Source organism: Mustela erminea, chromosome 17, assembly GCF_009829155.1.
Source record: "Mustela erminea isolate mMusErm1 chromosome 17, mMusErm1.Pri, whole genome shotgun sequence".
NCBI classification, from domain to species: domain Eukaryota; kingdom Metazoa; phylum Chordata; class Mammalia; order Carnivora; family Mustelidae; genus Mustela; species Mustela erminea.
The window spans coordinates 39,536,857-39,681,035 of record NC_045630.1 but is presented as its reverse complement, the minus strand read 5'-3'; the positions used below and the strand labels follow the sequence as shown (position 1 = coordinate 39,681,035).

Here is a 144,179-nt window from a genome sequence, read left to right as displayed (position 1 = left end):
GTTGGGCACCTTTATTCTTCCTGTTTACAAAGACAAATTCATTTTTCTGCACTCTATGCAGAAGGAAATAGAATAAGCATGTAAAGCCAAACTCAGCTTCCAAAGATGTAGCTCCATCTTAATGCAAGTCTTCTGAGTCCTGGGCTTGTTAGGGTTAATGCTATCTCCTGGAACTAATAGCAACTCACAGTGATAAAAGCTCAAACACAGACGGAGCTTATTTTTCACAAAACAGACCAAGCTACCGTTCCGAGGTCGGCTGTTGGTCTTCTCCATGTAGTGATTCAGGGAATGGGTCCTTTCTACCTTGAGCCTTCACAGTTTCTGGGCCTTGCTATTATCTTCGTTAAGTGGCAGAAGGGGAGAGAAAGCATGAATAAGGCACACACCAAGTTTTAAAAACCTCGCCTGCAATTGACACATACCACTTTGCCTACCGCTCTTTTGACAATAACTTGCCACATTGTCAGACCCCCATACAGGGGGAAAGGAGAAATGGGAAAATCCAGTCTCGGGCTGAACATCTACCAGCCAGCTTACCATGGAATGTAACTTTTGGAGGACAGCTAGACATTTCTACCAATAATACTCTGACTTTGGATAAGAAAAAAATTTCCATGAAAACTTCGAGGAGTAGAAACAAGAGTGCCAAAACATTGTACAATGTGTGGAATACAGTGCTTATAAGAAATCAGTAAAATATTATCCACACCCTGTAGGAATTCAGGTCAGGGAGAAAAATGAACAATGCACAACTAACTATAGTGTAATATAATATGATGTATGTAGGTGATATATGTATGAACAAATGTGTGTGTCTGTGTGTGTGTTCAATTTTTTGATGAATATAAGACAGTTCAAATCTTCAGGGCATACTTCGGTCTTAAGAATTGCTTAGTTTTCTTCCAGATGATTGTCAAGCATTGGGCTTTTTTTGGTACTGAAGGAATATTATCTTTAAAAAGTTACTTGTTTTACAGGGGAAGCATAGTATTTGTGAATACTTATTACTTGTCAGGTAATCTTGGCACTTCCATTTTTAAGGATTGCTGACCTATTTAATATGTAAAGTAACAAATTTTCATGGCTAAAAAAAATTGTAGGTTGCTGGAGGGAAGGGTGTGGGGTGATGGGATAACTGGGTGATGGACATTAGGGAGAACACGTGATGTAATGAGCACTGGGTCTCATGTAAGACTGATGGATCACTAACCCCTACCTCTGAAACTAATAATATATGTTAATTAGCTGAATTAAAATTTTTTAAAAAGAAACAAATATTTTAAGCAAAACAAATGTAAACTAAGCACCATAACAAGGACACCATAGTAGTGAGCGAACTAAAGCAAAAATGGAAACGTATCATGTATCTGTGCAAGTTGATAGAACAAGAATATAAATTAAAGTACCAAGGGGGAAGTTTCAGCTCTAATTAGTTATGTTTTCTCAAATACTGCTACTACTAACCACAGCATCCTGCTTGGACAGAGTCATGGTGGTGGGTGGTGATAGATTCAGTACCTACTATCTACAGAGCATTGTGCTAAGCACTAATGTGAATTCACCCTTTTGATCTTTGCACCTGTATGAGGGAGTATTGTGTCATTTCTTTAGATGAGTGAACAGGCCCGGATTAAGAAAAGAAACTTTCCTTCGTTCGTTTATAAGAGACAGATTCTAAATTCGAACCCAAGTTCTGAGTTTATAAATCTGAGCTGCACCCAACTCCCACAAATTCTACATTAAGGAGTTTTCACTTACGAATAAATATACTTCTATGTAACTCAGATGGAAACAGAAATGACCCCGACTCAAGTAACATTTTTAATCAAACCTACCTACCTGTCTCTTAGAAGTAATCAACAGGGTTAATGCATGGAATACCAAAAAAGCAATTTTCCAAGGGTCTCCTCCTTAAACTCTTCTATCCAGCTTTTAAATATTGTAGTTCAGTGCCCTGAACTGAAAAACCGGGGATTTCCATGGATTCAGAGATCCATTCCTACTTTCTATGCTCAGTCCAAACCTTACCTCTGTGTCCCTGTTTCCTATTACCTGAAATGTCAAGGCATGTGCGTGTTCCATTGACAACCATGTTGAATCTGAACTCTTGACTTCACCATGCCACCCTGCTGCTCTCCTGGCCCAGCAGATGTAGGGTACAGCCATCTACCTGTCACTCTCGAGTCAGATACCTGCAGATCACCTTTTGCATCCTCATCTTTTTCCTCCTTCTTCATCTTCACGTTGAGCTAGCAAGCCCAATCCAGAAACACATTTTCTCAGTTGAGTGTCTATGATGCGTATCTGTGTCATCTCCTTCTTCCCACTTCTGCGACTTCTATGTCTATAGGACACCATTCCTTTCCTAGAGCACTAATACCGCATCTCAACCAGTCCTTCCACTTCCCCTCTTCCTTCTCCACAAGGCAACAAGAGTTTCTTAAAATGTATATATGCCTCTGTTGTGTCCTAAGAACTGTCAATGGATTCTATTTGCAATTCAAATAAAATCCAAACTCCTTATCAGAACCCACAAGGCCTGCAATTGACACATACCACTTTGCCACCCACTCTTTTGACAATAACTTGCCACATTGTCAGGCCTCCATACAGGAAAAGGAGAAATGGGAAAATCCAGTCTCCAGCTGAACATCTACCAGCCAGCTACTATGGAATGTAACTTTTGGAGGACAGCTAGATTGTAAATTTTAGCTCCAGCATGGTTCTCACACTTGACCCTCCAGACTCCCACTTTGTTCTCCAGGATTTATTTTGGTCCCACTTTGGTGGTTACATATGCTGCTTCCTTGAACAATGCTCTTTTCTTCTGACCTCTCATCATCAAATCCTTCTCAATTTTACATCATGGCTTAACTATCAGAAAGGACATAGGTCACTGAAGAAGAAGGTTCTGAAGAGGATGACCAATTCTCATTCTCTCCTTCATCTCAACCTCTCAATCTTTTCCTTTGTAACATTTTTCAGTAATTGTGATATTTTATGTATATGTTTATTTTATTTACTAGCCTTTCATCTGGCTAGTGTTCCAATCAAATGTAAACTCCATAAGGGCAAAGGGCCTACTTGTCTTGACCACCATTAAGTCATGGTGCCAGGAACAGGGCCTGTCTTCTAGAAGATGCCCAGTACATATCTGTCAGTAAAGCAGAGAATAATGGTCTAAATGAACAAGTAGATTAACACATGAATACATGAAAAATGTGCATTTCTTCTTCCCACATGAGAAAACTTTAACATACAAGTAACCATTAGATATTTAGTGTAATACATTGGTAGCTTGTGCTTTCGAGTCAGCTTTCTTTCCTAAAAATTTAAATGCTGCTGCCAAGTTTTGAGACCTTATGGAAAGTTATTTTGTTATCTGCATTTACTGGCACCTTTTCCTTAGCACAGTTTTCTCAATATAAAATGGTAGTTACTACTTTCTAGCATTAGAATGTGAACTAAATGAAATGATATGCCAAGCATCTAGCATAATGTCTTATACATGGAAAGGGCTCAACTACTGTTAGTTCTTTAGAGAACACAGCTTGTGATCTAAGCATTGATCCACGAACAAGACCTTCTTTCTGTTCTTGCGTTTCCCACTTATTTGCTCTCTGACCACGTAGCCATTCTTTTTTTAAATTTCCCTGCTTAGGAAAATTATTCATCTCTTCCTATTTATAAAATTATCTGTCAAACCTTAGCTTCCTCAACTAATGATTGGATAATCCATGGGGAAAGGGGGACAAAAGGAGAGGGAGAGAGAAAATCTTAAGTAGGCTCTATGCCTGATGAGGGGTGGAGCTTGATCTCAGGACCCTGAGATGACATGAACCAAAAATCATGAGTTGGCCACTCGACAGCCACACAGGAGCCCCAGCTACTCATTCTGTGACATTACTTGAACAACAGAAAAGACTTGAAGAAAATGGCCCCTTCCATTTCCTGTCCTGTGACTACTTGCTCTTGATGCCTTACTCCTTACTTCCACATGTAGAAGTCATTTAAAGTAGAAGTCAGCAAATTTTTCCTCTTAAGGGTCAAATAGATATCTTCGGTTGCTAAACAATAGGATATATGGTTGCAGAGAATAGACAATATTTAAACAGATATGTGTAGCTGTGTTCTAATAAAGCTTTATTTAGAGATACAAAAATGCTTTAGACTTGAAAGGTACATTGTTCTTCAGATTTTTTTAATATTAAAACATTTTAAAATCTTAGCTCATGGGCTATACAATAGGCTGCAGACTGGGTTTGGCAGAGTGAGATCTTGAGAGAAAAAGAGACACTCAGCAGTCTTCAATATTTCTAGCCCTCAGACATTTGTGTGACCTCAGCTGAGGCCCCAGATAGCAGGGCACGATGAGTCATCTGTACCATGTCCTATCTAAATTCTTGGTCCCCAGAATCATGAGATATGATAATAATAAATTATTTTAAGCTGTAATTTTTGGCATAGTTTGTTAGACAATAATGGGCAACCAGGGCAGCTCTTAAACATGATGGTGAAAAGTCACATTTAATTAAAAAAAAAGAAACAACTGTGACTATTTCACTAGCCTTATCCCTTACAAATGTCTTTCCCCACTGGGCCATGTGAATCAACAATTTTGACTGTGTTGATCAAAAATAATTAGTTTTCTTGTGCCATAAATTCAACTCCAATATCAAAATGAACAAAGTTTCCATTTAAAAGATCTACACTGAGTGGTAAGAGTTATACTAAAATCAAGTAGGAGATGACTTTTTGGATTTTCTCATTAGAAATGAAGCAAGAAATGAAGCTCCCAACTTCCCAAATCTTGGTTTAAAGGAACCAAATATTTCCTTCATAACCCTATAATTGGCCCATTGTTTTTGTCACCCAGTTTCATTCTTCCTCCTTCTGGTGACTCTGACTATGTTTCCCTCTCCACTGTCAGTCCCCTGTGACCCTGAAGAAACACCAAAACCAAATGGTTGAGCACACCATTTGGCCTTAAGTCCATCAGGGTAGAGCTGTCTTCTTGCCAGAGAAATTGGCTCCATAATGGGCACATAACCCAATTAGAGTACATTCGGCTTGGGTGAATTTAACTGGTATTTCTGGGAAAGAACTCCACTCACCCCCCCTTTTTTCCCCTGCTGCACTGAAAAGTGAAAAAATTAAAAAGGCTGGAGTTTGGAACTTCTCTTGCTACCATGCCATTTCTAAAGCTAAAGCCAAAACAGCCTAAATACAACCATGGGTAGGAGAAACAAGATGTGTGAAAAACACGGTATTTTCATGTGTCAAGTCTAGTTATTTCTAATCTAATAATTACCCTAAGTGTTTTATCTTACATTAACTAATAATTTACCTCTTTGCTTAAATGAGATTAAGTCCAATTTTGTGACACTTGCAACAGAAAGTGCCCGGAGTAACCACAGGGAACAAGACTTTCTTATAGTGGAATGTTCAATGATTTACTCTTCAACAAATACTTTTAGAATTATATCTAGTATGTTCCAGGCAATATCTTATTACCAATAGGATATAAGAACACAAAAATAAGTAGGAACAAAGCTTATACCCACCAGCAGCTTACTATCTAGTAGGCAAACAGACTTATAAGCAAATAATTAAAACACGGAGTGATAAAGTATGACACTGTGGCATGAAGGAGGAAGTGATCAATTATGCTTGAGTGGTGAGTAGAAGGTGCACAGACAAGGTTATTGAGCTGGGGGGGGTGGTGGTTAGAGGAACAACAGGTACAAATGTACTGCACAGAGGTTTCCAACAAAACTCTTCAATTCACAGAATCATGGGTATGCAAAGGTGGGGATATGGGGAGGTAGGCCACTCCTGGATCAGGATAAGCCTTGGCTGTTTTACTAGTAGTTTGGATTTCAGTCTGTGGGTAATGAAGAATCATCAAAGCCATCTAAGGAGGGGAGGGATATAATAAAATTTATTTTTACTAAATCTTCTTGTCAATAGCATAGAGTAGATCTGACTGAGTGAAGGGACCATAATCACAACACCATGGTGAGGGCCAGAACCAAAGGAAAAGCTATGGAACTGATGGCAGAAACCAGAAGTAGAAGGTCTTAAAGATGTCTCATCAATGCATTTGAGAGTGTCGATTTCAATGGAATGAAAAACTCTGAGTATTCACCAGTAAATGCTTCCTTTTTGCTTTTTCACTACCAACTCATTTTTATTTTTGTTCAAAAAAGAATGTATGACTTTGTAACATATCGTTTTAAAAATTCTATCTTCTTTTTTTAAGATTTAATTATTTATTTGAGAGTGAGAGAGAGAGAGAGAGAGTAAAGGGAACAGCAGAGGGAGAGAATCTGCAAGCAAACTCCCTGCTGAGCTCAGAGCCCCAGAAAGGACTTGATCTCAGGACCCAGGAGATCATGACCTGAGTTGAAACCAAGAGTAAGATGCTCAACCTACTAAACCACCCAGGCACCCCTAAACCTTTGGTTGGCACATTCTCTCCTATCTCTCCCCCTGTCTTTCCCTCCTCTTCTGGCTTCCCCTCTTCTCCTCTCCTCTTCTTTTCTCCATGCTCTCAAAATGTGTCTAGTGTCATAAAATCCCAGGAGGGAGAAGGGAGTGGAGTTTATTTGTGAAGAATGTCACTGGAAAGCAAGTGTGAATAAGGAAAGCCTTCTCAATGCCTTAGCACATTTAGGGCTAGGTCCTCCTACGACTTTGTGTCCACATGGTTCCCCGCTTACACAGGGTGTAGGAAGTGGCATCTTGGTCTAGAAGATGTAAAACAGCTAATGGAGGGCTCAAGTGTAGCTCTCCACAAACTCCTCTGTTGTTTCTGATGTGGGCGGAAATGAGCTCAGCCTACAAGGCTCCACTGGTTTCACTCCTCCTAGCTGGGTGGTGCAGCTGCAGAGTGTGTGCTGTGAACCTTGTAAGCAAGACTCTGAGGGCCACACATCCATGACTTGCGGCCGTAAGTCAGGGACAAACCCAACCAGAGGCATGGTGACCTTAACAATGGGAAGGTGGCCTTTCATCTCAGCATGCCTTCCTCCACCCACAACTCAAAGCCCCTGGGAACAGCACCTCCGGGGTGCTGAGAGCACTTCCTTTGTGATGAACTAAACAGCCTCAACTTTGCAGACTGGAACGCGTGCTCACAGGAAGTCAGTGGTTCCCTTTTTAACCATACCTGTTCGCAGTTTCGTCTGCAGCAACTGCCTCATACAACTCCTCTGCATTGGACGTGCTCAGGAGCTGTTGTCTTTGCCCTGCCCTCCCGTGGAACTTCTTTCCAATGGCTGAGTGGAGGACGGGTTGTGGGGCAGGAAGCAGTCATCGGAGTTTCACAGCATAGGTTTGCTCAAGGGTGAGGCAGAGCTCCAATCTCACGGCTAGCAGAGCTGAGTTCAATGCCCTGGTTAAGTGTCCCCATGTCGCCGTAGAGGAGAGCTGCACAAGCCATCGTCCTTTCTCAGGACGGCAGATGAGCATTCATACAGCTGTTCCAAGCAGCCCCTCTTCAACAGGAGAGACCCGCTTCCCTCCCATCACACCCCTATAAAGCTCCTGTAGTCCCTGCCCCCAGCTAATAAATCCATCCTAACTCGAGATAGCTGCCTTCACTTAAATAATGCATGATTGGAGAACACCTAGGATGAGTGGCAAATGGCTTCGATGCCTAGAAATCTATCAATAAGGAAAGACCTCTTTCCTTGTTACCACGTTGTGGATCGTCACTGCAATGGTAAACGAAAGATGGAAAAGAGAAAAAGTGTGGGGGAGAAGAAGATCGTATCAATGACGAAAAGTGACTCTATCTCCTCAAGTGTATTATGAAGAAAAATACATACTTTGATCCTCGTGAGTTGATTCAGGACTGCTGAAGGAACTCCCTTCTATCACATTTATCCTTATGATCCCAAAGGATTCAGGTGAATAAAATCCCTGGAAGCCAGCTCGTATTTGCTGTCTATTGCTTTAATCTTTGTTTCTTAGCTTTATAAGAACCAGGTGCATGTTGTACTGTGTTTGAAGAGGGCGACCCGCTGCCTGATGTCCTGTGGTAATAGTTTTAAAGGGATGTAAGTGAATCTAGGTTTTCTGAATACAAGAGGGGGCTAATTACGCAAACGTAATGCTTCCATGTCAAAGGATATAAACAGCTCTTTTATAGTTAATCAATGTTGATACCCTGTGGATTCTCTATGTGTATAAAAAATAAAGTGCAAAGTAAACTTTGTGCAAAATTCACATCCCCCAATTTTCGCTTGACGAAAGTTCATCATGACATTATAAAAAAATCTGACTGTTCTACACATAATAGTATGATAATATGAATGTAAATGTAAGAGAATGTTGATAATTTTTTGTTTTCTCGGGCTGAAGTCTTTAAGAGCAAAGTGTCATGTTGTTTTATAATGCTTCAGAAAAAAAATCAAAGAGATTAAACTGAGAGTTTCATTGGTACGCAAAGAAAACACAGCAACCTGTGAGCAACTGGTGAATCGAAGTACAGGTGTGTGGATGGTTACTGTAGAATTCTTTTCTTTTTGCTTAAATTTTCATAATACAAATCCTAAAAAAGAGTATGTGTAAGAAACATGCAAATTTAGCTCACAGGTGGGGCTTTCAGCTAATGGTATCTTATCAAAACTATTTGAGATTCACCCTCTGAAATATTATCAGTGTTGCATAATGCAGTAGTACTCACTGGGCTCCTGTGTGCTGAAGCTCCGTTATGAAAGAGGACACTTTCTGGGACGCCTGGGTGGCTCAGTGGGTTAAAGCCTCTGCCTTCAGATCTGAGGGTCCTGGGATTGAGCCCCGCATGGGGCTCTCTGCTCAGCAGGGAGCCTGCTTCCTCCTCTCTCTCTCTGCCTGCCTCTCTGCCTTCTTGTGATCTGTGTCAAAATCTTTAAAAACAAAGAAAGAGGACACTTGCAAACACACATTCATGGAGACTTTATCCATCTTCCTGTGAAATGGGCAAGTTTATTCATGGTTGGGGAAAGTAGGTTCTGCAGAGCGTATTTTGTAAGATTGTATTCATATGAGAGAGAGAGAGTGTGTGTGTGTGTGAACACAAACGTGTGCATGGAGAGATGTCCAGAGGTCCATATCCCAAGAGGGAAACACTGATGATCTCTGAACGTCAGATTGTTGAGGGCCTGTATTCTCATTTTTGTACATTTTAGTCTCATTCATTTTTTTGATAATGAGAGTTATATCATTTTAAAACACACAACTTTTAAAAGAGTTTATGGCACATCGAGAACACATTGACTTTAATGCGGTCCTATTTGAAACATGCATGAACTTATTGGCCAGCAACCTATTCTATGCACCACGCACATGCATGATGTTGACTTTCTCAAGAAAAACATAATGACATTAAGCTCTTTTTAAGGTTGTGCGTATGCTCACATTTCTTTCCCTTTTTCACTCAGGATGGCATTTAACAGTGTGGTTTTTATTTCAAAGAATTTGACATTCTAAATAAATAACTTCCTTAACACTGTATTTTCCTCCCTATCTAAGGAAAGAATTATTCAGATACTGGAGGCAGGCTTAATCATAAGAGAAGTTAAGTCAAGCTGACTCTTACATTTTCAAGGGAAAATCTCTTTCTGCTCATTTAGAGTATCATTAGCGAAGCTAGCCTAAGCTTAACCAGAGAGCTGACATTTGCCTTCCACTCCCACCTCAAGGCATATCTTACAAATGAATGACACATGGATTGCTTTCATAGAGGTATACCTAAATATGAAATTGAATAAATTCAAAATCACACAATTGCCTAGTTGATACTTTCTTTTTTTAAAGATTTTCTTTATTTATTTGACAGACAGAGATCACAAGCAGGCAGAAAGACTGGCAGAGAGAGAGGGGGAAGACTTGGGGCTCGATCCCAGGACCCTGAGATCATGACCTGAGCCAAAGGCAGAGGCTTTAACCTACTGAGCCACCCAGGTGCCCCAATACTTTCTTTCATCATGTTAATTGAGGTGAAGAAATTTATTCTTAAATTTTAACATCTGCTGTCATATTTATTAGATACTCACCGTGGCTACCCTTGGACCCCACTTAGAAAGTAATACACTTATATATCTAAAAAGTTAGCAACGTGCAACAAACAAATACTGGTTTTTGCTTGAAAAGGAGAGAGATCACTTTCTCTACTTTCTTCCTCAGTGGATTAGAATGTGGGCAGTGTTGTTCATGGAAATATATGCAGTGTAGTTCAAGCAAGATACAGTGAAATGACACCATTCCTAGTGCCTTTCTTTCTAGTTTGTTCCATTCATTCTTCTGAGTAAACCCATTCTCAAGAAAGGATCAGAAAAATTCTGTCATAGTGACAGAGTGGTGGAGTACTCCATTGAAAATCAAAGATCTAGAATCTAGTTCTATTTCTGCTATAATTAGCTGAATGATTTCTACAAATTAGTTAACTTCTCTGAGTGACTGTCAACTTTGTAATTGACAAGATGGATGCTTTGGACTTGTGGGTTTCTGAAGTTCTTCTGTGCCAATATTCAAATCTGGAAAACACTGTTAAAGTGGAAGGGGCAATTTCCCCTGAGTAGAGGAACATGGTGTACAAGGACAATTCAGCACAACCAGGTTCTGGAGCTGCGTCCAGCCCCAGTGGGTAAATCAGATGCTGGCAGGTCTCTTCTATATCAGTTCAAGGCAACTGAGTTCCAAGCCCCTAACTCAAGGATCCCCTCTCTTGGTTGTTTGTGTCAGGGACAGTAGGTAAACTGGTTGAAATCCTAACATTAGAGTATGACTTCGATTCTCTTTTGAAACCATTTTTTTTCCTCCCTGTGGCTAAAGGCTTTTTCCATCCCTCTTTGTCTCTTTGTTTTGTTTTTGTTTTTGTTTTTTTAAATTGACATCTCCCTCCAGCCATTCCCTCTTCCCTGCATAATATTGGATGTTGCTTGCTAAGATCTAGCACCGGTTCAACTCCCTTGGATTCCTTTATTGGAAAGAGGATTACAGCAAACGTGCAACTGAAATCTAAACGTGCTATGGTACTAGGTGTCAGAGAATGCTTCTGGCTGCTTCTACAGCAATAGGATATGTGCTGATAGCTTCTACTGTGATAAGACTCATTGGCCCTTGACATAGATATGGACACCCTCAGTGGTGTACGTTGGCTGCCCTGATGTGTATGTCTGTGGATTTAAGCAGCAGCGACAGGTACTGGCAGCATCAGAACTTTTAGCAGGGACTGGAGTGAAGACCTGAAAATAACCAAGACCAACGATGGTGGGAGGGGTGGTGTAAATGAATGAGTCAGTGGTGGTGGCAGTACATGCCTTTCCTGCCCCATGCTCAGAACCATTTGAAAAGATATGAAGAATGCAAGACAGAGCTCACAAATGGCAAAAGGGGATATTGTGAACCAATTCTTACCACCTGCCTAGGATAGAGTAGGAAACACTTTTACATGTGTTTTAATGATACACTTATTTAACTCCAGCTACCTGAAAATTGTCTATAACTAGTCTAAACCGTCTATAATTAGCCTTTAAATTTCCCATGATCTCCAGAATCCTAACATTACTACAGCATTCCATGATATGACATAAGCTATAGAAATAATGCCAACTATGCTGAAACTCTCAATTATATAAATATACATCATTATTAATCAATCAATTCACATATATTTAAGCCACAAATTTGTATTGAATATCTACTCTGTGGTTGATGCAATGCTACTACAGTAAAGGTGTGGGATTTCAGTAAAAGGTCCACCAAAATAAAGGATCATTAAGATAAATTTTAAGAGACACGTTATGGTTTCAAACAGCAACATGTCTATAGCCACCATGTATCAATCACTTGTTATACACCAGACATTTTGATAAACCCCTCTACACAATTTTTCGTTTAAATGTTGAAATCACTATTGTGTAGTGTGGTATTATCCCTATTACAAAACTGAGAGATGGATCTCAAAGCAAACACTATAAACTTGTGGCTGTTATTATTATCTTTTGACCCACATTGCTGGTTTTGTGGTTGTTTTGATCTGAATTGGTTGCTTACATTTAAAAATATTTAATTACATTAACTATATTGGAATTAAAAGAAAAGGAGGATTTACTTAAAATTCACATTTTAATTTTTTCTTGGAAACCTAGAAAACTGTACTTCACTGGAGTCTAATTTTTGCATAAGAATCATATGTTAAAGCTGAGTGACTGATACCTGCTGTAACTAAAGCATCCAGCTGCCCACCAATATATTTTTTAGAAAAACACACACAAAAATCACAGCTTGATGAATTTTTGGAAAGTTGGTGCAAAATTAATTTTTAGAAAACCAAGAAAAAATAAATAGATCATTAGCAACATTTCCAATCCCCCCTTGCTTTTCTTCCTAGTAATCCCCCCCTCCAAACTTGGGTCTCCACCCCAAAGGTCACTGTCTTAACTCTAGCACAATAGATTACTTTTCTTGCTTTTAAATTTTACATAAATAATATGCCATTTGGTGTGTGTGTGGGTGTGTGTATGTGTGTGTGTGTGTGTGGCTTCTATCACTCACCATGTATTTTTTTTAAGATTTTATTTATTTATTTGACAGACAGAGATCACAAGTAGGCAGAGAGGCAGGCAGAGAGAGAGGAAGGGAAGCAGGCTCCCCGCTGAGCAGAGAGCCCACTGAGGGGCTCGATCCCAGGACCCTGGGATCGTGACCAAAGCCAAAGGCAGAGGCTTTAACCCACTGAGCCACCCAGGTGCCCCTCATCATTGTATTTTTGAGATTCGTTCCTGTTGCACTAATCTTTGTACCTTGTTCATTCTAGCTGTGTTCTACAATTTCATTCAAGAGTTTGTCAGTTGTGTCTCTCCATTCAATTATTGATAGACATCTGGCTCTTTTCCGGTTACTGGCTATTGCAAATAATGCTGCTGTAATATCCTAGTGCCTATCTTTTGGTGAACATACACGCAATTTCTTGTGAGAATTAATCTCAAACTAGAATTTCTGGGTCATATGTTATGCATGTATTCAGCTTTGTTAGATGGTGTCAAAACTATTTCCAAAATGATTGTACCAATTTACACTCCCATCAGAAGTGTGTGAGGATTGCAACTGCTCTTAGTTCTCACCAATACTTGGAGCTGTCTTCCTTTTCTTTTTTTTTTTTCTTTCCCTACCTTTCCCTTTTAGTTATTCCAACAGGAGTATAATAATATCATTCATTCTTTTAATCTGCATACTGTTGATAAAGAATAAAATTGAGTATTTTTCATAAGTCTATTGACTATTTGTATATTCTCTATACTACAGTGTCTTCAATACTGTAACTTTATTGAAAAAATTGATATATGAAAATATAAGCCTTTCACAGTTGATCTATAAGATTGCCTTGATTAATTCTTTTAAGATTTTGTTTATTTATTCAACAGAGAAAGTACAGCAAAGGCAGTGACAGGGAGAGGGAGAAGCAGGCTTCCAGCTGGGTGGGGAGTCCCAATGCAGGACTCAGTCCCAGGACCCTGGGATCATCACCTGAGCAGAAGGCAATTACCAGCTGAGCCACCCAGGCACCCCTGCCTTGACTAATTTTGGTCATTTGTATTTCCACATAAATTTTAGAAATAGTTTGGCAATTTTCTCAAAATATATTGTGGGATTTTGACTTACATTATATTGCATAAATCAATTTTGTGATAATTTATATCTTTACATTATTTGTCTTCCAAATCATGAATAATATGGTATATACCTCCATTTATTTAGATATTGCTTAATTTTTCTCAGGAATGTTCTGTGTTTTAATTGTAGATGTCTTGCACATTTTTATTATTGCATTCTTAGAGATTTAATGTTATTTGATACTATTGTAAATTACATTGTGGGGCGCCTGGGTGGCTCAGTGGTTTAAGCCTCTGCCTTCGGCTCAGGTCATGATCTCAGGGTCCTGGGATCGAGCCCCACATCGGGCTCTCCGCTCAGCGGGGAGCCTGCTTCTCCCTCTCTCTCTGCCTGCCTCTCTGCCTATTTGTGATCTCTCTCTATCAAATAAATAAATAAAAATATTAAAAAAAAAAAAAAGTAAATTACATTGTGTTTTTACTTTCATTTTCTATTTGTTTGCTTCTGATATGTAGAAATGTAATTGGTTTTTCTATAATGACCTCATATTAAGCAATTATAGTTCCATGTTGTTAAATTCACTTGTGAATTTTAGCAATTCGTGAGTTCATTTAACTTGTATTCCTTTTCTTGTCTTTTGTACTAGGTTGGATCTCCAGTACCTTGTTGATAATACTGGGCAAAAGTTTCTTAGCTCCAAACTCAGGAGAAAGTCTTTCATTAATGTACAATTAACTATGGTATCTGTTGTAGTTTTTTTATAGAAGTTCTATATTTAAATTAAGGAAGTGCTTCTCTCTTCATAGTTCACTGAGTTTTTTGTGTCACAATGTGTTTATTTTTCCTGCATCTAAGGAGATGATTATGGGATCCCTCTCTCTTTGTCTCTCTTAATTATGTGGTAGAATATATTGATTGTTTTTTGAATGCTAAACTTCCCTTGCATTCTTGGACTAAAGTGTATATGATTATAATATACATTTCCCTCTTTATATTACTTTATGCTTGTGTGCTCATATTTTATTTAATATTTTTACATTCTTTTTCATTTTTCCTTTCTTGCAATGCCAGAGTAAGCCTTTGATAGCAAGATTTTGCATTTCTCTTAAAATAAAATGGGAATTGTTTTCTTTCTTCTGTTTCCTTGAAGAGTTTCTGTGTAAGATTGGTGCCACTTACGAGAACTTCTTTGGCTAGAGGAATTTGAGGGAGTGGAGAGCAAAGATTTTAATAGTGGCATAAACTTGTTATTTAAAAAAAAACTTTCAGGGCGCCTGAGTGACTCAGTGGATTAAGCCTCTGCCTTTGGCTCAGGTCGTGATCCCAGGGTCCTAGGATCAAGCCCCTCATCGGGTTCTCTGCTCAGCAGAGAGCCTGCATCCCCCCCTCTCTCTCTGCCTGCCTCTCTGCCTGCTTGTGATCTCTCTGTCAATTAGAAAAATAAAATTAAAAAAAAAAACTTTCAGATCTTCTAATTATTGCAGAGGAAGTTTTGATAAATTATGTTTTCAAGAAATTTGTTTAATATAAATTGACAACTTTATGACATTATGACAACCTTCATACAAAATTGCACTTAATATTCTTTTACTATCTTTTTTTTTTTAAACCTATTTGCCAGACAGAGATCACAAGTAGGCAGAGAGTCAGGCAGAAAGAGAGATGGAGAAGTAAGCTCCCCGCTGAGCAGAGAGCCCAACACGGGGCTCAATCCCAGGACCCTGAGATCATGACCTGAGCTGAAGGGAGACGCTTAACCCACTGAGCTACCCAGCTGCCCCTCTTTTACTATCTTTTTAAAGTTCATAAGATCTATTTGGTGCAACCACTATGAAAAACAGTATGAGACAGGAGTCAAGATGGCAGAGAAGTAGCAGGCTGAGACTACTTCAGCTAGCCGGAGATCAGCTAGATAGCTTATCTAAAGATTGCAAATACCTGAAAATCCATCGGCAGATCTAAGAGAAGAAGAACAGCAATTCTGGAAACAGAAAAACAACCACTTTCTGAAAGGTAGGACCGGCAGAGAAGTGAATCCAAAGCGACGGGAAGATAGACCCCGGGGGGAGGGGCCGGCTGCCGGCAAGCGGCCCAACGGCGCACAAAATCAGGACTTTTAAAAGTCTGTTCCGCTGAGGGACATCGCTCCAGAGGCTAAACCGGGGCGAAGCCCACGTGGGGTCAGCGTGGCCTCAGGTCCCACAGGGTCACAGAAGGATCGGGGGTGTCTGAGTGTCGCAGAGCTTGCGGGTATTGGAACGGGAAAGCCAGCTACAGAAACAGAGCTGACAGTAAGCTCACAGCTCGGTGTTACCTTGAACCGGTCGCAGGCTTGGTGAGCTCGGAGCGCGGCCGGAGGTCAGGCAGACGGGAGTAACTGGGCGCTGTTCTCCGAGGGTGCACTGAGGAGTGGGGCCCTGGGCTCTCGGCTCCTCCGGGCCGGAGACCAGGAGGCCGCCATTTGTATTCCCGTCCTCCGGAACTCTACGGAAAGCGCTCAGGGAACAAAAGCTCCTGAAAGCAAACCCGAGCGGATTACTCACGCCGGGCCCTGATAAGGGCGGTGCAATTCCGCCTGAGGCAAAGACACTTGAGAATCACTACAACAGGCCCCTCCCCCAGAAGATCAACAAGAAATCCAGCCGAGACCAAGTTCACCTACCAAGGAGTGTGGTTTCAATACCAAGGAGGGCAGCAGAATTCCAGAGGAGGAGAAAGCAAAGCACGGAACTCATGGCTTTTTCCCTGTGATTTTTTTTAGTCTTGCAGTTAATTTAATTTTTTTCTTTTTCATTTTTTGTTTTTTTTTCTCGCCTTCTGGTTAAATTTTTTTTTTTAACGTTTACCTTTTTCTTTTTTAACGTTTTCTAACTAGTTTATCTAATATATATATTTTTTCTTTTTTATATTTTTCTTATTTGTTTTTTTTTTAATTCTTTTCTTTTCTTTTTTTTTTTCTTTTTTCTTTTTTTTTTTCTTTCTTCCTTTTTGAACCTCTTTTTATCCCCTTTCTCCCCCCTCACTATTTGGGATCTCTTCTAATTTGGTTAAAGCATATTTTCCTGGGGTTGTTGCCACCCTTTTAGTATTTTACTTGCTCCTTCATATACTCTTATCTGGACAAAATGACAAGACGGAAAAATTCAACACAAAAAAAAAGAACAAGAGGCAGTACCGAAGGCTAGGGACCTAATCAATACAGACATTGGTAATATGTCAGATCTAGAGTTCAGAATGACAATTCTCAAGGTTCTAGCCGGGCTCGAAAAAGGCATGGAAGATATTAGAGAAACCCTCTCGAGAGATATAAAAGCCCTTTCTGGAGAAATAAAAGAACTAAAATCTAACCAAGTTGAAATCAAAAAAGCTATTAATGAGGTGCAATCAAAAATGGAGGCTCTCACTGCTAGGATAAATGAGGCAGAAGAAAGAATTAGTGATATAGAAGACCAAATGACAGAGAATAAAGAAGCTGAGCAAAACAGGGACAAACAGCTACTGGACCATGAGGGGAGTATTCGAGAGATAAGTGACACCATCAGACAAAACAACATTAGAATAATTGGGATTCCAGAAGAAGAAGAAAGAGAGAGGGGAGCAGAAGGTATACTGGAGAGAATTATTGGGCAGAATTTCCCCAATATGGCAAAGGGAACGAGCATCAAAATCCAGGAGGTTCAGAGAACGCCCCTCAAAATCAATAAGAATAGGCCCACACCCCGTCACCTAATAGTAAAATTTACAAGTCTCAGTGACAAAGAGAAAATCCTGAAAGCAGCCCGGGAAAAGAAGTCTGTAACATACAATGGTAAAAATATTAGATTGGCAGCTGACTTATCCACAGAGACCTGGCAGGCCAGAAAGAGCTGGCATGATATTTTCAGAGCACTAAACGAGAAAAACATGCAGCCAAGAATACTATATCCAGCTAGGCTATCATTGAAAATAGAAGAAGAGATTAAAAGCTTCCAGGACAAACAAAAACTGAAGGAATTTGCAAACACCAAACCAACTCTACAGGAAATATTGAAAGGGGTCCTCTAAGCAAAGAGAGAGCCTACAAGTGGTAGATCAGAAAGGAACAGAGACCATATACAGTAACAGTCACCTTACAGGCAATACAATGGCACTAAATTCATATCTCTCAATAGTTACCCTGAATGTTAATGGGCTAAATGCCCCTGTCAAAAGACACAGGGTATCAGAATGGATAAAAAAACAAAACCCATCTATATGTTGCCTCCAAGAAACTCATTTTAAGCCCGAAGACACCTCCAGATTTAAAGTGAGGGGGTGGAAAAGAATTTACCATGCTAATGGACATCAGAAGAAAGCAGGAGTGGCAATCCTTATATCAGATCAATTAGATTTTAAGCCAAAGACTATAATAAGAGATGAGGAAGGACACTATATCATACTCAAAGGGTCTGTCCAACAAGAAGATTTAACAATTTTAAATATCTATGCCCCCAACGTGGGAGCAGCCAACTATATAAACCAATTAATAATAAAATCAAAAGAACACATAAACAATAATACAATAATAGTAGGGGACTTTAACACTCCCCTCACTGAAATGGACAGATCATCCAAGCAAAAGATCAGCAAGAAAATAAAGGCCTTAAACGACACACTGGACCAGATGGACATCACAGATATATTCAGAACATTTCATCCCAAAGCAACAGAATACACATTCTTCTCTAGTGCACATGGAACATTCTCCAGAATAGATCACATCCTCGGTCCTAAATCAGGACTCAACCGGTATCAAAAGATTGGGATCATTCCCTGCATATTTTCAGACCACAATGCTCTAAAACTAGAACTCAACCACAAAAGGAAGTTTGGAAAGAACCCAAATACATGGAGACTAAACAGCATCCTTCTAAAGAATGAATGGGTCAACCGGGAAATTAAAGAAGAATCGAAAAAAATCATGGAAACAAATGATAATGAAAATACAATGGTTCAAAATCTCTGGGACACAACAAAGGCAGTCCTGAGAGGAAAATATATAGCGGTACAAGCCTTTCTCAAGAAACAAGAAAGGTCTCAGGTACACAACCTAACCCTACACCTAAAGGAGCTGGAGAAAGAACAAGAAAGAAACCCTAAGCCCAGCAGGAGAAGAGAAATCATAAAGATAAGAGCAGAAATCAATGAAATAGAAACCAAAAAAACAATAGAACAAATCAACGAAACTAGGAGCTGGTTCTTTGAAATAATTAATAAGATTGATAAACCCCTGGCCCGACTTATCAAAAAGAAAAGAGAAAGGACCCAAATAAATAAAATCATGAATGAAAGAGGAGAGATCACAACTAACACCAAAGAAATACAAACTATTTTAAGAACATACTATGAGCAACTCTACGCCAACAAATTTGACAATCTGGAAGAAATGGATGCATTCCTAGAAACATATAAACTACCACAACTGAACCAGGAATAAATAGAAAGCCTGAACAGACCCATAACCAGTAAGGAGATTGAAACAGTCATTAAAAATCTCCAAACAAACAAAAGCCCAGGGCCAGACGGCTTCCTGGGGGAATTCTACCAAACATTTAAAGAAGAACTAATTCCTATTCTCCTGAAACTGTTCCAAAAGATAGAAATGGAAGGAAAACTTCCAAACTCATTTTATGAGGCCAGCATCACCTTGATCCCAAAACCAGACAAGGATCCCATCAAAAAAGAGAGCTATAGACCAATATCCTTGATGAACACAGATGCGAAAATACTCAACAAAATACTAGCCAATAGGATTCAACAGTACATTAAAAGGATTATTCACCACGACCAAGTGGGATTTATTCCAGGGCTGCAAGGTTGGTTCAACATCCGCAAATCAGTCAATGTGATACAACACATCAATAAAAGAAAGAACAAGAACCATATGATACTCTCAATAGATGCTGAAAAAGCATTTGACAAAGTACAGCATCCCTTCCTGATCAAAACTCTTCAAAGTGTAGGGATAGAGGGCACATACCTCAATATCATCAAAGCCATCTATGAAAAACCCACCGCAAATATCATTCTCAATGGAGAAAAACTGAAAGCTTTTCCGCTAAGGTCAGGAACACGGCAGGGATGTCCATTATCACCACTGCTATTCAACATAGTACTAGAGGTCCTAGCCTTAGCAATCAGACAACAAAAGGAAATTAAAGGCATCCAAATCGGCAAAGAAGAAGTCAAATTATCACTCTTCGCAGATGATATGACACTATATGTGGAAAACCCAAAAGACTCCACTCTAAAACTGCTAGAACTTATAGAGGAATTCAGAAAAGTGTCAGGATATAAAATCAATGCACAGAAATCAGTTGCATTTCTCTACACCAACAGCAAGACAGAAGAAAGAGAAATTAAGGAGTCCATCCCATTTACAATTGCACCCAAAACCATTAGATACCTAGGAATAAACCTAACCAAAGAGGCACAGAATCTATACTCAGAAAACTATAAAGTACTCATGAAAGAAATTGAGGAAGACACAAAGAAATGGAAAAATGTTCCATGCTCCTGGATTGGAAGAATAAATATTGTGAAAATGTCTATGCTACCTAAAGCAATCTACACATTTAATGCAATTCTTATCAAAGTACCATCCATCTTTTTCAAAGAAATGGAACAAATAATTCTAAAATTTATATGGAGCCAGAAAAGACCTCGAATAGCCAAAGGGATATTGAAAAAGAAAGCCAACGTTGGTGGCATCACAATTCCGGACTTCAAGCTCTATTACAAAGCTGTCATCATCAAGACAGCATGGTACTGGCACAAAAACAGACACATAGATCAATGGAACAGAATAGAGAGCCCAGAAATAGACCCTCAACTCTACAGTCAACTAATCTTCGACAAAACAGGAAAGAATGTCCAATGGAAAAAAGACAGCCTCTTCAATAAATGGTGCTGGGAAAATTGTACAGCCACATGCAGAAAAATGAAATTGGACCATTTCCTTACATCACACACAAAAATAGACTCAAAATGGATGAAGGACCTCAATGTGCGAAAGGAATCCATCAAAATCATTGAGGAGAACACAGGCAGCAACCTCTTCGACCTTAGCCGCAGCAACATCTTCCTAGGAACAACGCCAAAGGCAAGGGAAGCAAGGGCAAAAATGAACTATTGGGATTTCATCAAGATCAAAAGCTTTTGCACAGCATAGGAAACAGTTAACAAAATCAAAAGACAACTGACAGACTGGGAGAAGATATTTGCAAACGACATATCAGAAAAAGGACTAGTGTCCAGAATCTATAAAGAACTTAGCAAACTCAACACCCAAAGAACAAAAAATCCAATCAAGAAATAGTCAGAGGACATGAACAGACATTTCTGCAAAGAAGACATCCAGATGGCCAACAGACACATGAAAAAGTGCTCCATATCACTCGGCATCAGGGAAATACAAATCAAAACCACAATGAGATATCACCTCACACCAGTCAGAATGGCTAAAATCAACAAGTCAGGAAATGACAGATGCTGGCGAGGATGCGGAGAAAGGGGAACCCTCCTACACTGTTGGTGGGAATGCAAGCTGGTGCAGCCACTCTGGAAACCAGCATGGAGGTTCCTCAAAATGTTGAAAATAGAACTGCCCTATGACCCAGCAATTGCACTATTGGGTATTTACCCTAAAGATACAAACGTAGTGATCCAAAGGGGCACGTGCACCCGAATGTTTATAGCAGCAATGTCCACAATAGCCAAACTATGGAAAGAACCTAGATGTCCATCAACAGATGAATGGATCAAGAAGATGTGGTATATATACACAATGGAATACTATGCAGCCATCAAAAGAAATGAAATCTTGCCATTTGCGACAACATGGATGGAACTAGAGCGTATCATGCTTAGCGAAATAAGTCAAGCAGAGAAAGACAACTATCATATGATCTCCCTGATATGAGGAAGTGGTGATGCAACATGGGGGCTTAAGTGGGTAGGAGAAGAATAAATGAAACAAGATGGGATTGGGAGGGAGACAAACCATAAGTGACTCTTAATCTCACAAAACAAACTGAGGGTTGCTGGGGGGAGGGGGCTTGGGAGAAGGGGGTGGGATTATGGACATTGGGGAGGGTATGTGCTTTGGTGAGTGCTGTGAAGTGTGTAAACCTGGTGATTCACAGACCTGTACCCCTGGGGATAAAAACATATGTTTATAAAAAATAAAAAATTAAAAAAAAAATGTGGTATGTTTGTGTGTGTGTGTGTGTGTGTGTGTGTGTGTGTGTGTGAGTGTGTCTGTATACACACACATACATACAAAATGTACGTACATACTCAGCTATGAAAAAGAAAGAAATCTAGCCATTTGCAACAACATGGATGAACTTTGAGGTCATTATGCTAAGTGAAACAAGCCAGAAAGAAGAGAACAATACCAAATGATCTCATTTGTATGTAAACTCTAAACACATGTGCATGGACACACACACACACACACACAGAAACACACACAAACCTTTGAATTCACAGATACAGAAAAGATATTGTTGGTTATGACATAGGATGTTGAAGAATGGGTGTGATGGTGGGTGAAATGGGTAATGTGATCAAAAGGTACAAACTTCCCGTTATAAGGTAGTAAGTTCTGGAGATATAATGTCCAGAATGGTGACTATAGGTAACAGCACAGTATTGTATATTTTAAAGTTGTTACCAAAATAGATCTTAACAGTTGTCATCACAAAAAAACAAAATTATAACTATGTGAAGTGATGTATGTTAACTAAACTTACTGCGGTAATTATTTCACAACATATACATACATCAAATCATTAGGTTGTACACTTCAAACTAATGTGTTATATGTTAAACTGTATTTCAGTGGAACTGGAAAAAAATTTAAAATTTGTAAGATCTGTAGTGATACTCTTATAAATTATCAGTGTTAATATTTTATCTTCTTTGCCTTTTTTCTTGATTAGTTTTTCTAAATATATACTAATCTTTTTAAAGAACCAGTTTTGGGTGTTCTGTTTATTTTCTCACATACAATTATTTTGTATTTAGTTGCCCTGGTTTTTGCTTTTATGTATATATTATTTTTCCTTTCTTGTACTTTACTTCAATTTAACTTGCCAATCCATTTCTGTTTTCTTGAAATGGAAACTTAGATATTGATTTTCAGTATCTAATATTGTCTTATACACCAACTTAATTCATTTATATTGTCTCCTTCATCACTGACAGAATTTGCATTTACAAATCCTTTAAGTGGCCCTAAACTTGTTCAAGTCAGTGTGACACATTTACAAGTTAATAGAAATAACAGAACAAAGATTTAAATCCAAGCTGTCTTATTCTTATATCTATGGTCTTTTGTAGTCACATAGGGTTGATCATAGAAGCCTTTTGGTAGAATGAGGTAATAGATAAGCAAAGGTAAAAGAAAGAAACTTTACTGACACTTATTTCTTGCCAAGTAAAAAGCATCTTCTGGAGGAGATTAAGAAGAGACTAGAATTGGGAAAGTTGTGTCTAGATACTTTCTAAGTATGTGAACTTGGACAAGACTCTTCATCTTCTGTGGCCACTTTTTCCTCATCTCTAACACAAGAAACATGGTCTGATTATTTCCAGTGTTCCTTTTTATTCTAACAACAAAGTTTCAAAGAGCAAATGATGATCAATATTATGAAATGTTATAAAAAGCTTAAAAATATATAGCTTAAGAAAAGGGTGACACATGTTTTAATCAAGTAGCACTATATTACTGAAGGTGAGAGCCAAATTACAATAGTTTTTTGAATAGTTTTAAATGGATTCTATGCTTTTCTCAAGTAGATAGGGAACTCTGTGCAGCAAGACATCTCCAACAGCATTGTATAGTTGGAGAATGTCATAGCAGGGGTAGGAACTACAAACCTTTGTCACCAAATACTGACACTTAGTGTACTAAGTCCTCTTTTTTATAATTATAGAATTATAGAACTACAGAGATACAGACATGGTACAGGGTCAAAAAAGATAATTGCGTATAGCAAAAATTATATACATTACTTTGGTTTTTAATATCAAAAAATCCTTGGAAATAATTGGTATAAAAAAATCTAAGAAGGGGCTCAGTTGGTTTGATGTCCAACTCTTGAATTCAGTTCAGGTGATGACATCAAGCCCTGTGTTTGGCTCTACACTGGGCATGGGTCCTACTTAAGATTCTCTCTCTCTCTCTCTCTTTCTGCTCCCCACCCCACTCATAATCTCTGTTTCTCAAAACAAAACAAAACAAAACAACCTCTAAAAAAAACATCATCTAGACAAGGGAAGCTTCAATAGGACAAGTCTTTGCAACAGATGATTTATGAGACACTTGTAACAAAATCCTCTATCACTGACCTATATTTTTTGTCAGACATTGTAAGAGCAAATATGCATTAAATATATAAGGCTTAATCTTTCCTACTGAAAATAAGAAAAATAATTTTCTCCCATCATTTTTCCTAGAGTATTTACCCTAGAAATCTTGTCATTTTTAGTACTTTCTCCTTAAAATGCACATACATATCCTTTTGAAAAGTAGATGGGCCTTTTGTTAACTTTATGACCCAGGACCCTCCTACAGACCTGGGAGCCATCATTTGGAAATGTAAACATTAAGGGAGATTGTATCTCTATCTTCAGTTTTTGTGGAGGGTAGTAACCTAACTGTGATTGGTATCCTGCTCCAAGTTGCAAAACTACCTCCTGTCATAAAGGTAGTAGGAGTTTGTTTCTCCTCTGAATAAAGTGAAACAGTTGCCATAGATAGTGACTTCAATTGTGGTGAAGTTAGGATGAACTATGTGTGACTATCAAAGTTCTCTCTCTTTTTTTAAAATATTTTATTTATTTATTTGACAGACAGAGATCACAAGTAGGCAGAAAGGCTGGTGGGGGGCTGGGGGAGCAGGCTTCCTGCTGAGCAGAGAGCTCCATGCAGGGCTCCATCCCAAGACCAAGATCATGACCTGAGCTGAAGGCAGAGGCTTTAACCCACTGAGCCACCCAGGCGCCCCGACTTCAAATTTCTCTTACATGAGGACTAGTTATTTTTTATCTTGAATCTTGAAAATGTATATGTAATGGATTATATCTGTATGCCTCTATTAGGGAATGAGATTTCTTTCTGTCATCACAATCTCTTAGTGGATTGTTTGTAACACACGTCACAGTCTGGTTTAATGCTTATTCATTAATAAAAGTGTGAGGGGGGTTTCTACTACATTGTGTAGAGGATTTCTGGGTTCAAAGATGATTTTGTTTTTACTTATACTTCCCAAACACATATCAGGGTTGAATCCAGAACTGAATCAGCTGAGACTTGAGAGCATACTCCAAGATAAAGAAACTTCCCACCCAACCAGACTCCTTTGATATCTGCCTGCAACAAAATAAGTAGATCACTTGGCTAGATGTGGATTGTGCTGGGAGGAAAAAGGGAGATAGGAAGAGTCATATACAGTCTAGCATCAGGAAGTCAGTATCTTTCTTTTTTTTTTTAAGATTTTTTTTATTTATTCATTTGACAGAGAGAGAAAGAGAGTGCACAAGTAGGCAGAGCAGCCGGTAGAGGGAGAGAGAGAAGCAGGCTCCCTGTTGAACAGAGAGCCCAACCCTATGCAGGGATCATGACCTGAGCCCAAGCCAGAGGCTTAACTAACTGAGCCACCCAGGCACCCCAGGAAGAGAGTTTCTTATATCAGAATCCTTGTGTTTATCTCACAGTAATTTTGTGGAGTCAGGTAAGTATCCTGTTCATGAGCATTCTGTCACCTGGAAGAAAAAAAGGCAACTATTAAATCCCACTGTGCATAAGTCCAGGAATAAAGCAGCAATGAAATTATGTTGAAACTACTAAAGTGGGTTTCAGGGCTCCTGGCCTATACAGGTCCCCTTCAGGGTCCTAGCAAGGTGTTTACATGGTTGTATACTTTAGTAACATTTGCAAAGTTAAGATCTTTCTGTATTTCTTTTGATAAAGAGGAGCCACCAGATCTTAAAAGCTTTAGGCTCCTACCATGAAAGGAAAAAGAAAAATAAGAAGAAAAAGAAAAAAAAAAAAGAAAAAGAAAAATAAGAAAAATAAGAAAAAAATAAGAAAAAAGAAAAGTAAGAAAAAGAAAAAATAAGAAGAAAAAGAAAAATCAAGAAAAGTGGGAGGGTCACACTGAATTTACGTATGTTCCAAAGATAGGCTTTCTGTAAGAACGTGGGCACTTTCCAAAAATAGTACTACAATTTCTTAGGAAAAAAAATATTTTTTTAAATTGCTGCCAAGTAACAGAATTGTCAGCTCCCCAAATGACCTGAATTCTTGACATCCAAATGAAAAGCTTGTCAGAAAACAGTTCACCAATACATCTGCTTTTCTTCCACATAATTTACTTCACACATTTAAATAGTGCCAGCTAAACATAAAATAGCATGAACATTAGAATAGTACAATCTTTGGAAAATAGACTATTTTTTAAAATGGCTAATTTTAGGAGTTTAAATTATGAGAGTACAAGTGAATATTCTTTTTGTTTTTTATACTAAAAGTATTTTGGCAAAAATGCACAAGTCCCTATTTGCATGCAGTTTGTTCATATTATTATAAATATATTAGCCATGTGCAGAAGGTAATGACAAGTCTTCCCCAAACATCCTTATTTTTAAAAGACTCTGAATTAAAAAAGGAAAACATTCACTAAGCACAGGCCCATGTGGGTCTAAGTATGGGGAAGATAGAGAAAGAACAGCCAGCAAAAGAGAATTTACTTGTTTTGTAATGGGCACGAATATTCAATATGAAAAGGAACATAAAGAAAATCCTCTACTGCCAGAATCATAAAGGACCCTGAGACTGAGATCTCTTCCTTTGTGAAGACAAAGAGTTTTTCTGATAATAGAAGAGTGAGTAGACTTCGGATCCAAAGACTGGAAAGGAATAGATCAGGGTGTGCACAGATGTGAATGGGGGACCATGTGACCTGGGCTAGTTTACCACCACCCCCCACCTCAATGCCCCTCTGCGGGCCTTAAGCTTTTCAGACTTACTCTGTGAGAGCTTTGGGGTTGTTGATATTGGCTAGAGCTTTAACCTCTGTCTTTTCTTCATTCCAAATTCCCTCTGAGATTTCTTTTGCCCTTTACAAAATAAATGTGCTGTAGAAGCTGAAAAAATCTCCTCCAATCCTGTTATTTTTCAGGTTCCGATTGAGAAGAAACTTTGGCCAACCCTCAGCCTGCCACCTAGAATTCCAATGAGCGGTGATAACAGAGAGCAGCGCACACTGAAGGTAGAGGCTGGGTCCCCTGAAGTACAGAACCATTTGGCCATGGTGTGCACTTGACAGTAAGGTGATTTCGGTTAGCTAACAATTCTTCTTGGGTACATGTATGGTGGAGAGAGGTACAAAGACTTATAAGATGGAGGGAAGGGACTTCAACAAACCATGTGTTCACTTTTTTATGTCCTTCTGCAAATACAACGAAACTTAGTGATTAAACACATTTCAATATTTGCTGCAATAAGAGCTTTTCCCATCTAGACCAAAAGCTCCTAAGAGTCTCTGCCTTTTTTTGTTTGTTTGTTTGGTTGGTTGGTTGGTTTTGTTTTGCTTTTTATTTTCGGCTCTCTCTCTCTTTATGACAATACCATACATACAATGATTCTCAAATAGCAGTGTTGTGTTTGATAATAACAAGCAGTTCATTGTAAATCAATAATATCATAATAATCATAAGAATTCTTGTTCAAGGGATGCCTAGGTGGCTTAGTCGGTTAAGCTTCCTCCTTCTGCTCAGGTCATGATCCCAGGATCTTGGGATCGGAGTCCAAATCTGGCTCCTTGCTCTGCGGGAAGCCTGAAATAAGTTGCTCACGTTTTATGAGTAAAGAAATCAATGCAGTTTTCCTTTTAGAAATGAACACAAATAATGTCTATAATAGTACATATAAAATATTTTCTCGATCTCTTAAAAATATAACAGAGGCCTTAAAATTTCAAATAGTAACTTAAAAAACACTAACCATTTTAAGAGCTTTAAGTGTTGAGATTATCTGTTAGATATTCAGCTGTGCATATAATGACATCAAGAATGGCAATAGTTCATCAAATTTAAAATAGCTCTTCCAAAAACTCAACTATTTTAAAAGGATAAGATTTTCTAAGGGATATGATTAATGAGATGAGTTGACAGTTTCATGCAGCACTTTCATTTTACATGGGAGGCAACTGAGGCCCAGTGATCGTATCCCCATAGGCCAATGGCTAATGACTAATTATTGTCCAATGTGGATGTTGAATCACATTTTGAGAGTGCCATTTCCAGGTACTATGTAAAAGAAAGGTTTTTTAATTGTCTTTTTCATTTAATCAGACTTAATTGGAGTGGCCCTTGTCTCTTTGTGGATGGTAAGAGCAGTCGGTGTGGAGATGGTTATGATGTTAACCCATCTCCAAATAGAGATGGCCCATGATCATAGCTCAAAGGCTGCTCCTAAATTCATCTAATAAAACAATGCATCTTGAAAGGGGTTTTAGTGAGAACAATATTAAAAATAGTTCTTCAAATTTCACAGCAAGTGCTGTCATGTGTTTTACCCAACATGGCACAGGTTGATTTGACAGACATGAGGACTTCAAGCATTAAGTCATGTGCTTCTACCTGTAGAAATCTGAAAGTTGCAAAGTACATCTCCCATTGGCACAAAGACTTTATTTATACAGTGTATAAGAAGCTGTTAGTTGGGAGCTTGCTAAATTTGGCAGAAAATGTGCCTCGTTTATTTTAGCACTTCCAAATATAAAAGAAAATATAAACACTTAAAGGCAAGAAAATGCCAAGTGCATGATGAATTACATAAAGTACATATTTTGAACACTGTGTCATGTAACCAATGCTGACCACCTAAGTGATTGCAACAATAGAGCATTTACATAATTCATAATGAATCCAGCTGTGGAGGCTGAGTTTTATATTTTATAGGATCAAGACCAACAATTTGGTGCAAGAAAACAGTGCACAGGCCTGAAGTCAAAATGATTTAGAATGAGTATTTTCGAAAATGATTTTCATCGCAGGCCTCTGGCTTTTCTATACTCAGTCTTGCAATGTGAAAATGCAGGCAGATATTAAAAAGAAAACAACAAATATGTGATATTCCCTTATATTTGTAAGTTAGTATTTATTGTTTTGAGTTTTGACCTAGGTGTGCTGAAATTATAATAGTCTAGGTCTGTTTGGAGCCTTTGTGACTTTCAATTTTAATGCAATAATTATGACATAAAGGGATATATTTATTTTTTTAAGATTTTATTTATTTATCTGACACAGAGAGAGAGATCACAAGCAAGGGGAACAGCAGAGGAGAGGGAGAAGCAGGGTCTCTGCTGAGCAAGGAGCCCAGTGCAAGACTCAATCCGAGGACCCTGGGATCATGACCTGAGCCAAAGGCAGCCACTTAAGTGACAGAGCCACCCAGGCACCTGACTAAAGGGATTTAAATGTGGCATTGCTGGCAGTATGGGTAAACCTGCCATATCCAGTTACATGAAAAGAGGTAACTCATTCATTTATGAACTCCTGATATTTCTTTATATTGAGGTTGATATTCTAGGACTTTATTGCTCATAACTTAATTATAATTGAACTAATTTTCTTTTTTTGGACAGAGAGGTGTTCTTGAAGTGGTGTGCCTGAATAGGTGTGAGTTGAAAATATTTTTCAACTTACTCCAGGCTCAAAATCTACATGATTATCTTTAAAAGGTCCAGAGATTTTGATGCAAAATCTTTTCACTCCCAACAGTCTTACTGAGTTTCCTTCATAAGTAATTGGAATATTTAGCATTGAGTTCCATTTATGTCCTTGACATTGGATTAGGCCCGGTTTTCTCAGTCTTGTCCTGTCAGTACTGTGGTCGGATAATTCTTTGTTGGGAAAGTCTGTTCTGAGCATTGCAGCCTATTCAACTGCACTCCTGGATTCTTCCTGCTAGACGCCAGTAAGAACCCCAATCCCAATAACCAAAAAAATGTCTCCAAATAGTGCCGATTGTCCTGGAGTGGGGCAGAGGGGGCAGAGAGGAGGTAAAACAACCATCGCCCCCCCCCTTCCCCCTGTTGAAATCAAGGAATTGTGTTAGGAATTTTTTAAAATAAATAAAATACACCGGGAAGAGAACATTGTCTTTTACGAGGCATTGCTTTAAAACCATTTTTCTATTCACATAGGTAAATGACGCCATTCTTTGTCTTCTGTTCCCAGAGCTAGGAAGTCCCCGGAGAAACGAAGAAAGATGCCGGGTTATCCACGATGCTAACCGGGACGGAGCGCTGTGAAATCACGCCATCTCAACTGCAGGGAGAAAACACGCCCAGGAATTGTCACTGGGTAGTTCTGTGGCCCAAGGACAATCATCTCTTGCACATATGAATGCAAAAATGGGTAGCTTTTCAAGTGAAAAAGAATAGGCTTTGTATAATCCAAAGTGATTTTCAATGAAACAGAACATTTACATTTGTCCTTGCGACTCTCCCGGGGTGTGCCAGGACAGAATCCTCACACAGGGTGAACCTCCCACCGAGGCCTCATCACACTGGCCCGCCTGTTGTCATTTTTGATGTGGGCTTCCAGAGTCCTGCTTAGAGCTGACTTAGCCCTGGGCTGCTCCTTACAGAAAATGTTAACAAGCGCAGGCATTGAGGAAACCGCTCTCCTGCAGGGACTCTGACCCGAGGCCACAGTTTTCGGTAGTGAGTTTATAGCTTCATAGCATGTTTTTAATTTAGTCACCTCAAAGATTTGTATTCCTCAGACTTGCAAACTGCCCACCCCCTCCCATGCCTTGAGTGCCCCCTCCCCCCGCTCTCAACCCCAGAGGAAGTTTCTCTTAAAAAGAACAGAGAGTCCAGTTAGGTAACTAATGAGCTACATACACTCTGCTTGAGAGACAGTTTTTTTTCCTTCTTCAAAAGGCAGCTCATAGGGGTGCTTTGTGTTTGTGCACTACCAAAGTCACCACAAATACCCCCTACTCTGTCACCTCCACCAAATTATTCCCTATCTGTCAGAGTGGGTCACCAAGCAGCTTTCATCTCGATCTCAACAATGGGAATTTTAGATATTTCTAAAAAAGAAAAGATGTATTCTTAGAATTAACTTCTTCCACAGAAATTTCACATTCTGATGACTTTTAAAAAACGATAGATTTCCTTCAATCCAACAAGGGCTTTTTACATTATTTACATTATGGTCTGCTTTTCTTTGTTGTGGAGACGTTTCTGGGCACGAAGGATGTTCGGTAGAACCGCTGGCCTCTCCCCACTAGACGCCAGTAGTACCTCTCCCCTCACCCCCAAGGGTGACAACCAAAATTCTCTCCGGATATTGCCCAGTGTTGTCTGCGGGTAATATTGAGAACCACGGATCTGAGGCAGCACAGAGTGAGTACTTGTCGTTGGATTATGTACTGGAACTTTAGGATTGTTACACATTTACTACTATAAACAATGATAACCACAAAATCAGATGGCTTTTCTTTTTGCCCCTGAAAGGAAAATTCTTATAGGCTTAATTTTAAAGTTTTGTCAAATATCCCGAGAGATAGGAAATGGAGAAACCCATGCAGTAGGACAGCAGAGGTTTTCATTTTTTGTGAGTGATTTAAACAATAAGTGGAGAAATAACAATTCTCTCTGGTCATTACAGACTCGATACCCATAGTCCTCTCATTTTTCCCTGATCAGGTCCAGGACCTCTGTGTTTCAGAGAGCTTCAGAGGAAAGCTGCACCATGAAATGAGGTGAACTTGTCAATCGTACATTTGACAATATTGGACAATAGGGAGCCAGATGACTTAAGATTTAAATATAAAATACTGCCTATTGGACAATAGGGAGCCAGATGACTTAAGATTTAAATATAAAACACTGCCAGGGCAACAACTGTCAAACAATACCATATAAAATTCTCCAAAATTAAATTAATTAATGTGGTTTTTACATCACTAGTACATATGATATATTAAAAATATATTCTTTGTAAAGATTTATTTATTTATTTGAGAAAGGAGGGGCAGAGGGAGAGAAACTTCAAGCAGACTCCCCACTGAGCACAGAGCCCTGCATGGTGCTTAATCTCATGACCCATGAAATCATGACCTGAGCTGAACCAAGAGGCGGACACTCAACCAATCGAGACACCCAGACACCCCCCCAAAATATTTTTCACTAAGTGCATTTTGATGTTATAAAATGATGTCATTATCCATGCAACTAGTAATTTCCGATCTAATTCAAGTAAAGGATTAAAATAGAGCTTACCTATTGCACTTTACAAGCATTATTCTTGACACAAAAACCTTAAACTAGGGCCATTTGCTATATATCAATCATAAGAAAAGAATCAGCATTGATATGTAACAAGTGGAATAATTACAAAAATAGAATAATACAGAGTCAAAGGAAATAGTGACATTGAAAAATACAATATTTTACATTTAATAACTTTTCATTGCAAAGGACATTTTTGTTAGTACACAATAAAGTGTAAAAATTATAGAATAAGAGCCCAGTGAACAATAAGCAGATAGTTTTTAATTATTGTTACTTTTTCTAGGAACTGGAGTGTGATATGGAGTTTAAATTTCATCATGCGATAGGTGAAATTAAGTAGAATGAGGGGCTTCCGAGTAATATCGGAGAGAATTTTCTGGGTGACATCAGAAACAAAAGTTTGTCTCTGTAAACGCTCTTTTACTGTGCAGATTTAAGAAAGAAAGCAAGCTTGCTTATAAGCATTATGTAACTAGTGACTGCCATTGGCAGCATACTATTGCCTGGATCTGTAAAGTACCAAATATGAACAGAAACAGCAGAACTATAACAGTAGAGTTCAAGGTTAATTAAGACTCTGTACTTTAAATGACTGACTTTGGAGTAAGTATGGAGAGACAAGAGATCATCTTTAATGAATGTATGCTTTCTGAGGTAAATTACCATCCCTGTGAATTGTTTTGGCTTAGCATGGGATATAGATCAGAGTAAGGCAGAAAAGATGAACAGAGAGATGTAAAAAGAAGAAAATCATCATATAGGGCCAGGAACAACAACAACAACAAAATGCATTAACTGCTGGTAAGATTCGCATTAATAATCTAATGTGAATAAATGGAAACTGATACAAAAGACATTACTAATAAATTTTTATATTACTTGTAAAAGGTAGAGATGTATTTATGGTCAAGTTAAATTGTTCAGTACCCTAGACATATTATTTCATAGTAGAGGATTCTTTGCTGCCAGACTAATTATCTTATTTGCTTTACATAGTTAAATGGAAAAAGAATAGATATTAAGTATCATTTTAAGACAGTAAAATGGTGGATCCAACTATTTTTAGACAAAATGTTGACACTTGAAGTAGGAAGATGCTATAAAATAACAGAATTGAAAATACCCTATTAGTTAGATATGTTATATTTTCATATACATTATTTCACTGTTAACGTGGTTGAAATCAGTCAATACTATTTAGTCTCATTTGGCTGTATGATCCCATTATCCAAATGGTTAGGTTAGGGGTCTTTGGAATATCTTTTCTATAAAAAGGAAGAACTTGCTCAAAGCGTTCCTAGTATAAATCTTCTGTATACTATGATAAGAGTAACTTACTATTCTAGCATTCATTCTTTCATCTAATACACACACCTGAATAAATAATAGATGCTTCTCTGTTTGATAAATGTAGAATATGAGCAAGATAGATACAGTCTCTCTCCTCAAGAAGTTCTCAGTCTATCAGGGTGTGGTCCATATTAAGGACTGTAAAAGTTACACAATAGGATGATCATGAAGAGATTTTTAAGCAAGGGGCAATATAATCTAACTTACATTTTTAAATCTTCTTTACTCTGCAAAGAATGTCTTAGAGGGTATCTAGAACAGAAGTGAGGAAATCAACTTGGACACTATTGCAGTGGTCAAAATGAGAAATGATGGTGCCCAGAAATAAGGATGCTAAGAGTAGAAGGAAATGGACAGGCTGCAAATATAATTTTGGTGTAAACTTGACAGGACTTGATACCACCAGTTTGAATATGATGGTGGGAAAGGAGTGGGGATGAGATTTGGAAGTAGAAAGTTTCAGAATTGGAAGGCTCTTTGCCCTGAAATGAAATGTTAATTTAATGGCACTTTAATGCAGGGATTAAATAAAATATTAAAACTAGAAGAAATTTTTGGCAAATTGGATGATACAATTTTTTGAATTTTTAAGGGAAGGTAGTATTGAAACTGGGTAATGAAACTGTGTAAATTTTAGGGATGAACAAATAAACTATTTTTTAATCACTTAATACTAGATTAGAGGTGAGTGGCAGTCAGTTTCTAATGTTGGTTTCCTAACTCCTCTCCCCTTTTCACTACATACAGCGAATTTTCACCCTTTCTCACCACATACAACAAATTTTTGAAAAATATGAACCACAACAAATCTTTAAAAAGCCATGAATCCTTTGTTAGCCTCCACTGTAGACAAGGATTGCAATGTGGACTTGTTATCATCAATTAGAGGTAAGTGAAAGCATGTTCTTGCTGTATCATCTTCTGGAAAGATGCTTCTTACCTGATAGAAGAAGGGCAGAAGAGATCTCTCTTTCCCACTCCGTCTTCTTTCCCTTGCTCTTCCTTAATGCCCCTTTGTTTTCTACCCATGCCCCCTGATGTTGGAGCTGTGAGCCATCACCTTTTTAATAATGTGGTTTAGTTGCCTCTACTCGAGCAATTGTCCTGCCACTATCCATGCTTGGACCAATAAAATGTAAGTGGAAATGATATATTATTTCTGGGTAGTTGCAGTAAGAAATCTTACAGAATTGCAAAACACCAACCCAGGATTTTGACAAATCCACACTGATATCACCTACTCCAGACTTCTTATAAAGGAAGCAATAAATATATTTATGCTTGAAACTATAGATGGTAGAGTTTTCAGTTATGAATTAATTCTTGCTGATAGAGAGCAGAACACTCAAGTGGCAATTCTGGCAGAAAAATAAGCAGAGAGCAGGTAAGTCATGAATAGAACTCTAGAAATCCAACTCACCTAAATTTTAATTGGTAGCATGTAATGGGATAAACTAGATTTTTTAAAGTTATTCTTAATTTAGAATCTTTTCTCAATAAACAAGGCATAGCTTGATATAATGAAATAGGATTTGCCAAACAGACAAACTTAATATAAATATCCACTCCTCTGTATTTTAACTTTGAGATTTTGGTAAAGTTACCTAATATTTTTGTGCCTCTGTTTCCTGGATAGTTATCTAGTTATCTAGCTAGTAATCTAGGGTTGTTGTGAGAATTAAATAAGATAACCAATTTAAAATATGCAATGCACAGGGCCCAGAATATGGTAAGCACTTGGTAAACAGTCTCTGAATATCAAATTAGTGATAATGTATTCACGGGCTTAATGGGAGAATCAAGTGACATAGTGCATATCAAATATCTAACAGAGAGAACGTTCTCAATAAATATTCATCATTCTACCTCTAGAGCAATAGCCACAGCACCTTTATTATGGGAATGTAAATAGATGATTAGATATAATTATTTTCATATATAATTTAAGGTAGAAATAAAGTATATAGCCAAAATGTCTGTTTTTATAATATGGTAAAATACCTTGAAAAGTGTCAGAATCTACTTACTTTGAAGTTCTTTGAAGTAAGGACGTGAACCTAAATATGCAGAGGCTATAAAACACCAGACTTTCATTATCCATTGGAATTAACATTTGAATAAATATCAGGAAGAGGAGATGAGCGTAGAAATCTTCTAGATACACTTCTAGATACTCTAGAGAGATCCTGTTATGTATCTCTTCAATCTATCTTGTTAGAGCAGAAGTTTGAACCTATCCCAGCTAAGTCTCACTTTTGGTTCTCTCTTTAGAATGCTTTCCTGACTTTTGTTCCAGGCCTTGGATCATTAAACTTGTAACTATTACACCCCAAGATATTGGCAGCTGTGTTTCTAACCAGGGCCTGGTAACCCTATCATGAACCTAAAGAACCACCATCTAGTTTAACGATGTGGTTTTGTTGTTCTCTACTCAAGCCTGAATAGTTTTACCATCATATTTGGTTGGCCCAAAAAAATGTGAGTGCAAGTGACGTGTGACTTCTGGGTGGCAGCATTAAGAACCATGTATGATTCACTGAGATCCCTAGTCCCTGCCATAGGATGGGTTCAAATCCGTAGCTGATCTCTAAATGAGGACAATGGGCAGAGAGGAGAAGTTCCTGGCCAGTCCATGTGGTATGAAAGAGAAATGGAACTTAGTTCTGTTAAATGTCTGAGATGCTGAGGTTGTTGGCTTCTACTGTCTAGATAAACCTATCCTATCTAAACAAAAACTCATTAAGGGAAGTTCTCCCTTAATTTAAGAACTCAGATATATAGATCAGGACTAGCCATTCTGGGAGTGCTCAACAAAGATCCCCTACTTACATATAAGACATCTAATAACAAACTGTGTTTCTCAGAGGCCATGTTTTAGCCTCATTATTTTATTTGTTAAGCTCAAGAACAAAATAGAGGATGTATTCGTCAGGGTTCTTCAGGGGAACAGAACCAATAGAAGAATGCATACATACACACATACATACATAAATACATGTGCGTATGTGTATTTATATATCTGTCTGTAAGGTGAAGACATAGGAATATCAGTATGTAGTTCAGTTTGAGTTCAAAGGTCTGAAAACTAGGGAAACCAATGATGTAAATCCCAGTCTAAGGTAAAATGTCCCAGCTCAACAGGGAAGCAAATTCCTCTATATTGTTCTTTTTAGTCTCTCAACAGATTGGACGATGCTCACCCACCTTGGGGAGGACAATCTACTTTATTGAATCCACTGCTTCAAATGATAATCTCGGCCAGAAACATCCTCCCAGACACCCAGAAATAATGTTCAATCTGAGCACCCTATGGTAGTGAATTTGATACATAAAATTAACCATCACAGAGGGTAACGTTTTTTTTTTTTTTAATGACATGAATCAGAGTACTAAAAAAGCAGGAGAGAGGTTCATACTTGACTTATTTCCTTCACTCTTGTGTGAGAGAAATTATGTAGTTTCTGGCTCCTATAACACCTCAGTACCATTTATTTAAAAAATATGAAGTTCTATGGTTGAAAGTAATAGATTTTGTCTCCATTTTCTTCTTTTACTTACTTTTCAGTCAGATAATTGGAATATTTCCTCTGTTAGGTTGAGAGAAAGAGCTATCAAGTGAGCCTGCTAGCTTCTTGCACCTCTGTGGAAGAGTTGCTCTCGTTGGTAAAGAGTGTCACTGGCAGGGCCCTTGTCGCTCGGGACAGAGTACACATTTACACCAAATACCCACTTCTGCTCTGTTTCTGACCCTTAAACACTCTCACAGGACATTTACCCCAAGGCCACCACCATGTCTGATAAATAAAGTATTTGCTTTATTTAGAAAATGTATTACTTATGGATTATTTAAACATCCCTAAATGGCATCTAGGTGATTAAATAAACAAGAGATGTATTGTACAGACCAGAGTCAACTCAGATATATAAAGAATGTAGTAGGTTAAATGAGGTAACAGCATTTGTTAAGTTAAAATTAAACCAACATGTTGAATCAAGCACATAAAATATTGAGAACATTAATGAGGTTATTAATAGACATTTCTTTTACAATTCATTTTAGTGTTTAAATAAAAAATTATCTAAGGTAAAAAACTCAAACAGGATATTAGGTTTTATAGTTAATTATTTTATTTTGAAACTTGGTTCTTATATTTTTAATCATAGTTGGAGTGAAATATTTTTAATGTAATGAAAAACAGAGTATATTCTTTATCAAAGTGTACTTTTAGGTTCTTGTGGATCTCAAGTATCTTTGGGGGTATATATATAGTAAGATAATATTAAAAATAAACAGAGAAACAAACTTTAAATAGAACATTGACTGGCTGTCTTCATTAGGAGACACAGGTGACATTTTCCCCCACAAGGTTACTGCTCATGCTGTTAGGAGGATCTCCATTAGGCAGTCCTCCTAGGAACATATCCCTAAGATGGTAGGCTCTGGATTCCATATTAAGCTTCAACAACCTAGTGAGTAAAAAGTGTAAAACATTGATTTTCTCTTGATTTCAACACCAACAAATAAGGAAAGCAAAATTTTCATTCAAACTCAGGAGTAAAAAGAGTGAGCATATCATGAATTTTTATCTAATTAAATAAATGAAATTCTTTCAGTATTTGAGGCTTTGCAGAAAAAATAGGAAATGAAGATTTACTGAAGATCTGTACATTGAATAATCCGAAGTCCATTCTCAGTTTTTGTCTTCTTTGACCTCTCAGTAATGTTTGATATGGTTGATTTCTCCCTATTTCTTGAAGTACTTTCTGTTCTTGGTGTCCAGAATGCCACACTTTCCTGGTTTTTGTCCCAGTTTGCTGGCTTCTCCTTCTTGGTCTTTTGATTCAGTCTCAATTTGCCAGCCATGACATCTTAAAATGCATCAATACTCGGGTTTTAGACTTCTTTAAGTCTCACACAACCTAGTGATCCCCATACAACATATATATGCTGATGACTCTACAACATCTCTAGAAGAGTGAATACAGAAGAGTTGAACATCGAGCTGCCTACCTGATCTCAAACTTAATTCTCCCCACCAAAACTTTTCTCTTCATTGTTATCCATAATAATAAATGAAGCCATTATTTAGGCTAAAACTTAGTAATAAATCTTTACACCTTTCTTTTTTTATGTACCCCATATTCATACTCTTTTCATTTCATGCCCCATAATTCATTTAATATTCAGCATATCCTTTAAAATATTCTAGAACTGAATCAGTTTTTACCACCTCTAATGTCAATATCCTTGTCTAAATCAGATTCTACTCCTGACCCCTTATAATCTATTTTCTACATAGGATCTAGTAATGTCCATTAAAATGTTAAATCTCTTTCTTTAAACATACACCCTTCTTAAAAATCCTATAGTAGCTTCTCATAATACTTAGAATGAAATCTAAAATCCTTTTTTTATGAGTCTCAGATTATTTGTGTACCTTGTTATCTCTCTTGTCTCATCTTCTCAGTCTTGTTGACTGTTTCAAGCCACATTGACCTTTACATTGCTCTTAGAAAGCTAGGGATGTTCCTATCACTGTTCCTAAATTTGCTGATCTCTTGGGTATGCCTGGGTGGCTCTGATGGTTAAGCATCTGCCTTGAACTTAGGTCATGATCTCCAGGTCCTTGGATCCAGCCCCATGTCAGGCTCCCAGTTCAGCAGGGAGTCGTCTTCTTCCTCTCCCCATGTTTGTGCACTCTCTCTCTCATTCTCTCTCAAATTAATTAAAAAAAGAAAAAAACCTTAAAAAAATAAAATAAAAATTTTCTGATATCTCTGCCTCAAATGCTATTCTCCAAGAGAGCCTCATGGTTCACTCCTTCAATATTTTCAGTGTTTCTTCAGATTAGTCACTCATATAGGGTCCTAAGAAACCTATCCAAATCTATACTCTATTCCACAATGATCTCTATCTCCTACTTTGCTCTATTTTTCTTCATAGGCACCAAAAACAAAAATAAATAGATGAAACAAAGATCTTCAGGATGTTGGACATTAAGCAATGAAGAAAAGTAATTACCAAAAGATTAGAGACAAACAAGGGAATCTCTACAATTGCCATGGCTTATCAACTTGAATGAGACCACTGACCATGGCTGTGGAGATGAGAAAATCCCCTGAGTTAGGGAAATGGAACCAAGAGTCTGGGAAAACCAACACAGCTAAAGTTTGTGAGACAAATTTCAGAAAATTAGAAAGCTACACAGAAAAATTCCAGAAGGTCCTCTTGAATATTCAAAAGAATACTGATCTGCACATGCATGGGAGAAAACAGTTCAGGGCCAGGGAAAGAACCACACAAGAGGATCAGAGGAAACACTATCTGGCATTCATACAAGCTGGGAATAGTGTCTGCTCACATCAATCAGAATGAACAATATTCTAAATCACAGGATATTGATAGGTTACTCAGAAAGGTCTTGTAGTAGAGAATAATTAGCCTTAGACTAAATGCTGATCTGGACCAACCTAACAAATCTTAAAAGCAAGATTCAAAAATACAAAATGATTTCTAAGTAACTGCATCCAGAATAAAAGTCAGCAAATTGTAGAAATATAAAAACATCCAGCACCAACAAGGCAAATTTAAAGTGTCTGGCATTAAACCAAAGTTAACCATATATGCAAAGCAGGAAAATATGACTGATAATGACAATAAAAATCAGTCAATTAAAACTGATGCAGAACTAATGAAGATGGCAGAATTAGCAGCCAAGAGCGTTAAAATAGTCATTAAAACTGCATTTCACTTATTCAAAAAGTTAGGGAGATGATATAAATGGGTTAGGTAGATTAGATAAATGGTATAAAAAAGAACTAAAATAAATGCCTAGCACAGATACCTCTTTGGAATAGTGATTTCATTACCTTTGGTTATATAACCAGAAGTGGGATTGTTGGATCATATGGTAGTTCTGATTTTAATTTTTAAAGGAATCTCCATACTGTTTCCATAGTGGTTATACCAATTTATATTCTCATCAACATTGCACAAGGGTTCCCTTTTTTCTACCTCCTCACCAGCACTTACCTCTTAAGAGTTTTCTGATAATCATCATTCTAATAGTTGTAAGCTGATATCTCATTGTGATTTTGATTTGCTTTTTCTTAATAATTAAAGATGCTGAGCAGCTTTACATGTACTTGTTGGCTATTTCTATATCTGTTTTGGAAAAATGTCTTTTCAAATTCTTTATTCATTTTTAAATCTGATTATTTGTGTTGTTCTCTTGTATGAGTTGTTTATAGATTTTGAATATTAAACCCTTATCAGATATATGAATTGCAAATATATTCTTGAAGAACTCCTTTTAACATTTTTTGTTGGCAGGTCTAGTGGTGATAAACTTTCTCAAGTTTTATTTGTCTGGGAAAGTCTTTATCTCTCCTTCATTTCTGAAGATCAACTTTACCAAATAAAGTATTCTTGATTGACATTTTTTTTCTTTCAGCACATTTAATATCTCATCCTACAGTCCAGTCTTTACAGTTTCTGCTGAGAAATTAGCTGATGGACTTATTTTTATGAAGTTCCTCTTATAAATTACATGCTTCTTTTCTTTTGCTCTTTTCAAGATTTTTTAGTCTTTGATTTTTGAGAGTTCATTATGGTATATCTCCAAAAATATGTCTTTGAGTTGAACTTGTTTCTGGATATATGAACTTCATGAACTTGGATTCCAAATATCTCTCTGGCTTGGGGAAGTTTTCAGACATTATTTCTTTAAATAAGTTATCTGCTTCTTTCTCCCTCCTGGGACTCCAAACTGCATGGATTGTTTCTTTTACTAACATCATAAAAATCCTGTAGGCTTTCTTTATTCCTTTTCATTCTTTTTCTCTTGCTCCACTGACTGGATAATTTCAAACAATTTGTCTTCAAGTTTCACTGATTCTTTCTTCCGCTTGATCCAGTTTGCTGTCAAAACCATCTATTGAATTCTTTGGTTCAGCCACCGTAGTCTTCAGCTCCTTTTCATGTTCCTATCTGTTTTGAACTTGTCATTGTTCTCTTGTATTGTTTTCTCAATTTTGTTAAATTGTTTATCTGTGTTCTCTTGTAGCTCTCTGAGCATTTTTAGACAATTAGTTTGAATGCTCTATCAGGCAATTCTTGTATCTCTATTTTAGTGGAGAGGGGCTCAGTTTCTAAAGGTTTACTGTATTTCTATGGTGATGTCATGTTTCCTTAATTCTTCACAATCTCTGTAGCCTTGTTCAAGTATTTGCATATTTGAAGAAACAGTCTTCTTCTTCAGTCTTTCTACACTGAGTTCAGTAAGGAAAGGCCTTTTTCTGGGTGTAGGGATACACTAGAGCATTCTGTGATCCTGGGTCTAATGTTTTAATGTTGTAAGGTGCTAAGTGCTAAGTGCATGAGGTATGTCTGGTGACTCTGGGTTCAACCTATGTGATCTCTTAATGGCTCAGGCTGCTGGGATCAACAACTGCATGGGGCTTGGCAAGCACCATAGGGTAGGTCTTCATTTGCTACAAGGACTGTTGGAATCCTCAGGAACACCTCCATATCAATCAGCTAAGACCAGGGCAAGCAGTGGTGTGGCCTGAGTGGTGGTGTGCACACACTCAGCTGCAGGGCTGGTTGCAGATCCTGTGTAATGATAAGAGCTGGTTGCAGACATATATAGTAAAAAGGCCGTGGCCAGAAGCAAGGGCAGTGGTTAACTGCCAGAGCACAACAGCTGTAGGGTCTGGGCTGTCAGTGTCCACCCCCCACGGCTGGAGGCTATTGCCATGGCACATGCACAAAAGAAAGCCAGTAACAGGAGTCTCATCAGGGGTGTGCAAGTGCACAGATGGTTGGGCTAGCTGCAGGTGAGCACAATGGTCATGTCTGTGATAAGAGACAGGGCTGGATCTGGGCCCATAAATAGCTGTGGGAGCCCTGGGTCTTAGTAAGCACTACCATGGTAGCAGGGTCTCTCCAGGGATACACACATGGCAGTTGAGGTCTGGGATGAGAATCAGGACAATAGAGTGCAGGCTCATAGCTGGAGAGGTTAGCCCAGAGTGTGCACACAGCAGTGGCAGTCAGCTGTGAAGGTCTGGACTTGTGTCTCATTGTGCAACTCAGAGGCTGGAGTTGGCTGTCTGTGTGAATCCTGGGCTCCAGTGGGGGATGGGGATAGTAGGAGGGATAGGGGAGGTATTCAAGCAGCTGGCACCTATGAACATGAAACTTATGGGAGAAAAGATCAACAGTGAAACCTTCAGGGTCCAAAATGACTGTGCTGGCATTTGGTTTCTACAGTGGCAAAAGCTCCTGGGATCCCTTGCAGAGAAGGCCATGGGAAACCATGGCCATTTCCACTATGGGGCTAATACTACTGGTTGACCCTGCCCTCTTGTTCTAGACTGTCTCTAGTTGTCTCAGCTTTGCTGATCTCTGGGTGAGGTGAAACTAAAGTGAGACCTTCATGCAGCGTCCCCAAAAGTTTCAGGATTCTGATCACTCACCCTACTATCCCTTTCCTGTCATGGGACTCTTTAACTAGGGAGTTCCCTCTTGGCACTGAGCAGTTTCAGCCTGGCGGGTGGAATAATGCAAGAAAATGAAGTTGTTCTTCCTTCCCTTTTTATATGGTTATTCTCAGGGATATTTTTGTATTTTGTTTGTTTGTTTTGTTGTTATTGTTGTTCCACTGCTGTGTTGCCAAAGTATCTTAAGTGAACTTCTGAGCCCTCCTGAAGCTGTTTTTGTTCATGGATAGATGTCTAATTGTTTACTTTTGTGGGGGAACAGAGACCGGGTTCTTCTACTCTGCATTTTGATGATGTTGGTCCCTAACGTGCATTTAATTGAAGTCCTCAGGAAGGGATGGATCGAAAAAACATTTGAAAAAGATGGATGAAAAATTTCCAAACCTGATGGAAACCATAAACCCACATGCGTTCAAGAAGTTAGATGAAACCTAAAAAAAAGAAGAAAGAGGAGGAGGAGGAAACTATAGTAAGGCACATCATAATCAAATTGCTCAAGACCAATGGTACAGAGAAATATTGAAAACATCCAGAGAAAAATGGAACTTTGCACACAGAAAGCTAATCATGAACACAGATTTCTCACTGGAAACAATACATATGAGAAAATAATATTATTGAAATGGTGACATTTAGAAAAGAAAACTATTGAGAATGCTATAAAGAAAATACCTTTCAAAAATAAAGGCAAAAGACTTTTTCAGAAATACAAAGCTGAAGAATTCATCACCAGCACATCTACACTACCAAAATAATAAAGAATATTAGGGAATATTAATAAATAAATAATATTAGAGAAAGTACTTTGGCAGAAAGAAAATGGCTCTGCATAAATATATTAATATACATGAAGAAATGAAGATCAGCAACAATGGTAACTAGAAGGGAAAATGTATGCATGTTTTTCTCTATTATTTAAATGTATCTAGAAGGTAATTGATTATTTGAGCAAAAACAACAAGGTAGTATGGGGGTTATGAAATATGTAACAATAAAATGCATGTAACAACATCACAAAGGACATGGGAAGATAAATAAAATACACTACTGTAAAGTTCTTGTAGTACACATAAAGTGATATCATGTCATTAAAATTTAACTATTTAAATCAGCATACAATCTACCTTAGGCAATCACTAATAAAAGTGAAGATAACTAATAAGCCAACAAAATAGGAACAACAACAAAAAAATACTCAATTAGTTCAAAAGAAGACAGACCAAAGAAGAAAATAGCACAAAAAACAAATGAGACAAATAGAAAGTGACTAGCAAAATAATATATTTAATTCTAATTATTAACACTACATTAAATGTAAATAGTCTAAACACACCACTTAAAAGGCAAAAGAAACCTGTTATATTGGATATAAAAACAAAACTTAACTATATACTGCTTATAAGAAATGATGTTTAAATAGACACAAAGGGCTTAAAAATAACGGAATGGAAAAAAGATATGCCATGATGATACTAATTAAAAGAAAAGTTGGAGTGGCTATATTAAGAATAGAAAAATTCAATTTCAGAATAAGAAATATTATCAATAATAAAAGTGATCATTTCATACTGTTGAAGGGATGCCTTTTTTCAAGAGACCATAGCAATCCCAAATATTTATGCATATGATCACCAGGTTTCAAAATGTGGGTAGCAAAAACTAATATAATTGCAAAAAGAAAGAGACAATCCACAGATATAATCTCAATTATATTGAAGATTTCAATATTCCTCTGTCAATAATTGACTTTAAAAAAAAGTTGACAGATGTCAGGAAATACATAGAATACTTGGACAATACTATCAACTAAATTGACCTAATCGACATTTATAACATATTCCTTCCAACGATAGGAAATTATATATTTTTTTCAGTTTCGTGTGGTATACTTACTAAGATAAACTATATTCCAAGTCATAAAGCAAGCTTCAATAAATTTAAAGGAGTCAAGTCTTTTAAAATATGTTTTCTGAGAACCATGGAATTAAATTAGAAATAACAATAGAAATATCCTCGGAATATTGATAAATATTGGAAACTAAAGAATACATTTATAAATAATCCATAGTTTGAAGGAAGAATGAAGAGAAAAATTAGAGAGCATTTTGAAATGAGAATAGAATTATGGAGCATTTTAAAAAATTAAAACACAGTATATTAAAATTTGAGGGATTCCATGAATGAACTATGTAGAGGAATTTGTAGCACTAAATATTTATAGTACGAAAAAAAGTCCTAAACTGATAACATCAACCTTAAGGAACTTGGGGAAAAAAACCCAGCAACTTAAACTCAAAGTTGGCAAAAGAAACTAATAAAGATTAGAAAAGAAATTACTGAAAAAAAAAAACAATACATACATAAAAATCAGTGAAATAAAAAGCTCATTCTTTGAGGAAATCAAGAGAATTAATAAAGCTCCAACCAGTTAGAACATGTTAAAAAAAAAAGAGAGAGAGAAGTCACAAATTCTAATAACAAGAATGAAGGAGTTGACATCACTAAAAAATTTATAGATATTAAAAGTGTAATAAAAAAGTATGAAAAGCTTTATGCCAAAAATGGTAAAATGGACAAATTCCTTAGAAATAATAAACAAATTCACTCAAGAAAAAATAGATAAACAAAATAGTCCTATATCTATTAAATAAACCAAACCTGAAGTTAAAAATCTTCCCAGAAAGTGGTGCCTGGGTGACTCAGTTGCTTAAGCGGCCAACTCTTGATTTTGGCTCAGGTCATGATCTCAGAGTCCTGGGATCTAGCCCCACAATGGGCTCAGTACTCAAAAGGGAGTCTGCTTGAGGACTTCTCTTCTTCTACCTCTGCCCCTCCTCACCTCTCTCTCTCTCTGTCTCTCAAATAAATAAATATTTTTTTTTTGAATCTTACTAAAAGGGAATTCCACTAAATATTTAAGGAAGAAATTATACCAATTGTACACAAACTACTAAAGACCATCAAAGAAGGAATACTTCTCAACATTTTGTATTAGGTTAGCAATATCCTGATACTAAGTCAAGGCAAAACTTTACACAAAAAAGAACAACAGACCTGTATTCCTCATGAGCATAGATGGAAAAATACTAGACAAATATTTAGCAAATTGGATTCCAGCAGAGTTTATGGCCAAAACACAAGGTTCGTTTAACATTTTAAATCAATGTAATTTACCATGTTAAAAAAAAAAAAAAAATAAAATCTCTATGATTTTCTTAATTGATTCAGAGAACAATTGGTCAAAACCTGATATCTATTTCCAATAAAAATTCTCAGCAACATAAGGAATAGAAGGAAATTTTTTAACCTAATAAAGTGCATCTGTGAAAATTCTACAGTTAATATATTCTTTTTTTTTAATATTGTATTTATTTATTTGACAGACAGAGATCATAGATAGGCAGAGAGACAGGCATAGAGAGAAGGGGGAAGCAGGCTCCCCGCTGAGCAGAGAGCCCGCCGCGGGGCTCGATCCCAGGACCCTGAGATCATGACCTGAGTGAAGGCAGAGGCTTAACCCACTGAGCCACCCAGGCACCCCCAGTTAATATATTCTTAATGTGAAAACTAAATGCTTTCCCCTTAAGATCAGGAATAAGATAGGATGTCCACTTTCACCACTTCCTATCTATGTGTGAAAGATTCTGGCCATTGAGGCCGGCTAAACAAAAGCCACCCTGATTGTAAGAAATACAATTGTCTTTATTTGAAGTCTGACGGACAATGTGCTACTAAGGAAAAAAGTGAATTTAGAGATGTTGTAGAAGAAAAGATCTCTACACAAAAATGAAAACTGTATTTCTATATTAACAATGAACAGTCAGAAATTGAAATATTTTTAAAATAGTATTTACAATAGCATAAAAAAATGACTTTGAGGTGAATCTGACCAAAGGTTATTACTTATAAATTAAAAACAGTAAAACATTGCTGAGAGAAATTAAAGAAAATCTAAATAAATGGAGAGATGTTCTTTACTCATGGATCAGAAGACTAGATTTTTTTAAATAGTGATTTTCCTCAGATTGATCTATAGACTTACTGATCTTTCAAAAATCCCAGTGGGTTTTCCTGTATAAATTGATAAGCTCTTGTTTGTTTTAAAATTTGCATGAAAATTCAAGAAACACAGAAAATCCAAAACAAATTTGAAAAATAAGAGCAAAAGAGAACTACCTGATTTCAAGACTAATTATAAGCTAAAGTAATGAAGATTGTATGGTATTGCTATAAAGATAGACAAATAGATCAATGGAACAATAGTCAAGAAAGAATCCTTTACTTTTACCCTTACCAGACAGCTGATTTGGGGCAAAGGAGGAAAGGCAAAGAAAACACAGTCTTTCAGCAAACAGTGTTTGAACAACTAGATAATCACATGCACAATATGAACTTTAATCCACACCTCACACCACATATAAAAATTAACTACAAGGGATTCTAGACCTAAATGGTAAACTGAAAAGTCTAACATTTCTTGAAGAAAATGGGAGAAAATCATCGTGATTTTATGTTAGGCAAAGATTTCTTTGATACAACATCAAAAACATATCTATAAAAGAAAAAAAAAATGATGGAACACCTGGGTGGCGCAGTTGGTTAAGCATCTACTTTTGGCTCAGGTCATGATCTCAGGGTTCTGGAATCGAGCCCTATGTTGGGCTCCCTGCTCAGCTAGGAGTCTGGTTCTCCCTCTTCCTCTGCCCCTCCCTTTGCTTGTGCTCTCTCTCTCTCTATCTCAAATGAATAAACAAAAATCTAAAAATAAAAAAGATAAATTGGTATTGACCAAAATTTAAAACTTCTGTTGTCAGAAATTACTATCAAAGTAATGAGAAGTTAAACTGAAAGAAAATATGATAGTTATAATAAGGAATTTGCATTCAGAATATTTGGAGAATATTCAAGACTCAAAAATAAGGGCAGGGCACCTGGGTGGCTCAGTTGGTTGAGTGTCTACCTCCGGCTTAGGTCGGAGTCCCAGGGTCCTGGGATGATGTCGGTGCCCGAGCGGCTTGTAGCGCATGCGCGGTGATGCTTCTGGGCTCCGCCGTGCCCGCTCGTTGCCTCGGCTGCCGCTGCCTCAAGCCGTGGCCGCCCCCGGGTGGCGCCGATGCGGAGCTGCTCTGGCTGGGCCCGCAGGGGGCCCCGGCGCCACACGACTTTTTCGGTGCCCAAAAGTAAATGCGCCATTAAGATGGCGGCTGGATGCGAGCCAGTAGGCGGAACTTAGGATTTTGTATCTATGTGGCTGCGAGTGATTGGTTGTGCAACCTTGGTATATATAGACAAGCACGGGCGGGGGAAAGAGAGATCCCAACAGTTACGCAGAAATAAAGCTTGCTTCGCTGAGGTCTCCTGGTTGTTCTTGCTGGCGAGAGCGACAGGATGGAGTCCTACCTCGGCTCTCCACTCAATGGGGAGCCTACTTCTCCCTCTCCTTCTGCCTACTGCTCCCCTTGCTTGTGCTTGCTCTCTATCCCTCTCTTTTTCTATCAAATAAATAAACAAAATCTTAAAAAAAAAAAAGTAAACAATAAGGAGGAAAAATCCAATTTTTTAAATGGAAAAAATATTTGAAGAGCCATCTCAACAAAGAATACATGTGGTGGCAATGAAGGTCATGAACATACGCTCAATTCTATTAGTCATTACCAAAATTCAAACTAAAATTCAAGGTACCAGCATAAACCTATTAGAATGAGTAAAATTAAAAATATTGATCACACTAAGTATTGGCAAGGATGTGAAACAACTCAAATTTTCATACATCAAAGATGGAAATTTTTAGTAAAATGGTGCAGCCACTTTGCAAAACTCTTTGGCACTTAGAAAATTAAATGTCTGTATATTGTATGTTCTAACTACTCCACTCTGAACAAAGACTTGTATAGAAGTATTCATAGAAGCTTTACTTGTGATAGCCCTGAATAGGAGACAACCCAAATGTCCATCACAGGTGAATAAATAGGTAAATTTTGGTCTATCGACTCAATGGAATACTGCTCATCAATAAAGTAGGAATAAATTGCTGTTACATACAATGTAAATGAATTCGGGGGAAAAAAGAGTAAATACTGTGTGATTTTATTAATATAAAAATAGAAGATGTGAACAAAGTAAAAAAAATTTAAAAAATTAAAAAATAAAAATAAATAAATAAAAATAAATAAATAATAAAAATTTAAAAATTAAAATCAAAAATTAAAAAAAATTTAAAAATAAAATAAAAATAGAAGATGCGCATTGCTCTGTAGTATCAGAACACAGATCATTGGCTGCCTCTGAGCAATGTGGGTTGGAGAGGGACAGAAGGGAGTGATGCAAAGTGCACTCAGGAAGCTCTTGGAGGTGATGGATATGTTTATTGTCTTGAATGTTGTGATGGGTTCACAGATATATACACATGTCAAAACTTACTAACTTGTCCACTAAGTATGTGCAGTTTATTGTATAGCAATTATTCCTCAATAAAATCTGCTTTAAAAAGATGAATATGTATTGAATTCAGACTGTAGCTAAGGATATAGGAATTTGTGACCATCATCTTGATGATGATAGCTCAGGAGTCCCTAAAAGAGATTCACGAGGCCATGATTCTGCTCACAATGCATGCAGAACTAAGTGTCAACTGTCTATTTATAGTCAGTCTGCTTAGGTTTGAAACCCAGCCAAATAAATGTAGGAGGTGTGAATCTTTGTTAAGTTTCTTTATTCAACCCAGCTCAAATTTCTTACCCAACCTCATGAGATTGTTACAAGGATATAATAGATCACATAGTAAGTGATCAAAAAATGTTAGCTTAACAAATGCTATATTCTCATGTCAAAATTTGGGTGAGGGGTTCATAGATTTAGCCAGCTGCTCAAAGAATTCTGTGTCTCAGAAATTCAACCACTGTGGTAAGTGAAGCTGTGAAAGGCAGGAGAAATTATTCAAAAAGAATGTGCAGAAGCAGATGAGAAAAATAAGTAAGAATCTCGGGGAACTATCTGAGCTTGATGAGTGAGAGAGAGAGAAGGAACCAGATAAGAAAACTGAGAAGTAATGCAGAGGTAAAGCAGAAACCAGGAACTGGCAGGGTCACAGAAGCCAGAAGAGGAAATATTTTTAAGAAAAAAAATATCACATACTTCAGCCATGTGGAAGAAGCTCAACTGTAAGAATGATCGACTGGATCTGACAATAGTGAGTGTTAACTTTTTTGTTTATTGAGATATAATTGATATGTAACATTGTATTACTTGCAGGTGCACAAATAATGACTTGATATCTATAGATATTGAAAAATGATCACCACAGTGAGTCTAGTTAACATGTTGACCTTGAAGGGAACTATTTCACCAGAGAGGTGGGGAAACAAGGCATAGGAATAGGGGTATATAAAGGAATGGTTAGGAAGCTGGACAATTAATTCAGAGAACTTTTCGAGAAATTTAGAAATTATTTAAAAACAAAATAAAACAATAAGGCTATAGCTGTAGGTGGTGTTGGGGGAAAGAGAGTATTTCCCATGGTAAGGAGCACCTGAGCTTGTTTTCAAGATAATGGGAAGAGGCCAGAGAAAAACAGGTTGTTGGAAATGAAAAAAAGACAAAGTGCCTCTTTCAAAATGAGGTTTTAAAAGAAGTCAAAGAGGAAAGGCAATGGGGTATGCAGTCTTAGAAATACCAAAGACCTTATTACATTTTATGGAAACTAGAAAGAAGAAAAGAAGAGTGAGGACCAGAGACATTTTGAGTGAAGAGGAGGAAAATTGAGGTCTCTGGTATAACTACCGACGTCATGATCCAAAAAAAAAGAAGATAATTGACTGACATTGCCAACACAAGCATTGTAAGGCTAAGAGACTTGAATTATCAGGAACTTGATATTACCACATACATGATGTGCTGGATGTAGATTTTCTGAAGAATTTAAAGAGATAGAGTACTGCAACCTCATATACCTGACAACAGATACTATCACAGACTCAAAGTTTTATTTTGTTTTTAATAAGTATTGATAATAATATTGATGTCAAAAGCTACAAGCAATCAACCACAATATATACAACCATGGAATGAAGGACCTAGTTACTAAGTACACAGGTTCGTCTATTAAGCCTTTGGTTCTACTTCTGATTCTGCTCCGTGACCCTGAATAAGAATCTTTGCCTTGCTGAATATCAGTGTCCAACTATAAAGTTTGATCCAGGTTGCACATGGTAAAATTAAATATCTTTATTTCAGTTCCAGAGATGATATCATTTTTGGTTTAATGGGACTTGACAAGTTTTTTTTTTTTCATTCCAAAACAAAATATGTTATTTTCATCAGTAGATGAGAATAAATAAATAAGAAAACCCAAAGTCAATTGTCAGCTGCCTGTACCATGAGGGTTCAAATTTGTTAAAGTCCCCTAGTCACCTTTAATTTCCAATAGATAAAATAAGAAAAGGCCATTTGTCTGGCTACATAGGCTTCCTCAATCAGAGACAGCCAATGCCCTTCCAGCTTCATGTAGGTCATTCTAAACAAAATGTAGTGTTTCATTTTAGTAATAAAATTCCGAACTATTTATCTTTATGATATTTTCCAGAGAACCTGACCTCACATCAAGGAAAAGCAGTGCTTTGTTTCAGAAGGACACAAGTATAGTAATTAAATATGAAGTTTCAGGAATGAGATCACCTGAGTTTGAATTCTGGCCCCATTGCCTACTAATTATAGCTTTACCCTTCCAAGCCTCCTATTCTCCACCAGCAAGACAGCACTGTTAAAAATTTCAATGAGCGTGTGCATCAGATATGCTTCGGATAACATCTGGCACATAGTGAGCAATAAATGTTATTCTTTTTTTAATTTTTAATAAAAATGCACTACCTTTGGGGGAAATATTTTTTCCCTCAGTGAATATTTCTTCTGTTCAGATAATATTGTTGGGTACATTGTATTTGCAGCCTGAATATAAATTAGCTTTAATTGAGGCAATTAATCTTGAAATTAGTGTGGCCCCACAAAAAGCCATTGAATAGAGGGTGGCATTTAGAATATCTTCTGAACGGGACGCCTGGGTGGCTCAGTTGGTTAAACAGCTGCTTTCGGCTCAGGTCATGATCCCAGAGTCCTAGGATCGAGTCCTACATCGGGCTCCTTGCTCAGCAGGGAGCCTGCTTCTCCCTCTGTCACTGCCTGCCATTCTATCTGCCAGCGCTCGCTCTCTCTCTCTGACAAATAAATAAAATCTTAAAAAAAAAAAAAAAGAATATCTTCTGAAGTAAACCTGATAAACCTTCCACTTCATTTTTCCTCCTTCTTTTTCCCACCCATTTTTCTCCACTCCAGTAGGAAACAATGGTCCAGATATTGTTAGCAGAGAGTCCAAATAAATAGAAGGAGGCCTATCAGTTGGGGCGCCTGGGTGGCTCATTGGGTTAAGTGTCTGCCTTTGGCTCAGGTCCTGATCCATGGGTCCTGGGATTGAGCCCCGCATCAAGCCCCACATTAGGAATCCTTGCTCAGCCAGGAGCCTGCTTCTCCCTCTGTCCCTCCCCCTGCTCATGCTTTCTCTCTCTCTCTCAAATAAATAAGATCTAAAATTTTAAAAAAGAATCATTCTCTTTTATCTTAAAAGAGAGAGAGAGAGAGAGAGAGGCCTATCGAGAACTGGGTAAACAAACAAACAAAAAAAAAGAACTGGGTATGCCAGTTTGAACAGCTAAGAATTTATGTTGTGAACAATGGAGTGCCAATCTGGAGTTAAACGGGGAAACAGAAAGATGAAATATGCAAGTTAGAAGATGATTTAGGGATAACTATAAAACATGAATTGGCGAACTTTTTCTGGAAATGGTTACATGGTATTTTAGTTTTTGCCAGGTTTTGTTACAACTGCTGAATTTTGCTGCTATAGGACGAAGGCAGCCATAGGTGAGATGTAAATTAATGGGTATGGCTGTTGTTCTAATAAAACTTTATTTACAAAAACAAGCAGCAGTAGCAAGCAGAATTTGACCTTTTATAGAAGATGAATTGTACAGTGTAAGACTGAACCAGAATCAGGTATTCCAATGAAGTAGTTAGCATAATTGACCAAGAAAGCCCTGAGGAAACTTGAAGAAAGCCATTAGCAGAGAGACAAAAAGGAGGCAATAAGGTTTTCATATATGTAGGAGATAGAAACCACAGGTCTTAATAACCAGTTGGATATAGGTAGAAGTCATCATGAAAATCCAAAGTTTAGATCTGATTTGGATGATAGCGTACAGGTGGTACTCCCCACTCAATGATGGGAGACACGGGCACTGAACTATTACTGAAGGGAACACAGTACCTAGGAAAGCTCTGCCCTCTGATCACAAGTCACAGCCCTGACCAAAATTCTCTTCTCGGTGCAGAACCAGCAACATAATTTCCATGACCCACTATAAAATAAATGAACTTGTGGGAACCCTTATTGAAAATGATTAAGGTTTTCAAGACAATAACAGTAGGGCTTTAAATCAAGCATGGAAGCCTTTTGAAGCACTGGGCCTTGTGCCCACAAAGATTCACAGGACCATGAATCTGACCCTGCCCTTATCTCCAGTCTGGCGTCCTTCAGGGGTGGGTTAGCTACCGTAATTCCAGAAGCATGCTATATTTACAAAATGGAGCTTCTAGTCATGTTTCTTTTGACTAATGGATTTCAAGGAGGTTTTTCCACAGTGCAGGGCTTTGCTGTGCCAGTAATTAAGGAAATTTTTTACTGGGGTCATAGCTTTTTAACATGCCTCCAAAGCCCACTTTTGTTAGTTTCCCAATCTGTCACATAATGTAAATAGCTGTACTTCAATGGTGACTTCAAGTTAAAGGAGCTTTTTACATTTTTTCTTCCCTCATCTCTTATTCAAGATATGGCAAAATGGCAGAGGTGAGGGAAGACTCAATCCCCATGACTGACTGATACTGCCTTTGGAAGATGAGTTTCTCTCTGTGCATCAAGTTGACAAGGCATTTGGGGTGGCGCACTGAAAAGGAAGGTAAGCTCCAAAGTCCTAGATAGCCCCCCCCCAGCCATTTCCTCGGGGGACCTACTGATGTCTTAGAAGGTTAAACCCACTAGGAAGCATGGAGAATGTTCTGTGGCCAGTGAAGAAAACTTTCTTTGACTAGAAGTCCAAAAATACATGCTGTCTGTCCAACTTAACCACCATTGTTTTGTACCCTTAAACGACTCTTGACATTGCTTAGTACATCTTCCTTATGGTGACACGTGAAGCATGGGTCTTCAAGACCTTAAAGTCAGGTTTTGTATTATTTTTGTTCTTATTCCATAAAGTTTCAGAGGACCTATCATGTCAGGATATTAGATAATTTATGATTCATAACAAAGAGCAAGAAAAAAGAAAAATGTCATCATAGCTGATTATGATGTTTATGTACACACACACACACTCCATTTACAATCAATTACCCCCCTATTTACCAAGAAATATTTCTTTACATTTGGAAAAAGGAAAGCGAACTACCCAAACACAAGAATTCCTACAGAGCAGTCACCTATTTAGGGTTGCCGGATAAAATAAGAGATACTAAGTATTTATAGAGATTTGGGACATAGTTATACATTAAAATGTGTTATTTATTTGAAATTCTAATTTAATTGGATGCCCTGTTTTTATTTTTAATTGGTAAATCTGGCAACTCTAGAGCTGTGTGGGAAATCTAACCATATAACTTCTAAAGTCTCATTTAGCCCTGAGATTCTCAATCTAGGCATGACTTTATGGTTTCCAGTAAACCTATCTAAGAGTAGAAGTTAAGAGAGGGAAAATAGTGATTCAATAGAAGAATCTGTTAATCAAGCAAAACAGTAACCGCAAATGTAATCCACCTAATTGTAACCCTAACCCTAACCTAACTTAATGGTCTATAAAGTGTGATGTGCTCACCGCAGGAGACATTCAAGGCAGTCCACTTAAGTAGAGGAGGTAAAAAGGAGAACATTCCATTTTTAAATTAGAAAGAAGTTGACAGAAGAATTGAGCCTGGTTCTCTGTCTCTATCAGGAGGTGAAGGTATCATGAAGGATCTGCGATAGTTTCACAACACAGGGGGTCAACAAAGAAAAGTGTATATTAGTTTTCAGCACTATTAAAAGGGAGGGATAAAAATGTTTTTAATTTTTGTGCTTTGCTTTGCCACAAATGACATGACATCCTTAAAAATGTATATGCATCTTATTTGCATAAGCATGATTTTTGAAACTTAAATTTTCCAATATAATTTCTGCAGAGTTTAAATTATTTTCTAAGATACAAAACTGTGATTCTCCAGTTACTGTGCAGCAATAGCTCAAGGACATCAAGGATGGCAGGGATTTAGCGGATAAACTTCAACAAAAACCTTTGCTTAATTACCGGATGAAATTTAATTCCATAATTTAATAATCACAGTTAATAATGCCTTTTTTCTTTTGGATCTATATACCAACATGGCATATATTTTTCAGTTATGACAACCATTACAACCAAGTATCAGAATTGCTTTACCATAAAATTTTGTACAATAATAAAGTAGCTCCATACTTTTCATGTACGAAAATATTCTTATACATCTTCTTTGTGGAAACAAAACAGTTTTGATATTTTGCTTTACATGTTGAAACATTTCAGGGAAATTAAAGTGTGTTGAATCATTCATAAATAAAATGAAATATAAATTATTATATCTTTGATCTTTACCTCATCTACTTATTTTTTTAAATTTTGAGACTATTTTATTATATTAGAGACTGGAAAAATTCATATAATTTTTAAATAAATAATACTTAGAAATCAGAGAAGTGTTTAAAATTTTCAATTTGAGAGCTATGTAGTAAAATATATGTTCGGTGATCTGCACAATTACCTATCAGAGATATTTAGGAGACATTTCAAAATGGGTTGGAGATTTACTCTAAACTCTTAAGTTTTACTCATTTTTTCCCACTCTGAGTTTATTATTTTTGACAATTCTAAAGTATCCTAGGTAAAACTGCTTTTTATTTTGGAGGGGTGGGCAGTCTCCTGTTTTGGCAAAAAAAAAAAAAAAAAAAAAAAAATGTTTAATTTGGAGACCCAAGCCAGAACTATTCTTAAACTGCCTTTGCCTCAAAATTTAGAGGAACAAGGGTAAGTCTTCATTTTTGCATATAATACATAGTTCAACAGTGCTGTTTAAAAGCTAATTTAATCGTTTCTATTAAAGATTAAACCTAGTTCCTCTTCTTATAACTATCCAAAAAAAAAATTACTTACAACTCTGAATCTGAAGATGATCATTAGATTCTTTTCTTTAAAAAATGGTTGTGTCATTTTTAATTTGGTAAAGGAGAATGCAATACATTTTTTCTATTTTTTGTTAATTTGTCTACTTTAAAAAAACTTACATATTTGCAAAGTAATTGAATTTTAAAAAAAGATTGTATTTAGAATAAAGAGCTAACCAACAAATTCAGAAAATATTAGATCAAAGAATGGATAACTTAGTGTTCTTTGGGGGAAATTGCTATGAATTCTTGGAGAGCTAAAAAGAAATAATAGACAAGAGTAGAAATCATATGAAGTTAGATAAAGTTTAGTAACATGAACAAATATCACTTTTTTTTTTTTTTTTTTTTTTTGGTAAGCTCTAAGCACAATATGGGGCCTGAACTCATGACTCAGAAATCATGCTCTACCAACTGAGCCATCCAGGCACTCCCAAATGTAATTTTTTATTAGTTACAATTCTGTTTCAATAATTTAAAGTTAGAAGTCATCCTTAGCTTAAGGAATATATAGATTAACAACTTCATGACAAACCAGAATTACTTTTAATATTTTGACTAGGCCATATTTTATAGGCAAACTGAGTATAATTAAGGAAAATATTTTAGAAGCCTAAATTTATGGTTGGATGCCATTCATCTATGTAAAAGATATGCAGTAGAAATGATATATACAGGTAAAAACAACACATAGACTTATTTTTTTTTCAACCTGGCTAAAGTAATTGAATTTTCTAAAATAATGCTTTGGTGGCTTATCAAGAAAAGTCCCTAGAAAGTGAAGAAAGGAAAAAACACTTAAATCACTCACTGAGTTACTCTACACTGAGGACAGATTACACAAGTAAAATGGAAGGTAGGCCTGAGTGCTCAGATCTTGTCGGGGACATTGTGGCTTATTAGGGTTTCACTTGAGTATACAACTTTATAATATATGCTATATTTGAAATATGAGTATAGTGATAAAATGTCACCGGGTTTGTGGTTACCAATAAACCCATTTTCCAGGATCATCTAAGTTCTTTCCTTCAGACTACTTCTATTCAATTTTAAAGGACTATGTGGAAATCTCACATCTTGATTTAAGTTCTAGTTCTCAGCACCACTTCCCTATTCTTAAAAATTTATCTTTAAAGGTTCAGCTCATTTGTTACCTCTTTTATGAAAACATCCATGATGAATTCAGAATATTTCATGCAATGTTATTTCACTGATTATCATCAACATTTGTTCTCTGTTGGAAGATGAGCTCTACAAAGCAAGACACATATTTTATTCATCCTTCTATGCCCAATGCTTAGAACAGACAAGCTTAACATTGATAAAAGTCTGATAAACTTAAGGATAGAAGGCAGGGAGGGAGGAAGGGAGGGAGGAGAGGAAAAAAGGAAGAAAAATTAAATACATGAAAAAATGACTAAAGGAATGGTTTTTGGAGGAGGTATTGGATATTTCACTAGTTACTAGAGTTACAGGAAGAGTATAGCATATTTCTTCTTTAATATCCCCTGTTATGTAGGCATTAGATTGAGTCCTGAGCAATGAATAGCGTGAAAACCCAAGAGTTTGAAGTTAGAGCCAGGTGTAGTAGGTAGCAATAAAAAGTTAGTGCTAAATCAAAGGCAAGCAGATCATTAAAATAGAGCTGTCAATTAAAAGAGCCTAAGTAAAAAGTCAGAATTCAAACCAAAAGCAAAGGACTAGAAACTAGACGAAAGAAGAAGAGAAGCAGAACCAAGAGAAATCCCAAAGGCAAAGAGAGTAATTACTATAATTCTTTGTGTGTTAGTAATGACCTTAGCATTCCATAGAGACTAAAGGTCAGATCCTGCATAGGCTGCCTGAACTCAGAAGAACTTTGTTTACCAGATCCCTTACTTTTAGCATGATACTTTCCTCATTTGTAAACCAGATATGATAATGATACTTATCTCACAGGATTGGCACAAGAACAAAATAAAATGTGACTATAAAGCATCTAGCATAGTTCCTAACATAATCAATAATAAATGTTAGCTATTGTTAGTAGGGGTCCTAATTGAAGTTAGAAAAGCTAAGGTAAGAGATATCAAAAGAAAAAAAAAGTGGGGGATAGATCCTGGATACAGTGACAGTATTTATCAATTTACTTATATCAGTCCTGATTCATGTATGCAGTCTTAGTATCATATTTGGTTAGTTCTTTCACTATCTTAAACTATCATAGAAACTTTAAAAAATGAAATGTGGGGGTGCCTGGGTGGCTCAGTGGGTTAAAGCTTCTGCCTTTGGCTCAGGTCATGATCCCGGGGTCCTAGGATCAAACCCCACATCGGGCTCTCTGCTCTGCGGGGAGCCTGCTTCCTCCTCTCTCTCTGCCTGCCTCTCTACTTGTGATCTCTCTGTCAAATAAATAAATTAAATCTTTAAAAAAAATGAAATGTGTTAGAGTATCTTTAGGATGTCAAGATAGGGAATAATTTCCTGAAACACAAAATAAAATATACAAATTATAAATCAGTCAAATCAGACTGTGTCAAATTTAAAGTTTCTGAACAAAAGACAAAATGAAAAATAGTAATCAAGAAAATGCTGGTAAAATATAATGAATGACTTGGTTTCTATAATGACACAGAGATGGTTGCAGAGTACACCTCCCATACAGACCAAGAGAAACTGAACAAATTGCAACGGATTTAAATTAAACAGAATCTGTTCTTTTAATATATTGCCAAACTAGAAACTATAGCAAAAAGATAACTAGAAAATACCTGTTTAGAATCTAAACAATGTATTTCTAAATGACCCATTGATCAAACAATTAAATAAAATGTAGTGATATCCATTAGTTAAATTAAATCATTAATTAAAATATGACATATCAAAACATTTGGAAGTAGCTAAAGCCATGCTTAGAGGAAAATTTATAGCATTGACAAATGTATTAGAAAAGCAGAAAGGCTGAAAATTAATGAATAATTTTCACTGATCTAAATATTAATTTGATATACTTGAAAAGAAAGCACAAATTAAGACTAAAAAAAGTAGAAAAAAGGAAACATAAAGACAGAAAGAAATAAAAGAAAAGATGTTTTTTAGAACAAATTAACAAACCCAAATGTTGCTTCTTTGAAAGTACTTATAAATGTTATAAATCCAAGTTTACTGACAACTTTTTGAAATACCAAAATAAAAAAGAGGTCATCACTATTACATTCATATTCAAAGGTCAAAGTAATTTACCACATTGATATAATAAAGGGAAAACATGCTGTGCTCTTTTCAACAGATACAGAAAAGGCATCCATAAAATTCAACATCTATTCAAAATTACTTTTACTAAACTAGGAATAAAAGGAATTTCACTAATCTGAAATTTTAAAGCTATTAAAAAGCTATTAAAAGCTTTCCTCTATGGATCTCAAATGAGACAAGGATGTTAAATCATTTTTCCAAAACAGAGTAGAAAAATCCAAATCCCATTTATGTTAAAAATGCATCCAAATCATTTGCATCTGAACTGTTTTCTCCCCAGCGGTCTAAAGGAGACTGAGAGAAGGATAAAAAAGGCAGAAAACAGATCGCTCAGTCTTTTATTCTTTCTTCGTGTTTTTCATATATGTGTGTATATAGAGAGAAAGGCACATAAAAGACAGAAAAAATGTAAGTAGTAGCAGAAGCCAATGTTAAAATGTAGATGTTGCTGGTGTAAAGGAAAGAAGGAAAACATGGCAGAAAGCCAGACTGCTTGGTGATTTACAGAGACATAGGAGAAAGGCAGGCAAGGGCTTGGGAAATGAAACACTTGGGAGACTGAAGGAATAGGTTTTTGAATACCTTATGTTTTATGTTTTGCTTCTATTTCATTTTTTTATCATGGTGTAGTAAGTGCTCTTAAATCCTGACACAATTAGATTATTTACTTTCCACTGAGTCAGAAATAGTCATCATCTCTTTTGACTAGGAGGGGGAAAAATGATTAAAACAAAGAAGTAAAATGGCCTAAGATGATCCTAATTCCTTCCAAAGCTCCCCCTACAAATAAAACCACATGCCTCTATTATCACCCTAACAAAAAGACAGTGAGCCACACCCTGAATTTAATAGAAATATGTGAATATAAGTGACAATAAGCTAAGGCAGTGGAAAAAGCCCAATACTAAATGACAATTTATAAATTGATGTTTTCATTATCATGACCCATATTACAAGAATCATTAATGAACCTGCTCATTCCAACTAAATTTAACACTTAGATTTCAAGTAAGATGAATATTCCTTTCCATTGTAGATTTTACAGGTTAACACAAACAAGTCATTTTCCCCTACTGAACCTGTATTTTAAAATAATCATTCACACAAGCATACTCCACAATGCACTTTCCACATGGATGTTTGTGACTATGTTAAATTCCTATTCATGTTAAAGTGGTTGGGTATCGTTAAAAAGTAACATCAGATTTGCTAGGCAAAATAGCCAGTTATACTGTATTTTGCATCTGACCATGTTAGCATGTTATAGGCATAGCAAGAAATTTTTGGTAAAATCTAGGGGTTGATAGCATAGACTATGAAATTCTGGATTCAATCACAAATGAGCCATTAAAAGTTAACTTTATAAAATAAATAAACAAATAAATAAATAAAACTACCAATCTGTTGGCTGAGTTTTGCCAGGGCATCTAGAGCTGAACCTCACCAGTCCACTATACTCAAGACTGTAAACTGCCTGTTATTAAATTGTTTTTCCTGTGCTAAGCACACAAAGATACATTGAAATCAGGCAGGTAACAGCGTTAGCTCCCGATACATTCTCCAGACTTTATGGAGCCAAATTTCGTGTTGCCAATCAATACGGAGCCACGCGGTTGTTTTTAAATGTCTTGCCACAGGAATTGGCTCGCAGCCATCATAGCAGGGTGGTGGAAAGTAAAGGAAGCTGATAATATGGCGGAAGAGGGAGCAAATGGTTTTTGTCTCCCTGGAGTCTGTTTATTTGTATATTTTGCTATACAATCAGTATTTTAAAAGAGAGCTATAAATTTAGATCCCTCAAGTCAGAACTCTTGGAACATGGTTTTAATCTAGAGAGGACAATTCTCTTGCTTAAAATCTTGAATCTCCCCATGTGTTCATCTTAAGCTCAACCGGTCAGAGACCCAAATCGTAATTTAGTAAAGGTAAACGTTTGGTTTACTAGTTTTAATTTTTATTGTATTCTATAATTTTGAAGTTCTATGTGACCTTGCACCTTTGCAGTGTTCTCTAGCAGAGAAGGATCCAGATTTTAGATATCCAAGGGAAAAAGATAGTTAAAAGTAAGAAAAGCAGCTAAGGGAATTTAAGTATGTCGTTTCTGAAATCTGCCTTTAGAGCTCACTTTCTTGCCATATATATGCATTTTATGTACTCAAAACAATACAGTATTTCTGCTATTTTACAGTGATTTTTCAGCAAATAAATCAAAGGTTATTTAAATTTGTTTAGTGATAGAAGAAAATATTTATCAAAAAAGTCTTTATGAGTGGTGATAGGAAGTCAAGCATTTATGTATGATTATTGCATTTGGAGATCATTTTCTAAAGCAGAAAGCCAGATTTTTGAGAATTCCCTTCCCCATAAATAATCTGCCATAAATAATAAAAGATTTCCTTCTTTTTCTTCTATGTAAAATAAAAATCCCTTGGTAATTCAATGAAAATATGCCTTGATATTTCTCATATTGCATTTTTTTATCCTTTTTTATTATGACTCAGGCCTCTGAAAGGTTGAGCAGGTGTATCTAGGAGTCAAATAACATGGAACTTTGTCTTCTCTGGTTACTTTTTCTCATTTTGGACATATAAGCACTTATTATTTTTTTTCTCTAGGGACCATTATATCCTCCAAATATGTACAATAAATGTCATAACTATCCACAGGAGGTACATTAGTTGTTCAGATGAAGGGAGGTTGGAGTATGATTATATATCTGGGAGAATCAGGAAGAGTTTCTTTCAATCTGAGTTGCAAAATGTCTTAAAAACATGTTCAGATGTTATAGATCTCTTATTACCCTTGGAGCTCGGAATAGGGAGGAGTCAAGATGGCGGAGAAGTAGCAGGCTGAGGTAGCAGGACATCAGGTAGCAGGAGTTCAGCTATTGAGTTATCAAACCATTCCAAACACCTACAAATCCGACAGGAGATCAAAGAGAAGAGCAGCCATTCTAGAAAGAGAAAATCGACCACTTTCTGAAAGGATAAATGAGGCAGAAGAGAGAATTAGTGATATAGAAGACCATATGACAGAGAATAAAGAAGCTGAGCAAAAGAGAGACAAACAACTACTGAACCACGAGGGGAGAATTTGAGAAATAAGTGATACTATAAGATAAAACAACCTTAGAATAATTGGGATTCCAGAAGAAGAAGAGAGAGGGGAACAGAAGGTATATTGGAGAGAATTATTGTAGAGAATTTACCCTTGGAGCTAGGATATTGCTCAGCAAATTTACAATTAAAATGTATGTTGCTTAATGAGTTAATGTTTCTCATTTCATTTACCGATATACAAATAGCAACACTATCAGGTTCTGCCTCAAGTCACAACAGGGATAGGCAGTGTGGTACAATATTTTATTTCTTCATTTGTGTTTATACATACTTTTGCAGACACTGATGGGGTTCAAGAAGTTTTGGGAAGTCATAGGATGAATATGGGCACTTTCTGGAGTAGCAGTTTTACTTGAGGGAGGAGAGAAAGTCAAATAATGTGAAGTAAGTTGTTAAGTTATTAAAAAAGTAATATTGAAGAAAATATGCTATAGATTAATATACTAAATTCACATAGATTTTTTAAGATAAGTAAATTTTGGATACTTAACAGGAATGTAATGTTTCAGTAAGATGTGTTCAGCTACAGCATCCCATATCATCCAGGATTGATTTCTTTTAGAACTCCTCTATATTTTGCTTTTAGGACTATATTGGTGAGGAAGCATGAGAAGTATAATAAAGCAAGAGTAACACTGAGCTTCTGGTTTTCCCCCTGCTGGTGATGTGAACCTGGTCAAAGCTTGCCCAAAATGTATATATAATGACCAAAATACTATTACCAAATCAATATTACAAAGATGTGATTAAAGTAATTGAATATGGCTGGCTCAGTTAGTAGAGCATGTGACTCTTAATCTTGGGAATGTAAATTTGAGTCCCACATTTGGTATAGAGATTACTTAAAAATAAAATATTTAAAAAATCAAATATGATACTTTATGAATTAGAAAAGAAAAGAAACATATTTTTTCATTTATTTATTCTTTTACTTATTGTTTTATTTAGTAGAGATTTATTGAAGATTTCCCATGTGACAAAACTCCACTAGATATTGTTCTTCTCTTCAAGGAGACTACAGGCTAAGAGAAGAGACAACTCAGTCACTTCAACACAGTGCACGGAGGCCAATAATAGATGTTTCCTCTGAGTTTAGTGACATTTGAGAGAAAACCTGATGGTAAAGGGGTGAGTCACAGAAGACAACTCAGGAAAGGGATTTCTGGGCAGAGGAGACATACACAGACCCAGAATTAGGAGCACATTTCATTTGTTAGAAGGACATCACGTTTCTGAATTAACATTTTGAGGAATCAACTCAGATGTATGGTTTTCTTCAGCAGTGTTTTATGTGGAATTGAAAGGTAGTTCAATTTTCTGAGACTTAAGGCTCGACCAGGTGATTACAAAGAAGGGAATTTGAATGTATAAACAAGGAAGTGATTTTTATGCAGGAATCAGGAAATCCAAAGGAGACATGGTAGAAATTACTGATAGAAAAAAACGTGGTAAAGTTAGCACACAGGTGGGTCTGCATGAAGATGGAGAATTGTCCAAGTGATACACTGAAGCATACTGAGAAAAGCATATGTCACATAAAAACACATAAAAGTCAAGGGGAAAAGCAGGTTATAGAGCAAGATTTAGATTATCATCCCAATTTTGTAAAACTAAATACTTGGGAAAATGCACAACAAAACATTAATAGTGGTTATTGCAGGATGATAGAATTATGAGCCCATTTTATTTTATTCTCTTTGTCTTCTATATTTTCCAAATTTTCTTCATTGAATATATATTGCTTTTGCAATTGAGAGAAAATTTAAAACAGATGTGGTTGCCCAGAAATATGGGAGTAAAACCACACAGGTAATTAAGGACAATCATTCCCAGACCTGAAGAAATGGAGAGTGACATTGGGCACCACAGAAGTATTGCAAGCTGATTCTGAGATGGACAGGCATGCTACATTTACTGTACTTCCTTCACGTCTCTGCCCTGCACCCAACCTCCCTCTTCCTCACCCAGAAAAACACATCGAAACTCCCATACACAGTGAGAAACTCACAGGCTAGCACACACACGTACTTCTGCACTTCCTTCTTCTTAAGATGACAGGAAGCCCTCAGTAAAATTTACATAGGCAAATACACCCAATGCGTCTCTGCACATTTCTGCATGGCTATGAAAAGTCTTGACGGTTTCCTTTGGCATCACACAGTAGGCTTTGGCACAGAGAAAACTGATTTAAGTCAAGACGATTCCCTGTTGAATTATTCAGTTTCCCTCTTCTGCCACCATCTGCCCACTCTCATCTTCACTTACAATAAAAAAAAAAAAAAATTACCAGAGATATATGTATTCCAAGTCCAGTCCTGAAGTTGCAATGCGACAGAAGGACAACAGATGACTCTCAAATTATAGTGATGTTATCAATGCCGCTATCCAGCAACTGGAAATTTCTCTCCAAAAGACCAGCCTCCAGAAATCCATAGACATTTTCCTTTATACTCCTCTGACAATCCTTATTACGTCTAATTCCAATTCCATCTCCACTGCGAAACAGCACATGAGACTAGCTATTTAAAATTGTTTACTTTAAATTCAGTTCAAAGAACTAAGAATAGGTACAAACTAGGTGTAGATTACTCAATCTTTTTTTTTTAAATTTTATTTATTTATCCGACAGACAGAGATCACAGTAGGCAGAGAGGCAGGCAGAGAGAGAGTGAGAGAGGGAAGCAGGCTCCCTGCTGAGCAGAGAGCCCGATGCGGGACTCGATCCCAGGACCCTGAGATCATGACCTGAGCAGAAGGCAGCGGCTCAACCCACTGAGCCACCCAGGCGCCCCGATTACTCAATCTTTTTATGAAACTTTTTATTCAGTGTCTTTTCCACCCCTTAACCCTAGCTCTTGGATTTCCATTGCTTCTTGGCTAGTACATTCCACTAATCCAAGAGGTAAGACTTTTTCTTTAATCCCATGTTGGTCCCTGGAAAGGCAGTATTGTTTTGTTTAAGCTGTAGATCTCAATTTCTGTTTCAGTTTGAGCAGGATATATCTTACACTCAACTGGAAGAGATCTCCTAGATTTGCTGCACAACGTATTTTCTAACACAACTTTGATTTGCTTTCTTAAACTCTTCAGCTTTAATTGTGTGGTGACTTGCATGAACTATTCTGGAAAATGCAATATATATGAGTTTAAAAAGTACTTGAGACCTTCAGGGAAATCAAGATACTGTGCACAAGGAGTCCTATTAGTTGAGAAGGCATAAGTATAGGCAGGAGTGATCCTGACGCTGACTCAGACAGACCTGTCTTTAAATTCCTCGAGTGCCATTTTTTAGCTAGACAGCCTTTTAAAAATTACTTACCTAATTTTGACACTAATTTCCTTAACTAAAAATAAGATTATAATCATCTAAGACAGTTGTTTTGATGTTTTGGAGCTAATGTGCATACCATTTCCAGTATAGTAACTGGCAGTAATGTGTAGTAGTTGACTTCTTTCCCTCCATACCTAGCATTTGAGAATATCTTCTCATCTGTCAGAGGTCAGCTGTAATATTAGCATATCTTTACCCTAAGGCTAACCTCAAGAATAGAACTTTTTTTTTTTAAGACCGGGAACTTTTGAGAGAGAAACATTATCCTGCTTAAGAATTCATATGAGAATGTCAAAGGATGGTTCAACATTCCAACATTCCAATTACACCAAAATTTCTTGGGAATAATCTAGGCCAACTTGAGTAAAGATACACTTCAAACACCCAGTTGGTACTAAAATCAACCTGATTTTCTTGGATAAGAAAGATACTCCTCAAGGTCATTTGCAAACCCAGCCTCGACAAGATTCCTGGGATCACTCTCCCAGCAGGGAACTGAATCTGAATCTGAATCTGATTCTGACCTTGAAGAAGAAAGAGGGAGGAAGGAGGAGAGGGAAGGAAGGAAGGACAGAAGGACAGAAGGAAGGACAGAAGAAAGGAAGGAAGGAAAAATGCAAGGAAGGGGAAAGAAAAGGAAGGAAAGAAGGGGGGAAGGAAGGAAGGGGGAAGGAGGAAAAGAAAAAGAAGAGAGTAGTTGAATTTTTGGAGGAGAGACCAAAAAAAAAAAAAAAAAATCTGTTAATATTCACCTTCTGACACCCTGTAATTCTGTATTACACATACAGCAAAACATTAAATTGTAGAGATGCAAATCCCTCTAACAAAATTAATTTTCCTATTCAATTTAGACTTTAATAGTTCTTCAAAGTTATGTAGCAAAATTTTCTAATTGAGCTAAAGAATTGAGAATCTGCTTTGATCGCATTTTTTTTTAGTGTAACCTCTCTCTCTCTTCTCCATGACCATTTTTTCTCCAGCTTTTCTTTTCCCTAAATTAAGAAAGTAAAACCTCTCCCAGAGAAAACATTCTCAGAAATAGCCCACCAGAAAAACTTAAATGAATAAGAAATCAAAGAAGGATATAATAAGGGCGCCTGGGTGGCTCAGTGGGTTAAGCTGCTGCCTTCGGCTCAGGTCATGATCTCAGGGTCCTGGGATCGAGTCCCACATCGGGCTCTCTGCTTAGCAGCGAGCCTGCTTCCTCCTCTCTCTCTCTCTCTGCCTGCCTCTCTGCCTACTTGTGATCTCTCTCTGTCAAATAAATAAAATCTTTAAAAAAAAAAAAAAAAAGAAGGATATAATAAGAAATAAAGAATATGATGATCTTGCCTTTGGGTATGGTACTATTTTTGACTTGCTGGTTTAGAGGACTCCTCAGTTTATTTCAGGACTTAGTTTTTGTATTTGGGCATACTGAATTTTCCAGTTTAAGTGATGAGGTGTATCATGTGCTTTGAAGAGTATCATGTGCTTCCTTATTCCTACTGAGATCACAGTAAAGAGAGGAGAGACACAAAGACTGTAAAAAGAAGTTAAGATTCATTCTGGCAACACCCAGAAGTTGCAAAGGACCTAGGTGTATGAAAACAAAACCATCAATGCAGAAAACACAATCAAGAAATCTACTTTCCTCCTATTAAATATTTAGCTTTCTTTATTAAATCTGAATTCCAAAAGGCAACACCAGGCTGTAGAAAGGGCTAAGGTATATTTCTCTGAGTGTTTTTCTGCTACATATAATGCTAGTAATTCCAGGAAGAATAGTCTGGAAGTTCTTTGGAGTCAGCTGGGCTTTTGAACACTGAAAGCTCAGGGCCAACAGAAAGAATTCTAAAGCATGACCCCAAATCTCCAAATCAGTCTTGAGACTACATAGTCCTCATGAATCCTTCAGATTTCAGATTGGTGACAAGGTTACCTATGTTCCCAACATTCTACATTAAATAGGTATTTACTGGTCCACAGAAGTAGCCCTGGGAATTGGCCTCCTGGTAATGGGAAACAGAGAGCATCATTGATAGGATAGTAATTTTACCTAAAGCTTTTATATCTTATAATACTGATAATGACCCTGTTTATTATTATAATCTTAGCATCTAGAATAGTGCCTATCTTGTACTAATAGTTGTTAAATGAATGAATGAATGAATGAAGTGCTTGCATTGTGATATACTCTTAGCTTAACTACTTTTTTATACATCACTGCATTTAATTTACAAGTTAATAATAATTCTATAGAGCATTAGGTATTACTGTCCCTATTTTACAAACAAGATGAACTTCAGAAAGATTAAGCAATTTACCCAAGCTAGAAACAGTCGTCTGATTCTAAAACTCCTATAGCAATGGACCATCATCCCATCTCATCTTCAGTCTTAAAATCAAGAACAGTTGATGAACCATTTGATACTGACCTTAATGGGAACAAAATAATTACCTTAAATTATTCTAAAATATCCTTTCCAGAAAGTCAAATTTTCCTTATTTTTTTTTATGAAAGTGAGAGTGAGAGCTCATGTGGTGGGAGGTTGGGGGGCAGAGAAGGAAAAGAGAGAATCTCAAGCACACTCGGTGTGGAGCCCAAGGAAGAGCTTGATGTCAGGACCCAGAGATCAGGACCTGGGCTGACACTTAACTGACTGAGCCAGCCAAGCACCCCAAATTTTTCTGTTTATTCATGCATTCAGGCAACAAATATTTATTAAGAATGTACTGCTATATACCAAAGACATTGCCAGGTTCTGGGATGGTGTAGACTAAGAAGCCTTGATTCCCTGTCCTTGGAGATCTGAAGAGACCACCCATAAGTTGAAAGTCATGACACAGAGGGCAAAGCACTTTCAAGAGATGCATAGGGTATTGTGGGCACACAGAAAAAGGAGATCTATATCCTCCTTCTTTTTTAAAAGGTGTCCAAAAATAGGGGCGCGTAGGTGGCTCAGTGAGTTAAAGCCTCTGTCTTCGGCTCAGGTCATGATCCCAGGAACCTGGGATCGAGCCCCGCATCGGGCTCTCTGCTCAGCAGGGAGCCTGCTTTCCCTCACCTCTCTCTGTCTGCCTCTTGGCCTACTTGTGATCTCTGTCTGTCAAATAAATAAAATCTTAAAAAAAATAAAATAAAAATGTCCAAAAATAAAATGATGTCAATTAAGACAGCACATGGCTGAAAGTAGATACTCACACAGATATTCAACTGAGATTATCACATGATAATTACCCTCACTGTCTCAGGTTCATTTGTCATTTCCAATTTTGGTAGATTGTCACTCATCCTTTTTCCAGATTAAAAACTCTATATTTTTGTTTATTTGCTTGTTTTTAAAGAGGGAGAGAGAAAGAAAGCAAGAGGAGGGTAGGGGCAGACGGGGAAGGAGAGAGAGACTCTTAACCTGGCTCCACGCCCGCTAAGGAGACAACACGGGATTCCATCTCAGGACCGTGAGATCATGATCCCAGCCAAAATTAAGACTCAAGAGTCCATTGCTTAACCAACTGAACCACCCAGGTGCCCCTGTATTGTTTTCTTTTACATAGGGGTAAAAAACTCTGTGTTAAAATTCTCTGGTATCAGATATTTCATTTTCAAATCTTTTGATAATTTTTACTATTCTCTCTATATTCATCACACTCATTTTAAATTATGAAAATTAAGATCATTCCCTTAAAAAACATTGGAACAATGGTACATATCACATAAAAGAGGAACTCTCCTATTGTTCTACTCCTGCTTATATATCCCAGGGTTATGTGGATAGATTTCTATTTATGCAAGCAATTCTTGAGTAACATATCATATTCTTGATAGCCTATCAAGTCCCTTAAACAGACTAAATGCAATTTTTCTATTTCCTCTTTTTCTTTGTAATCACAGTCTTCCAATTTCACCACAGTTTTTGGATTTTCCCCATCTTTAGAAGTATTCACGTGTTGTGGGTTTTAGGTTCACTTCCAAGGAAATTAAAAGTAGTTTAAGAGAAGAAACTAGCCAAAGCAAACACACACAAATAAGCTGTAGATTCTAATTAAACAAGTCCCTAATTCCAGTGTAATTTCTTCTTATTTACAGTAAACATAAACAACCAAAAACTTCTGTCTGTTTATACTAAAATATCCGCCCTACCTTCTGGACCCTGCATTGTGAGTTTCCTGTTGGAAGTCACAAAACAAGGATGCTTTATGGGAGTTCACATTTTTTTAAAAAGATTGTGAAACTATTTTGAAAAAATTAAATTATAATCATTCCAACTATCAGCAAAACAGTTAGCTAGAAATACAGAAACACATCCCCATTCGATCCTTCCCCTTAAGTAAGAGTTATCCCTGATTTCTAATTGTAGTTCATTGAAACTCACAGAAAAAGAAGATGAAGATGAAGAAAAAGAAGAAAATTAAAGAAGAAGAAAGAAAGAGAGAGAGATTGGGAGGGAACAACAGAAATAAAACTAGGATAAAAGCACTAGGTATTTTTTAATGCTTCTGTCACATTCTGTGCTGCACATACAAATACACGTGTATTTGATGTAACAAAGTTACAACCAAAGGATGATAGATGATAATAGCTGAATTTTCTATATCCCAGATATTCCTCCAAAGACTTTTCATGTACCAAATTATTTCATCTCCATAACTCAATTTCTCAATAGTTGAGGAATTGGAGGTACAGAGAAGCTAACTAACTTCCCTAAGCATGCACAGCAAATAAATAACAGAATCAGGCTCAAGAGCAGCACTGTCTACTAGAAATATATTTGAGCCATATATGAGCCACATATGTAAATTTAAACTCTCTAGCAGTCACGTTCAAAGAAGAGTTGGATTAAATTAATTCTTATGCATTTTATTTTACCCAGTACATTCAAAATATTATTTCAACATGCAATTAATTGAAACATGAGATATTTACATTCTTTGATGCATACTAAATTTTCAAAATCCAGTATGCAATTATATTTGTAGCACATATCATTTTGGAGTAGTGAGTTACACTTTAAGCTCTTAATAGGCAAGCATGGCAAGTAGCTACCATTTTGCACAAGGCAGCCCTTAGGTCCGGGCTTTTTTTTTTTTTAATACGTGATATTGGTCAACCTCAGGCTTTAAAATGATGAACATTTCATATTGGATAAGTATATTCAACTTACATCAATAAACATCAGTTCTAAATAACCATGCAAGTATTTTATTTCGATTTTGACTTGAAAGGTACATGATAGGCACAAACTGAGAATTAAATGTTGCCTCTTTTTGAAGAGAATGGGAACCTATTTCATGCAGATGAGCTCAGCCACTCACATTTTGTCACATGCCTCAATTTCACTCTGCAACTTCAGGCCCCCCTTCCATTTCCGTCTGCCTGGGTGTGCTGCTCCTCCTGCCCAGACTCTTCTTCCAACCAACCCCTATTTATCTGAGCTCCTAACACAGATCTTCTTGAGTTTCCATTGGTGCTTGCTGGCTCCCTAATATCTGTGAATGCTCTTCTGTACTAATAGTCTCCTACATTCACTGCAGTTAGATGCTTCTTTGGCCAAAGGAAGGTAACATCTTTGAAGCCTGAGTCTCAGCGCTGAGAATGTCCCAGAACACAGAAAGAGTACATGAGGACAAGACCTGTCCCAGGGAGGGGGGTACAGACAAGCACTAGGCAACCTCTTCCCTAGGTCTGATTCTTGGCACTTTCTTTGATACTATATCTCCCTTTTTTTGAGGTTTCTGAACACTCTCCAGAGTCACTGTTGAGTAGCTCAATGGGTGTTTCTTCTTTCCCTCTCCCATATACCTATAAAGGGGAAACTAGGTTAAAGGAGCATTTGAAGCAGTCCTAGAAGATTAAAATACGAGGTCATGAAAGTGCAGCCTCGGGGGAGTTGAAAGGAAAGAGGAACACCCACCCCCTCCATGCCTCTCTGACAAGAGTTTCTAGTAGGGAGGTTATGGGCAGATGGTGTGCAAATCAGTCTCAGTTCTCTCTAAGACAAGCTGGGAAACACCCTCTTCTCTCCAATCTTATGATGTCCTACATTTCCTGGGAGCAATTTTTACCCCAGCCAAGAACATGGGGCCACCAAGGACAACCTCAACAATTAGGGTGTCCTAATCCCATTTTACCTCAAAGTACTGCCTTGGAGGCTACATCTTTTCAGACTCCATCTCAAGCTTTTACCTGCATCGTTCTTTATTTTTGATGAGGGTGACAAACAGTCAGGAAGAATACAACTACAGTGGCCATTGATGGTGGATGCCTACAAAATGTTTGGGTACACTTCCCTCCTCCAGTCACCTCCTGCCACATGTAAACAACCCAACTTATCTGCAGAATACTCAGTCTCTTCCATGAAAATCCATAATCTTTTTTTATTCCTAAATCTCTTAAGAGTAAGATAGAATGTTAAGTAGAAAGAAAGTAAAAGTCAGAGTAAATGTCAAATCCTGGTCCTAACTTGATCTTTTAAGAGCCAAATGAGTTGGGCAAATTACCTGAGTTCCCCATATCTCAGTTTCTTCTTATATAAAATGGGCAAAATTATGGTGGTCAAGTCTGCCTCATGGTATTATTGTAAGATTCCAATGAGGTTATATATATAGGTGCTTAGCAAAGTGTCAGGTGCTAGTTGTGAAAGTTGTGGAGTTCAAATCATTAATTTGTATCATAAAAAGTACTGTGGAGGATGTATTGATTTTTCCATAACTTATAACTTCTAGGCTGATCTAAAATATCCCAAGTAAAAAATTGTATTTTTATACCATTTATTTTTCCCTTGATGTAGAGCTACCTCTGAGAGACCAAGGTGAAGGCTCTGCAGATGGCTATTACTTTGACATACAAAAAATAAATAAATAAAACTCTAAATGACTTGCTTTTCCATTATCTTGTTTAATCTTCATAAAATGAAGCAAATCTAAAGGCATATGTTATGGTTACAGATTAATAGTAAAACAGAGTAAAGCAAACATTCCAGGCCATCAGGAATTCTTCCCAATTGTCCAACCTCCCATGCATCATGAAGCATCTGAGAGTTGTCTGAAAGCCAGAAAACTGGATTGCCCAAATACTTTTTCTTGTATTGTTTTCTTCTATGTTCATGGTACTCAAACTTTAGGATGCATGGAATTAGTATACATAGTTTTTTCTTTAAATAAGCAAATCCAAGCGAACCAAATTTTCCAGGGCTTCTAAGATTGATGGGGCAATGGGACAAAATATAAAGTTTTGGATACTTTTAATTTAATTGTGTAATTCAAAAAATGAAGCACTAAATTGTTCCAGACACTATTTTAAGAGCTCTATAAATATTAACTAATTTAGTCTTCAGAGAAAACCAGTGAGGTAGGTACTGGTTTTATCTGCCATTTTACAGATGAAGAAGTGGGCTCAGCTAGAGGAATAGCCGAGTTCCAAATCCCTGTTATTAGTTTTACATTGAGTTTATTAGTGACAATGCATAGTCCTGACTAGAAAGTAAAGGCATGGAAATGAAGATATACCCACTTAATAACTTGCCCAATATTTTTGGAATATATTGTAGTATTGTTTAAACCTAGTTGAATGTTCCCTTAAAGAATAAATTAAACAGAAAAATTTTTAAAGATTATTTTCGTCTGATAATATAAACCAACTAGTCTATTAAAAATCATTGCTCCTTCTCTACCTTTTTTTCTGCAATTCCTTCTTTCTTTCCTTCTCTTTTTTCTGTCTCATTAAACTTTAGGTATACATTTGGTTAAAATATACAGGAAGGGAAGGAAAGAGGCAACATGGTGGTGAATGTACTGTAAGAAACAGGTCTCCACAGACCTCTTACAGACAGACATTTCCATTTATTACCAGACAGATTAGTTGCAGTGATTATACTCTCCTGATAGCTTCATATTCATTTGCTTATGCAACAATATTTGAATACCTACCATTTAACAGGGACTGTTCCAGATGCTGAGCATGAGGGAATGAATTAAACATGCAAAATCTATGCCTTGGTGGAATATAGTATCCCAGCAGGAAGAGGTAGATAATAAAAAAAGGAAATAATAAAGTAAAGTGTAAATTGTCCTAATGGGCAATGAAGTAAAATAAACAGAGAAGCAAGATAATGAGAATCTGTGTAGGAGAGGGAGGAAGAGTCTGGCAAATTTAGATCAGGTAGTCAAAGAAGTCTTCTTTGAAAAGAGCATGAGCAGGGGGAGGAAGCAAGCCATGCAGATATCTAGGGAGTAGCACTGCAGACAGAGAGAAGAGCAAGTGTATGGGTTCTAAGGCAACAGCATGCAGGAGCAGAGAGGTCAGAAGAACTTGGGTGCAATGAATGGTGGAAGCCTTTAGATGCCTTGGTAAGGATCTGATCTTAACCTAACTGGGCTGGGCAATCATAAGACTTTGAACAGTGGAATGAAACTGTTCTCATTGTTTTAATAGGATTATTCTTTTTTTTATTTTATTTTTTCAGTGTTCCAAGATTCATTGTTTATGCACCACACCCAGTGTTCCATGCAATACGTGCCCTCCTTCATACCCACCACCAGGCTTACTCTGAAAACAGATTTAAGTGGGGGAAAAAATAGAAATCGAAGAGCAGTTCATAGACTACGACAAATCATCTACTCAAGAGATGATGGGGCTTTGAGCAAAGTATTAATGGGGAGATGAGGAGAAGTCAGACTCTAAAATTATTTTGAAGGTTGAATCAACAGATTTGTCGAAGGATTGAATATGGGAAATGAGAGAAAGGAAAACTTGGCTTTGAACAAATATGTGAATGGAAGTTCTTTTTTTTTTTTTTTTAAAGCAGGCTCCATGCCCACCTTGAACATACAACTCAGGGCTTGAACATACAACCCCGAGATTAAGACCTGAGCTGAGATCAAGAGTCAGACACTCAGTGGACTGAACCACCCAGATATATATATATATATATATATATATATATATATATATATATATATATGTATGTTTTTTAATGAGCGAAAAGTAGAGGAGGAGTAGGCTTGTTGGGGTTCAGGATATCTGATTAGGACAAGATACCTATTAAATAGCCAAGTGAGTATGGGGCTGGTATTCAGAGGGTAGGTGTAAAATTGGATTTTAATTTGTGAGTCATCAGCATAAAGATGACATTTAAACTCATGAGCCAGGATGATATCACCCAAAGAGTGAATATAGATAAAAAAGAGAAGTAGCCCAAAATTGAATCCTGGGTAATGCCAACATCTGGGAAAAAAAAAAAAAAGAAGAAGAAGAAGAAGAAAGAAAGGAAAGAAGGAAGGAAGAAGGAAAGGAAAATGCAGAGAAAAGTAAAGAAAGTAATAAGTAAAGAAAGAAAAAGAACATGGGAAGAAACCAGATAAAGAAAGAGACTGAAAGGGAGTGGCCAGAAGTAGAAAGAAAATAAGAACTGTTGTTGGCCTTCAAGGTACATGAAAGAAGCATTTCAAGACATCCAACTGGGAGTAATGGAATGGAGTAAAAGAAACTTCAGAGAAGCCCATGCCTACCTTTCTGAGCAACATGGGTACTTTTGACTATATCTTTCATCCGTTTAAACACCCAGATACTGTAGTGAAACTTATTGTAGCAATATGTGGTAGAATAGAGAGTTGCAGGGGAGGGGAGCCACTTACACAACAATCTCGGAACAACTTCCTCAGACTCCGATTTCCCATAGAATTCATCTCAAAAATCAACATGAGCTTCACTAGAAATAGGGAAGCCATTTACTAATGCAAAAGAAACATGAAACTAAGACCTAAAGTGACTGCATTTTCTCACATTATGGAAACAATGAAGAAAAACTGTCAGTTAAAGGGGCATCTCTCTGCCATTCACACAGTCCAGTGTTTCTTCTACATTTGGAACTATTCTCATAGTCCCTATAATCTACCTGCTATTACTGTTATTTCTATTAGACTTCAAGTGGAAGGCAAGGATGGGAGGTCTTACTCAGGTAATCTAGCACAGCATAGGTATTTAAGAATTTTTCTTGAATGCATAAATGAAGGTCAGATTTTGCAGACATTGAGCAAAAAATGGGGGAGTGAGGTATATAATGCACTCTTTAAAAAAAACAGAAAAGAAGATGAAAGGTCCATATAACCTAATCCTGAGAGCACACAATGGTAGAATCTATCTGGGAATCAGTTTCCTTAATCTCACCATAACTAGGAGTATTTTATTTTATTTCAGTCCTAAGCAATTACCATATTTAATAAAAATATTTTCGCCTTTATTGCTTTTCTTGCTATAATTATTGTGAACTTTAAGTTTGTTCCTTTGATGTAAGAAGTGCCCTGCTTTACAAAATGACAGTTTGAAATATGGTAGAATCCCTGCTTAAATTTCTCAAGTAAATAGAGTTCATTGTTGTACTTCAGCTGAAAGAAAATGCTACCACAATTTCTAAAAAAAAAAAAATGTTTGGTGCCCACAATGTGCAAAGCGCTGCTCCAGAAACAATAACAAGTAAAAGGCCACCTTTATTCCCCAAAAGCTTATAGTTTGTGAGTGAAAACAAAAACAAACAAACAAACAAACAAACAAAAACAAATGAAGCTTGGGGAATGTCCTCTGACATTAATGCATAAAGTCCTATACAGTTCTAGACGAAGAAGGGATCAGTTAGGTCTGATAGGATATAGAAAGTTTCGTCCTTTAAAATAGACATTAAAATTGGACTTTGAATGATTTTTTTTTTCTAGGAAAATGTGAGAAAATTATTCCAGGAAGAAGAGTCTGAATGAAAGTGTAGAAAATGTTTCTGGTGTTGAAGTGACAATAGTAGCATGGTGAGAAAGAGATGGGGAAAGAACAGGAGGAGGATGAGAGACAGAAAGAAGGAGACATTTCACTATCTAGTGGTAGAGTTAAGAAAACAGAAGATGATCAATAGTTCACATGTATTTTCTTTATGTATTACTGCTCAGCTCTGTTGAGTAAATGAAGTGAGTAATAATATTGTGCTTTGTAGAAACCCCCCCGACCAAGTTTTGCTTAACTATTGAAGTTGACAGTTTAGAAGCTCCAGGCCTTCAGGGAACCAAGATTAATCTACATTTCAGTAGATTCAGGGGCTAAACCAACATGGGCAAAAGAAGGAAGGATCATATGGTTAGTTGAAATATGCAGAGGTGGTGATGGAATGGATAACAAGGGGAAGTCTGAGTAGAAATGAAACTTCAAACAAGAGACATATATATGTATACATGTATATATTTAACACTTGCTAAATTTATAATTACAGCCATTCGAAACACTTGATGTTAAACTTTTTGCAAGTTAAGTGCAAGTAAAAATAAGAGGCATTTAATTGTAATCCTTAACATTCAACAATTAAAACTTTTCCAAAAGGAGATTTTAAGATTTTGTCATTTTTAACAATTTTTTTGCATTTTTCACTAATAAAAAAATATGAAAGTATTTAGAAAAGATAATCAAAGAACAGAGACCTAAACATACAATACGCTGTTCTGATTTTTTATTAATTTTTTTAATTTTTTATAAACATATAATGTATTATTAGTCCCAGGGGTACAGGTCTGTGAATCGCCAGGTTTGCACACTTCACAGCACTCACCATAGCACATACTCTCCCCAATGTCCATAACCCCACAACTCTCTCCCTACCCCCTCCCCCACTGCCACGCTCAGTTTGTTTTGTGAGATTAAGAGTCTCTTCTGGTTTGTCTCTCTCCCAATCCCATCTTGTTTTGTTTATTCTTTTCCTACCCCCCAAACTCCCCACATTGCATCTCCACTTCCTCATATCAGGGAGATCATATGATAGTTGTCTTTCTCTGATTGACTTATTTCGCTAAGCATAATACCCTCTAGTTCCATCCACATCATCACAAATGGCAAGATTTCATTTCTTTTGATGGCTGTATAGTATTCCATTGTATATATATATACCACATCTTCTTTTGCCATTCGTTTGTTGATGGACATCTAGGTTCTTTCCATAGTTTGGCTATTGTGGACGTTGCTGCTATAAACATTTGGGTGCACGTGCCTCTTCAGGTCACTACATTTGTAACTTGCTGGATCGGAAGGTAGCTCTATTTTCAACTTTTTGAGGAACCTCCATGCTGTTTTCCAGAGTGGTTGCACCAGCTTGCATTCCCACCAGCAGTGTAGGAGGTTTCCCCTTTCTCCACATCCTCACCAGCATTTGTCATGTCCTGACTTCTTAATTTTAGCTATTCTGACTGGTGTGAGGTGGTATCTCATTGTGGTTTTGATTTGTATTTCCCTGATGCCGAGTGATATGGAGCACTTTTTCATGTGTCTGTTGGCCATCTGGACGTCTTCTTTGCAGAAATGTCTGTTCATGTCCTCTGTCCATTTCTTGATTGAATTATTTGTTCTTTGGGTCTTGAGTTTGCTAAGCTCTTTATAGATTTTGGATACTAGCCCTTTATCTGATATGTCATTTGCAAATATCTTCTCCCATTCTGTCAGCTGTCTTTTGGTTTTGTTGACTGTTTCCTTTGCTGTGCAAAGCTTTTGATCTTGATGAAATCCCAATAGTTCATTTTTGCCCTTGTTTCCCTTGCCTTTGGTGATATTCCTAGGAAGATGTTGCTGCGGCTGAGATCAAAGAGGTTGCTGCATGTGTTCTCCTCAACGATTTTGTTGGATTACGTTCTCACATTGAGGTCCTTCACCCATTTTGAGTCTATTTTCATGTGTGGTGTAAGGAAATGGTCCAATTTCATTTTTATGCATGTGGCTGTCCAATTTTCCCAACACCATTTATTGAAGAGGCTGCCTTTTTTCCATTGGACATTCTTTCCTGCTTTGCCGAAGATTAGTTGACTGTAGAGTTGAGGGTCTATTTCTGGGCTCTCTATTCTATTTCATTGAGCTATGTGTCTGTTTTCGTGCCAGTACTATACTGTCTTGATGATGACAGCTTTGTAATAGAGCTTGACGTCCGGAATTGTGATGCCACCAATTGTGGCTTTCTTTTTCAATATTCCTTTGGCTATTCTAGGTCTTTTCTGGTTTCATATAAATTTTAGGATTATTTGTTCTATTTTTTTGAAAAAAATGGATGGGATTTTGATAGGGATTGCATTAAATGTGTAGATTGCTTTAGGTAGCATAGACATTTTCACAATATTTATTCTTCCAATCCAGGAGCATGGAACATTTTTCCATTTCTTTGTGTCTTCCTCAATTTCTTTCATGAGTACTTTATAGTTTTCTGAGTATAAATTCTTTGCCTCTTCAGTTAGGTTTATTCCTAGGTATCTTATGGTTTTTGGTGCAATTATAAATGGGATTGACTCCTTAATTTCTCTTTCTTCTGTCTTGTTGTTGGTGTGAAGAAATGCAACTGATTTCTGTGCATTGATTTTATATCCTGATACTTTACTGAATTCCTGTACAAGTTCTAGCAGATTTGGAGTGGAGTCTTTTGGATTTTCCACATATAGTATCATATCATCTGCAAAGAGTGATAGTTTGACTTCTTCTTTGTCAATTTGGATGCCTTTAATTTCTTTTTGTTGTCTGATTGCTGAGGCTAGGACTTCTAGTACTATGTTGAATAGCAGTGGTGATAATGGAAATCCCTGTCGTGTTCCTGACCTTAGCGGAAAAGCTCTGTTTTTCTCCATTGAGGATGATATTTGCGGTAGGTTTTTCATACATGGCTTTGATAATATTGCGGTATGTGCGCTCTATCCCTACACTTTGATCAGGAAGGGATGCTCACTGTACTGATTTTTACATTTCCTTTTTACAAAGTTACTATGAGTGATATATCCATTTGAAAAGTCAAATCTTATCTACTTCTTGGAACTTTTATAAAAATATATAGCAAATGACACTACAGACAAAGGGCTGATATCCAAGATCTATAAAGAACTCCTCAAACTCAACATTCAAAAAAACAGATAATCACATCAAAAAATGGGCAAAAGACATGAGCAGACACTTCTCCAAAGAAGACATACAAATGGCTAACAAACACATGAAAAAAATGTTCATCATCATTAACCATCAGTAAGATTCAAATCCAAACCACATTGAGATAGCACCTTACACCAGTTAGAATGGCCAAAACTAACAAGACAGTAAACAAGTGTTGGAGATGATGTGGAGAAAGGCGAACCCTCTTACACGGTTGGTGGGAATGCAAGTTGGTGCCGTCACTTTGGAAAAGAGTGTGGAGATTCTTTAAGAAATTAAAAATAGAACTACCCTATTACCCTGTAATTGCATTACTGGATATTTACCCCAAAGATACAGATGTAGTGAAAAGAAGGGTCATCTGTACACCAATGTTCATAGCAGCAAAGGCCACAGTCACCAAATTGTGGAAAGAGCCAAGAGGCCCTTCAACAGATGAAAGGTTAAAGAAGATATGGTTCACGTATATAGTGGAATATTGTGTCTCCATCAGAAAGGATGAATACCCATCTTTTGTTCCACCTGGATGAGACTGGAGGAGATTATGCTGAGTGAAATAAGTCAAGAAAAGAGAGTCAAATATCATATGGTTTCACTTACTTGTGGAGCATAAAGAATAACATGGAGGACATTGGGAGAAGGAGAGGAAAAGAGAGTTGGCAGAAATCAGAGGGGGAGATGAACCACGAGAGACTGTGGACTCTGAGAAACAAACTGAGGGTTTTGGAGGGGAGGGGGATAGGGGTTGGGGGAGCCTGGTGGTGGGTATTAAGGAGGGCACGTATTGCATGAAGCACTAGGTGTGATGCATAAACAATGAATCTTGGAACACTGAAATAATAAAATGAAGTTTAAAATATATATATATATATAGCTAAGTATTCAATTTATCCTTGAAAATAATAATCAATAATATGAAATAACACTATATAATGTAACAAATAATATAAAGAAAAACTAATAGTATCAGTAAATTGTTTCTTATATGGTTATACATTGAAATCATCAATGCTTATATTTTATTAACATAGAAACCAAAAATGATTTATATCAATCAAATTAAAGAAAAATCTATTATTTGGGTTAATTTGTAAGTATAAGTATAAAAGAAAAAAGTAGAATACAATAAATCATAAGACCAGAGCAACTGGTCTTAAATAAATAGGATAGAAAGAACTCTAGTTGCTTAACATGAGCATTCCTGAGGAGGGATCTTCAACAGTCACAATCTCCATTAAGCCAAATCTCACTTTATTTTGATCTTTTTATCATCAATTGTTTGAGCATCTGGCATTTTCATTGACCCACATTTGCCATTTTTTTTTATACAGAAGAAAAGGCCAAAGGTATTCCTTTGTTTCCATTTATTTTTTTTATCAAGAAAAGAGTAATTTGGAAAGACATTTTTCCTGGGAAGAAAAAGCATTGTGCAGCAGGAAGATGACTGACATTGAGGTCAGTCATGATCTTGGGCCTCTCACTGATATTTTCTGAGCCACAGCATCTTGACCATTAGTCCTGTTTATTTCACAGAAGTCCTGTCTCTTTACGGATAGAGTCAATGTGATATGTGATAACAAAACCCTGTCCAGTGCTACCTCAAGAATTGAGAAAGTTACTGTATGGAAATATGCAGTATAAATTGTTTACAATTAGATCCAATTTTGAAATACAGTTGATATTTTATTAGCGAATAGAGAAAGAAATGCTTGCTTGTCCACTGGTACCTCAATGCTACAAAATATTAAAAACACAACTCAAAATCTAGGTTATTAGCAGATAAATTTTTTCAAAATAGGATTATCCTTAAAGTGTAAGTTTTATAAATAAAGAGTCACATCAAGCATTAGCTTTGATCTTAAAAAAAAATGGAATAACTCAGTTATAGTAAGTTAATATGATATAGTAATAATATAATAATAATAATATAGTAAATAAATATAAAAATAACCCATTGCATGTATGATAAAGTCCAAATTCCACTGTTAGGCGTCTGGCTCTATCTACCATTATACTGCCCACTTCTCCCTAATTTTACCTTCTCATTTGTTTGGCAATTTAGATTCTAAGTTTCTTTTCAGCATGGTTTTGTCTCTATGGAAGACCTGGTAATATAATTGCAAACGGATACAAGTATAGACCTATTTTTACCTTTATTCCCCCCCACCCACCGCAGAGCCCTGACTAAGATGAGCAGCTTCATTGCCATTTTTTCTTTATGAGTTGCCTTTTCCATCCGTCTTTTTCAATGGTAGGGTAATCCTCTGTGGGTCAGGAGGAAACACAATCCATTCTAACTTCCTATTTTGAGTTATGCCCAAAGTCTATCTCCTAGGTAGAGCCTTCTCGCAGATATTCCACTTTGCATCTTTTTGGCAAGCAAGATCATGCAATGTCCTGTCTCTCTTTTTGTGTCAAGAGAAGACCTTCTCTCATAAAATTTAAAATCATGTGTTTTGATCTTAAGGACAGAATGATTAAAATTTTCTGCCATTAGATTCACTGAATGTAGCAGATATTTAGAAAGAGTGAAAAAAATGCTCAACATTACTTGGCATCAGGAAAATACAAATCAAAACCACAATGAGATACCATCTCACACCAGTCAAAATGGCTAAGACTAATGTATCTTGCCATTAATATCCTTGCCAACATCTGTTGGCAGAGCTTGTTACCAGAGCTTCTTCGCATATCTGTTTATCCCAATTAGATGGATTATTGTAATTATACAATAAAAAGTAAATTTTATAAACTGATTAAATATGAATGAGAAAAGAAAGAAAGGTATCCCTGTGAAAAAGAGCTTTTCCTTTCAGAAAGATTTGCTAAAGATGGTGTACACGTAACATTGTGCTACAAACATGGATGATGGGATGGCTCTAACCTTTGGGGAAAGTTAACATTAAAGCCTTAACAGATTTAGCTCTCAGATTGTTTTACAACTATCTTGAAATCAATACACCTATTGAAAGAAATTTGACCTAGTGTTTATAGGTGAGGCAATTGAAGTGTAGTGAATGGAAGAAATAATATGTGAAATCCAAATTTGCAGACCATCTCAGGGTGGGGGGAAGCTTTGACCATAAGTCAGAAGATTAGCTTTTCATTTCACATAACAATTTTAGATACATATAAAATCATATTTTATTATTCTCCACTGTGATCAACATTCTCATTTGTCCTAATCACTACTGGATTGAATCAAATCAAGCACGATGAATTTCACTCTACTATCTTAGGACAATATCCAGTATCAGCACTGAGTAATATGAAATGCATGTTTAGATTATTTTAATTTAACCTCAAAACCTACAGTTATAATTTCCCCTCACGTTGATTCTGTCACCACACTAAGATCTCCCTGGAACACTAGCATACAACATTACTAAAAAAGCAACACAGTGGCCCAAAGAAATCTTTTCATTCCTATCATCCAAGGCCTACAGAAAGAAAAGAGTAGATTCCTAGCTTATCTTCTGTGCACAAAGCCAAAAAGCCTCCTTCCTAGCAAAAGGTTAATAAAACTTGTCCTAAGCCATTAACTGAATTTCTAGGGAAAAAACAAACTACCTACCTACCTACACCGGAACTACATGGATAAGGGACAAAAAAAGGTCTCGCAACTTGAAAGAAAAATTTAATAAACAAATCATTAATTCCTGGAAGAAGAAGGAAGATAATCCTACAAAACCTATCTTATTCATTTTTTATTTATTTCTCCTTTTTTGTAGTGAAGATTAAGTTAGCTGAAAGGACAAGTTTTCAGCTTCCTCATTTTGACTTAACTTGTTTTTCTGGATTCCACCCTTGGGCTCTCCTCGGGGCCCAGCAATTTAGCCCAGTGAGACCATTTTGAAACAAACACCCATGTTTAGAACTCACCGTTGACACAACAACCTGAGTTTTGTGGTGATTTCTAAAAGGATAAATAGATCCACCACTTTCCAGATTTCACAGAAGCCACCGAACTTGAAGCAGGCTGCCATGACCAGCCAGTCGCAGGGGATCCACCAGCTCCTTCAGGCAGAAAAAAGAGCCAAGGACAAGCTAGAGGAAGCCAAGAAGAGTAAGTCTCCATTCTGTCTGACCTATGAGAAATTTGTTACAAAATGGATGAGGTGGGGGCAGTGAAATAATATGCACCTTTAGCAGCAGGCAGACTCTGGTTCAAACTCTGGCTCCACTATAATCCCTCAGAATCCTTTGGCCAATTCATTGAAACTACCCAGTCATATTTCCCTATGGCCATAGCGGGAACAAAATCCTCTAACTCAGAGCCTTCGGATAGATCATGTGTTAAATGAAATGATAATGGACATTGAAATTACAGGAAGACATGACCTTAAGTCTTGTCTCTGCAACTTCCTTAATGTTGTCACGCCTCAGTTTCTCAATATTGTGAAATGATTAAGAGATAGACAACTTCCAGAATGAACCTACTTACTAGTGAGAGAACTTGAGCAAGTTACTTACCCTCCGTACACATCGGTTTCTGTTTCTGTAAAATTGTGATAACAGTTAATAGCTCTTTCTCATCCCTTTAATAATATTTTCACTTTATTCTCATTTTCTAACTTTCTTTTTACTTAGCCATACATCTATATATTAGCACAGAATGTTCTCAGTAAAAGTCAACCCCCTTTTTACTGCCTTTGATATTCACCACAACTATGTGAATGAGATGTTGCTATTATTTCCATTTTATGTATGTAGAGACTCAAGTTCGTTGTTTGCCAGAGTTCATATTTTAAAAATAGAAAACACACACAGGCACCACACTTAATCCTCATCTTATTTACTACTCCTCGCAAAAACTCTTACTGCAAAGACAAAAGGTGACGCTTAGATAAATTATGCAGCTTGCCCAAGGTCACACAGAGGGTAAAGGTTATAGACAAGATTTGGACAGAGTCTGATTTCCAAGCAAAGATCTTAACTGTACTACACAACATTTATATAATTTTTATTATGAATAAACTAACATATTGTAGATTAACAACTCAAATTCAGGTTCCCTGGGGCAAGATATATGTTTTCTCCACTATCTCATTTCATATCACATCATTACTTAATCTATAACAATTTGTGTCATTTACTGTCTTCCTAATATATGTCTTGCATCTGCAATTCGATTAAAGTTCAACAAGACAGGAGCCATGTTTTTAAAATGTTGCTTCTATGATTCTTTGGATGACTATAGTGACAGGAATAGAGTAGGTAGTGACAAAAGTTTGTTGAAATAGATCGAATGAGACATGTGAACAGTACATTATAATGCAATAGAGGAAGCCAGGAATGAAGCAGCATTCAGTCCACGGTCCATTTTTGACCACAGGTAAAATCATGTTTATTTCCTAAGTTATTTCCTGAGCAGTCAGCAATGTACATACCAACAACAGCAAAAGGAAGACTCCATGTGGAAGGAACTAGAAGAGAAAAAGAAAAAGAAATTAAGACAACCTTTATCTACTTTTCCATTTCTTTATCTGCAACAAACCATGCAAATGACTGCAAAATGGTATGAATGTAATTTGATAGAAAACAAAGCAGTCTTGGACCTGCTAGTTAAAGCAGTATAAATAACGTCTTTATCTTTCATTCAAATTTCTTTAACCACATTTAAAACTTCCAGAACAGAAGTTCAACTTATTTTAAGATGTTTTAATTATATTACCTTTGCTTCCTTATTATGGAAGTAACATAATTACAATATTGGGCACATTAATCAATATTATTGTACGATCCAGATGGTTTTTACCAATAGTGTGTCTTTTCTCAAAGCCATTAGAGAAGAAAGGATTTGTGAATCATGCAAGTTGTTTGGAAGAGAGAACCCTCAAAACCATCTAGACTCAGATTTATATTTCTGTGTATGTCATTTAACATCTCTGAGTTTCACTTTTCTTTTTTTAATAGAAATAGAAGATATATATGATATATATAAATATCAGATATAAATAAAATATAAATAAATATATATTTATTTATATTTGCATATATAAATATAAATAAAATAAAAGCTATATGTATATCAGATATATATATAAATATATATGTATATATATATCAAACTTGTTTTCCTTTCCACTAGTGAATATGCTGTCCTTGGACAATTTTTCCTCAGAAGTCAGTATTGGTCAGTGTTAGACTATGTATTGTCTTATTTTTATACAGAACATTCATTTTTTTGCCAGTAACTTAAATCCCTTATGTACTTTGTCCCTTGGTCTTCAGTCATAAATATTCAAGCAAATATTCAATAAGTCAAAGTAAATACCCAGGCCTTAAAAACATTTTGGAAAATATTTTTACAAATGTTATTTCCACAACCAACCTCTACCCTCGGTTTTACAGAGAAGGTCGGTCCGTCCCCTTTGCCACAGAAAGTACACAGGCTTTGAGAACAGTTTTCACCAGCTAGAAGCTGTTTTCTTACACAGCTATCAGCAGGTAGCAGTTGGTGGCTACAACTTCAATTACTGTACCCATCATACTTACTTCTTAAGCATTCTGCAGCGAAATAAAATACTACTTTTTTTGCCTGGTATTTTGTTACTCCTCTCATTTCTCTAGTTTTGTAAGTTATTTATTTATTTCATTTAGTAAGTATTTATTGAGTGCCTACTCTTTGCAGGCCACTTTGGTATAGACAATAATGAGTAGACCTAGACTCTTCCTTCAGCAATGCTCATGAGATAAATGCATTAAACGAGCACAAAAAGGAGAAAGGAATAATGACATGAGAATACAGATAACCATCATTTTTATAAATCTGCATATTTCACCTTTTTTTTCCCCATAAAGCAATTCATTTGAAAAATCTAACATATGAAGGCCGAACAGTTTCAGGTGGTGAACACCATCATGGGGAGTCTATGATCACTTTCTCTGTCTTAAATCTATTTATTTGAAAGCTTCTCAGAAATCTGCATATGTAGTCTCTGCTAGAGAGGACTCCTGAATATATATCTAAAAGAAAGAGAGGGCAAGAGAGAGGGAAGGACATGGGGGTGGCAGGATGGGGGAGAAACCAACAATTCACATGTTTATCATTTGAGAAAAATGCAAGATTAATAAGGTGGTATATTTATATATTATGCCACAAAAATATTAATATATTCCATTAAATAGGACTGCCTCAGATCTCAGTGAAGTTGTTACCTAATACAATATAGGGTATAAATGTTTTGCCTTAAGGGTTATAGATAAGGGTTTATAGACCTGATATATCAGGAATTCTCCAGAAGGCTGTAGATCTGTGGAAATGAAATACACAGGTTCCTACTCTCAAAACACTTGTCAGCCACACTGTGGCTGGGGTGGGGTGGGGTGGGGAGACATTGTGAACAGACTTGAAAAGTTGGGATGTGAGGCAACAGAGTAGAAAAAGCATTGGCTTTTTCTTATGTTTCTGTGTATAAGTCATTTAGCATCTCTGAGATTTGCTCTTTTTTTTAAATAGAAATATAAGATATATATGATATATATAAATATCAAGGTTATACATATGGTCATGATGTTTTGAGGATCAGAACACTAAACATAGTGTAGAGTACAATCGAAAAAATCATTTTTATTTTTAAATAACATAATGTGCATATTCATATTTACTATAAGTTGTAAAAATAAAGGAATGGAATAAAAGAACAGGATAAACCAGTTTCATTTCTTTTTACAATTGCTTCCAGTTCTGGGTCAGCTTCTCCTCTAATGAAGGAGCCTTGAACTGCTTCTAGTAGGTGGCTGGTAAAACTCAAATATCTGTCTCTGTTCACTGATTACAGATAAGATTTGTTAGGTTTTTTTAAAAGATTTTATTTATTTATTTGAGAGAGAAAGAACAAGCAGGGAAGAGTGACATGGAGAGAGAGAAGCAGACTCCCTGCTAAGCAGGGAGTCTGACTTGGGGCTCCATCCCGGGACCCTGAGATAATGACCTGAGCCAAAGGCGGACACTTAACTGACTGAGCCACTGAAGTGCCCTAATCATATTTATTAGTTAAGACAAAAAAATCTTTTATGTGCAAAATAGTCTTGCTGTTTGGTTAAATTTAGATGGAATCACAATAGGTTGGCACTATTTTAAATTACCTTATTTGAAGTTAACACATTTTGCCTTAAAAATTGTTCACTAATTAAAACTTAAAAGTGAGTATGTTGGTCCAAGACGATTTACATTTTTATAGCTGAACGTCAGACCTGACCTGGAGCTCCAGGCGTGGAGAACTGAGCAGCTTCCAACAGAATTCGATTAGAAAGTCAAGATATCATCATCAATACGAGGAACAGAGACTTGTATTTCTCTGAAATACATGGCATTTTTACTTGTAATTACGACTTTTTTATGAGATCAGTATTTATTCCATTTACACCCATTGCAGACTTGGAAAACTCTACAGTTCTTATGAAATGCCCAAATGCACATGACTCCACATCACATAAAGAACGAATTCTTTCTGAAGGTGAACATAGCCGTTCTCACTAATAAACACTCAATCTGTCTACTTTGGCAGCTACTGAAAACAGTATTTGTGTTTAACTCAAAATTACAACTTGCATGACAGGATATAGATCAAAAGATGTGATAAACAATGTAAATGTTCAAATCTGAATATGAGAAAAACTGAACAAGCAGGTGTATTTAAAATGTACTAAAATATTCTAAAAGCAATAGACAATCTTAATAAAAGTAAAGGACATACCCAGAATTTTCTACCAAGATAGAACACGGTCAGTGCTTGCTTCCTAGAGCTGCTAGGCCTGGTCGCAAATCCAGGCTTGCCTCCTACTAGCTGGGTGAGTTGGTCAGTTTACCTTCTTACCTCACTGTGACTCAGTTTCCTAGCCTCAGAATGGAGATAACAGTATCTGCCTCATGGAGTTGTGATAATTCCCTGAGTTAATACCTATAAAAGACTTAAACCACCACGTGGCACATAGCAGGTGCTCAATAAATGTTAGCTATGGATTTTCTTCTACTACCTAGTAAAAAGATTCTATTGAATGGTACAGCAAAATAATAGAATCCTGCTGATCTGTTAAACATGGTCTTCTAGGAGGACCTCACTGAACTATTTGCAAATGCAAAATAAATTCCTAAGACAATATTTTGACCATCTACTTTGATAATACATCAGCTAATACAGTAATGCAGATTCGTTTTTGTGGGTGTATAGAATGCCAGCCAATATTTTTTAAATCAGGTAATTGCCTATTTGTTTCCAAATATGCAGATATTCCAAATTATTTAAACAAACACCTTGATTTGATTTAATAAATTCTTCTCTATGCATGTGAATGTTTCAGTTCATGAAGACATGAGTTTTAATAAACTAATAAAATAGAAGTTGCTGTATTAGAATTTCATGGCCTATCTTGGGGGTTTTGTGGGCCTGTAAATTTTTTCTCTTTCTTTACAGTCCACAGACTAATGGGATATTTGTAAGTATATTGGACTTTCATTTCTTCAAGTGGGTCATATTAAAATAATACCCACACAACAGTTTCATCTAGTAATAGCATTTGATTATATCCAATCCAGGATCTACACAAACCATGTATTTTTTTTTTTAAATGAGGAAAATACAAGTACAAAGAATAGCAAAGGAAACACCAAGAAAGCACAGATACGAAATAAGAGGTTAGGGTCAGCAGGAAAACTCTATACCAGCCCCAAAAGAGTGGTTGCTTCATTGTTTCTCTGGTGACATTACTTTTTCCAATGTTTATGTCAGGTGAGCAAAATAATAACATTCTTTGAACCACGTTGGTATTATCATAATATTAACAAACCAGCAAACCCAGAAAAGCTGTTGTCATTTCTCTTCTCCATAGTATAACAGAATCAAAACAATTATTAGTCACAGATAGAAATCTCCAAACATTCCCAAAGTGTCCTTTGTTTTCTTACCAAGTCAAGGCAGGCTCTGTCCTGTTGATGCACATTATTGTCAGGTGGTTCATTCATTTGGATACCTACTCTTCCTACCATACTCCCGTATCTGGCTTTGCTTTCCAATGCTCAGCTGACATCATTGTTGTCTGGTTCTCACTGAGCCTTTGTGTTGGTTTCCTACAGCTTCTGTAACAATTACCACATACAGGATGGCTTAAAACAATGGAAGTGTATTATCTCACAGTTCTGAAGGCCAGAAGTCCAAATGCAAGGTACTGGCAGAGCTGGTCCCTTCTGGGGGCACTAAGGGGTAATCTGTCTCATGCCTCTGGCCTAGCCTCTGGGGACTGCCAGCAAGTCTTGGCATTCCTGGGTTTGCAGCTGCATCTTCCCAGTCTTTGCCTGTAATTACAACCTTCTTCCTTAGGTGTCTTTCCTGTGCCTCTATGTCTCTATGCCCAAATCTCCACTCCTATAAGGACACCAGTTATCAGCTGTAGGCCCCATCTTAAATCAGTGTGACCTCATCCAACTTGATTACATCTGCAAACACTTAATTTCTAAATAAGGTCACATTCACAGGTACCCAGAGTCAGGATTTAAACGTATCCTTTTGAAGGACACAGTTCAACTCACAATATTTTCTAATTGTCAAATCCACTTGACTGTCTTGAGCCTTTATCTTCTTTGTTCCCCTTTGTAAGTGAAAAACTCCGAGGTTTCCTGTATTCCCTGTGTTTACATTTTTTATTCCATTTTCTCCTGAACCCATTTTTTTCCCTTTTTTTTATTTGAATGTAGTTAACATACCATGTTACATTAGTTTCAGATGCAGTTTAGTGATTCAGTATTTCTATATGTTATGCTGTGCTCACCACGAGTATAGCTACCATCTGTCACCATATAATGCTATTACAATATCATTGACTATATTCTTTATGCTGTGCCTTTTATTCTTGTGATATATTCATTCCAGAACTGGAAGCCTGTATCTCCCATTTCCTCTTCACCCATTTTGCTCATCCACCCACCCCTTTTCCCTCTGGCAACCACCATTTTGTTCTCTCTACTTGTGGGTCTAATTCTCCTTTTCGTTTATTTATTCATTTGTGGTTTTTGTTTTTTATATTCCACAGATGAATGAAATCATATGGTATTTGTCTTTCTCAGTCTTACTGATTTCACTTAGCATAATATACTCTTTAATCAGACTTTTCTCCCTACAGTTCCACCAAAGCTCCCTTTGCCAAGACCACAAACATTGCTAACCCATTTTTTAATTAAATGTCTCAATCACAACTGGAACCCTCTTTTATCTTTGAAACTCTTCCTTCATCTGAATTTGGGACACCACTTTCACGGTTGGCTTCCTGTCATCTTTCTAGTCTCTAAAGTTGGGCTCCCAATTGGGACCTGTTTTTTCTCTATCTGGAGATACTTCCTATGTGATCCCATCTAATCCCATGGTTATAAACACCAGCTGTATGAATGATAATTCCTAAACTTGATACTTCCAGCCCTCATTGCTTCCTCACTCTCCAAATTCATGTACACATCAGTTTTCTTTGTCACTAGGTGTTTAATAGCCGTCTCAGTTAAACTGCATTCTTGACCCTACTCCCAAAATAAAATGTTGGGTCACCATTGCCTTGTATCTCATGTTTATCCATTGACTCTGCCTTCAAAGTATTCCTAACTTCTTACCAACTCTTCGCTACTTCACTATTTCCAGCAATCATTAACACTTATCTGAACTATTGCAACAGATTTCAAACTGGTCTTCCTATTTCTCCCTTGCCCCTACAATCTATTCTCACCACACCAGCCAAAGAAATCCTTTTAAATTGTATATAGAATCACAGTACACCTTTGCTAAAAACCCTTCATGAATTCAGCATCTTAAGAAACAAAAGCTGTATCATGCCCCAGGAGCAGTTTGTGACCTGGTTCCACTACTACCTCTCTGATACCATCTCCTAACATTCATTCATCTCAATCATTTTGTTCTCAATCCATTTTGTCATTTTGAAATGATAGCATTTTTGTTGTTTCTTGAGCATGTCACATACCCAGGGTATTCACATCTATTGTTGCCTCTGCTAGGAATGCTCTTGCCCTTTAGATATTTGCATGGCTAATTGTCTTATTCCTTCAGGTCTCTATTCATATATCACTTCATCCAAAAGATACTACTTACCTAAATTAACACCCACCCTCTCTCTATCCAATAGGCTCTTTCTTCCTTCTTCTTGGTACTTACTATTTCTATCATATCATACACTACCTGTTTTCTATCTCCCCTTCACGTGTTCAGAATACAAGCTCCTTGAGAATAGAAAGTTTGTCTGTTTATGGTTTTCACTGCTGTATTTATAGATCTAGAAACAGTGTGCAGCACATAGAGGATGTTTGATAACATTGGTTATTTAAATGTCTCTTTTTTCCGTTCTCTGTAGCATTTGACATTGTGGCCACATCCTTCTTGAATGTTCGTTTGGTTTCCCCTACTTCTCTGGCCACTAATTCTCAGGCTCTTCCTGAGGGTCCTCTTCCTTTTCTCATATATGGAATGGTGGCATCCACCCAGATTAAGGCCTTGGTTCTCTTTTCTCTTCATTCTGTACATACTCCTTTGGTTGCAGTCCAAATCTCATTGCTATGACAAGCACCCACACAATCCCAGATAACTGACATACAGATCTTTGTCTCCATTTCAAAACTTGCTTCTGGATCCAAACTTGTCTGTCCAGATGCCCTCAATACCTCCACTTGGATGTCCTTAGGGAAGCCTAGTAACAGCCTGAGGACTGTTCCTCAAACTCACATTGCATTTCTTGTCTTTGTTCCTAATAAAAGGTCCCCAGAAACTGGACTGATTTTCCTAATAATGATTAAAAAAGTCAAATAGCTTTTTATTTATATTTTTTCCTAATACATATAATGATTCATTCCAGTAGATTATTAAATCTGTTTTATAGATGAGAAAACTCAGGCTAAGTTTGCAAGGCTTCTAATATCTTATTTTAGTTGTGCTTAGTGTATAATTTCAGTTCTCTTCTGAAATGATAAATGAAATCTCATCTTCCTCATCACAAAACGATTCCAGGATCAATTTAACCATCCAGTCAACAGAACAGGGTTTTCTGTGTCTCAAAGGCTCATTGCATTTGGGATACTCAATTCACTTGGCGTCTCCTGACCACAAACCCAGGAAGAGTCCATCCCTGAGCATTGACTGCCCTCCACACTCCCACATACAGCTGAGTTTTAATCTGCCCAAATTGATTTTTTCATTCTTTTCCCACAAATCACCTGGAACTCAAACATCTTTCCCTCTCTTTCCTTCCCACAAAATTTCCTATAAAACATCTCAATAAGAGCATGTTGAATGTAAGACATACTTGCCCGACAAGCCGCATGTTTAGAAATGAATGGGGTTATTAAGGTGCAGGTGTTTACAAAGAATGTTTGAAAGTATCTTAGAAAGGGTCACGGTGCCTTGTTCAAATCTCTGAAGTGAACTGTTTGTCCCCATTGATGTCCTGTCTAAAAAAGTCCATTCAGCTCAATTATTCCCTCCTCAGAAGTTCTTCCCCAATGTCCCTTGGCAGCCTGCTCTGACCCACACTCTACGTATCTGTGTTCTGTTGTTTGTATTTTGGGCTTACTTTAATAACATAAGACATTACATCACTATTGGGGTGAATGGCAAGCACAAATTTTCTAGAACTTAAGTATACTAACGTCCATAAATTTGAGGGTTTTTAACGGCCATGGAAAAAACAGAATCAAAATATACGTTCCATTTTTCATAATTTATTATATGTATCCTTCACAATTTTATGTATTTTATATTTTCCTCTTGGATGCCGGTATATCATGCACACATTTCCAAATTACACTGTATTTATGCCAGCTGGAGGCAAGGATCATATCATATGCATTTCTCTACACTCTGTGTGTAGCCGTATGCAGAACATATAGCAGGCGTTTGATAAACACTGAGCAAATAATGGATGGACAAATCAAAACCATCCCTTCCTGGACCACTCTGGAGCTTAGTAGTATTTAAAATCTGCTTTAGTTGTATTTAAAATCATTGTGCGTAAGGTAATCACATTTTCTAAACCAAACATTAGACCATTTGGTCTCATAAAAGTTTGGGACCAAACATTTGATTGTCCTATTTAAAATCTGGGCTGTCCCATAAGGTCACCCCTATGTTTGGTACAGAAAGTATTAAGAAATAAGAATATAAACCTAAATGCCACTTGAGTCAAAGCAGCCATATGTTTAATGCTTAAGAAGAAAGAGGTATAATATTAAAATTTGGAAATCTTCATACCGAGACAGAGAAGCAACCCAGAGGTTGATTAAGAGTTGATTTGATGCATGCATTTTGCTTCACCTTGAGTGAAACAGCAGGCTTTAGGCTCCAGTTTCTTCCACTGGATTAAATCAGGTGTAGCATATGTAGGCTCTCACACAGCGGCAACTGCTGAGTCTGTCCAGAAAATGGCTGTGCCAGCAGCGATTTCCCTGTGGCTCTCCTATTTAATTGAATGAGAACCAGCAGGTGACTGGTGCCATCATGGGGGAATCACAGACACACTCTGAGCATGTCACTGTGTGATGGAGCTAATACACAGCCTTCTAAGTGGGGCACTGGATTCTGTTCAGAGAAGGCACACACACAGAGGTTTTCCTATTATTATTATCATTATTTTAATGTACTAGAGTTGTGACTTTGAAACCAATATTCTTACATCTTATGTAATTAACATGGAAAGTAGTGATGTCTCATATAATTTATAACGTGATTATGTATCTTCCAACCCATTATTACTAAGAAATGTTAATACACCTTACGTATATTTCTGTCCTAATGTTAATGACAAGCAGTGATAAGAAAGGGAACTGGGGATCAAGGAAGAGTTTCCCCTCCCAACATATTGTGTATTTGTTCTGTGAATAGTACATGTTTGGTTGCTACAAAATAGTTAGAAATGTGGAGAATGAAGGCATCTGTATATATAAAATGATAGTGAGTATTCATTCAGTAGGAAAAAGATAAGCATTGCTGTTAATGTTCCATTAAGCTTCAAACATCAGAAGAGCACTAATTTTCACCATACCTTGGATTTTTTAGGGAGTAAAGGCAAAGCTAACTATCTGATCTGAATGAGGTTTCCTCGGTACTATTCAAGGACAAGAGGCATTAAAAGAGACCCATGTCAATTTATAACTCAGTGAATCTATCTTCATAGAATAAATGGAATATATAGACAGCAACTAGCAAAGCAACTCGTGTTTAGCAGGGAGAGAAATTTAGAAACCATTTGCACTCAAATGTTACAAAGATGTATAAAAATAAAGTCATATAAAAACATGTATGTGGATGACAGAAGTTTATGTTAAGATTTTCTTTTCTGCTGCTTAATGAGAACACACTTATTTAGTTCGAAGTCTACACAAAATAACAGTTGACAAAAATTATAAACAAAAGCTTGAGACATTATCAGAGAATGTTAAATAAGCAAAAGAATGGAGGCATTTAAGTGAAATTAGACGACAAGAGATTCAGATTAAAAAAAATGTTAATACAGTTCAGTTTCTTTAAAGTTTTAATGATCACAAAGCATTAAGACCTAACCCCCTGAAGGTGGTGGGTTCTGGGGGCACAGTAACAATTCATATCAGCCTGTAAGCCCCCAAATTTACTCTGGTTGTCAAAAAAAGTCATGTGCTTAGTTAATGATCCCCACAGCATTGTGTTTGTCTGAAACTTTCATCTCCATTGCTGTCTGCTGGCTTAAGGCTTACACCTTTGCTCTTAATAAAAGAAAAGAGAGCTATTTAACTAAATCTCCTAACCATTAAAAACAATTGGTTTTACAGCCACTTTCAAGTCCCCCTCTGAGAAAGCTACTACAAAAAAAAAAAAAAAAAAAAACCACTTTGATGTGCTGTGGGGCTTAATCAGAGATTCTAGAGTCAACAAATGCTAAGAAAAAAAAATCTCAATAAAATGCTTTAAAAAATTGTAAGTCAGTTTGATAGAGTCTGAGTTGCATGTTTGTAGTGCTTTTGGAGATCTGCCAGTGCTAAATAGGATCCAGTTGGTGGGGACTGAAGGATTCCTGGCAGCAAATCAGGACAGAAAATCTGACCAAATAATGTCTTTCCGAATAGCTGACAGCTAAAATCTGTTCTCTGGCTGTTACTGCTGTGAGTAAATGGGCAGATATTTTATTTAAACACATAAGTGTGAAAGAAAGTTGTCATTTCCATATTCTGGAAAATCCAATTGGAAAAAACAAGGTATTTTTCAATATTGTTTTTTAATGAAGCTTGCCAGTTTTAGGAAAATTTATCAAGAAAATAAGGTAGACTTCACCTATTTTTTCTTCTTAGAAATCAAGTTTGAAATTCCATGTCTATTTACAAAACAAAACAAAACAAAAAAACCATTCCTTCTATCCCATTGTCCATATTCAGGAAAAGAGAAGCGACTGAAGCAAGCTAAAGAAGAAGCTATGGCAGAAATTGACCAGTACAGAATGCAGAGAGATAAGGAGTTCAGACTGAAGCAATCTAAGGTAAACAAAGTCAACACAACTTCTTTTTAATGCGGCATAGATTATAATATATTAATATTCAAAAGGTATAATTCAGAATATCAAGGGGGGAAATACACTGGATTGAGCAGATGCAGTTCAACTAGCTTGAACATCAAACTAAATCTTACGCATTCTAGAATTACTGATTTTACACTTTCACTTTCAAGGCTTTTTGATTTGACATAGAAAGTGTCAATCAATAGTTAATATCTATTATGTTGCCCATTAAAAACTGTATTTTCAAATATTCAAATTGAAGGACCTGGTTGAGTATTATTTCTACTACAGATTATTGACTAACACATTTTATTAAGAAAAACACTTCACAAAATTTATTTTTTTGTCTATCAACATTCACCACTACAATCAATAAAAAGAGTTGTACATCGTTACAGAATGAGTTTGTTAAGCCACATCTACTTTGGTGAATTCAAGATTTACAAATGACCAAAGTAGATACTGTTACATATTGCTGAAAAGTCTCCTGGTATTTTTTTTATTATTATTATTTCCTCTTTAACAGTCTGGCTTCATTCAACAAATCTTTCATGAAAATATTTTTAAAAGGATTTTTCCTCCACTAACATTTTCCAAATATCTACAGTTTACAGTAAAAAAAATAAATAAATAAGCACATGATATTTTCAGAACCAACATCCTCCCTTCCGTGTCGCAACATGGAGTACAAAAAAATTATTAAATTCCATGTGTTACAAACTAAAGTTCGTATGATATGGGTTTTTTTTTTTCTTTAGTAGGAACATAAATAAAGGCTGACACTGCAAGATGAACTACAAGCACTTTGGAAATCCCCTTATTTACAACTTTTATTTTAGTGGGAGTGGATGTGAGACTCATAGAGGATCAGGTAAATTGAATCCCACGGTAGGAAAAACTTTTCCAGTGACCTCTTTCTTTTTTCTTTTTTTTCAATATTTTTTTTTTTTGGAGATTTTATTTATTTATTTGACATAGAGAGAGAGAGAGTATGAGCACAGGAGGGGCAAAGGGAGAGGGAGAAGCCAACACCCTGTTGAGCAGGGAGCCCATTTGGGTCTCTATCCCAGGACCCTGGGATCATAACCTGAGCCAAAAGCAGAAGCTTAACCAACTGAGCCACCCAGGTGCCACAGTGAGCTCTTTCTTAACATAAAAAGTCCTTCCTAGAATAAAGTGGACCATCAGCTAAAATAAGTTCTTCTTATCAATATTTTTAAAAAGGCATCATAAAATCCAAAGTCTATACATGTGTATACAACCCTCCGTGATTGGCCCTTGGCTGTCTCTCTAACTTCTCAGTTCTGAAAATGTCATGTCATTTTACTGTGAACCAGAGATATTTTTTAAATGATAGTGTAGGGAAAAGCATTTCTTTATGTTTTTATGAAAAATTCATTGAAAGAAGCCAGTCAATTGAAAAAGAAACCATAAGGAAATAGGAGAACACTTTCCAGCAAGCAATGTGCAATAATATCTACTAGGGTCATTTGTAACATTTTCTATTACCTTTGTCTCTATTTGTTCAATTCTAGCCATAACTGCCTTCCCATTCTTCCCCAGACTGAACGTGCCCCCGCCAACGGCACCTTTGCACATGCTTTATTTCCTCCTGGAATCATCTTCTTTCAAACATTTTCATCCTTCTTTGATCTCTATTCATTTGTTAACTCCTCTTTCTGATCACCTTATTTAAAATTGTGTCTCTCATCCAAAAAAGAAATTCCCATTATAGTCATATCATGGATCATTACTAGATACATTGTAAATTTACGTTTTTAATTGCCTGTCTTTTCTTCTGAACTATAACACCAAAATGGCAAGTTCTATGTTATGTTCTCTGTTACTTTCCCCAGTGATAAAATAGCATCTGCTCCATTTATTGTGTGTAAGCACACAATAAATATTCACTGGAAGAATGGATAACTAATATTTCTTCTGTGCCTTTATCTTTCCTGTTGAGTCCCATCATGACCCATGAAATGTTGGGAGCTAAGATAATAGTCATCATTAATGCCAACCAGCATTTATTATTCCAGGCAGAATATTTCTGATGTACTTATTTCTATTTTTAAGTAATCACAAGACTGACTGTAATTTTAGAAAGTAGTTGGGTTAAATCTCTCGAAATATTAAATCTCTTGAAATATTTCTCCAGAAAGATCTCCTAAGATGTAAATCTGGTTCAGGATATTTGTTCTCGGCTTTGGAAAATAATTAAAACTCCTCATTGCTGTCATAATTAGAGCTCTAAGCCAATTTTCCAGCTAGTTGATCAAAAGCTCACATAGAAAGGTTAACAGGTTTAGGCCTCCGCTACTTCAAGCATATTGTAAAACCATTAGCACAAGATATTCTTTCCTTGGCATGACCTCCATATGTCAGACATATTGTTATTCCAGTTAAATCTCATCATCATTAACCCAGGGCAAGTAGGAGGTCTGGGAGGAGACCCAAGAAGCCAGTTTCCTGCCTGCTGTGGGTGAGACACCTCGATGTCACTTTTTTTAGTTGCGTCTTTTAGCTCTTGTTAATGTATGTGTTGTTTCAATTCCCCTGATGTATCAACAGAAACAGGTATCCCAGTGTGGGTTGTTTATCAACAAATATTGTTTCATTAAAGATTTATTTATCCCTTGCTTGTCATTGCTACCGGATATAATTTCTTCTCCAAAAGAAGATATTACATGGCTAAAAGGAAATCTGGACTACAGTGGAAACATGAAATCTCTTATTAATGCCAAGTAGAAGGTAGATGGCCCATGAATCTAAACAGAAGACATGAAAACAGTTTCCTGGGGCATATTGGAGACTTTTGTATCTTTCATCTTTCCTACTGAATTCATTTTGTTTTCTTAAAACAAACGTAGATTGAGAATGCAAAACTGTGTTTTACGTATGATCGTGGGACCCAAAAACCTCTGCTTTCTCCTTTAAAAAGAAAAAAAAAGTTTTATTTATTCTATTTGAGAGAGAGAGTGAGCGTGTGAGTCGGGTGAGGGGAAGAAGGAAAGAATCTCCAATCAGACTCTCCACGGAGTGCAGAGAGCGACGCAGGGGCTCAATCCCACAACTCACGAGATCATGACCTGAGCTGAAACCAAGAGTCAGATGTTTGAACAACTGAGTCACCCAGGCACACCTCTCTGTTTTCTCTCAAACAGGAACATTTGAACAATTTATAAGTAAACATACTGAATGCTGAAAGATTTCACAAACACCATCAGTCATTTAGCTGTAAATCTAATAAGCCTCAATCTCAATATTGAAGTTTTGAAAATTAACAGGAAGAAGTCCTTAAAGGGAGTCCTTTGATGAAGTGTACCACCACATGCCACACAATTATCAACTTTTAATTTATATAGTGTCCTAAACATTCAGATAGCAGACTTCTGCCAACAAGAGCAGCAGAGTGCAGGTAATAAGTTCTCTATAATGTGTTCTCTGTAATACATTCTCTGATTATTCTATTCAGTTAAAGAAATATGCACTGAGCATCTACTATGCTCTAAGCAGTGTTAGAGACACTTACAATACATCAGTGGACAAGGCAATTGATCTTTTGTGGAGCTTATATTCATTCCTTTACTCTTCTGGATGGTTTAAATCCACACTGTCTGCATATATAAAGGTATGGAATTCTTCCTGAGGAAAGCCATTTAAAATAGTATATGGTACCAGAGGAGAGGTGGGTGAGTGAAGGTGTTAAGTGTACATTTATCTTAATGAGCACTGAGTAATATATAGAATTGTTGAATCACTGTATTGTATACCTGAAACTAATATAACTATAGTTAACTAATATTAACTATACTGGAATTAAAATTTAAAATAAAGTAAAAAAAAAATAATAAAACAGTATATGGTTGGTTACTGGTAGAACAATTCAATATAGAACTATAGAAATTCAAATTACTGAACATCAAATAAACTCAAAATAATATTATATTTATTCAGGATGAGGCATGGACTATGGGCTACTTTTTAAGGGCATTCCAATGTTTCTGAAAGTATAAAATGGATTAAAAAGCACGAGAGGGGCGCCTGGGTGGCTCAGGGGTTAAAGCCTCTGCCTTCAGCTCAGGTCATGATCTCAGGGTCCTGGGATCGAGCCCCGCATCAGGCTCTCTCCTCAGCAGGGAACCTGCTTCCCTTCCTCTCTCTCTGCCTGCCTCTCTGCCTACTTGTGATCTCTGTCTGTCAAATAAATAAATAAAATCTTAAAAAAAATAAAAATAAAAAATAAATAAAAAGCACGAGAAAAATAATCAGTGAAAATTCATAAAAATCACCGACATTGGGGCACCTGGGTGGCTCAGTGGGTTAAAGCCTCTGCCTTCAGCTCAGGTCATGATCCCAGGGTCCTGCTCAGTGGGGAGCCTGCTTCCTCCTCTCTCTCTGCCTGTCTCTCTGCCTACTTGTGATCTGTCTGTCAAATAAATAAATAAAAATCTTAAAAAAAAAAATCACCAACATTTACTGCTCAGTTGCTCAGGGCTAAGCTCCTTGTTATGTACCATCTATACTATAATCCTTTCAGAAAATCATCGTATTGTCTTAGAAAAGCACATGAAGAATACAACTAATAGTAGTAGCTGCCATCTGTGCGCTAGTCTCGTACTGTCAAAAATGGTGGCCACTTCACCTATAGCTAAAAAATCCTCATAATGTAGCTAGTCCATGCGTGGAGAAGATGGGTGGTGTAACTGGGTGACGGGCATCAAGGAGGACATGTGACGTCATGAGCACGGGGTGTTATATACAACTGATGAATCACTGAACTCTACCTCTGAAACTAATAATACACTGTATGTTAATTAATTGAATTTAAATAAAGTTAAATTAAATTTTTAAAAAATTTAGCTAGTCCCCATGAAGATGTTCTGTAAGTATAAAATATATACCAGATTATAAAACTTAGTATGAAAAACAATGCAATAATTTTATACTGATTATACATCAAAATAATAATGTAAAGAATACACTAGGTTAAATAAAATATGTCATTAAAATCAATTTTGTCTTTTTTAAGTTAAATTAAAATATTTTTAAAGATTTTATTTATTTATTTATTTGACAGAGATCACAAGTAGGCAGAGAGGCAGGCAGAGAGAGAGGAAGGGAAGCAGGCTCCCCACTGAGCAAAAAGCCTCATGCGAGGCTCGATCCCAGGACCCTGGGATCATGACCTGAGCCAAAGGCAGAGGCTTTAACCCACTGAGCCACCCAGGCGCCCTAGTTAAATTAAATTTTTAATTAAAATTAAAAAGTCACCTTTTTAATGTGACTCTGTAAAATTTAAAATTACTTCTATGGCTTGTTGGGACACCTGGGTGACTCAGTTGGTTAAGTGACTGACTTGATTGTGGCTCAGGCCATGATCTCAGGGTCATGAGATGGAGCCCCACTGTGGACTCCCTACTCAGCAGGGAGTCTGCTTGAGCTTCTCTCTCTCCTTCTGTTCCTCCCCCCACTTTCGCACTCTCTCTCTCAAATAAATAATAAAATATTTTTTAAAAATTTACATATATGGCTTGCTTTGTGAGTCATGTTACGTTTCTATTGGACAATGCTGAAATAAAGAACCTAAATTGAAATGAACTTTTTCAAGGGCCTACAGAATAGTTCAGCGATCTAACCTAATAATAGCTGTTTTTAACACTGTTCCAAAAAAATAGATAATAATTTTATAATAGTTTGTCTTATACATTTTTCAACACTAAAGAAGTTGGATTTAAGACTTTTTTTTGAGTTTGGTAGACTCTCACGTAAGATAGTGGGTTTAGAGGGAAAAATAGATTTTGGTAAAATAATTTTGGTAAGTAGTTCTCCTCCATTTTTAGACTTCTTCCTAGCAAGGGAAATTCAGTCCATATGTCTCTGATCCTTGTATTCTCACTTATCAAAATGTTATTTTATAAAAGTTATTTGATGTCTTAGAAGCTAGTTTTCCTTAAGTGATTTTCTTTGAACTGGGAAGCCCTTATTGCATGGAGTATAAACAGAAAAGAACTTGAAACTGATGGCCTCAGTTGCATTTGATTTCAAGAGTAGGACCTAGAAAGATAATTCGAATTCTAGAATTTAAAATAGTCAATCATTAGCGTAGTCTCTTGGATTGAACTAAATGCATACTTTCTTTGTGTGTAAACACTCACAGAAGAGAAAAACAAACAAAAGCCAGCTGTGTCACCTTAACAATACTGTTTAAGAAAGGCTGAGTTTACAAAGGAGTTAAATTAGGAGTTGACTGTTTGCTTAGCAAAGGATGACTTTACAAAGGGTTTCACTGCAGAATCCCTTTAAATTAGCAATTCCCCTGGTGAAATTTTATTTTGTTCAAATCTTTTGGAGATAATGGGAAATACTAGGAAACCCTGCCAATGAGAGAGCAACCAGAAAGATTTATTAAAGTGCATCTAAAAATATAATGTAACTAAATGGACACGTATATCTTTTTTTTTTTTTAGATTTTATTTATTTATTTATCAGAGAGAGAGAGCGAGAGAGAGAGAGCACAAGCAGACAGAGAGGCAGGCAGAGGCAGAGAGAGAAGCAGACTCTCCACTGAGCAAGGAGCCTGATGCGGGACTCGATCCCACGACCCTGGGATCATGACCTGAGCTGAAGGCAGCGGCTTAACCAACTGAGCCACCCAGGTGCCCCTGGACATGTATATCTTAAGTTGAAATTCAATTTATATTAAAATTTTCAAAATTGTATCTGTTACCCAAAAAGCAATAACTATACATGCCAAAGTATTGTACTGGGAATGTTGTAGCTATATCTTCCTGAAAAACCACAATCAGTATGTATTTTAAAAATTGGAAAACCAGTTATTTGCTTTTTAAAAATCAGCAGAATGGGTGAAATCATGTCTTTCAACTTTATTTTCCAGATTTTTAATTCAGAAAAGTAAACCACAGGGAAGATACAGGAACTGAACTGAACCTATTGTAAATATTTGAAAAATGTAATACATGAAAAAACTTCTGAGTATGTTATAATGATTGTGAATGTGCCTTCAATTTGTACTGTGTGGAGACCAGCCTCAAAACAGAAGTAACTGACCATGGCTTTTCATTTTTTAGGAATGTTTTTCTGTCTCACTTATGGTAGTGGTGCTTGTATCCATTCTCTGAGAAAGTTCTGGAAAAATAACACGTAAGATGTACATCATAGAACAAGCATTAATAAATAAACCAAAACAAGTTTAACTAGTAAAACAATTACACTTTAAAATGATACATAATGTGGTGAATTCTCTCTGTTTTATTTTGTCAGATAATGGGCTCTCAAGGTAATCTCTCAGAAGAAGTAGAAGAGCAAACACAAGGGAAGATAAAAGAACTGAATGGAAGCTACAACAAATACATGGAAAGTGTGTTGAAGCAGCTTTTGAACGCTGTTTGTGATGTGAAGCCAGAAATCCATGTAAACTACAGAGCCACCAACTAAATGGGCACCCCACTGTTCAATAAAAGCTATATGCATGCCACCTGGTTGCTTATGGTTATTAAGCTTATTAATGGGTTATATTTTATAATCCATGTATTATAATATAATGAATTATTATAATCCCTATATAATATATAATCCATATGTTAAAATAGAATGGATTATATATTATAAAGCTTGTTAATTAATAAGCTTAATGTTTATTAGGAAACTTGAAATTAGTAAATCTCATATTTACTAGATATCTACAGATTTCAATGTGACATAATTCACAAACAGCACTGAATTTAAAAACGAACAAACAAAAAGTTGTTATATCTTTCTTGGTAACAGGCATGACTTGTCATTCAATGTGGAGTAAATCAAACATGCAAAGTAACATATTTTTTGACACTTGGCAGGAAAACATGAACCTGGCCACTTTTTAGGGAATATGTGGTTTTTAAAAAGTGCTTCTTTTTAACAATTTACAAAATTTTTTCTTTGTTGTAGTTGTTAAAAGATCATTTTTAAAGGAAGATTTATATCTCATACAGGTATAAAATGAACATATGTCAAAGATTTTATTTAAGTCACTAATCAATGAGGAAACCAGTAAGATGTTACCACTAGTTCAAAGAATAGTAAGAATGTCATAGCTAGAGAAATGAGAGATAATAGATGATAGGTAGAGAGAAAGAGAGAGAGATGATAGAGAGAGAGAAATGGGTTGGTTGTGTAAACATCCTTTCTGCCTATCAGATATTCTTCTCTTTCAACTATTCTTTAAAAGAAAAAAAAAGATAATTAAATGAGATTCTCACATAGATGTTTAAGTTTAAAGAACAAACAAACAAACAAAAATGGTCCCAGGAGATGTTATTGTTATATGCTATGAATTAAATATTTGTGATCCCCCAAAGTTTATATGTTGAAATCTAATCCCCAGGGTCATGGTAGTTGGAGGTGGGCCTTTTGGCAGGTAGTTAAGTCATGAGAGTGGAGCCCTCATGACTGAAATTAGTGCCCCTGTAAGAAGAAGCCAGAGAGTCAGTTCACTCACTCTCTGTCATGTGAGGATAGGAGAAGCTGGCAGTCTGCACCCTGGAAGAAGGTTCTCACCAGAACTTGAACATTCTGGCACCCTGCTTTCAGACTTCCAGCCTCTAGAACTAAGAAAAATAAATTTTCTGTTATTTATAAGCCATCCAGTCTGTGTGACACTTGGTTATATCAGCCCCCAGTACTGATACAGACAACCATCTAAACAGCAATAGCTTAATTCTTGTTAAGTACCAGGAACTTGAGGTACCAAGTATAATTATCTTGATCCCATTGTGGTGGGTACTGTCAGCATCCCTGTTGTACAAAATGGGAAATAAAAATTAAGGAATTGCTTAGAGTTGCTTGAGTAACAGTGACAGAAGACTTCCTGTCTGGCCAATGACTCCAATGTCCCCACTCTTTGTTACTTACCATGCTACCTCCCTGAAAATTTTTATGTTTACATCCTTAAGAATCCTGAGTACTCTGATTTTCCAATACTGTATACAGACAAATTTTAATTCTAGTCTAAACAAAACTTAATTGGTATAATTTTCATATATTCAATTCCAAATATAAACTGAAATTATTCTAACTGGTCATGGTTTTAGATTACTCTAAATTAGATTTAGGTTTCCCTCTATAGACAAAATTAAAACTTTACTACATAGTTTCAAATATGAGAAATATTCAATTTTATATTGACATGAAACAAATGGGAGAAAAATTTAATTTCATTCTTTTCCCCAACTTTTTGAGCAAGGAGAACCAAACAGGTTAGTTTGTGATGGATTTCTCTATTTGTCAGAAAAACAAAAAACAAAAAACTGATTCCCCAATTAATGACCAGAAAGGTATCAACCTTTCTTAAGAACAATGTCCTTTAATTTGGAGGGAGGAGGGGAAGATGTAACGCATATTTTAGGGAAGAAATAAAATTGCTTCCCTAAAATAAGGACAAAAATACTGATTCAAAAGTGTACATGTACTCTGATATTTGTTACAGCATTGTCAACAATAGTCAATTTATGAAATGAACCCAAATGTCCATTGACTGATGAATGGTTAAGAAGAGGTGGTATACACACACACACACAAACACACACACACACACACACACAGTGGAATATTGCTCAGCCATCAAAAAGAATGAAATCTTGCCACTTGCAATGTCATGGATGGAGCTACAGTGTATTATGCTAAGTGAAGTAAGTCAGTTAGAGAAAGACAAATACTATATGATTTCACTCATATGTGGAATTTAAGAAACAAAACCGATGAATATAAGGGAAGGGAAAAAAAGAGAGGGGGGGATGCAAACCATAATAGACTCTTTACTATAGGAAAAAACTGAGGGTTGATGGAGGGGAGGTAGATGGGAATGTGCCAAAGGTTGATGGGTATTAAGGAGGGCAATTGCTGGGTTGAGCACTGTAAGTGATGAATCACTAAAATCTACTCCTGAAACCAGTATCACATTATACATTAACTAACTAGAATTTAAATAAAAATTTGAAAAATAAATATACAAAGGGGAAATCAAGACCACCTAAAATGATGGAAAACTAAAAGAATTTGTTGCCAACTGACCCACACTAAAAGAATGACTCTCTTGGTCACTTGGAATTTAACAAAGAAATAACTCACTAAATTAAGTTTGTAACAATATCAGGGAAAATAAATGCTTTCTGGTGCACACAGTGAGAAAAAAAATGATAAGATAATAAAATAAAATAAGGACAGATATGAAGGATATCCATTTCAACACAGATTTAGAGAATTTTATTACTCTTGCAGAACTGAGATATGTAAAACACTGAGCAAAACTGCACATTTGAAAAATTATCATGTGAAGAGATAATTCTAAAAAATACAGCCTTGTGATTTGCCTTAAATATCTTATCTCATTAAAAGATGTCTTAAATATCTTATCTCATGAAAACCATCAAGATGTCAATTTCTGGATAGGAAAAGCTTGAATATATATCTGGAACACATTCCTCAGCCTACATAGGAGATAGGATGATTTTTTAGGCTTAAATGCAATAGAAATACACTAAAATCAGTATGGGATTTTTCTCAACAGTAAAGTAGCTACCATGGCCAAAAGAAAGTGATGAAAACTGGGAGTCAATATCTTGTGTGTCTGCTCTAGGTTGTGCCCCACATGTTCTATGCCCCATTGGCAATATTTTTAATCTCTCTGAGTCTCAGATTCCTTTTAATGTTTTAATAGACAAGATGGCCTTCAACTAAATGATCTCTTCAGGCCCTTTAATATTCAGTTCTGCATATTACATCAGACCATTTGTAAAAATCAGTATTCACAACTTGTGTTTTTCTCATGCACTTCTGTAGTATTTGTTAATTTTTTTGAATGACCCCACATTTATTCTAAACACTTGAAGCATTTCAGAACATCTCCCCAAAGCATGCCACTTTCGCGTGTGGACTATTTCCAGCTGAGGGCAATCAAGACCCAGCAAGCTCATGAAAAACTTTTACCTCTCCCTTAAGCTACCTAAAAGAATTTGGGTAGGGGACCTAGTTCAGAAAGAGAGTTTTACCAAGAGATAACTTCTGTATCTGAATAACCTCTCTATATGGCAGGACAAAATCTAATTACCAAATATTTGCTCTTTTTACTATCCAGTGACTCACCATCCTTCCTTTTGCAGTCCCTGGTCCTTGTCTCATTCCTTAGTTCAAGATGGCATTTAAAGAGTGCCTGGGTAGCTCAGTTAGGTAAGTGCACGCCTCTTGATCTCAGCTCAGGTCTTGATCTCAAGGTCACCAACAGTTCAAGCCCTGCACTGGGCTCCACACACCGTGTGAAAAAAAAAAAAAGATGTCATTTAAGCTTCAATTGTCCCACTGTTCCTGGGTTTCATATTCTTACAGGTCTCCTATATGTGTGTAAATGAATTTGTCTTCCTTCCATTAATCTGTCCTATGTTGATTCGATTATTAGACCAGCCCACAAACCAAAAAAGATGGAAAAACTCAACACACTATTTTGGCAAGAGTATGTGCTGATCTTCAGCATTCTAGATTCTCTGTAGCTCACATAGTTCTGCCTTCAGATATGGTTTCATATCTTTGCCTAACTGAATGAGTCATTTTTCAAGAGCTCTCACACTCTCACAGATGGCTGAGCTGCGAAGTTTTACTTTATTTACATATGAAAAATGTTTTACGTATTTCAGAGACAACTCACTTATCTATGACAGCTTTCTCAGTCACTAAAGCTGTTGACTTTTTTTGCACATGTGCTTATCCTAAAATAATTTTCCTGCTCATACAGGTTTTCGCACAGAAATAGAATAAAGTAAGGATGTGTTTAATCCTCTTCTGTGTAAGGATGTGTTTAATCCCCTTGCTTTGATCCTTGACACAATCAGAAATTACAAAATGAAAAATGACTCTGTCAACTTCTTATTCATTTCCATTGTGCCTGAAAGCAAAGCAATGCAATTTACAGAAATGTAAAAAAATAAAAATTTTCTGATTTTTCCCCTCTGTATTAGCACACAAACACACACAAGGTGAAGAACTGCCACCAATAATTCAGCACTATTACTTTCTAGATGAGCAGAACTAGTAGAATAGAGTTGGCCAGAGTATGAAAACCTGACAATTTTGAAATATCCAGATGAGGCCACCCTAAAATCTGTCAATCCTCAACATGTTAAGAATCCAGCCAAGATCAACAGAGTCCCATTTCCTGCATCAGCCCATAAACACGAGTGAGAAAGTGAAGACCATGTAAACCACCCAGAGGACCCATAGACTCAAGAGCAATCATAAATTATTTTAAGCCACAGAGTTTTAGGATGGTGGGTTATGAAGCAAAAACCCATTAGCTATTGCTTTAAAAAAGAGAGAGTGAGATCTGTCTTGAAGGCTGCTGAGAGTTCAAGTGAAATCAAGCAGATACGTGAACATTCAACTCAGATCTGTGAAGAAGGACTTTGAGGAGGAAATGTGTGGGGAGAAAATGAGCAATAGCAACAGCAGGTTAACTACAAAACTATGAAAATGGTCAGAGAGATGGGGCTGCCACTTAAGGGAGATATGTGTCCAATGATTTTTTTCTCTTCTTTCTTTTTTTTTTTTTTTTTTTTTTTTGCTTGGAATAGGAAATGTTAGAGTATATTCATAGGCCAAATGAAGTTCTATTGGAGAAGACAATATTTCTATGAAGAATAGAAGAAAACTATTGCAGAAGCAAAGTCCTTGAGAGGGCAGGAAGCATAGGGTTCCCATCCCAAGGAAAAGAGAGCCTTAGATAAAAGTAGGGACACTCACATTAAAAGGAAGATGGAGGTGGGGTTGACATACAAGTGGGTAGGTAGATTTAGTAGTAGGAAGTGAGAAAGTTCCTATCTGATTTACTGATGTTCTCAAAATAAATATGAGAGAAATAATTGCCTGGGAGTGAACAGAAGTTTTAGGAGACTTATCAAGACAAGAGAAGGAGTGAGTGGTCATTTTAGAACATGTGAGGATGACAATGCTAGGGAACTGTAAGAAGAGTATCAAGTAGTGTTGAGTGTCCAAATATGAGATAGCTTGTCACCCTTGTAAAATGAAACAAAGTCAGTGTGTGTTTTTCTCTGGTGTTGGTGAGCTGCTCAGGTGCAGGCAGGTAGCCTGATTCCACCTCTAAACTCAGCAATGGAGACTTGACATCCCCTCCCTTGCCCTGTTGAAGTAGGATAATGCTCCTCAAAATTAATACTATATTTTACAAATTTTAAAGAGAATAAGATTAATGAAAGGAAAGCATGAAAAAAGAAAGATAGGAATCTAAGCACAGGGATCATTAAAAATGTAATGATTCCATTTTATCAATGAGAAGAAATGTAACTGTTATTATTTCTACATGATTCTCCAGTATCCTATTATCCTGCCTCCATTCTTTTGGGACTTCTGGATGTTGACCCCACAGGGAGATGCTAGTGTATTGTTTCTTTTTCCCACTTCAAAGAGTAGCGGGACGGAGCTACTTACCAATGACATAACTGGGAGATCTTACCTCCTGCACAATAGAAATCATTCATTCACTCTTTCATTTACTCAACTGAGACTGTTGAATCCTATTATATATCACACTTTGAAATTTGTACTGGAAATACTGTTATGGATATTACCATAATCGACAAGTCTCGTATTCTTACCCTTAATAGTTCCTGCCATCTCCTGTGACTCAATTTCTCACTTCCAGTTTAAAACTAGGTAAACTTTGAGTGCACCAGGTTCCTGTGTTTAATTGTTTAAACCCATTAAACCCCTTCTATGACACTGTGAATAAAAGCATATTTACTATGACCGCTATAAAAAGACGTAGTGTATTTAAGGACACCACCCCACATATTCCAGCACCATCAGTCACTAACTCTGTGAACTTGAGCACTTACTAACCTCTCATTTTAATTTCCTTCTCTGTAAAATGGAATCATAATAGCGTTATCACAGGGTTACTGTAAGTATTAAATAACTAGATATCCATAAAATGCTCCGAATGTTACCGGGCACACAAGGAGTGACATACGTGTTTATCATAACTATGTCAATTATTATTACTGCAGTTGAAAAAAGAACGGCACCAAATAAGCTCATTTAAGGATCAAATGAGGGTAGAAGAGTGTGAGGATGAAGAATGGCAGAAAGTCAGCATAACTTACTCTTGCAACCAGTTTAAATAGACCATTACCTCATTTTTAAAGTAAAGAGAGTCTAAACCATTTCTATTTGGGTAAGTAGAATTCAATGGAACAGAAGTTCAACAAAGCCTGTTTTATCACGCTAGCACTTCCATTCAAAAATTATCTACAACTGTTAATTTGTTATCATTTTTGCTAATGTGTAATCAATTAATTAGAACATATGTGTTCCGCAGAAAAACTCTAAAGATATTTAAGTAGAGTTTACAGTGAACATGAGAACCTTGCCAATATTATAAAGATCTGTTTCCTAGTGGTATTCACAGTTTCTAGTCACAGTTCAGAAAGATGCTTTCCTAAGCAAAAATGTAAATATGTCTAAACACCCCAAATAAACCACCAGCACCGAATGTAATACACATTTCAGTCTACACAAGTGGCAAAAATTTTCCCACGATAACAAGACAGGAGTCAGCAAGATTTGAAGGAGCTGTGATTGAAACTTGCCTAAGCCACCATCTAGGAGAGAACTTCCAAAATTGTCTGTGACCACACAGAAAGGAATAAGGAACTCTCGGGCAATAAATACACACCAACATGATATCACTCCCTACCCTAGCTATGAAATGAGTAAATGTGTCCAGTAAAAAGCTACCCAGTGCCAATCTCTGTAACTCAAGGTAAGGTCTTGCAAATGGTGAGAAAGTCAAAGCAATAGTGTTAGCAAATGAAATAATGATATTAAGCCTGGTTACTGTAATAATATGGTATTCTCTTTGCCTAGAGTTTTTCTTCTTTCCTTCTCTATTTAACCAATCCTGCTAGTTTTAGTTTGTTTTGTTTATTAAGTGGGGTTTAAGGTTTGTGTATCTTGTGAAGTCTTACCTTGCTTCCCTAGTAAAGGAGGCTATGACATTCCTGGTGATTTTATAGTTCTCTTAGAACACTTTTCCATATTGTAAGACATTAGGTCACATTTTTCCTCCCTGGACTGTGTATTCCCCAAGTGCAGGAGCAATGTCTTACTCATCTTTATCTCCTAAGGCCTAACTCAATACTTGGCATATTGTCTTAATTAACAAATTTAGTTTTCATAGTAATCAGTATTGTTACGATGTGAGACTAGCTTCTCATGAACATTGCAACAGGAATCTCACAGAATTAGAACAGGTTTCAGAATCTCCTCTTGGTCTGCCAAAAACTTGAGGTTGATTATGAACTAGCCTGGTTAATGTAGGGTGGTGCAGGGGATGGGGGCACTAACTAGAGAGAAGAACATGAGCAAAGGCCCAGAGGTGGGAGAAAATATGGTGTAGATGTAGAAAGCTAGCATTTAGAAAGAAGAAAACTTAAATTGCATTTGAAGAGATTAGAGGAGTGGCTTCTGAAGGTTCTTTTAGGCCACGTGAAGTTTATTCTTTCCCTGAAATAGATGGGGAGCCTTTAAGCGCTGTAAACATCAGAGTAACATGATGAAAATTGTACATGTATTGAGCTGAGTACATCCAGTGGATTGGAAACAGGGACAAGATTGGAGACCAAGGTATCTGTTCAGAGGCTATTATGAAATCCAATGGTTGATAAGTAGGTCCTTATCTCAGCAGGATAGACATAAGAGGATAAAGAAATAATAAAAAGGTAGGACCGACTTGACTGAGAACTGGCTGTATGTGGGGGGAAAAAAAGAGAAAGAGAGAGAATGACAGAATGTTAAAGACCATAAAATTTCTTTAAATTCAATTAATTAACATATAGTGTATTATAAGTTTCAGAGGTAGGGTTTAGTGATTCATCAGTTGCATGTAACACCCAGTGTTCATTACATCCTATGCCCTCCTTAATGCTCATCACCCAATTAACCCCATCACCCCACTCATCTTCCCCCCAGTAAACCCTCAATTGTTTCCTATGATTAAGAGTTTCTTATGGTTTGTCTCCCTCTTGGATTTCATTTTATTTCATTTTTCCCTTCTTTTCCTTATGCTCCTCTGTTTTTGTTTCTTAAATTCCACATATGAGTGAAATCATATAATTGTTTTTCTCTGATCAACTTATTTCACCTAGCATAATACACTCTAGTTGCATCCCCATCATTCCAAATGGTAAGATTTCATTTATTTTGATGGTTGAGTAATATTCCTGTGTGTGTGTGTGTGTGTACACTATATCTTTATCCATTCATCGTTGATGGCTATCTGTACTCTTTTCATAGTTTGGCTATTATGGATATAGCTGCTATAAACATTGGGATATAAGTGCCCCTTCACATCACTACCTTTATTTTTTTTTAAGATTTTATTTATTTATTTGACAGAGATCACAAGTAGGCAGAGAGGCAGGCAAAGAGAAAAAGAGAGAGAAGAGGAAGCAGCCTCCCTGCTGAGCAGAGAGCCCAATGTAGGGCTTGATCCCAGGACCCTGGGACCATGACCCAAACTGAAGGCAGAGGCCTTAACCCACTGTGCTACCCAGGCGCCCCACATCACTACCTTTATATCATTGGGCTAAATATCTAGTAGTGCATCCCTGGGTCATAGGGTAGCTCTATTTTCAACATTTGGAGGAACCTCCCTACTGTTTTCCAGGGTAGCTATACCAGCTTGCATTCCCACCAACAGTGTAAGAGGGTTCCACTTTCTCTGCATCCTTGCCAACATCTGTCATTTCTTGACTTGTTAATTTTAGCCATCTGACAGGTGTGAGTGGTATCTCATTGTGGTTTTGATTTGGATTTCCCTGATGTGGAGTACTTTTTCTTGTGTCTGTTGACCATCTGGATGTCTTCTTTGAAGAAATGTCTGTTCATGTCTTCTGCCCATTTCTTTGATTGTATTATTTGTTCTTTGGGTTTTGAGTTTGATAAGTTCTTTATAGATTTTGGATACTAACCCTAAAATGTCTATGCCACCTAGAGCAATCTATACACTCAACATGTTCTCTATCAAAATACCACCAATATTTTCCACAGAGCTGGGACAAACAATTCTAAAATTTGTATGGAATCAGAAAAGACCACAAATAGACAAAGGAATATTGAAAAAGAAAACCAAAGCTGGTGGCATCACAATTCTGGACTCCAAGCTCTGTTACAAAGCTGTAGCTATCAAGACAGTATGTTACTGCACAAAAACAGACCCATACATCAATGGTACAGAATAGAGAATCCAGAAATGGATCCTAAACTCTCTGGTGAACTAATCTTTGACAAAGCAGAAAAGAATACCCAATGGAAAAAAGACAGTCTCTTCAAAAAATGGTGTTGGGAAAATTGGACAGCCACATGCAGAAGAATGAAACTGGACCATTTTCTTATACCATACAAAAATTAGAGTCAAAATGGATGAAAGACCTAAAAGTGAGACAGGAACCCATCAAAATCCTAGAGGAGAACACAGGCAGTAACCTCTCTGACCTCAGCCGCAGCAACTTCTTACTAGACATATCTCCAAAAGCAAGGGAAACAAAGGTAAAAATGAAACAGTGGGACTTCATCAAGATAAAAAAACTTTTGCACAACAAAGGAAACAGTTGACAAAACCAAAAGACAACCTACAGAATGGGAAAAGATATTTACAAATGTCTTATGGGACCTTGAAATTTTAAGGAAACTCTAAGGGATAAAAGACTGTAAGCACTGAGAAGAAACAGTCCTTGAGGACAAGGAGGACTGAACTATTAATAGTTCCCTTCTTCCACTCTAATGGTCACCTTATACAGAAACCAAGACTAAGTGGAGATGCCACTAATTTTCTGTATATGAAATCCTATTGAATTCAAAGTCATCTGCTTCTACCTGCCACAACTGTCATCCTGTATTCCCACCAGAATCTTGATTCCCAGTTTTTGTCTAACTCTCTTCATCTCAGTCCCCTCACACCTCTCAGCCCAGGCCATTGCCTGCTTTCCCAGCCCTCAAACAATACAAACAACACAGGTAGCCTGGAGACCTGGGAGGTGTGAAATAGCTTTGCGGATACTATACATGAATCATTCCACAGGATGTCCAGCTGCCTTCTCATACATGTGGTGGACTCTATTGTGACTTGTGATAACTTGACGAGAACTCATGTCATCATCCATTTTCTCCAGAGAGCTCACAGCTCCAAGCATCTTATGCCTTTTATAGTTTTCTTGAATATTGATGGAGTCGAAAACATTCTTCGTGTTCTTTTTTTTTTTTTTTTAATAAACATTTATTTTTATCCCCAGGGGTACAGGTCTGTGAATCACCAGGTTTACACACTTCACAGCACTCACCAAAGCACATACCCTCCCCAATGTCCATAATCCCACCCCCTTCTCCCAACCCCCCTCCCCCCAGCGACCCTCAGTTTGTTTTGTGAGATTAAGAGTCACTTATGGTTTGTCTCCCTCCCAATTCCTTCTTGTTTCATTGATTCTTCTTCTACCCACTTAAGCCCCCATGTTGCATCGCCACTTCCTCATATCAGGGAGATCATATGATAGTTGTCTTTCTCTGCTTGACTTATTTCGCTAAGCATGATACGCTCTAGTTCCATCCATGTTGTCGCAAATGGCAAGATTTCAAGAAGATGTGGTATATATACACAATGGAATACTATGCAGCCATCAAAAGAAATGAACTCTTGCCATTCTTCGTGTTCTTACATGCAACATTTCCTTTGAAAAAATTCCTTAGGAATTTTTAGGTCTCTCTGGCCATTCCTTCAAGCAGTCATGCTCTGCCATCATCAATAGCACAGAGACCAGCCACCTAGCTTTCCTTCTGGTATTACCTTTCCCTGCCTCCTCACCCTTGTATATACCTTGTGCAACAAGGATAATTAAATATAAGATCAACTTCTATCTCCAAAGGAAATAGTCCCATATCCATCACTTTTCTCAGCAAAGAATAATTCAGCTACCAGGAACCAATTTCCACTAAGGCAGTAGGAGGATTTTTTTTTAAATTTTTTATAAACATATATTTTTATCCCCAGGGGTACAGGTCTGTGAATCGCCAGGTTTACACACTTCACAGCACTCACCAAAGCACATACCCTCCCCAATGTCCATAACCCCACCCCCCTTCTCCCAACCCCCCTCCCCCCAGCAACCCTCAGTTTGTTTTGTGAGATTAAGAGTCACTTATGGTTTTTCTCCCTCCCAATCCCATCTTGTTTCATTTCAGTAGGAGGATTTCAAATGATGAAGCCCTTAACCTTAAATTAGTTATACTATATAAGTTTCCAGAATAATCCATAAAACATTGCTTTTGTAAGATGCAACAAATCTTAAATTCCAGGAAGGAATGGTAACACTGGCTTTTAAATTTGTCTTCTTAAAAATGTGAATTTGGGGCCACAGAGATTTTGATTCAGTAGGTCTGAAGTGAGATCCATGACTCTGCTTAACAGGTACTCTTGGTGATTCTGATGCAGGACTCTTTGAGAAATGTTTGTAAGACTCAATAGATTAACTACCATTTAAGTGAAAATTTGAGTTCCAGCTCCAGATGGTAGGAAAAATTTGAGGAGATCCAGCCCTCAGTGTGTCAATGACTTCTTCCCTTTCTTATGGTGACAACAGGACTTCTGAGCATCAGAGGGAGGAGAAAAAAAAGGAAAAAGCTAGAAACATTTCAAATTTCAGTGGGGAAGCCTCAGAGTTAAAAGCAGGAGCATTAGGAAGGACCAGCAGAAAGGGAGTAAACAGCTTCAATCTAAAGGCATAGGGGAGGTGGTTTCCATGCCTAGGATTTCCATATATCAAGCATTCTTAGTTCAAAGAATATGTATACTGGGATTAATTATTTACTTCACCATCTCAGAGGTTGTCATTTTAAGAAGATGAATAGAATTCAAGTAAAAACAGAGAGCAGGTGATGGCAGAATAAGTAATAAAAACACATCATAAGTCAGATGCAAAATCTTATGAAAATGCCTTGGAAAAGACATCAAGTTTGTTGAGTTTTTTTTTTTCTTTTTTTAAGATTTTATTTATTTATTTGTCATAGAGAGAGAAGCGAGAGCAAGCACAGGCAGACAGAGTGGCAGGCAGAGGCAGAGGGAGAAGCAGGCTCCCTGCCAAGCAAGGAGCCCAATGTGGGACTCGATCCCAGGATGCTGGGATCATGACCTGAGCCGAAGGCAGCCGCTTAACCAACTGAGCCACCCAGGCGTCCCTGTTGAGTTTTTTTGTAAATGGAGAAGAAAAGCTCTCCATAATATCTAAATACGTGATATCTAAATACAGGCAGTATGGGACAGCGCTGAGCATGTACATTCGAGCTAGACAGTCTGAGTTCAACTCCCAGATCCATTACTTACAATCCGTGAAAACACAGTGCTTTGGATTTCTTTTGTTATAAAATCAGACTGATGGTAATGGATCTTATAAGACTGCTGTGATGAGTTAATACATGTAAAATGCTTAGAAAGTGCCTGGAACACAAAAATATACTTTAATACAAGTGAAAGATATTACTATTTCTTTAAAAGATTTTATTTATTTATTTATTTATTTATTTATTTATTTATTTGAGAGAGAGAGAGAGCGCACAAGCAGGAGGAGGGGCAGAGGGAGAGGGAGAAGCGGACTCCCCATTAAGTAGGGGGCAGGACTCTGGGCTCCATCCCAGGACCCTGGGATCATGACCTGAGCTGAAGGCAGAGGCTTAACTGACTGAGCCATCCAGGTGCCCCAAAGATATTGCTATTAAACAGTTTCATATTTGGGGAGGTTGATTTCCTTTAAATTTCTCAAAGCCTGAATTTGTGATGCAAGGGGAAAAGAGGGTGGAAGGAAGGAAGGAAGGGAGAGAGAAAGAGGGGAAGAAAGAAAGAAAGTGAGTGAAAAAGATTAAAATGAGTTTGAGATTATGAAAGCAGAGGGTAAAAACATTAATAATCTGACTATGGCATTAGCTATGGTGAGAAGCTGCTAGTCTCCTTGTGTACCTGTCATTCACCAGGGGCTTCTAAAGCCAGAAGTCCGGCAGTTTTTCTGATAGCAGAAGTATGAAAAAATATATATATTTTTTTTTAATTTTGAATTGGGCTGTCCCCAGGACCTGAATAAGGAGCCCCTTCAACGGGATAGGAAGAAAATGCTTTAGAATTTGGAAAACTAAGAAGAGTTGCTTTGTCTCCAACTTTTTTTTTTTTAAACCAAATGTCGTATCTTGGAATTTTCAAGAAAATGATAACAGAAGAAGGTTAGAGGAAAAGAAGAAGAAATGAGGGGCACCTGGGTGGTTCAGTCAATTCAGCATCCTAATTTGGCTTAGGTCATGATTTTGGGGTCAAGAGATTGAGCCCCATGGCGAGTCCCGTGTCTGGTAGGTTGGACATGGAGCCTGCTTAAGACGTACACTTTTGATTCCTTTTTCTTAAAACAATGGCTTTTAAAGAATAAAAGTGTTTCCTATTTAAAAAAAAAAAAAAAACGATCTCTCTCCCTCTCCCTCTGCCCCTCCCCACCCTGCTTCACTCTGTCAAAGGAGGAGGAGGAGGAGGAGGAGGAGGGAGAGGGGGAGGAGAAAGTTGGGATGAGGGTTAAGGAGTGGGAGGGAAAGAGGAAGAAGAAGGAAAAGAAATAATAATAAAACTTGGATAGGAGCATAATCTGTGTTTGTCCTTGCTCACCTTCTAGTGGGCTACTTCACTGAATAGCCATTTGGATATATATTTTAAATGTACCAATATAAATATAGATATAGATATAGATAGATACAGATATAGATATCTTGTTTTTTCCCAGTCTTGTATAGATATCTTGTTTTTTCCCAGTCTTGGTCTTTAGTACAATTCCTTTTTTCTTGTTTACTTGTCTGTTTTTCTTCAACATACTCTAAGTTCTGTGAGGACAAAAACCATGTTGGATTTGGTTATAATTATACAGTAGAATACAGTCCTGAATCCTGTAATAGAGTTGAAGCCCATTTGTTATCATACTTTTGCTTTTGGCTGCAGTAAAATCCATTCAAACTGGTTCAAACAATAAAGGAGATTTTTTTGGCTTAAGATAACTTAAACTTCTAGCAGTCGTACTTAATTCAGATGAGGCTTGATCGAATGATGACAGAAGGACCCGGTTTCCAGTCCTGACATGAAGATCTTCATTTTCCTCTGCTAGACCTGCTTTAGTGAGGGTTTCATCCTAAGGGTGGGTACTATTTGACATGATCTTATATGTTAAAAACTTCAAGAATTACACACAAAATGACTTAGAACTAATAAATGAATTCAGTTAAGTTGCAAGACAAAAGATCAACGTATTTGTATCCTCTAACAATGAACAATCCAAAAAGGAAATTAAGGAAACAATCCCACTTACAGTAGCATCAAAAATAATAAAATATTTGAGAATTAACTAATAAGGTGAAATACTTGTACAATGGAAACTGGAAACATTTATGAAACAGTTTAAAAAGATATAAATAAATGAAAATACATACCATGTTTATGAATTAGAAGACTTTATATTATTAAAACATCAATACTAACCAAGATGATCTGAAGATTTCATGAAATTCCCATCCAAATTCAAATGACATTTTTTGAAAATAGAAAAATCCATCCTAAAATTCAGGGACACTCTCAAGGGACCTTCAATAGCCGAAACAAAACTGGGGGGGGGGAGAAGGCTGGTGGACATACATTCCTAATTTCAAAACTTACTGATTTCAAAACAAAACAGAAATCTAAACAATATGGAAATGGGGGGAAAAAGCATAAATAGACATCAGTGGAATATATGGATGCTCTCTACTAAAAAAAGAAAAAAATAGACAAATTTTTCTTCATAAAAATTTTAGAAACTTGTGCATCAAAAGACACTAGCCACAAAATGAAAAGGCAACCCACAGAAAGGGAGAGAATATTTGTAAATCATGTATGTAATGAGAGTAATATCCAGGATATATAGAAAACTTCTAAAACTCAAAAACAAAAAAAAACTAACAACTCAATTTAAAAATGAGCGAAGAACTGGATTAGACATTTCTCCAAAGAAATTATACTAATGGCCAAGAGGAATATGGAAAAATGCTCAGCATCACCAATCAGGGAAATGCAAATTAAAACCACAGTAAGTTTTTCACCTCACACCTGTTAGGACAGCCATTATCCAAAAACAAACAAAAAAACAGCAGAAAAGGCAATAACAAGTGTTGACAAAGATGTGGAGAAATTAGAACCTTTATGCACTGTTAGTAGAAATGCCAAGTGGTATCGAAAATATGAAAACAGTATGGAGTTTCCTCAAAACATTAAAAATAGAACTAACGTATTACCAACAACCCCATTTCTGGGTATTTATCCTAAAGAGTTGGTAACAGGATTTCAAAAAGATAGTTACACCTATGTAACTATGTTCATTGCAGCATTATTCAAATAGCCAAGAGGTAGAAACAACCTCAGTGTTCACTGACAGATAAAATGGATGAAGAAAGTATAATAATATCTATGTGCAATGAAATATTGTTCAGCCTTTAAAAAAAAAACAGCAATTCTGTCATATACTACAACATAGATAAATCTTGAGAAAATTATGCTAAGTGAAAAAAGCCAGTCACAGAAAAACAAACACTACTTGATCTCACTTATCTGAGGTATCTAAAAGAGTTAAACTCGTAGAAGAAAGTTGAAAGCGTTTGCCAGGGGTCAGAGATGGGAGAATGTAGAGCTGCTATTCAAGGGGTGCAGGGTTTTATTCTGTAAGATGAAAAAGTTCGAGAAATCTGGTGTACTATGATATACATTTAGATAATAATATTGTACCATACACTTAAAATTTATTGAGGTTAGCTTTCATCTTATGTGCATGTTTACCACAATAATAAAAAAGACACTTTCATGAAGAATAATATTTTAATAACTTTCAAGACAGAAGAAAATGCATGAGATGCAAGTCAAGTACAAATGCGTTAAATGTGGGACCCTGAGAAAACTGACTAAGAAAGAAATTGAGAAGGCACTATAGATTTACATTCTGCTGAATTATTAATTAAAGTAAATAGCACATGGTTTCTATATTAGAGCTTGAACTTTTGTTTAAAAAAATCCTATCAGGATATATACTGATTTGTATGAATAAAACCAATTGGTACAAATAAAACCATCCAATGAAACCAATAAAATCTTCACAGGACTTACCGCTATTTAATTCCTCTTCTTCTTCCACAATAAGTTTTTAATCCTTTGACCTATTATGTGTGTGTGTGTGTGTGTGTGTGTCTGTGTAAATATTTCTTTATTCTTAATATTCGGTCTTTGTCCCTTTCTTCCCCTTCACACATCCTTTACATTCTTTCTTTGTGATATATTTTCCAACTGTTTTTCTTTTGACCCTCAGTGGTTCCAAAGCCTTTGTTGTAGACCATTGAAGAGTCATGGAAGAGAAATGGGAAGCAAAGCTAGGTTCAAGGTGGGCATCTCTTGGTTGAAATGCTGGCTCATTGAACTGCACAGATTCACCCTCAGCAAGTTAGAGCACCTCTCTAAGACTCAACTGATCCATTTTAAAAAGCAGAATACATAATGCCTAACTCACAAATTTGCTATACATATTAGATAAAGTACAAAGTAAATAAAGAGCCCAGTACAGAGGCTGGCACATAACTAGCAGCTCAAAAGGTGTATTCCTTTTCTTGATTTCACCTTCTGCTGAGAAGACAGCATCTCTGCTACCTCCGAGCTTAGACATTCCACAAGACATCTCTGCTTTCTCTAACTTCTATTTCTGTAAACCTTTCAAATACCCTCTAAATGTCCTTACCAAGTTCTATGGACATTTATTTTTAAAGTACCAAGTTCCTTGATCGTTCTTTGTAGCTATCCAGGTTTTCCTTTTTCAAGTTGTTGACCTTTATCCTCCACTCTGCATCCCTCTTTGCTGAGTCCTTTTCTTGGGTCACCCAGTGCCCCTTTCTTTTCAAAACATCCTTTTCAACAGAATGCTCTATTTCTACTGGCCATATTGCCTAGGAAATGGAATGCAAAATTTGACCCTAGTTGTTGGAATCCTCTCCTTTCTTAAAGGTGACTCACATTATATGATAATTTATATGATAGTCAGAGGACAGAGATGTTCTTATGGCTATGTAGGACAACCAAAATGTCTCCAGTAACCCCTCCCTCATACAGAATGATCATAGAAGCCAGCCACAAAGAAAAGGACAGGAAAACTTGCTTAAATTTTTTTAAAGAAGAGCAGTCTTTATTTTCTATGATGAAAAATGATATTATTTTCTTTTTTCTTCTTTTTTTACTGTAGTCATCTTAACATTGTTTTCAAATTTCTGTTTACAGAAGTAATGTTCTTCCTTTATTTTAACTTACTAACTTCCTTTTGCATGTTATTGTTCCTTAATTCAAACCGTAAATTGTCTTATTAAAAGCTTCCATTGATATCTTTAGTAGCATAATATTTTCATGTCCTCCCCCTTTTGTGGCTTTAATCGTGTAATACATAACTTTAACAGCCAAGTATTGCTTGAATAATATTTTCATTTTTCATCATTCATTTTAGCTTTATGCTTTTGCTGGATTTTCTTCATTCCCCTGAACAGCTTTACATGTTTGCTCCTCATTTCCTATTTTGCTGAAGTCATGCTATTCTTTATTCTGGAGATTATTATTCTCTCTATTTCACAGGTTAAAAAAAATCAAGCCTCCAAAAAGTTAAATATCTTGCAGATTACATAGTTTTTTAAAGTTACAAAGCTAGAATTTAAACTCATGTGCAGTGAAATGTAGGAGAACTCTGAGCAGCCGCGAAAGCAGAGGTTGGATGGAGATGCCCCAGCAAGAAAAGAAAGACATTTCAGGCAAAGCAGCATTTGAGCCGCCCCCAAAGATAAAGAAGGAATTTGCTGCTCTAAGTAGGAAAGGCACATCCAACAGAGGGAAGGTAGGCCTTGTCATCAAGTTAGCTCTACTTCGTACAAATTTTATAAGCAAGATCCAATAGAAAATTGAAAAATCAATGGTTTGTCATGTCATTGACATTCAACTTTTATATTTCCTTTTAAAGGCATCATTATCTATCACTTTTGCCAATCGTTTCATCTTTCCCCCATTTATTTGCCACTGAAAATGGAACCAGGAAAGCTTTCTCTGTTGGTGCTCAAAAGTGCATAGAATCGAGTGTGGTAACTTTGGACCAGAGAATGTCTTATCTCCATCAGACTGATTATAGCCCCTGGTGTCCTGGCCCTTGCCTTCTGCTATTTCATTTGCTCCTCCCAGCTTTGATATAACATTAATCCACATTCTCTCTTCTCTCTAAGGGCTTTATTCTTGGTTTTGAGCAAGGTTCTAAAGAACTTCACTATTCATAGTTCCTCTTTCTTAGCCTATCCATTGTAATCCTATAAACCGACCATTCCAAGTACTCCAGGATGCCTGCAGTCATTGCCTTGAACACTTTACCTCCATATATGTCACTTAAACTTTGTCTTGCAAGTATTTATCTCATTTTGCTATTTCTGTTACAATCCATGCATTGAGTACGTATCAGCCAGTGCGTTCTAGTAATCACTCCAGCAGCTACTCAAGTTCATTTTGCTCACCGCAGTCATTAGCTTTCCTCCTTTCTAGAATGCTTCCTCTCTCCATCATCTACAGCCTAGCATCCCCTACCATTCTTCTCTGGTATGAAAGCATGAGCAAGACTGCTTCTTTCTGGATTATTTTTGATGCCTTCCCCCTTTAAACAGTCATTTGCTCACCTTCCATAGAGTTCTGCAATATTTCCAAGTTTTTGAAACATTAACTTTAGGGAAGGGAGAACATTCTACTATTTTTACCATCTCTCTACATTTGGCCTCATACTCCCATTAATTACATGGTCTCCTTCACTTTTGATAAGAAGAATAGGTTTCAGCTTTGCATCATAATATTCATTGTTAGTGTTACTTTTTGGGGGATTTTGGTCATACCAAGTTTTTTTTTTTTTACTCAGTGCATTTCATTCTAATGCAATGTTTTATTCAAAATGTTCTGAAATATTGAGTTTCATTTTTTGTGCAAGAGCTCAACCCAAACATACCCTTACTGTCTCTAGTAGATTACCGTGAAACTGGTAACATGGACAGCACTGTGCATATTGAATGAATCATGGGTTTGGCTCCTGGGATTCAAATGTGATTTCTCTGGTCTGGAATACCTGGGCTATCGGTGCTTATCTTAGCTTTTATATGTCTTTCTACAGACAGAACTAAAGAAGATGAATTGTGAATGACTGGATTCAGGATTAAAAAGCACATTTTGAAGATGTGAAGCTTGTCAGGAAAAACATTGAGACGAATTTGGGGGAGGCTCTAAGTGTTAAACTGAAATTAATGCTATTAACACTGATAAGTGGAGGTATTGGCTGTTAAAAATCTACATTTATCCTGTATTAACTGTTCCCATGTTTGAAATGTTTTTAGAGATTTTATTTTTTTAACAGATTTATTTATTTGAAGAGAAAGTCAGTGTGACCAGAGGGAAGGGCAAAGGAAGAGAGAATCTCAGGCAGACTCCCCGCTGAGCACAGAGCTTAATGTGGGGCCAGGATCCCAGTGCCCAGAGTATGACCTGAGCAGAAATCAAGAGTTGGATATCCACCCAAATGAGTGACCCAAGTGGCCCTTCAAGATTTTATTTTTAAGTAATATTTCCACCCAAGTTGGGGCTCGAGCTCACAACCCCAAGACCAAGAACTGCATGCTCTCCTGACTGAACCAGTCAGGTGAACTAACTGCTCCAATTACAAATAGTAATTGTTTGTCTTCTGCTTTATCCTTAAAAATTTGGCAATTTGGGCAAAATTACATTGTATATTTATAAGAATTATGTTTTATTTTGCAATGTACCCATTAGTGCTTACACACATACACATACACACATACACACACACAAGCACCACCTCCCAAACATTTGGCTTGTTTTAATAAACACAAATATTAGATAAGGTGAGCAATTTGGAATAATTAGAGCTCCCAACTTTTAACATATGCATGTAAATAGGTAGTGATCGACCCTGGAAACCATTAAATCCACAGATGACATTGTGACCACTGTCATCCCACTATTATTATTTCTATCACATTAAATACCTCTCCATATCTTTCAAAACACTACTTCTCACATGCCAGAGTATAACACTCTCATTTTTAAGTCATATCAATATATGTATTTTCAATCCAGGTCTCCTACTTTGCTACCCAATTCGATAGAAAGAACCCTGGAGAAGAAGTCTGTTCCAGTCCTGGTCCAACAATACTCATAAAGCAACAATAGCAATATTCTTAAGTCTACCACTTACCATCTGCTGGTCACAGGACCAAGTTCTTCCAATGCACAATTTTTTTCAATCGTCACTTCAGCCTAGGTGGTTGATGTCAAAGTCTGCTGTTTCCAGGTAGAGGTCGTAGTCACAGACGTTGGTCCTTCAGCACGCAGCCAGCTGCTGCTCTTCCTTAGGTGTTCTGTGAGTGGCTGGAGAAAAGTCCTTGGCAGGCCTCAGCTCTGGAGTTCAGTAGGAATCTTCTCCACCATCATCTGCTGAATGATCAAAAGAAGGTGCTGGCAACTGGCCCACAGCCTTCATGTTACAGACCAGATCTGTTGAGATCGTCTTTCTTCCCATTTTAGAGATGACAAAATTAAAGCTCAGAAAAGTTAATAATGTGTGCAAAGTCATAGATCCAGTAGCCGGTAAAATAGAGACTTAAACCTGAGAGCCTAGGGGCACCTGGTTGGCTCAGTGGGTTAAGCCTCTGCCTTCACCTCAGGTCATGATCTCAGGGTCCTGGGATCAAGCCCCAAATCAGGCTCTCTGCTCAGCAGGGAGCCTACATCCCCCTCTCTCTGCCTGCCTCTCTGCCTACTTGTCACCTCGTTCTCTCTGTGTCAAATAAATAAATAAAATTAAAAAAAAAAAAAAAAACCTGAGAGCATATATGTCATTTCAGAGAATATCACTGAAATTACTTCCTTAGCTATATGACCTTGCAATTTCACTTTTTTCCCTTGGAAAAGTGGCATCACTAAAGGATCTTCCCTTCTCCACCCTACAGTTGAGAAGATTCAGCGCTTGAATATGCTGGGAGCTAGAATATCCGTTTTACTCTTCCATGAACGCCTTATCTATGCATCTTATTCTGGTGGTAACTTGCCAAGGAGGGGCCTTTTATTTTGAGCCACTTAGAAATCTTAAATACAGCACCTAGGTCTAAAATAAATCTTACTTTTTGTACTCAGTCTTTTGAGTCAATATATATGAAGACCATGCTTTTCTGCTTTCAGAGTTTCAGAGATTATATTGCTAGTGCCATATTCTTAAGTATTAGAATATATATGCACCTGAAGCTGCACTAGCTCCCTACTTGTAAAATTTTATCTTCAGTTGACTGAATGCTCATTTTCTTTCCACTCCTCAGGCATGAAGTTTTGCCCTTGGCTCAGACTAGATAGCCCTCCCCCTCTCTGCCTTGGGCCTGGGTCCCATCTACTGAAGACCTATTATTCTGGTTTCCTTTGCTTTTCCCAGCATTCAGTTCTATGATGCTTTCCCTCCTCTTTGCTTTTCATCTCCGGACTCAGACAAAGCCCTCTCTCGTGAAGTGCTCTCTATCTTCATGAGCTATCTTCTTCCTGCTGCTCTCTTGGAACAACCTCTTATTTACCCTCAGCTATTGTGTCCATTTTCCTTTGTTTTCCCACCACAGCCAGAATTCTATATTCTTCATTTTTCTTTCTCACTTCAAGAAGCCTCTTCCCATGGGATCTTCCCCCGGACAGCCCCAGGAACTCCCCCATTCAGGTGAGTTCACGTGACTTGCTCCGGTGTTTTCTATTAGACCCTTTCATCCCAGAGCCTGAAGAGGGCACAGCTGCTTCTGAATCCCTCTTATTATAACAGGCTATGGGAAAATTTGTCCTTCTTCACCGTGAAGGTTACAGACAGTCTCACTGTGATAAGGGGCTCTACAATGTCCTTGCTCCCCACACCCAAATCACTTCTTGATAGCATAGCGACCCAATGATGATGTCACTCACCCTAGGAAAGGCAGAGCCCTTCCCTTGACTTAACTGAAAGGTTACTTGGTCTTAGCTGCTTGGTGCCTATACCAATTCTTGCTCCATGGCTCTTACTACCTACTTGCCCCACTCTTTCTGAAGATCCACTACTTTGATGTTTTCTCTCCCAGGTCCTCAATAAACCAAATAGCTCAGGCTATGGAAATTTTCCTATCTCCTCAGACTTGTACTTCTACTGCAAAAATTTTCCCCACCTTCCTGGGTTATAGCTATTACCAGCTACACATTAATGGGTTTAATTAATCTTATGATCAGAAGTCTAAAAGAGAAACTGGTTAGCCAAGTCATCCAGAATAAGAACTGTTGAGAATTGTTTTTGCCGTCTTTGAGAGACCCTACTTTCCTGTTGGGGCTTCCTATCTCTTTCCGTACTCTGCCAGGCAGTAATGTTGCACCACCCATAGGTTTCTCTCATCTGTGTGCTCTCCCATAGTCCTCAGGACCTGACTGGCACAAGAACTGAGTAATATCTGAACCAAGAGTTATGACTCATCCAATATGGAGTGTCTGGTACCATTCTAATAGAAGGGGGAGAAAAGGAGGCAAGAAATGAGCCTAGAAACTGAAGGACAGAAGTTGATTTTTTTTCTAGTTAAAAATGATCTTTATTGTTTCTGAGAATTTCTTTTCTAATAAGCTGGATTTGATATGTCATCCCAAATGTTTCCGGATCTTGCAGTGACTCACAAAGATGTAAGTGTGATCCCAAAGTACAGCATTATACTGTGACAGCTGTAAGTGATAATACAGTACTTCATAATTAGCTAACTTATTAAAGAGACTACATATTAGAAAGCAAAAATTGAACATAGAACGTTTTCTAATATCTCATTTCACAAGCCCCTTTGAATATGGCAGCAATGATGAAGCTTATCTAAAACACAAGAACAGGAATTGAAGACATTAGAACTGCATAAAATTTAAACTGTATCTAATTTGAGCCATAATTTTGACAATTATTTTACATGTGCTTCTACAGTTTTTTTTTTATTTTTTATTTTTTATAAACATATATTTTCATCCCCAGGGGTACAGGTCTGTGAATTGCCAGGTTTACACACTTCACAGCACTCACCATAGCACATAACCTACTCTACAGATTTTTTTTTTAAATACAAAGTCTTTATTAAATTTTTAAAATAAGATTCTGGAAAATCATTATTTTGGAACAGTCCTGAGCACAGGATTATTTCTCAATATGTCAAGTTGTAGTTAAAAAATTTTTACAAGTCATGATGATCTCATGTGCACCACATCAGTGAGCGTATTCTCTGAAAGTAGTCAGTTGTTTTAGCAAATAATTATTCAATCTCATTCTGAAGCTCCTGTTGAAACAAATGTCCTAGAAACATATCCGCTTAAGGACTTTGATAAGTGAAACATTTCAGTCCTTTAAAGCTTTCCTTGAGTAAATGACACATTTTGATTGAATTTTGTGCAACATGCAGAGATTAGCTGATGACATTAACCAATTTTTCAGGCATGCTATGGTTCACACAGCCAGTGTTTATAGATTCCTCCCAGGGTGGAACTTATCTAACACTCTTTGCCTTCACATCATCTGCTGATTTCTATAGATTTATGTGGTTAACAAAAGACCTTCCAGACACAACTCTAACAATGACAAAACTGACACAAGTCAGCCAACCAGTGCTTTTAGCCCTTGGTCAGATGTCTTGGTGCCAGGTGGCCACATGACCCAATCCTGCCCCATCACAGTGGATGGGTGAACTGGGGATTGGTGAACAGTGCATGTTGCTTAGAATCCCAGCAAGCACTTTGCTACTCTGAGGCAAGTCTGCCTAAGAATGAAGCAAACACACTGTGGAGAGAAAAACCTAGAAACCCTCAGAGAAAGTCAAGGTCACTATAAGGATCACCCTATTTCTGGATTTCCATTTACATAACCAACAAATACCCCTTTTCACAGAAACTGGTTTGAGTATGGTTTCTCTTATTTACAACCTAAAAATGCTTACCTGAGACATCTTTGATGTACTAAGAACTCTCCTAGGAAGACTATGGGCGTTATATGACTCCACTCTCAGGATTGATCTTTAAAGTGCTATAACTTACACATGTAAAGAGGTAGCTTACGGTGCTGAGATGGTATAGGATTTGCGGCTCTCTCAGTTAATGATGAAGAAGGCACAAAGACACTCAAAAGAAAAGAGATCAAGAAGGGCTATGCCAGAGTGTCTTCTCTGGGCCTTGAGCAATGGGTGGAATTTGGACACAAAAGGAATGGTGAACTGAACAGAAAAAAGTGAAAACACTGAGCCAGAATGGACATTGGGTACCTGTAGGTCAGTGCAGCTACGGTTCAAGCATAAAGATCTCTGTCTGAGATAGAGCAGGACATAAGGTGAACTGGGTCAGATTATAGAAGATCTTGAAGGACAACCAAGGAGATCCAAATTTTATTACAGAGCATGAATAGCCACTACATATGGGTTTTAAATTTATAATATTCTTATTTGAAATTAGAAAGGTTTACACACCCACTGTAGAGAAGTGAGGGGGAGAAATAACATGAAAAGGAAATAAAATTAGTTGATACTACTGAAAGAAAATGCTATTTTGATTTGGACATATTTCATTAACCTTTTTGAATATGAGTGCCTGTATTTAACAAAATTGTGATCATATTGCCTACACAGTTTTGTACCCGCTGTTCTCACTTCATATACCCACACGTTGCTAATAACTACAAATGGTCCACGATACAACTGTTAGATCCATTATTTTTATTTTGTCATGTACTATTGTTAGGTAAGTAGAATTGTAATTTTTAGTAGGAAAGTATTATGAATAAAAACAGTATTTAAGAAAAAGTTATCTTCAGGAGTCTGAATTATAAGTAAAGTGTGAGGAAAAATCTTTCATTCAGCTAAATATTTATCTTAATCTCACTATGAAAGATTGTGAATCAAAACTTGACTGAGTACTGAGAGAAAAAAAAAGAAAGCTGTTGAGGAATTTAGAATAATATTGTGTGGCCTTACCAGGTTATTAGTCATGAGAGATAGAAATAAGTTAAAGCCAGCTAAAACAAAACTTGAATAAGAAAAAAAATGTAATTATCAGGAAAGGAGAATCTAATAATAGAGCTTTTGAGGAAGATAGTTGTATTTCACACATCCTGAGAGTGAAACCATCTCAAAACAGCCAGTGGAAATGAAATATCTAATAAGCAATTTAAAAACTAGACTTAAAATTAGCTGGAGAGCAAGACAAGGAATAATATTAATAGCTCTTATTTTTTCTAGCTCTGACCCTGTGGCATTTGCTGCTTACATACTTTCCAGTAACTACCTATGTACTGCACACAAGGGTAACTCAAGAGGAAAAGGCTATGTATGGTACAACTCACCAAATAAGGTAAAAGGCCAATAAATGGGGCATCTTAAGGTCCAATGGCAAGAGAAAATGAAGTCACTTGAGGACACCTACATGAACTAGTACCAATAATTTTGTGTCCATGTGTCATTCATTCAAGATGAAAAATCAGTAGGTCCCCAAAGGAAAGTCAAGGTGATGTGAAGAAGTTAGAGAAATGAATGCCAGGCACAAAAAAAAACAATAGACCTCACTATAGAAGACAATTGTTCCCATAACCATGACAGCCAAATTTTATTGTGTGCCAGGCATTGTACCCACTTGATTTATATCCTCACAACAAATTTCTGATGCAGGTACTCATAGGAGTTTCCTGAAGCCATGTAAAAAATACCCACAAAACAGGTGGCTTAAACAGACAGAAACTTATTCTCTCACAATTCTGGACCCCAGGAGTCTGAGGTCAAGATTTCAGGAGGCTGTACTCCCCGCAGGACTGGAGGCTTGGGGAGAATCCTCCTTGCCTCTTTCAGCTTCAGCTGGCTGCCACATTCCATGGCATCTGTGGCCCGTGGCCACCTTACCGCTTCCTCCGCCTCTTTCTTCACATCAGCCTCTCCTCTTCTGTTTGAATCTTCTCTTCTATGTCTTATAAGCACACCTGTCATTATATTGAGGGCCCAACACAAGATGATCTTATCTCAAGATCTTTAATGTAATTATATCCATAAGGATCCTTTTTCCTAATAAAATAACATCTGTAGGTTCCAGAGATTAAGATGTGGAAGTATTTTTTGGAGACCACCCTTCATCCCACTACAGTATTGTAATTATCTTCACTCTAATGCAAACTCTGTAGAATGTAATGTAAACAAAAGCTATTGGTTTAGCCGCAGTCTCACAACTACACAGTGAGGACAGCCATCTTTAAACCCAGGTGGTCTAATTCCCATGTCCCATGTCTGTGGCCTTAACCACTACACTGTAGGTGGCACACAGAGCATAGGAGATAATATAATGTAGAATAATAGTCAGGGTCAGAGATCTAAAAGAAAATGCTTCTACCAGTATCAGGACAGAGACAATGCTCCTTGACGAGAGCAAGCTCTGGGCTTCCCCAGTTTGGAATGAGGATATATCATTTGTTAACTTCAAGATCACACTGCATATACATATTTTTGCCTGAGCGAGTTGTTTGATTAACTGTGTAAATTTGATTTCACAATTTGGGAGTCATAACTAATATTTTTACTATCTTTACATTAATTCTCCAGTTACAGATTGATCACTGAAATACATGGGCCTCATTGACTACAATTTTAGTCAAAACGTAGTCCATAGAATAGAAAATGCCAGAAAAGGAATTCTCCATCAGAAAGGTGCTTGGACAATATAAATCTGTGTCTGAATAAATCCTTGGAGGTGGACTTCTACCCTCAGTATATAGGATAGTGTCTTGCCTATAAAATAAAATGGAAAAACATTTTTTAAGAGACTCATTTCTTGACCTATGCAGGTATCTGACCTAGCAAATGTCAGACATAAGTACATTATTTAGTTAATATAAAGATGCTTTGCTTTCTTTTTTTATTATCCTTCACCTTACAATAGTAGAAGACAATTCAAACCATAGGAAATTTCCTCAAGGAACAGTAACATTGGCTATGAATACATGATCCAAAGATCATTACTGCAAAATTCTAGTAAATATGACCTTGGAATATTGTTACTAATCAGTGTAGCATTTATAGGACATGATCACATGAGGAATTCCTTGCCAACTTGTTAGCTTAATATTTGGGGGAAGTGCTATTCTTTCTTGTTAAGGATGTGCTAAGACTATTAGGAAGATCTATGCTGAACTTTTCTTACTGTAAACATATTATTACCATCTGTGGCTCATTCTTATATCACATACATTTTGATTTTTCTCCTATTTTCCTAACTTTTCAACCATATACCCAGGGAAGAGAGCCATGGTACAAGGTCACCTGTCTGCAGAGGGACAATAGCTTCGTAAGAGCTCGTCTTCCTCGAAAGGGTCCAACTTCACAGGCCAGCAAACCAAAACAGTAGCACTAAAACTTTGTTCCCCACCTTGAAGTAGTTTCCCTCCTCATACTTTTAATTTCCCTCCTAAAGAGAAGATTATCATTGTCTGATTATACTTTGTATCAATTCATGGCAAATGGGTACTGTTCTTACATGCAAAGTAAAGAGAAGGAAATTCTAGCTGCTGGAAACATACTGAGACTTTTTTCTTAATTTATATTAATGCCCATAAAAAGTATTAAACTGCCCAAGAAAAAGAAGCTGTGAATACTAATTGATGGTGTGTCAAGATGTTGGAAAAACATGAGAGACAAGAGAAAACACCATAAATATTTGATTTAACCATATATATATTATGACTCTTGTTCATATTAGGTGCTATGGGCTTTGCAAAAGCAAACACCAGCATTATTAAATATATCCATAGGCCCCAAGCAAACGTCATTAGGTTTTTAACTCTAAACCCTATTCTAAGTATCTTTCTTCATAGATGAGCCTTCTTAAAATCACTTTTAAGGTACTTATTGTGACTATCATTTAGTGAGCTCCTATCATACACTAGCCACTATGTACACACTTTACATGATATCTAATTTAATATTCACCATAATCTTATGAAGTAGGAATCACTGATATTTCTATTTTGTAGATTATTAGAGAACCAAAGTCCAAAAACGTCATGAAATTGCCCAAGGTTACAGAGCTTCCACACACGACTTACATCTTTTAAATCTTCGGTGAGGTCACTCTAATTGAACCGTGAATGTCCAAAAATAAAGTCAGCTATCAAGTGAACCTACAGAGGATACTTATATTTATAAAAGGAATATTTTCCAGATCATGCTTCTTCCGTAGAGGTTATATAGAATTGCAGGGAGCTGTTCCAGGTTTCAAAGTATACAAAAATAACAACAACAACAACAAAAACACCCTCTATTTTTCTACAATCCAATTTAAAGCTGATTTGAGCTACCTGTCTTCCTAACAGAATCTCAATCTCAGTCAACATAGAGTGTTTGTTCCCCTTTTTCTGGAGTTAAGGCTAAATTTTCTCTAGTGTCTAGGGAGTAGGGGGAAAGACATCCATCATATTGACTGCATTTCTCTTTGTTCCTCAGAAGCCCACAGGAGTTCCTACTGAGTCATTTCTTACTTATGCTCCCCAAGGTGGTTCTAGACCCTACTCTGTCAGCTGCTTTAATCTTCTATGAAAGCATGAAAATTGTCTGCTCCTGCATACCGTAAGGGCCATGGTAAGGCATATGGTGCAACCGAAGGCCATTTTTTGTACACATTGTATTTTACTGATCCTTAACACTGAGGATGCAGGGAACTCCATGAAGTGACCAAGACCCTAGACTCATTCTGGAGCTACCTCTGGTCTAGGATCTTCCTGTACACAGAGCTCCATCTGGAAAGAGAGGTGCCAAATGCCTCTATAATTAGATTCCTCCAGACCCCTTCTGGGATAGTTTTGCCCTAACCTGGGAAATCAGCCAAAGCTTGGATGCCAGGGCACTCCCCCTTTCTCAAAGATCCACAGTATCAATGCCTCCCCTCTTGGTTTCTCTTTTTCTCTCCCTGAGGCATCTTGTCCAGACCTGCTGAGATGCAGTGCACTTACATCATGTTTTCTCCAGAGTCTGTTGTGTTTTTTGTCTCATGAGTCCCATCAGCTTTTGTCTATGGTCTCTGCTTTATAAGCTCACAGCCAGCTAAAAATTTCAGTGTTGATTTCTTGTTCTTGCATTACTCTTTCCTTGAGGCAATGAATATCTAGCCATTGGTTCCATGAAAGGCCAAAAAGTGCAAGACAATATTGGAGAAATATATCTTTATATTTCAAATATTATACTATGACATAGATACAGTTGGTCATCCCTCCAAAAAGAAACCATGAATGAATATATCCACCTGAACAGATATATTAGTGTTTGGTGAAAGAGCAATATTTTTATTTTATTTTGTTCTAGACAGAGATACTAAAGGTCTTGCCTCAAGTCCAATGTGTGAGTGTGTTGTGTTGTGTGTGTGTGTGTGTGTGTGTGTGAGGAGATGGTTTCCCATACTACCAAGCAGTTCCTGAACACCCATACAGTGTCTTAAAATTCAACTCAATTCCAACACTACCTACCTGTAGATATCATCAGATTCCACGGGTTCCTACAAGACTGCTCCCTCCATCTTTCACCTTCTTAGACACACTTTAGACACCAGTCACAATTCCAGGTCATCACCAGGGCTTCTGAGTAACCACCTATAGACTGGAGGTTCCCACAACCCCCTCCTTGGGTTCAATTACTTTGTTAGAGCAGCTCATAGAATGCAGTAAAACATTATGCTTACTTACTAGATTACAGGTTTATAATAAAAGGATATAACTCAGGAAAAGCCAGATGAAAGAGATGCAAAGGTCAAAGTATCCGGAAAAGGCAGAGAACTTCCATGCTTTTTCTAACTATGCCATTCTCCCAGTACCTCCATGTGCTCACCAATGCCAGAAGCTCCAAACCCTATCTTTTGGAAGCTTTATTGCAAAGGCATGATTCATTAAATCATTGGTTACTAGAGATTGATTCTCCCCAAAGCAGGGGGTTTCTGAAAGTTCTAATCTTCTAATTATATGGTTGGCTTTTTTATTGACCATCCCTCTACCTTTAGATGACCCAGACACAGTCCAAAGTCACCACATTAACATAACAAAGGGCACCTTTGTCATTCTCATCACTTACGAAATTCCAAGGGTCTTAGGAGCCAGAAATGAAAATGAAGACCAAATATATGCTCCTTATTATAAATCACAATATCATAGATACAAAAAAGGAAGGAGATTGGAAACAATTTATAAAAATATGACCTCATGATGTATTATTTTTTAAAATACCCACTGCCTGCTCCTCATCTAACCTAGAGAGAATTTTAAGGAATAGAATATGATCTTATATAGAGTTAAGAATTTACCAAATGCTCCTGAATCTATTTACTTGGTTGCAATTCTTCTTATTGCTGAGGTAAATTCATCATTTACAAGAATTTCCTGATCTTTCCCTAATCACAATATTTCCTCAGCTCTCCCATTAGAGAGTTGACCTCCAGCACACAGTTATCCCTTGTTGTTGTAACAGAGGATGACCACCAACAGAGTGGACAAACCATACTCTTGTGTTTTAAAGGTTTTTTTTTTTTTCTCTTTCTCTCACAATGAATAATGAATGCGATTCATGTAACTAATTCGGCCCAGGGTCAACAAAATATCTCGGGAGTAGGATGCTTTTATAAGAAAGAAACTAGCATTTACTTGGAAATTTCTCTCTATCCAGCACCAGCACAGGACCACTACTTAATCCATTTTCTAATTTATTTTTGAAATGAGATTGAAGGTAGGTCTTACTATTTTCATTTTACCAATAAGAAAACTGAGGAACCATATCATAGCCTCACCGTCAGTAAGGAAAAAGGTAGGGTTCAAACTCAGATGCTTTTTAGTGGGAGCTCATGCTTCTGAATGTCTGTAGAAGAAACAATGAGAAGATATCAAAGACTGGCACTTGTGTGATGAGAAGAGGTATCTCCACAATGAGCAAAAATATGGGATACTATCAGGGAATGTGAGAAAGGAATTTAAGCATAAATTTGATGTCAGAGGTACCAGAGATCTTCAAGCTTATAGTAATTTGTATCATACTGCAACAAATGAAGACAAGAAGACCTGAGCCTAAGACAGTGCAATGATTGAGAACCAAGAGAAAGAGGAAGATCCAAGAGATGTCAATGATGTAGATGGATATAGACACTGCATTGTTAAAAATGATCCATGCAGAGCCACAAACAGGTGCTGCTAAACTGGCTTTCCAACTTGGAGTACAAGAGTTTTGACTTAAGTTTCAGTTGGATCCTACTGGAATGGGTGTCCTTTCTTAACAGTACACCTAGACTTTAGCATTTATTCTTTGTTAAATTTGGAAATTTTATAACAGGTTAGTACAAAACAACTAAAATTCATGTTTACTAAATGGTAAGCTTAACTGCATGTTTATATGCCAACAAAAAGTCATTGTCTTTTATTTAATTGTTCAGATATAACTACATGGTAGCACTACTCTTAGATGCCGATCCTTCCTCAGTGAGGTGAAGCACTTAGCTAGATGTATTTACAAAAAATGTTTTGAGCTTGGTCCTATCCAGGCTCTTTTGTTGCCTCTGTATATATGCATGTGTGTAGGAATACACACACATTCTGTTCTTCTGTTGCTAAAGAACTTGTTTCATCTTAACTGGATGCTTTGCTCTATTTCGATGTTCTGTCAGTCTTGAAGTCTGCAATTATCAGCCTTCTTCAGCCATGGTATTTCCATAATGTTAGCTTTTTATTTTTGTTTTTCTATGTTCTACTGCAGAGATATCTCATGCACATGTAGAAACCTTAAATGATGACGCACTCTTTCAAACACACACTGGGAATGATCTCTTCACACACACTACTATTTTAAGCAGGATTTTCTGGGACGAGAACAACTTCTGGATTAATGTTCCCTCCATAAATCCCTCAGTATGAAGCAGAAGGAAGAAAGAAAAAAGAGAGAGAGAGAGAGAGGAAGAAGGGAAAAAACACGATTATTTTTTGTACCATTAAAGGTTTCTTATACCTGCATTAATTATACTTAAGCCTGTCTGTGTTAATTCATTTGAATTTGCTCTTTAAGCATTGCATGACAATTGATTTATAAGCAATAGAAACACATACAAAGTTAAGTTCCTTGAACACAGTAAACCTTAAACCAATGTTAACTTTTTATTTCCTTTGAAAAAGTGTGTTTTATTGTCTACTTTTAGATATAAAATTTTATTCTGTAATAAAATTAACCATAAAGTACTAACTTTCTTAAAAAAATATGGAGAGTTGGCCATTTCTGATCATTTATAGAAAAACTAAAACATGATTAAGGAAGAACAGACTGCCAGACAGGTATGGGCGTATAACTTGCTTGGCTGCTCATGCGAATACTTACACAAATCATAGGCTTACCTACGTTATGTCACTTCTAAAATATATTTGATCAATATATAACATTCACCTTCACTGTCTTCACTTTAATTTAATTTAAAATGTCTCTTTACTGTATTGCTAGAGTATTTTGTAAATTCATTCGTTCCACAAAAAAACCAGTCAACAGATACTGCGTGTAAGGCTCCGTACTACCTCCACGTGATAGAGATATGAAAGAGTTCCAGAATCTTCCCACAAAGACTAAAACGACATAAATATAATGGAGTTTTATTTATTGGTTTATTTTAAACTTTTTTTTCAAGATTTATTTATTTGAGAGAGTTTGTGAGCATGAGTGGAGGAAGGCTCAAAGGGAAAGAATCTTCAAGCAGACTCCCCACTGAGTGGGGAGCTCCATGAGGGCTCCATTTCACAACTCATGAGATCATGGCCCATGAGATCATGGCTGGAGCTGAAACCAAGAGTCCCGCACTCAACTGACTAAGCCACCCAGGCACCCTCATAATACAGTATTAAACGCTCAGTGCTAAGGATGGGTTTTCAAACTGCACTATTAAAGTTTAGATGAAGTGTGGAATGTAGGTATTTTCAGGAAAGCAGGAAAATACAGTTTCGAATAACTCATGCTCTTTGTTCCAGAGATATAGAAAAATTATTACCGTATTACCTTTTTCAAATTTTTTGTGGTTGGAATACACATGGAACACACGGTTCGTTCTCTGCCAACCCAGCCAAGGTATTCCGTGGCTTTACTGTGAATGCGAGTTTACACTGCGCTGGTGGAGGAAGGCTCTGAGCAGGAGGGCTGGCCGGTGTGGTATGGACAGACCGTGTTTTGTGCCACAAAACACAACAGCTAAATCAAATGAAGGCTTTTGGTGGATGATAAAATGTCAATCCAGCCAAACAAATATGTTCTCTTCACTGCAGTGGCAAATATTTTCTTCCTCCTGGCTTGCCAGCTCCTTTCAAAGATGATTCCCAAAGCTTCTTTTCCTTTGTTTAGGTTTTGTGTGGAGCAAATTAATTCATGATTTGTTGTTATTTAAAAAAAAAAAAAAGGCAAAACAAAATAAAACAACAACCAAAAAATACTTCTTTCTCTAACCTTCCTCCAAATACCCACAGGAGTCCACCCAATAGAATGGCCTGAAACAAAACACTTTTGTTCAAAGCCAGGAAGGCCGTCAGACCTGCAAGTCTGCCCACAGCTCCCTGTATCACGGGTAGCTGCAGAGAAATATGCAAACTGGCAAACTGGGTACATTTTACTGTTTTACAACAATATGTTTTATTGTTCTCTCACTAAGTTCTTTGCCAGGGGCAAGGAGCCCTGAAGTAGCTGGCGGGAGCCCAGACACAGCTGTCAGCGTGAGCCTGACCACTTCTGGCATTGCTTTCTTAGCCAAGAGGCACGGCGATTGCTTACCAATAAGTCATGATGAGTTGATAATGCAGGGGGACTGAATCATAAATATTTCAGCATTTAAGTGTGTTTTTCCATCCACAGAGACACAATACTGCAATGGCAAAAAGGATCCCCCTTTACGATGGGCAGTTACACGAGGTGGGAACAACTCTTAAAAAAAAAAAAAAAAAACCATGAAAATAAAACTACTTTTAATTGAGTATATTAAATGGCTGATCTATAATGGCTAAAACAGAATGCTACTTGAAATTGAGCTTCCTTTGAAAATGGACTTAAGTCTATACTATTTGAGCATTTTATGATTGTGAACTCCTTATCAAATATGGATTTGTTGCTCTAGCAATATTAAAACCAAAAAGTAAATTATCTGAAATGAATCAGAATCGATAACAAAAAGATGGGGGAGGGCGGAATTGGTTGTATGTGACCAGCCGTAACTGATAGGATGGTACTCAGGACGTTTTGAAGGATCTCCCCACTGAATTTTCATCAACTCTTTACATCACCAATTTTCATTATGTGTTTGAAAATTATTATATTCTACGTAGGGATATCCCATTAAGATGGATTGCTTAAAATATTCATAATTCTTTTTCCATTCTTTAAAAAAAAACCATTTGGGTTCCAAAGCCTTCTAGAAAATGTCGCATGAAGCTTCTGCAGCCTGACTCTCACGCAGTTTGAGCTTCCCCCCTCTCTCAGTCCAGGGCACTTCATTCTGGCCCCCCCTTCCCTACTCCTTTTCTTACTGTTTCATCCAAGCTTTCAAAACGCCACTAAGAGAAAGGAACTAGGACATTTGCAGCCGCAACAGCGCTACGGAGTGCGTGAGACCAGGTTTGGAAGCCAACCTTGCAGCTCACTGTACATGGGGCTAATAACACTTCACAGTGCTGCTTGGAGATGAAATAACCCACAGCTTCCGAAAATTTGAAGTGACGAGAAATACGTATTACTGTATTTCAGTGACAAAGAAAATAATGTGAATATGTCACGTTTTGTGCCTTGATCGAAAATGCTTCCAAATCAAGAGAGTCTTCATTGTGTTTGTTTCCTTCATAAAATTTTAAATCAAGTCCTGGAAATATCAGAAAGATTTCATATGGAAATGGAGGGCAACCAAAGCAGAAATGTTTTAGTAAGTAGAGGTTGATTTGTTTACTTGAAATAGAAAAAAAGTAATTTGCTTTTTTTCTTCAGTGGGCATTTCCCTCTCTGGATTTTCCAAACAGACTCAGAGAATATATATTTTCAGAAGTATATAGAATAAGATAATGTCTGTCTTCAGATCCTTCTATTTTATTACCCTGTTTAGGTGGGAGGAGCCTTGATTTATCTGAGATTGCAATTTTCCTCATTTATCTCCTGCAGCACTGTTTCGTTTTATTTGTGGGTTCATTTCATGCCTAATACTTTTAAAAGCAAAGGGACATATGTTTCTAGTTATGTTCGGCGGGGGGGGTTCTTTTCAAGCTGTACATGAATCAATGATTTCTCACACCAGTGTCATAAAAAGTCAATACCTGATCAACTGTGACCAATAGTCCAAACACAGAAAATGCTAGCCTGAATCAGCCAAGTGACGAGTTTAAGCAGAAAACTGAGAATATTGGGTTTACAACCAAAGCCGGATTTCAAATTTCTCCCCAGTTGCACTGCTAATTCTCTTTTGAAGCACTAGATGGCACTATGAATTCATTTAATTTAGACCCCAAAAAGCCCAACCATAACTTCAAACAGAAAAAAAGATGAGAATTTTCCTTAACTGATGTGATAGTCTGACACATATTCTTAAGGAAATGAATTTATATGATGTAACAGTTATTACATTAAGTTTCAGCGGGGGCAGGGGGAGACAACAGCATCTTCTTTTGGCAAGGGAAATGTGACTGTTTCTACAAACACACACCAGTCAAATCAATGCTCAGAGTCTAGTCAGAGAAAAAGAGTCAGACGTGCTTGTTGCCTAACTTGACTACTTTCTTACTTTCTTGACTACCTGACAGTCAAAACACTCAGGCCAGTTTGTGTGTGTCAATACAGGCTGCAGTTTTTATGTTATAAAGTGAACTTCTGTGTTTGTTAGATTTCTTTGCTACTGCCTTTGTTGTCTGGCTGGTTAGTTCAGTTGGTTAGGGCACTCTACTAATGAGGCCAAGGTCACCCCGGTTTCCATCCTTGCCTGGGGGGTACGTTCTCCTCACAAAGAGAAAGGCTGTTTCTGGACTTGAAACTGTGACCTTAACTCTGACCAGCCATCTCAGGAATGCCTGATCTTCAAAGATGACTGTATACGAAAATCTGGATGATCAGAATAAACACATCATTACAAGGAGATAAAAGCAACTCAAAACATATATCCTATTAACAGGAGATCTGCAACGCCATTTTTTTTTTTCCTCTAGAAAGTACTCGGAGACTACTTCTAAAATCAGCAGTGTTAGCTAACGAAGTTGTGTTCCTTGTCCGTCCATCCTAATATAACCTAAAGAAACTTCTCTATGCCAGGCAGGGCACTAGATGTTGAAAGGTTGAGAAGTAAGAAACTGCCAGTAACACAATGACTTAACCATCTCAGTAGGGAGATAGATAGGCAAACACATATTAGAGAAGGTGAGAGATACCGTAACAGATATATACATAAACTCCTAAGGAAGCAAAAAGAAAGTCTCACTTTCAGGCAATCGTATGAACTAGATGGTAAAGGACTGATAAGAGCAAGAGCCAAATGTGGACAAAAGCATTCAGATGAAAAAACAACGTGTGGAGACAGAGGTTGTTTGAGAGAGGGGCATGTTTAAGAATCTAGAAGTGCTTCCTGTGCCTAGAATTTTGGGTATGTGGTAGGGAATGGCAGGTGTTGAGCTGACAAGGAATCCACATTAAATCAGATAAGCTTTACATCATCTAAATCTAAAAAGCAATGAAAGCCAAAATATAAAATAAATATCCATGAATCCTCACTAAGATGAATATACGGTTGAATAAATAAGAAAATGGGGAAGATGGGATAAATCTCTCCAGAAGAATCCTGAGTTAACGTGTGCAAATACGACCCAGTCAAGAAGATGGAACGTAAACCCCTCTCCTTCAGTGTGGTCTGAACATACCTTTTATCAGACAGCACAGTATGGAAAGAGGGATAAAAGAGTGAGTTACCATGGAAAAACCTGGCAAACACACCTCAGCCAGGTGATCAAGGTAAACATTAACATTGAAAAGTCATGTTTATGGTATTTCATCACTAGGGCCTTCTTCCTCAAAACCCATGACTTCAATTTAACCACGAGATCCAGACACATGCCAACTGAAGAACATTGTGCAAAATATCTGACCAGTGCTTCTCAAATTATCATGGTTATCGAAAACAAGGACACTGTCACTGCCAAGAGGAGCCTAAGGAGACATGACAGCTAAGTGTTATATGATATCCTAGATGGGATGCCGGAGCAGAAAAGGATAGTAAGTTAAAACCAAGGAAATACGAAGTACGGATTTCACTTAGTGGTAGAGCAATATTGACTCATTAATGTTGATAAACATATCATACTATTATATGACATTAATAATAAGAGACATTGGGTGCAGGAAACATGAGAACCCTCTGGACTACCTATGCAGTTTTTCTGAAGATACAAAGCTACTCTAAAAGAAGAAGTTTAGGGGCTCCTGAGTGGCTCGGTGGGTTAAAGCCTCTGCCTTCGACTCAGGTCATGATCCGAGGGTCCGGGGATTGAGCCCCACATCAGGCTCTCTGCTCAGCAGGGAGCCTGCTTCCTCCTCTTGCTCTGCCTGCCTCTCTGCCTACTTGTGATCTCTGTCAAATAAATAAATAAAATCTTAAAAAAAAAAAGGAAAAGTTTAAAAATCTTAGTAGCAAATTATCATTTTGAATAAAATTAATGTATTATTTTTTCAAGAGTTATCTGTAAAAGTGGCAACATTCTCTACCTCTGCCTACCCTCTAAAACAGAGGAGGGGAGGAAAAAAGGAAGGAAAATTGACCTGGACTCTGGCCTCAAAAATATCTATACATTGAGAGTGCCATATAACATACCCAGGTAGCACAATAAAGTGATTATAAAATAACTGATGAAAAGAGCCATTGCCAACTCCATCCATGATGAGTGGACAAGAGTGAGGAACTGATTACACGTAATACTCACCTGAGAATGTGAATTGTGTTCCCATATTTTTCCTTGGTGGGGTGACTGAAAACAGACCAGTAGAATTCATGTCAGACATCTAAGTTCTTCAAAATCTTGTTGAAATATAGACTATCAAAGGATACCACTTTAAGTCATTTTTACACAGCAAACAAAGCCTGGGCTCCTTCAGGCACCACAGGGAAGAGACATAATGGAAAGCATTTATAAGGAACCAGAGAGATTCCTTCTTCTTCATGAGCGAACATGGCCCATTATAAAGAATAATGACTATGAACAGGATAAACTTGCTCCACCCATTTCCAGGTGAAGAAATGAAGGCTCAGAAAACCGGCTCCCATGATTGCAACAGTGGAAAAAAGAATGGCAGTCTCCAGCCTGTTTTGCAAATGAATCCTCTGTACATTGTGTTCTATGTAAATGGTATCCCCTGGAATTGCACAGCAGGTAGAACTGTAGAAGTCATGACAAATCCAGGGCTTCTGAGCTCTAGTTTTGTGTACTTGCTTCTCATTAGGGACAGTTGAATAGGGACTATTCACCCAGTGATATTTTTATCATTGCAAAAAAGCAATTGTTTTGCTCACTCTGCAGCTTGCATTGGCAATGAGAAATACCATCATTGAACCAATCCAAGGGCAAAAACATGATGTGTCCCTTACTCAGCAATTAAGGGGAAAGAGCGTTTCTCTCCAGTAATACCTAATAGGCTATGTTTAATACAAATTCGTTAATACTGAGGAAAAAATTTATAATAACTCTTCTATTATAGCTCTCAGTACACTTGTGATATTAAATTTGTCTTCCTACTTTATACTTACTCGTTTACTTATATGCTGAGAAGTTTCCTTCATTTAAGATGTTTTATGGAAAATTTTGATTATCTTCTGAATTATTTTGTGTCTTTGAATTATTTTCACAATGAACAGTAAAATACATTATGTAGTGACACAGTAGATTCATGCAAGCATACACATACATTTAACTCAATTCACAGGACAATACACGTGCATCATTTGTACAATCATTCATATTTTTTTATTCTATTCTCATTCATTTATTAAGTTCACTTGTCAATCATTAAATAATGAGACCCATTAATTTTATATCATGACTTATGGTTTAAAGAATATTACCTTAAATATTAATTCATAAAATATATCCATAATTTTACTAAGTAAAAAATATTTTTAGAATCCTTTATATTTTAGATATTATACTAAAACAATGCCAGATATATATTCAGACTCAATGCATATTTATTAAACTAAATAAATAAATTAACTTTCTCACTTAAACATGTTGGTCATTTGCTGTAATTGCTAACCAAATGATTTTAACATGTCTTGGACACTGACTTTTTTATTTAAAAATCACATTAAATATGCTATCAGCAAAACTGATAGATTAAGATATATAGAATTAACATAGATATATACCATAGACTAGATATAATATATATCTATAAAACCTCACGTCTCAAAAATTGCCTAAATGGGCATGAATCCTGTTTCGTATTCGTTTTTCAAAAATACATAAAATAGTTGAGGAGATTTTCAGTGCTGATAAGGAAGTGTAACACATCACGAATTATAAATTAAAGTTATATAAATCTTTTTTTCAATATAAACTTGAATCTTGATTTACTTTTATGTGGAAATTATAGAAATGAAGGCTTCTTAGTTTCAAGATTAAAATACCTGCGCTTCCCTTTAACTCTTCTCCTTCCTTTCTGTCTTCTCCCATATTTTTCCCTCTCCTCTTTCCCTTTTAGGTTTTCTTTTTATTAGGTGTGGCTGGATATAGAA

At 36.9% G+C, this 144,179-nt stretch overlaps 1 protein-coding gene across 2 annotated transcripts; it reads left to right on the top strand.

Moving 5' to 3' along the window:
* Positions 1–49,566: 49,566 nt before the first annotated feature.
* ATP6V1G3 (ATPase H+ transporting V1 subunit G3) lies at positions 49,567–103,676 on the top strand. Of its 2 annotated transcripts, none has more exons than XM_032318867.1 (4): positions 49,567–49,992; positions 53,679–53,806; positions 96,060–96,160; positions 103,463–103,676. In XM_032318867.1, the coding sequence occupies exons 2-4, from the start codon at positions 53,746–53,748 to the stop codon at positions 103,634–103,636; spliced, it is 336 nt and encodes a 111-aa protein (XP_032174758.1). In that variant the 5' UTR covers positions 49,567–49,992; positions 53,679–53,745; the 3' UTR covers positions 103,637–103,676. The 2 variants fall into 2 exon arrangements, with proteins under 2 accessions (XP_032174758.1, XP_032174757.1); XM_032318866.1 differs by lacking the exon at positions 49,567–49,992 and adding an exon at positions 83,615–83,732 and having other exon boundaries at positions 53,722–53,806.
* Positions 103,677–144,179: the final 40,503 nt, after the last annotated feature.

Excerpts from the sequence above, each read along its gene's own strand:
- ATP6V1G3 (XM_032318866.1), top strand. The coding sequence starts at position 83,651 with ATGACCAGCCAGTCGCAGGGGATCCACCAGCTCCTTCAGGCAGAAAAA. Across the intron at positions 83,733-96,059 it reads GCTAGAGGAAGCCAAGAAGA|GAAAAGAGAAGCGACTGAAG; the intron begins GTAAGTCTCCAT and ends GTCCATATTCAG. Across the intron at positions 96,161-103,462 it reads TCAGACTGAAGCAATCTAAG|ATAATGGGCTCTCAAGGTAA; the intron begins GTAAACAAAGTC and ends TTATTTTGTCAG.